At 35.9% G+C, this 144,179-nt stretch overlaps 1 long non-coding RNA gene across 1 annotated transcript; it reads left to right on the top strand.

The window, feature by feature from the left end:
- The first annotated feature begins 62,203 nt into the window (after nt 1–62,203).
- On the top strand, nt 62,204–95,752 carry LOC110196694 (uncharacterized). Its single transcript, XR_002321284.1, has 4 exons — nt 62,204–62,427; nt 70,115–70,281; nt 70,965–71,110; nt 95,570–95,752. It is a non-coding gene; the product is annotated as an uncharacterized LOC110196694 (long non-coding RNA).
- The last annotated feature ends 48,427 nt before the right edge of the window (nt 95,753–144,179 follow it).

The following is a 144,179-nucleotide window of genomic DNA, read 5'->3' as shown; positions in this document are numbered from 1 at the left end:
GTCAGGGAATGGAAATATTTTTTTCTCAAGAGAGAATAGTTGCTGTACTGGGGTATTGGTGTGACTGTGCAGTCCATAATGCGTAACTGCAAAGCCTCTATTTCTTATTTTTGCTTGCCTAGTGGTTAGTGAGTTGCTTGGGCACAAAACCTGTCTCTGAAACATCCTGTCTGTGGTGCCACAGATAAATTATTTAACCTTTCAGTTCTTAGGGAGCTCTATAAGACTACAAGTTCCAGAAAAGAATGAAGACTGATAAAGGAGTAATAATCATCTTCTGCTGATTTAATGTTTCCTTAGGTTTGGAAATTTTTCATTTCTCTCATTTATTATCAATTGACTCTTTCCTCCTTTCTGTTCACAGAAAAGAAGGTAATGCTAATTAACCCTTAATAAAGTTAACCCAACCACCAGCACACTCAAACCCATTCTTTCTTCTCCTGTCTAGGACCTTGCTACAATAGTTGTTCCACTTTTCAAGCACATTTTCGACCCTGCCTTCTTCACTGGCTCCTTCTGGTTTTCCCATAAACATGTTCACATCTCCCCAATCCTTAAAAAAAAAAAAGGCTTTCATTGATCCTTGTAGACCTTCCATCTCCTATTCCATCTTTCTCTTCCCTTTTATGACTAAACTCCTTGAAAATATTATCTTTATCCAAAATGTTCATTTTCTCATTACCAATCTGGTTTCTACTCCCATCATGCTATTGAAACTACTTTCTCAAAGGTTACTAATGATTTCCTAGATGACAAATTAATGATCTTTTTTTTTTACTATTCTCATTCCCTTTGATTTTTCTGCTGCTTTTGCTATAAATGATTATTCCCTCTCACTAGATACTTTTTCTTCCCTTGATTTCAGAAATATCATCCTCACCTGTTTTTTTACTCCTACTTTACTGATTAGTTACCTCTGTTATACCATCTCTGGATTCTTGATCTCTTCACTCTTAATTTTGAAGTTCTTCAAAGCTTTATCCTTGGCCATCTCTTCTTTCCCTCCACCCCCAAAATTGGTAATCTCATTAACTCCCATTACATTTCCCCAACTTACATTCAGATGACTCCTAGTACTATATATCTAACCCTGTCCACATTTTTGAGTTGTGAATTCTCATCTCCAGCTTTTTTAAGGACAACTCAATTTCAATGCCCCACCTTAAACTCAAGGATTTCTTTATTTCCCTCTAAACCTGTTATTTCTTTTGACTGTATTCAAACCACACTGTTTGGTCTCATCCTCCCACAGTCTCATGTTTACAACATTGGTGATTGCCTCTGAGAATAAGATAAGACTCAAAGAATTGACTCTACTCTCTCTCTCTTTCCTCTTATATTCAGTTACCAAGTCCTGTCAACTTTGTTTTTCTTCCACTGAGTTCTTCATCACTCCATTAGGAGGCAGAGAGCATGTTTCATCATTATATAGTCCTCTAGAATCATGGTTGGTCATTATACTGATCAGAATTCCTAGTTTTTTTGTTGAATAAATTGTTCTTCTGGTTCACTTTATCAATTCACACAAACTTTTCCAAGTTGCTCTGGAACCATCCCTTTCATCATTTCTTATAGTCATGTAATATAATATCTTACTTATATTTATATTCTATAACTTGTTCAGCCATTCCTCATTTGATAGAAACCTCTTCAGATTCTCATTTTTGCCACCTCAAAAAGCTATAAATATTTTGTACACCCTTAAAGTTTGATTTCAGATTAATCCCTCCCTTTCTATATTCAACTCTAACTTGTGTGTGGGGCACATTTAGGGTTTTTCACACCTTTGACTGGTGCAGGTGAGTAAGGCTTATTTAATCTGCTCTCTCCCACCCCCATCATGGCCTCTTCCTTGTCTGTACAGAGCCTAGGCAATTTTCTTTTAAGATTTGTTGAAATATGATGTTTAGGTTCAGTTTTATTTTTTTTTTTAGGGTCATAGAGTACAGGTAGTTCAATTCTTATTTTTTTTCAACTCGATCTGTTTTCCAGGTCAGTTTTTTTTCTATGAGATACCTTATACTTTCTTGATTCTTTGTCTTTTAACTTTGTTTTAATGTTTCTTCTTTTCTAATGCAATCATTTCTATTAGTTGCTTTCTTATTTTCAGGGAATTTGTTGTTTGGACAAGAATTTGAATCTCTTGTGCCATGCTTTTAATTCCTTTTTTAATTCCTTTTTCCATAATTCTGATTTGTTTTGCAATATTTTCCTCTAATATTCTCATTTCTCTGACAAAAAAAATTACCTTAAAGAAAACCTTTTCTATCATCTCTTTTAGAAATTCTAGTTTAATTTGTGTCCAAGCTATGTTTTTCTTTGAGACTTTGCTATTACATATATGGGAGTAATTCTCTTTCATTGGGTTTGTGTCTTGAGTGTCCCTGTCACCATAAAGGTTCTTTGTGGTGGAATTCTTTCTTGTTTCTCATTCTTCCAGCCTACTTTATGACTTTGATCTGTTTATTAGGGCTGGGCTCTGTGATCTTCCTGAGGAAAAGTCTAAGTTTGTCCTGTTGTTGCTTTTTTTTTAGGGGGGGTCTATTGTTTGTTGTATTATTTCACAATCTTCAGGACAGCTCAGGTTTATGACCTGAAAGCTTTCAGTGCTCCCAATGTGGCCTGATCCAGGGCAAAGTCTGATCATTGTCTCCCCTAGTCTGAACTCTACAAGTTCTTGGCCTGGGTGTAGGTTTATCTAATCCAGTCCAATAAACATTAACCACCTGTTCATCAGGCACTCTGCTAAACGCTGAGGATACAACAAATAAAAAGATCATCCTTGCCCTTAAGAAGCTTACAATCTACAGGAGAGACAATGCACAAAAGGAGGAAAGAAAGCAGAGGGAGGACGTACCAGGGGGCACCTGGCACAAGAACATCTTGTCCTGTGGAATCGAAACCAGGTAGAGTAGCAGATGCAAAGTAGATTGAGTAAGAGTAGATTGCTGTTGGACACAGCCACTATTAGCCAGCTAGGAAGCTTTGCTCCTTCAGTGACAGAACTGCAGCTTTCTCTTTGATCTGGTATTCCTGTCCTGGTTATTGTTCTGAATGTTTCAGGGCTGGGCTATGAGGGAATTGAGGAGATTAGAAAAGCAAGTTGTAGTGGGAATTTGAAGAACCACACCGACTCCATGTTGTGACTGCTAGCTCAGTTCCTTTTCTATTCAATTATGGCTGTAGTCCAATTTTTGTCTTGTGAGAAAAATTTATTTAATTATGGGAATTGTGAGGAAACTTTATTGCATTGTTTATACCTAACCCTGCATAGCTAGAAAACTGGACCACCTCAACCTGCTGCTTAGAGACCCTTAACTAAAGGCCTAAGTTATGCTGACCAGAAACTCAGTCATATCTGAAAATTGATGCAAGGAGTTTTCTCACAGTTACACATCTCAAACAACCCATATGTCTTATCTGAAAACTGGTCCTGTACTGGTCAATAAGTTATTATCTACATGTTCCTTTAATTGAGTATGCAGATGCTTATGGGGAGTGGGACACCACAGGGAATTGCACCTGTTCGTTCTCTCCCTCCCAACTTGAAAAGTCCCTAATCTTTCCTCCAATTAGAAATTAGGTTGCCCAATTTTGTGTCTTGGTTAATTGTTTTCTTTAAATTAGTTGGCCTTATTTGATTATTTTTAATGTATAAAAATCTCTCTCCCCCTGTATTCAAGGCCTAGTACCAAAGCTGAGGGAATTAGTTAAGCAATTAATGCATTGCTTAATAAATTCATATTCCCAGAAGCTCAGACATTTGTTTCCTTAGTCATTTCATCTTTCATCCACCACAGCTAGAAGCTAGAACTGAGATCCTAGTCTGTTCCTGGTAGCTGAGCCACATTTCTGCTGCTGGATTTTTGCTTTGCTTCTTTCTTGGTATGCTACCTAGCACCTGCAACTACTCTCATCCTGGGCCTGAATATTACCGCTGGGCACAACTTCTACTCTGGACCTATGACCTATGTAGTGGGTAACAATGCTGCAAGATGGCAATTGTTTGAACTGAAGTGCCCCAGAATGCCCAGGGGTACAGCCTCCTTCTTTCCCTGTTGCACAGCCTCTCCCTGTGCTTTGATACCCTGCATGCAGTATGTTCCTGGTCAAACCCTGTCCCCAGTATCCGTAGAACTCTCTGTCTCCCTTTGCCAATCTGAGATGGAAAAATGGCTGTGAATTTCTAGCTCGTTATTCATAGCAGTTTCTAGGTTAAAAAAGCTTTTCTTTCTTCAATATAACCATTTTTTTCCCCCCGTAAAGATTGGTTTTAGTCAAGTTTGGTCATAATGAGTTACAGTCAGAGTAAGGAAATAGGCTTATTGGTTTTGCACCTTAAATATGCACAACAATGAAGGAAAAAAAACTATTTCTAATACTTACATTCACCAAAAGGAAGACATTTTCCATTGTAGAAAAGTTATTTCATTTGGAGGGAGTTGGGAGAGGGAGTAAGAGAGATCCAGACAAATGATTTCGTTGGGATAAGGAGCTTCCTATGAGGAAACTCCCTCTACTATGTTTGGTTTGTCAGACCAAACACCACAGCAGAAATTAGTTCCAGAACAGTTCTTTCTTCTAAGTCAGCCAGTATGCTACAAATGAAGTTCTAATCTGTTAAATGGATATTAATCTAGGATCAAATAGGGTCATAGGCAATTAATAAACAACCATTGTACCAATGGGTTTTACACTACACAGTAAATCCCATTATTTGCAATCATTGTAAGACTTTTTTTTTTGTAAGAGAGCAATTGGAGTTAAGTGACTTGCCCAGAGTCACATAGCTAGTGAGTGTTATGTGTCTGAGACTGGATTTGAACTCAGGTCCTCCTGACTCCATGGCCAGTGCTCTATCCACTGCACCACCTAGCTGCCCTCACTGTAAGACATTTCACATGGTATTTGTATCAACATTATACAGCTGCTAATCTACTTCCAGATTGAAATCAACTTTTGTTGTTGTTCAGTGGTTTCTGTTGTGTCTGTCTTTTTATAACTTCATTTGGGGTTTTCTTGGCACTAGAATGATTTGCCATTTCCTTCTCCGGCTCAGTTTACAGATGAGAAAACTGAGGCAAACAGGGTTAAGTGATTTGTCCCGCCACACAGCTAGTAAGTGTCTGAAGCAAGATTTGAAATCTGGTCTTCCTGATTGCATGCCTGGCACTCTCTCTACTGCACCACCTAGCTGCCCGACAACATCAACTTTAGCAAGTCCCTAATTAGTCTGTAGCTGTAGTATATTGTATAACAATCAACAGGCTATCCATTCATTATAGTCATTAAATTTTTGCTAAGTCTTTCCAAAGCTTTTAGATCTCCCTCTCATTCACACAAAACATACCACATAGTCATCATAACAAATCAAAACCAGGCATTCATGGCACAAATCAAAATCAACAAAAATACAGGTTTCAAAAGTGTCTATATATTATTTTGTCTGCATTCCTGAGTCCTGGAGAGATTTCTAAAATACAAAGGTTTCTGATCCAAAAGAGGCATTTCAGATGTCATCTTCAAATCCATATCAGGATGTCAATATATGCGAAAATAAGCTTAAAATCATTAGAGAGGGATCTCAATTATCTGCTATTAATCTTATGAGGAGGGGAGTAGCAACGTTATTAAGACTTAGGGCTATTGTTACACTGAATCAATCAGCAGGAGTTAGATTCAGGCTTAAAGACTGAAAGTGGTCCAATAACAATTTAGAAATAATTATTTTGATTATATTATTTTATTTGTCCTTATAACAACATTGTAGGATTAGGTACTAGGAAAATGAGGATCAGGGGACCAGTGACTTTTGCCTGGTGTCACGTGAATAATAATAAGCTTAGGAGGCAGAACCTACCTCTTCACTGTTGAGTTCAAATCTTGAGCTCCCTTCCCCATCATAACACCTCATTCATTTTTTCTCAAGCTGGAATGTGTTTCTCTGAAAACTCAATACAGGCTTCTAAGACTACTTTATTAGCTAATTAGGAGGACTCTTCCCTGGTTAAATTTTCAAGATCAAGACCTTTGTTGTAGTCTGAAAATTCTTATAGTTTCTGTTCTGATGTTTTAGAGACTCGACAAAAATAAACAAAATATTGTCACAAAATCAAATTTCACAATGTTGGTTTACTTTTTAATTTCAAAATTACAACTTAAATATTACAAGTTTGCACTTACTCTGATTGGAGAAAGTAATAAATTGGAAAAACAAAACACTTGAAGTCATGATAGAAAGAAAGACCTTATTTGGAACAAAGATCTTCAAATCATTTGGATGGATATATCCAGAAAAAAAATACTACAAAGAAAAACATGATTAAAAACCCAATTTTTCTTAGTCTGTCATATTTAAAATCAAAATAATCATGCCTGATTCATCGATCTGTGTGTATAAGGGAACCTCTATTATAAATTTGTCTTCAGTACAACGAAATTTGAGAATATTAGATCTTTTTTTACCATCTTCCCTAGTTAGCCAAAATGGAGAAAAAGAAAAAAATTTTTTTTGTCTAAATTGGATTTCAATCTAAATCAATAATTGAGAGTTTCTTACTGGAAAAAAAAAAGCTTTTCTTGTTTTCCAGAAATTTTAGTGGGGGCTATTAACTGTTTGCTCATTGACGTGTAAAAACAATAAACCAACAAAATCATGATAATTACTTTAGAAACAAAGGGAGAAAAGATGTTCAAATTCTCAAAAGCCAACTTTATTAGGTTAATTCTAGATCTTATACTTTCCTTTACTATTTTTCCCATCTGTGCAAGATGGGAAATAAAACAGTGAAAGTGACTCATCTCACAATTTCTCTTTTGAATTCTTCGTATATGATCTCATGACCTTTTACCTTCCTGGTTGCCCTCTTCTCAACTCTATGCAGTTTGCCAATGACTTTTTAAGCTATTGTGCCCAGAAGTGAATGCAGTACTCAAGACAAGGTCTTACAATGGTTGAGCACAGCTTTTTATCCTTTCCTGGAAACTATGTCCCTCTCAATACAGCCTAAGATTGCATTAACATTTTTGTCTGCTCTCTCACGGTGCTGACATGATTACAGTGCACTAAAACTCTCAGAAACCTTTCAAAACAACTGCTCTCCATGCCTTCTCATATCCTAATTTTGAATTTGACTTTTTGTGCTGAAGAACAATACTTTATATTTATCTCTATTGAATATCCCGTTATTAGATTCAGCCAAATACTCTAGCTGGTAAAGATCCTTTTGGATCCTGACTCAGTTATCCAATGCCTTAGCAATCTCTCATAGTTTTGTTTCATCTGCAGACTTGATAAGTATAACCACCTATGTCTTTATCAAAGTGACTGATGAAAATGCTAAATAGTACAAAGCACTGAGGTACTCCACTGGAGACTTTCTGCCATGTTGACATTAAACCATTAAAAACTCTTCTTTAAGCGGCTATCCAACCAGGTCTAGATATATCTGATAGTATTATTGCCCAAGCCATATCTCTCCATCTTTTCCACAAGAATACTATGAGATACTTCATCAAAAGCTTTGGTAAAATTTGGGTAAACTATACTCACAACATCCTCATTATCACTAATTTAGTAATTCTATAAACAAAAAAGAAACAGGGTTATCCTGGTATGATTTAGTCTTAATATTTATTTAATTGAACCCACTACTTAACAGTTGGCTTGATCTCATAGCTAAAGGTTACATACAGATTGAAGTGAACTGTCTCTAGATGATCATAATCAGGCATTGCTGGTTTGACCTAGTCCCCCCTGCCTAAGACCTGAGAATATAACAACTGGCCATGGGAGTTTGATTCATCTAAATGGGAATTTCTGTTGAAAAAGAAAGACCTTTTCCCTTAGTAGGATGGAAAGTATGGGGTTGTGGCTTAAATAAGATTGCTGTGAAAATTATCATATATGAGCAAGATTTGGCTCATGTTCAGCTTAATCCAGATGGTATTTACCCTGCAGAGTGTTTAGCTATCTTTTAGTCAAGTACTGGTCTTTTTTCCTAGGGCTCTGGTGATATATGCCCCAAAAGCTGCAAGTTTCCAGCCTCTACATAATGCCACTTCATTCAAAAAGAATAGAGTAAAAGGATACATAAAAAGGGAGGTCCAAAGACCATATAGTATATAGAGAAGATACAGTTAGGAAGAAATCTTATAACAAAAAGGGTAGAAGTGGGGAAGTATGGTGAAGAATATTTGGCTGAAAATCAATATAGAGAGACACAGAAGTGGTTTTGTTGTGGGACAAAACCCACATCTGGAGAATCAACTAGAGAAAAAGATGATGAAAGATAAAGAATTTATGAAAAATCACAAACTTAGAAGCATAACATAGGAAAAATTGGAAGTATAATTTATCCAGAATTTTGCTGAGGTCACTGTGCTGAAATCAGTTTCTAATAAATTAGTAGCTTCTCTTTGTGGCAATTTTATTGTTCAAATAGAGATCTAAGTCAATAAGGGAGCTGCAGTAGAAAAGATGTGATTCTTTGGATGAAATAACCATTCCCTCCTGGTGTCCATGCAAGAGAGGTCATAGTCTGACATGGACCTTAATTTCTCTCTCTGTCTCTGTCTCTCTCTCTCTCTCTCTCTCTCTCTCTCTCTCTCTCTCTCCTTCTCTCTCTCTCTCTCCTTCTCTCTCTCTCTCTGTATCTGTCTCTCTGTCTCTGACTCTCTCTGTCTCTCTCTTATATCTGTCTCTTTGTCTCTATCTCTCTCTGTCTCTCTGTCTCTCTCTCTCTTATTTAAAGGCTCAAAGGAAGGAGAAGTAGAATCTTATTTTTCTCAACTATAAAATGGTGATAATAAAAGCACCTGTGTCCTAGGATTGTTGTGAGGATCATATGAGATAATATTTGTAAAGTGCTTAGCACAGTGCCTGAAACATAGTAGGCAGTACTATTATACAGAGGCAACTAGGGTTCAGAAATAAATTACTTGACTTGGAAATCAGAAAACCCGAATTCAAATTCAGTCTCAGATACAATTTGTGTGACTTTGGGCAAGTCACTTAACCTGTGTGTGCTTCAGCTTCCTGAACTATAGAATGAGGATAATAGCAGCACCTACCGTACAGACTGCTGTGAAGATCAAATGAGATCACATTCGTAAAGAATTTGGTACAGTATCTGGCACACAGTGGATATAATATACATGTGTATTCCCTTCCCTCCCTCCTGATGATGATTCAAAAAATATTAGTGGAAATTAGTCCAACAGAAATGTGAAGCTCTCAAACATGAAATTTTGAATATGAAATAGAAACAAACACAATTATTTAAGGAAGAGGGAGCCGTCTAAAGAAGGAACTCATAAAACAATTTGTATTCTTAAAATATTTCTTAGGGGATGGAAGCTAAAGCATGTAACAGAGGAGCGTTTTTTAAAGTGTCACAGTATTATAAAAAACGATTAGGGTTGAAATTCAGGAAGAAGTTACGCTTTTGATGAATCCTAAAGACAGCCAACATGTGTTTTTAAACTATGTCAAAGGCAAAAAGAGACTAAAACAAGAGATAAGTTCATTTGTCAGAATGTATGATCTGATTACCATAAAAAAAATAGAGAAAAGACAGAAGTATTCAACTCTCATTTACCTTCAAATTTCTTTTCCAAGGAAAATAATCTTTGGGTAAGGAAGGATAACTCAAAAATTGCCTACAGGCAGTAAAAACCCCAAATAAGTTGGATGACTGTAAGAGGGCACCTAGCTACCCTCAATGAGTAGACTTGAAGAAACTATATCCTAGGATACTGAGATAAGTGGTAGTTATAATTATTGTACCTTTGTCAGTGACCTTTGAAAGATTATAAAGGGTACAAAAGATATTACTGGCCTAAGAATGGCACATGTTTTCCATATTTTCAAAAAAGAGAAGAGAAAAATTCTGTAGATGATATTTCTGTGAGCCTGACCTCCTGGCAAAATTCCAAAATGTGTTATTGAAGGGTTTGTTACTGTGTATTAAGAAAGAATAACAGTGATCAATAGCAGCCTGCATGGCTTTAAGAAAAGGTCTTACTAGACTAACCTCAATTCCATTTTTGACAGTTACTAGATAGCTATAGTTTATAGGGATTTCAGCAAAGCATTTTACAAAGTCTTTCATGCTATCTTTGTGAACAGGATAGATGGATGTGGGCTTGATGATAATACAGTTGGATGGATTTGGAACTGACTTAATGGCTAAATTCTAAGAGTGTATACTGTCGATGTCAACTCGTGGAGATTACAAGTAGAGTGTCCTAGGAATCTCTTCTTGGTTCTGTGCTATTCAATATTTTGATCAATTATTTACATGGAAGCAGAGACTATAGAATCATTGATCTAGAATTGGATGGTAGATTCAAGGTCATCCAGTCCAACCCCTTTGGTTTATGGATGAGAAATCTGAGACCAAAGGAATCAAAGGAGGTTAAATGACTTGTTAAAAGTCATATAGGTAGTAAGTAGAAGAGATGGGATTTAAACTCATATCATGACTCAGAGATCTGCTTCCTCTAAGAAACTTAATCAAATTTGCAAATTATAGATTTATGAGAAAGTTAAATGTAGGGTGAAGGAATAATTATCCAAAGTAATAGGCTAAAATTATTAACCAGTTTTAATAAGATAGAAGTTTAACAGAGAGAAATCTAAAATCTTACAGCAAGGTTCAAAATATCTACTTCAGAAGCACAGGATTGAAAAAGTATGGTTTGAGAACAGTTCACAGAATTAAGTGATTTAACATGAGATAATACTGAAGAATGGCAACAAAAAGGCTAATCAGATCATAACCAAAAATAAAGAAAGTATAGTGTACAGCCCACTGCTCTCTACCCTGATCATACCACATCTGGAGTATTGAAGAGCACAGGACTGGGAACAGATTCCCGGGGTACGTTATTAGTGACCTCTTCAAGACAGCATTCAACTATTGGTGAGTACTCTTTCGTTTTATGAATCACATCAAAAACCTAGGGTAAGATGAAAGGGGATCGAGATGGTGAAGTGACTCAGAATTGTTTCAAAAGAAGATCATTTGAAGGAACTGGGAAGAGTAATCCTGGAGAAGAAAAGATTTAGGGGCAACATTATAGCTGTTTTCACATATGCAAAGGGCTATCATGGAGAAGAATGAATTAGGCTTTTAAAGGAAGAGCTAGGAACAATATCTGGAAATTTTAAAGAGTTAGATTTAAATTCAATATGAGGAAAAACTTCCTATTACCTAAAGCTGTCCAAAATGGAAAAGATTTTCTTGGTAAGTAGTGGGTTCCTCATACCGGAAGTCTTCTAGCAAAGGTTAAATAATTGCTTATCAGGACTATTATAGGGGCAGCTAGGTGGTGCAGTGGATAGAGCACTGGTTCTGGACTCAGGAGGACCTGAGTTCAAACCCAGCCTCAGACACATAAGACTTACTAGCTGTGTCACCCTGGGCAAGTCACTTAACCCCATTGCCTAGCCAAAAAAAAAAAAAAAGGAATATCATAGAGATAATTTTGTTTAGGTAATGTATGATCTAGATAGCCTTCATAGTAGTTTCCAAATCTAAGATTCAATGTGATTATTATAGCATCATCATCATTATTTCTTCCTGACAATCCTGTATTTTAAATTATACTAGGTAACAACTGCTATCTAAAATAAACTTGTTATTTGTAAGCAAAGTGATTCACTTTTGACATTTTTATAGAGCTTATCTCAAGGAGAGAATGCTGAAGGGAAATATTTCCAGAAGTCATCTATAGAATAAATAAGTTTTCAAGATGGTTAAAAGGGTAGTGTTGTGAACAGGAGGGGAAGTCTGATTCAGGATCCAAGAAGTACACAGTATACACATAAGAAAATGAAAAGGACCAAAGTAATCTAACAAATGTCAATAGTGTATAATCTAAAAGGACATGCCATTGCAAACCAATGATTAGAGAATTAATGATTTTTAAAAGATCCATGTGATCACAATTTCAGTCAGTTTGACCTTGGGGAAACAAAGACAAAACATTCCAAACAATTCTGGGATGGACCTAAGCTTTGAGTTTCTTATTTTTAACTTTGCCATTCATGAGACAGTGGGTAAAAACTACTTATGATTATTAGGCTTGTGTGAAGAACAGTATTCCCCAATCTCAGCTTTCTTTTAACATTCAGCATTTCCAGGCACCATCTGTTCAATTCTCTACTGGGCCTGCCTTGCTCTTGCACTGATGTTCTCCTGACAGGTAAGGCATTGAGAAATAGCAATCAGATGGATGGACAAAGAGAGGTCTAGCATACGATATAATATAGTGCCTCATAAAAAGATTAGAGAGAAATATTTTAAAGCCTTGTTGGTGATTTTTTTCTTATTTTGAAGGGTGTGTAAATTCAGACTTGGAGAGCCAAATTGCAATGTATTTAAATATGGCAGAAATTTCTTTTTATTGACATCTTTATATCATCTATAAATCTGTTTGTTATTCTTATCAGGAGGCAGAACTGGGAGGCATGAGACCTGAGTTCAAATCTTATCTCAATCCCTTATTGTTTGTGCGACTTTGATTTTTTCATTTTAGATTCTGGGAAATCCTTATGTTCCATTGAGCTTACTCACCTTTCAATATACAGGTGATAGTGTAGTTTTCTTGCTTAATAACTTTAGATGGATTCCCATTAGCTACAATATAAAGTCCCAGGTTGTTAGCTTTGTATTCAAGACCCTCAAAAATCTATATCCACCATAGCTGTTAGCCTTATGTCATTCTTCAAAGTCTCAGCTCATTATCACTTGAATCATTGATGTGCTTTTTTGAAACTCCACCCTTTTCTCCATACCCATCTGAACAATCTTAAATACCTGGTCTACTAATTCTAGGGACACAAAGCTATTAATTAATTGAAAGAACCAACCCTGTTATATATATATCTTTATGCCCTTTACAATGCCTTAAACTTAGGAAGTATTCAATAAGTAAGCCATGTACTGATTAACAATCCAATCCTTACTGATTAATAAGGGGAAATCCGGGGCTTTATTGTTAATAACAATTGTGATCACTTGATTTTCTTTTATATAACTTTCAGTGGCAGAGACTTTTTGTTTCAATTAAAATTTAATTTCACTTTCATTTAAGTGACAGTCATTTAATAACAGTACCAGACCAAGCAACAGTTAAAGTTTAGAAATGTTACATTATCTTTTCTTTCAAAAATTTGTGTTACAAAGACTTAGCAGATATTTAGATTACTGGATATGTTTTATCTGCAGTGGCTGATCACTGCTTTTTATCTGTTTGTTGAAGTTACTTGCAATGTTTGTTATCTACAAAAAAAAAAAAAGACCCAGAACAATAAAATGAGATAATTTCAGTGAAAGCACTTTGGAAACTGTAATTTTCTATAGAAATGAATAGAACTGTTATTACTAATGTTTTCACTTTTATAGTAGGTGCCTTCAAATTCAGTGTGACCCTGACCTTTTACTGTTTCCCTGCCTGTAAGTTATTTTCATTTTCTTCCTCCTCTTGCTGGCTGAGTGAATTCTGTAAAAGACTGAAGGTAGATCCAAGTATTGGTTTTTTTTTGTTTGTTTTTTTATCATTTTCAAGGTTAGAAACATCAGTACACAGACTGTTAAAGCTGCAAAGGACCTTAGAGATGTTTTAGTCCAATCCCCTCGATTGACATATGAGGAAGCTTGTTATATAGCCTTTGGTATTTTAACCTCTCAGCTTGGAGTAGGAAGGTAGCAGTGTCCAGATCATGTCAAAACAATATATGGAAAAAGTTTGCAGTTTGTTGGCTCATTTACACACTGAAAATAACTGCTAATGGATTTTTTAACTGCATTGATCAGATGTTTTGGAATTATGTAAACAGAATCAAAATAATCATACTGCATATATTTGAGCACAAAGCTGCCCTTATTATTCTAACAATTTATGCTACATGTCTTTTAGCTCTTCATATGCTGGGTAAAAAAAAAATACGCCCCTGATGAAATATAACACATTTACTCAATAGAATATTCAGACTATGAAGTTATGTTGCCCTTGGCCAGTCATTTATCTTCTCAGTGACTTCAAGTTTTTTCTTTAAGTGAGTTAACTAAAATCTGTAGGGCATTTGAAGGTCTAAATGTATCAGGAAAAAAAAAACAACAATATTTCTTTCTAGAAAAGAGGAGTATTTAGGTTAGATGACCAACATATTATTATTCTTAATAATATTTATTTAGTATTGCCAGATGATAACACCATCACAAAACATTCAATTTGCAAATCAAAGTCCTTTAAACTTATTTTTTGCCATTGCCTAACATTTAATTAGATACCATAAAAATGACTTCTTAAAAAATATTCTATCACTTCCTACTCTAATTTTACATACACATACATACATATATATATATATATATATATATATATATATATATGTGTGTGTGTGTGTGTGTGTGTGTATACTAGACTTTCACTAAATATGTTATGAATCATTTACTTTTATACATATTTGGAAACAGCATCAATTCTATGAGGTCATTAGGGTAGCTTCTATATTGAATCATATCCATTGTCCAGTTAGGCCAATATTCTGCTGTTAACAGAGAACCTAAAGAAACTGCCATGTTTGAATACAGTTTTTCTTTTAAGTGTAAATTATAAAGGTTGAGGATATTCAAATCTTTCTTATTGGTGATTAATGTTTCTTAAATGTATGACCTCTGTTCTGATGACAATATAAGACTCAGTCATGGAGCGCTGCAGTCTGTGAAGAACCAAAATTGAAGGTCAACCAAAGAATAATAGGGAAGAGTGGATAGGTCACAACCCATTACAAATGGAGAATTTCACAAGATGATAAGATCATAGATTTAAAGGTGTAAAAGGACTCTGGAGACTATTTCTTCCAACTCACTCATTTAACAGATGAGAAAACTGAGGACAAGGAAGGCAACATGACTTCATCAAGAATGCAGAGATAGCAAGGAAGAAGTGTTATAAAGAATGTCAGGAAAATATAAATGGATTTTAAAAATGACCTAGTTTGAGAGCAAGGGACATTTGATCTAATGGTAGGAGGTCATATGCACTAATTGTATCAGCACAATGTTATAAAATTCAAGCGAGGCCCCCAACATGTTGTGAGAACTCAAAGCTTCAGGTCGATTTATGGAAGGACATAGCCATGAGTCATGTAAAATGAGCAGACATGGTTAGAGGGAGTAATTACACTGATGATGAGAGGTATATTTAAATATCAGAGTATATAAATACTTTATACACATATTTTGACCATTTTGACTCTAGGTATTTGTGATGCCACTGCCTTCTGGTCCTTCTCCCTACCCGATCATACCTTTTTAGTACCCTATGTTAGATTTTTGTCCAGGTCACTCCCACTAACTGCTGATGTTCCACAGGGCTTTGTAATGGACCTTCTTCTCTTCTCGCTCTGTACAACTTCATTTGGTGATGTCATCAGCTCCCATAGATTTAATTATTATGTCTATATTGATGATTCTCAGATGTACTTATCCAGCCCTAATATTTCTGCTGACCTCCAGTCTCCTACCTCCAAATACCTGTTGAACATTTTGAACTGGATTTCCCTTAGACACCTTAAACTCAATACATCCAGAATGGAACTTATTATTTTCCCCTCCACTTCCCCCACTTTTTAACTTCCCTATCACTCTTGAGGGCATCTCAAGAAGTTGTCCACATCTTCTCTGTCACCTAGGCTTGTAATCTAGGTGTCATCCTCAACTGTTTATCTCTCACTCATCTAAGGAAAGTTGCCATCCTACTATTATTCATTGTCAGCCAGTCAATAAACTTTTATTAAGCCACTGACTTGGTGCCAGGCACTATGTTAAGCTCTGGGAATACAAAGAAATTTAAAAGACAATCCCTGCTTTTTGAGGAGCTCACAGTCTTATGGGAAAGATGACTTAAAAACAGCTGTGTACAAACAAGCTAAAAACTTGTTAAATTGGAAGTGATCAACAGAAGAAATTAAAGGAGATCAGAAAAACCTTCCCGTAGAAGATGGAATTTTAGCTGAGACTTGAAGGAATCCAGAAATCCCAGAAGACAGAGTTGAGGAAGGAGAGAATTCCATGTATTGGGGACTGCCACTACTAATGCCCAAAGTTGAGAGATGGAAATTATTGTTCAAAGAACAGTAAGGAAATCAATGTCACTGGATCAAAAAGTATGTAGTGGGTGGGGAGAGGAGAAGTACAAGATCTAAGAAGGTTGGAACAGTAGGAAGGGCTATGTTATGAAGTGCTTTCAATACCAAACAGATGATTTTAGATTTGATCCTGGAGGATAGGGGAATAACAATAGCACAGTGATACTTGTCCTTCAGTGAGATCACTTTAACAGCTGAGTACAGATGATGAGAAACTTGTGGCAGGGAACCCGATTAGCAGGCTATTGCAGTAATCCAAATGTGAAGTGATGAATGTCTATACCAGCATGTGACATGGTCATAGGAGAAAAGGGGACATATACCAAAGATATTCATTGTACTATGAGCTATTATATGGTGCATACAATAACTGGGTTTTTTCTTCTGTAATTGAATTTAAAATACGTGGACATAAACTCATTCTTTCTTGGCTTACCAAAAGCATCCTCCATACAATGCCAGTAGCACACAGGACAACAATAATGGTATATATCCTGAGTTGCTCTCACAAGATTTTGATCTCTTTGGTCATAGCTCTATATTTTGAAGGCCTTTAGTTTGCATGAAAGTTAGTGATTATGAGTATTTGAGATACTATTAAGAATAACATCTGTTTCAATGCTATTCTTAAATTTGTATGAATTAGTATTATATCTTGGATATTGTGGGCAATAGTTTGGTCTAAGATAATATTCTAGTTCCAGTTTATCTTATTTTGGGGATGCTCCAGCATACTGTGAATTCTGTATTTTAGTAAAAATGCATCAAGGAGAGGAGTTCCTGGATCCAAGATGGCAAAATAAGCAGTAAATTTCTTTAACTTTCTGGTATTTATCTCCAAACACCCATAAAATTGTGCCCCAAAACAATTCCTGGAACAGCAGAACCAACAAAAAGACAGGGTAAAACAATCTTTTAGCCCAACAAACTTTAGAAGATCAGCAAGAAAGGTCTGTCTCAGGTAGAAATGAGCATAGTCCAGGACAGGAAGCATTCTAACAAGACAGCAGCAAGCCTCTCCTCAGAGCTCCAGTGCAGTAGAGCAGGCAAAAGCCAACACTAGGGCCCCCCACATGCCTTAGCCTAACCAGGGGAATGGGCAGACTCCAGCTCTGAAAACTGCCATATGCTTCAGTGTAGCTACAGGGAAACACAGAAGTACCCCACCAGTCCCAGCACAAGCCAGACACCACCACTAGGACCCCAACTCAGCACCAGGTAAGCTGCCAGATCCCTACAGTCTCCAGCAGTGCCAGACACCCCTACCACACACCCTCAGAATAGCACCAGTTACAAAGGGCCCCTGTGAAACATCAGTACAGCACCAAATAAATAGCTAGGTCCCATAGCCTCTGGCATAAGAAGCCTGAGACAGTACCCCTTTCATTCCAGGAGCAGAGCTCAAATTTAAAAGAAAGGAAACAACAACAACAACAACAACAACAACAATCTGATTATTGAAAGTTATTATGGTGACAGGGAACATCAAGACACAAACTCAGAAGAAAACAACAATGTCAAAACACCAATGGGTAAAACTCCAAGAAAAATGGGAAGTGGTCTCAAACCCAGAAAGAACTCATGGAAGAGCTCAAAAAGGAGCTTAAAAATCATATAAGAGATGTAAAATAAATGAAAGTGATCCGGGAGAATTATGAAAAAAAAAGAATCAATACCTCAAAAAGAAAACAACTCCTTTAAAAGTAAAATTGGCCAAGTAGAAAAGGAAGTACAAAAGCTGACTGAGGAAAATAACTCCTTAAAAGTAAGAATTGGGCAAATGAAAGCTAATGACTCTATGAGACATCAAGAATCAATGAAACTAATTCAAAAGGATGAAAAAAATAGAAGAAAATATAAAATACCTCATGGGGAAAACACCTGATCTGGAAAATAGATCTGAGAGAGAAAATGTCAAAATAATTGGACTATCAGAAAGACATAATCAAAAGGAGGACCTGGACAGCATTTTGCAAGAAATTATAAAGGAAAACTGCCCAAATATCTAGGAACCAGAGAGCAAAATGGCCATTGAAAGAATCCACTGATCATCTCAGGAAAGAGAGCCCAAAAAACTTCAAAAACATTATAATCGAATTTTTATAACCATCAGGTCAAGGAAAAAATACTTCAAATGGCCAGAAAGAAACAATTCAAATATTGGGGAGCCATAATCAGGATTACACAGGAATTAGCAGCTGTAACATTAAAAAATCAGAGGTCATGAATATTCTGGAAGGCAAAGGAGCTAAAACTACAACCAAAAATAACCTACTCAGTGAAATTAAATATAATACTTGAAGGGAAAAATGATCATTCAATAAAATAGAAGGATTTCCAGCTTTCATAAAGAGAAGACCAAAGCTGAACAAATAATTGGATATACAAAATCAAGACCCAAAAGATGTCTAAAAAGGTAAAAAGGGAAAAGAAAACATAAGGGATTCAATGAAGCTGAACTGGTTGCATCCCTACATGAGAAGATGATAAATTCTTAAAAATTTTATCATTAATAGTACAGCTAGAAGGAATATACATAGACAGAGAGTACAGGTATAAGGTGAATTTGAGGGAATAACAAAAAAAAAAACAAGTGATGAGAAAGAGGAGTAGAAGGAAGGAAAAGGTAGAATGGGGTAAATTATTTCACATGAAGAGGCACAAAAGACCTATTATAGTGGAGGGGAAGATGGGAATGTAAGCAATGGACATTACTTGAATGTTACTCTCATCAGTATTGGCTCAAAAAGAGAATAATATACTCAATCAGTTAAATATAGAAATCTATCTTAACTGACAGGAAAGTAGGAGAGAAAGAGATTAAGTAAAGAAAAGGTGGGATGACAGAAGGAAGGGCAGATCAGGGGAGGTGGTAGACAGAAGCAAAATACTGGTGAGGAGGGAAAGGGTGAAAGGAAAGAGAGGACAAACAAGAAGAAAAATAGGATGGAGGGAAACACATAGTTAGTAATGATAACTGTGAATGTGAATGGGATGAATTCTTCCATAAAATGGAAACAGATAGAGTGGATAAAAACCAATAACTTTTAATATGTTGTTTACAAGAAACACAGTTGAAGCAGAGAGACATACACAGAGGGTAAGGGACCGGAGCCTATTATGCTTCAGCAGAGGTAAAAAAAAAAAAAAGCAGAAGTAGCAATCCTGATCTCAAAGTAAAAGAAAAAATACATATAAAGACCTAATTAAAGAAGGAAACTACCTCTTACTAAAAGATACCATAGACAATAAAGTAACATCAATACTAAACCTAAATGCACCAAATAGTATAGCATCCAAATTCTTAAAGGAGAAGTTAAGTGAGTTATAGGTTCATGAACAACCAAGAGATAGAGAACATTACAAAATGTAAAATACATAATTTTTATTGTATTAAATTAAAAAGATTTTACACAAACAATCAATGCGACAAGATTAGAAGAGAAGCAGAAAGCTGGGAAACAATCTTTACAAGTGTCTCTAATAAAGGCCTCATTTCTCAAATATATAGAGAACTGAGTCAAATTTATAAGAATACAAGGCATTTCTCAAGTGATAAATGGTCAAAGGATATGAACAGGCTGTTTTCAGATGAAGAAATCAAAACTGTCTATAGACATATGAAGAAGTGCTCTAAATCACTTTTTATTAAAAAAGCACAAATTAAAACAACTCTGAAGTACATCTCACACCTGTGAGATTTGATAATATGACAAACAAGGAAAATGATAGATGTGGGAGTGAATGTCAGAAAATGGGACACTAATACACTGTTGGTGGATTCATGAACTGATCCAACAATTTGGAACTATGCCCAAAGGGCAACGAAACTGTTCATACCCTTTGATCCAGCAATATTACTACTAGGTCTATATCCCAAAGTGATCATAAAAAAGAGGAAATTGCTACATGTATAAAAATATTTATAGCACCCCTTTTTTGTGGTGACAAAATATTGGAAATTGAGGGGATGCCCATCAATGAGGGAATGGCTGAACAAGCTGGGTATATGATTATCATAGAATACTATTATGCAGTAAGAAATGATAAACAGGCAGATTTCAGAAAAACCTGGAAAGACTTGTACAAAGTAATACAAGGTGAAATGAACAGAACCAGGAAAACACTGTACACAATATTAGCAACATTATTGGATGATCAGCTATGAATGGCTCAGCTCTTCTTAGCAACACAATGATCCAAGACAAGTACAAAGGACTTATGAAGGAAACTGCCATCCACATCCAGATAAAGAACTGATGGAATCTGAGTGCAGATAGAAGCATACTTTTTTCACTTATTTGTGTGTGTGTGTGTGTGTGTGTGTGTGTGTGTTTTCCCTTTTGATGTTTCTTCTGTCACAACTGTGACTAATATGTTTTACCATGATAGCATGTGTATAACCTATATCAAGCTCCCTGCCATTTTAGGAAAAGGGCAGGGGGGAGGGAGGGAGAAAAATTTAGAACTCAAAAAAGTAATGCTGGAAATTGTCTTGACAATATAACGGAAAAAATAAAATACTATTTTTTAAAAATGAAGGATGAAAATAACAACAACAAAAATTCTGTATATGGTTTTCCCTGGGAATTTCTTTATCAGTGACTGTTTATTAGTTTTCCCATTATCTTCAGTAAACTTTGTAACTTCACCTAAGAGCTTGATTAAAAAAAATCATGCATTTGATGACAAATAAAAGAAAAATTAGCCAAATTTTCTAAAGGATTAATAATACATAGGATACTTAGGAAATTTTCATTTTTTTCACAGAAATAGATTTGTAGGAAATTTGTACTTAATTGTTAATTTTAGCACTGTTAAGTTTGAGAACAATAACCAAAATAGGCAGAAAAAATTATAAAAGATGTAAAAAAGTAAAAAAAGTAACAGCAGGGAGAGAGGTAGGATAAAGTTTTAGGGAATTTCTGGGTAAAGGCTAAAACCAGTTCAAAGAAAGCTTGTCAAGGTATCCAACCAAGCAAAGTCATCCCAGGGACATTCAAGGTTGAAAATGGAAGGAGGATTACAAGCTGAAATTAAATGGAAAATAAAATTTTCATTATCAAGAAATCCTATAATTGGAAGAAAAAAATGGGATTGTCACATAGCAAGAGTGAGGTATGACAAATAGAAAGCCAGAGTCCTCTATTGGTATCTTGTCAATTTTAGGTTTCTAGAATGTTGGATAGACTCCTAGTGGTGGATTTTGGGGAGGAAATAGATAGATAGGATGAGCAAGCAAGGATGGGCTATTATCTGCCTCATTGGAGTGAACTCCTGAATTTGTCATCAAAGTCTCACCAGCCAATAAACATTTATTAAGTGCCTTCTGGGCGCTAAATATTGAGGATACAATAAGAGGCAAAACACTGTCCCAGACCTCCAGGATCTCACAGTTAAATGGGAGAGATCATTAAGTAGCTATACTTTTGATTTTTAATCCCTAAATATTTTGTTTGGCCAGGTCATCATCTCCATCTCTTCCCAACCAGAACTTTGTTCTCTTCCTCTGGAATTGTTGAGGTTTAGAGGTACTGGGACCCCAAATTCACAACATGTGGGTCCTCTCCAAATGAATTTGACCCAAACCTTCTTTCAGCCAAAGGCAAGGTTTATTAGAACATCTGTCGTATTGGCCAGACTCTCAAGGAATCTAAGCATTTATATCATTAATGTAAGTGGGCTAGATCTTAAGAATCTGAGCTCCTTAATGGAGACAAGATGAATCTTATATACAGAAAGACTGTGGGAGGGATCCAGAAGTGGCCAAGTAGTCTGGGGTGACTGGAGGAGGGGGTTTAAGGAGGATCTGGATAGGAATGGACAATAAGCTGGGGTGAACAGAAAGCCTGGGTCCTGGGCCACATGACCCAGGGAGAATGGAGTCTAGATTGTATTAAGGGTGGGAAATGGCCAAGGGCAATCAGGAGGTAACAGAACAAAATCAGGAGATTGGCCAAAGCCACTATGAAAGGCCAGTTGAGTGGATTACAGCCTCAGGCAAACTCCAGAGATTTGGGAAAAGTCCAGGGATTTTCTTTTTTGGGGGTCCAGATCCCAAAGATATGGTCTTTTCCTTTTAGGGTTTCAGATCTCATCCCCATCAGAACCACCTTTCACTCTGATCAATTGTCATACATTTTATGTTGGTCAGAATAAGATTTCTACCTCACTTCATGACCACCAGCTCCAAATCATGTTGCCCCATGAAAAAACAATCCCTGCTCCCCCTTCCCTTTATGTATGGTCTTCTCCCATTGGAATGTTAAATTATCAAAGGTAAAGATGATTTTGTTTATTTGTATTTGTATCTCTAGCACTAATCACAGTGTCTAGTATATAGCAAGCTCTTATTAAATAAGGAATCTGTCTATATCTATAAAATCAAAGAATCTGGGTTCAAGTTTAAAGTAAGCCATTTACTAAATAATCTTCGATAATTCACCTTTTTCCAGCCGAAAACAAGTTTTATTAAAGATTTGTCATATTGCCCAGACCTCAAGGATTCTGAACATTTGTTATGCTCATATTGACAAGCAGTGAAATCTCAGCCATTGGCTAGATTTTAAGAATCTGAGCGCCTTAATGGAGACAAGATGGACCTTATATACAGAAATACAGTGCAAGGAATCTAAGAGTGGCCAAGTAGTTTGGGGTGACTGTGAGGAGGAGTCTAGGGAGGATCTTGATGGGGGTAGCCAGTAGGCTGGGATAAATGGAGAAGGAACACAAGCTAGGAATGGGGTCTAGATAGGATCAAGGGTGGGAAGTAGCTGGGGGTCATCCTAAATTAACAGACAATGGGGGGCTGGGCTAGGTTAAAGGGTAACAGAGAATTTCAAGATTGTAGGAAAGGCAACAATGAAAGCAACCACAATGAAAAGCTAGTTGAAAGGATTACTGGGATGATGCCTCAGGCTAAGGAAAAAGACTTCACCACATAGGTAAAGGAGAAAACTCAAGAATTAGTTTTCTTATTTATAAAATAAGGGGATTAGACCAGATGACCCTTGAGGCCTCTTTCAGCTCTATATCATTTCAATTTTTTGTTTTTGCTTGATCATTCAGATTCATACAATTTTCCTGTAATCTGCTTCCATCAGTGTGGGTTTTTATTATATAAATGTCAAGTCATCTACATACCTTCATATTTCACTTAGCACTTCCTCCTCCAATTATTTTTACTTATTCAATGAGACAAGGTTAAGTACCAGTCCCTCAGGAACCTCACTCTTGCATTTCTCTCACCAAAGAAGTGTCAATCAATTTATCCTTATCCTTTGTTTCTCATAACTATGCCAGTTCCAGATCTATAACAAAACAATCTCTCTACACTCTTGGTAATTTATTTTTGTTTGGTAACCTTTGTTTTAGTCCCTCATCAAAATTCAAAGTCTCTTTCTACCTCTCAAAGATTTTATCACCCTCAAAGAAGAAAAAAATGGCAAACCTCTTCAGTATTTTTGTGAAGAAAACCATATGGATAGTACTAAATGGATAAAAGATGTGACATCAGAAGATGAACCCTTCAGGTCAGAAGATGTCCAACACATTATTGGGGAAAATTGGAGGGCAACTACAAGTAGCTCCAGTACTAATGAAGCAGCCAAGCCAAAGCTGAGCAGCAGATGTGTTTGATAATGAAAGGAAAAGTCTGATAGGGTGAATACCAATATTGTATAGGAACCTGGAATATAAGATCTGTGAACCAAGGTAAGCTGAATGTGGTCAAAGAGGAGACGGAAATATTAAACAATTACATCTTTAGTAAATGGATGGAAATGGGTGAATTTAATTCAGGTGATCGTAACATATACTACTGTGGGCAAGAAGCCCTTAGAAGAAGTGAAATTGCCTTTATAGTCACTAAAAGGGTGAGAAAAGCAGTACTGGGGTATAATCTGGAAAACAACAGAATGATATCTGTTCAAATCCAAGCCAAACCATTCAGCATTACAGTAATATAAGTCCATGCTCCAACCACTGATTCCAAAGAGAGCAAAGTTGATCAGTTCTATAAAGACCTACAACATCTAGAAATAACACCAAAAAAGATTTCACATACATCATACAGGGATTGGAATAAAGTAAGAAAAGTAGGAAGTCAAAAGATAATTGGAATAACAAAAAGGTTTAACTTTGGAGAACAAAATGAAAGAGGGCAGAGATCAATAGAGTTTTGTCAAGATAACTCACTGGTCATAGCAAGTACTCTTTTTCAGCAACCCAAAAGGTGACTCTACACATGGATATCACCAGATGGTCAATATAGAAATTAGATTGATTATATACTTAGGGCTCTCATTACTTCTTGTCTGTACAATTGAAACAGACTTCTAATTGATCTCCCAGCCTCAAATGTCTCCCATTTCTAATGAATTCTCCCCTTAGATGATGAGGTATTTTTCTAAAGCATAGTTCTGATCAATCCCCCACACACACTCCCCAATCAGTGAGTTCTAGTGACTCACCATTACCTCTAGGATCAACTACATTGCTTTGTATTTAAAGCTCTCCATAATCTGGATTCTCTCTAGCTTTCTAGTGTTGGACATTAAACTCTGCCCCACCCTCTGTATTCCAGCAATTCTGGCCCATGTATAAATCCTTGAACATGATTCCATCTTTCTGTGCTTTTGTGCTGGTTGTGCCCCATGCTTGAAATGTTCTGCCCCCTTGCCCATGCTTCTTAGTTTCTCTTGCTTCCTTCAAGACTTAGCTCAAATTCCACCTACTCTAGGAATCCTCTCCCAGTCTTACCAGCTGCTAATGCTTCCCCCACTCAGAGGGTCTTCTATCTTCTCTGTGTATATCTTGTATTGCTGTGAGCACCTGCGTCCATGGCTGTGGTCTGATGCCAGTAGAGTGTGAAGAGAAAACAAATCACAGGCCAGGTGGAAGATGTGAAGAACAAACTTTGTTTATTGATCTGAGGGCTCAGGCTTATATAGTACTGGATCAAGCAATAGTAACATTATTTTCCATGAAAAGCACAAACCTAATTAAGTGATTTCCTTACTTCCTTTTTACCTTGTATGTTACTTTCTTTCCTGTATCCTGTCCTGTACCCTATCCATTTCCTCCCTTCCTGCATCCTGTTCTCAAGAGACGGAACAAGGGGGTGGTGAACCAACATCCTTCCTGAGTTTCACAGCTGTTGGGCTTAGTACAATCTACAGGTAAGACCCGGGCTGGCTTAACCCCTTAAGCTCCCCAGAGCCAGCCCTCTACATCTCCCTGTTTCTTCTGTTCTAGGTTGAGAACGTGGGATGCACATCAGGAGAAACTCAAGAGTAGCAAGAATACTATCAGGGTACGAAATGCAACAGCAAACTTGAAATATTCTGAAAAGTGTTAAGTTTCTTGATACAGTATAACAGCTTATAAGCAATATCTTGAGGATCAATAACATTCATGTTATATTTTTGGAATGCCAAGCACCCTGAAGCTTATTCAATATTTAATCAAGAGTTACAGTGGTAGTATTAGAAAGCAAATAGGGAGTTGTACAAATAAAAGTATAGTGGTAATCACATTTCAAGTTACAGGTTTAACCCAAGCAGGATAAGGCATATGAGTCCAATGTAATCATAACTCCATCCCAGAGACACCTGCAACAGTCATCATTGCAAAAAGGACAGTCAACATCTTATTACTGGCTCTTTGTCTTGGTCTCACCTTCCTCCTCTGCTTGTCTCTCTGACCAGTTTTTCCTTTGATGCTCAGGGTCTCTATCCCTCTGGTCAGTATGCTGACAGGAGTGAATGTTCCTCTCGGGGACCCAGACTGATTCTCCTGCATGTTCTGGAAAAACACAAGCATAACCTCAACCCCAGGTTAGTAATTTTACTGGACCATCCCAAATACCCGTCTTTGGATCCTTCCACATTACCGTGAGATCTGGTTGCTCATCTATCAATCTGTTCTTTTGTCCTGCAAAATTTTTTTGTGCAGGAGTACATCCCTGATCATCTAGTGTCAAAAAATTTATGGTATATATTACCTGATCCAATCTCCTTCTTACCCTATTTTCTATTTCCTCTTTTTTTCTGTTTATCAAGGAGTATTTTAATATCCTTGTTGCACCGCCAACAATGGCTTGTCCAGTAAGATTGTACGGGATGCCAGTAGAGTGAGTGATATTATAGGTGAGACAAAATTGTGCAAAATTCCTGCTAGTATAGGCGGGACCATTGTCAGTCTTGAGGTGTCTTGGATTGCCAAGAATACTAAAGCAAAACAAGAAATAATATTGCTTATGTCCTTCTTAAAATATATAACTAATCCAAAGTATCTGCTTGTCTTCATATGATATTCATCTTTACCCCACTTTTTTTTTGTGTATACTCTGACACATACATTGTAATTACACTTAAAAAAACATGAATCACACGTTGATATGAAATAAAGGAATTTTAGAATAAGACTCTCCCTAACATTGTGTAATTGTTCAGTAGAAAAATAGCCAACTAGATATTGAGTAATGTTTAGAACAGCATAAGTTTAAGTAGCTAAGAAATCAGGTACGTATAGAAATGTGTTTAAGGCTATGCTTCTTGGCAGAAAACACAGAAATAACTAAGTTTCCTATCTGTAGTTAAAAAAAAGATTCCCTAGTGGTTTAATTAATAAAAATTATTTTCAACTCTGAAATGTTATTTTAACTACTGACCAGGCTATAACAAATTTATGCTGGATTTTCTAATACAAGAGGGGAGTTAGGCAGTAGAACTCTGCAGCAAAGCAAAAGAATTTCTTTAGTTATCTACTGAATTTTAAGAGGGTTTTTTTGGGCAAGGTTAAAAATCTATTTCTAAATATTCAAAGACAAATAAATGTCCCCTTTCCCACTTCACTTGTTTAATTTGCTTGCAAACCCTCCCAAAGAACCACCAGGACAAATGAAAGCCTAAAAATTTTGCTATTAATATTCTAACAAAGTCGAAATGAATAATTTTTTAAATCAAAAAGTTCTATCAAAGATATGTTAAAAAGGACTTTTGAAGTTATAGCCTTTTATATACTGTAAAATATATTAAGATTTTAGCTATATTATAACTAATACTAAGGAGTTGATTCAGAAAATTTACAAGCTACATTTTACTGGAAATTTTAGTATACATACAGTGCATTAGACTGTGTTTAACATACAAACTGCTCATGCCAAATTTCTAAAGCAGAGAGTTTATTTACTCCTACCCTTGAAGTTTCCTCCCTACCTGATTAAGAAAACAAGTTGATTTGTTTTCTAATTGTTGATATAACTTAGCTTCTTAAGTAATTTTCCTCTTTTTTGAATACCAATGTAATTTTTAAGTTACCTAAATGGTGGTTGTAGATAAAATGATACCAGCTTTATTTTTTTGTGGAATTACTGTAAGATAGAACTCTTGATTTACAAACTGATCTGAAATGAATGGAAGGTTGCAAAGGACATGTATCTACAAAAGCTATAAAATTAAGTATGCTATTTTAGCTCTAACTTCAATAAAACTTTTTTTATATATATAAGGCAAATGTCCCATTTTCTTTGATTATTAAAAAGGATCTAAAATGAAATCTCCTTAACCACTGGTTTTGGTTAGTCTGTTCATCTGCCATATCACATTTACCTTTGTTTTTTAAAAATACTGTTTGGAAATGTGATGGCTGACAAAAAATGTTAATATACAATTTTCTTTGAGACTCTTGAAAACCACAAAAATTTCTAATGTCATAATGATTACAAATTCTAACATTTAATGTAAAGTCATCATAACTCTTTGCATGCCACAACAACACATGCCTAAGGCCAACTTTTTCAGAATGTACTATAACTTGAATAAAATCAAATAGGGAGATATATATAAAATGGGAAATACAATGTAGCTTCACATTGCAGCTCCTGCTTGTCCATAAAGCATTATGGAGGGAGTAATAACTTTACTTACATACTGACTTTATAAATGTGATCAGCTGCCAATGTCCTGAATATTTATGAATCTCACTTTAGTTATTATGTATGTTACATAAAATTGTACCCAGGAAACCAAAAAAGGCTTTCCAGAACTAGTGGTAGATTCTATTTAAACAACTAAAAATTACCAGAATTATGCTGTGTTTTAATGTTATTGGAAGAATAATTAATATTCACCTGAAAAAAGGACTCTTGTACCTGAAGAAACTCTGCTTGTACACATGGGACTTTTTAACAAAAACAGGATAGCAACATGTTAACCACTTTTCTAAGTATATTTTCTATGGAAAATAATTCCAAGATATAATCATTAAGTTCTCATACAGTACTATTATTTTAAACAATAATCAATAAAATAGCAAATATGTGAAAATTGCAACACCACAAAGACTGAGCACTGCCATTTCCTAGTGTAATCAACATTGGTATTAGTACAGTCTTGGAATAGGTGAGCAAAATAGTCAGCAGATTGAATCTTGGTGATACACTGGACTGATTTCAGCTATGACTTGCAATGCAATGGTTGGACAGTACGGTATCTTATGCAGAGATTTCAGTAGCAGAATGGCACTTGGTTTGTTCTCAATAGAAATGACAAAGATGTAGTTGACAATTTAAAGAAAGACAATGTTCTTATTTGCATGCTGAAATTCTAGTTGTGTCCCCTATATTTGAACACTTTCAAATAATATTCTCTGTCTCTCTGTTCTGCCCAGGAGCTCTGCCCTATATTAGCTAACTATTTCATAGGACACTACTTAGCTGGTGAGGTTTACTTTCCCAAGAGACGGAACAGGGAGATGGTGAGCCGACATCCTGAGTTTCACAGCTGTCAGGCTTAGTACAAACTACAGGTAAGACCCAGGCTGGCCTAAGCTCTCCAACTCCTCAGAGCCGGCCCTCTACATTGTATCTAGTTATATACATGTTGTCTCCAACATTAGAATGTCAAGATCTTGAGGAGAGGGTCTGTCATTTTGCTTTCTTTGTGTTCTCAGTTTTTAGTAGAGTGCCTGACACATAGTAAGTACTTAATAAATGTCTTTTCAAATGATTTGACTCATCACTCTCAGCCCCCACTGGCACTGCTGAATCCCAATATCATTTTTAGGATATTAATGTGGAAGAAATATAAGCACTGATATAAACAGGGCATAATTATGTAAGGGCTCTAGTAGATGGATGTTTGCACAAAGGGAAAGTTAGGATTCACATTCAGGGAATTTGTGACATTAAGTCTGATGCTTTGCAAGAAAAAAAAAGATAATGCCAACTTACCAACACTCTTGCTGTCCTCTACTTACACTTAGTAGAATAAGGCTACCAGAAGCATTCAGCAATTTGGCTTTCCTTTTTAGTTACTGTGAATGGCTAATTAGAGCATTGAGGAAAGGACATTTAAACTGATCTCTCAGTCTGTGAAAGTTGAACCTGTATGAGAAGCTCTCCATTTTGAATAGTTCATTGTCACTTTTGTGTACAGTCAGGTATATGTCATCAAATAGCAAGCCAACAAGGCACCATGGGCAAAGCCTGTCATAATATCTTCATGGGCAAGATGAAAAGATATAGGCTGTATAGTAGTATATTTAGGTGGATTCAGAATGAGCTCTATGATTGATGCTGATTGAATTAATGTCAATCTTGTATACAGTAAACATTTACTATATGTTTATTTAATACATGAATTAACCTGGACAGAGGTCTTTATAGGAGAGTATAAAGATTCTGTCATTGATCCTGTTAGGTTCCATGTTTTAGTCAGCAATTTGCATGATGACATAGATGGCATGTTATTAACCTTTTTGATAATGTAAAGTTGAGAATAATAGCTAATACGTTAAGTGACAAGAGCAATGTGAAAATATCTTGACAGGCTAGAATAATGTGATAATTCTAGTAAGATGAAAATTATTGGGGATGAATGTAAAGCTCTGAAATTTGATTAAAAATTAACTATGTGTAAGTACACAATGTGGAGATATACCTATATAATAATGCACATGGAAAGATTGGGAAGGAGTCAAAAACAGGGAAGGTATCCTGCCAAATACAGTGTTTCAGCTAAGTCATGAAAGAAATGAGCAATTCTAAGAAGTGGAGGTCAGCAGGAAGAGCACTGTGGTAAAGTGTGAGAGCTCATGCAAAGTGAGGGAGATCAGAAAGGAAGTGTCATGTTTGAGGAGCAGCATGGTTGAATTATGGAGTATTTGGGGGTGAGTCAAATGTATAACTGGAAGGAAATGAAACAAACTAGGCTGTAAAATCCTTTAAATGCCAAACACAGGACTTTATATTTGATCCTGAAGATAAGAGGCCAATAACTCTTTCTGAGTAGAGGGGTGAAATAGTTAGATCTATGTTTTAGGAAAATCACTTTGGCAGTAGTGTGTAGGATGGATTGGAGCATGGAGATATTTGGAGTTTGGAGAATGACTAGAAGTCTATTGTAATTGTCCAGATAAGAAGTGATGAGGACTGAACTAAGGTGGTCACTGTGTGAGTAGAGAGAAGTATAAAAGAGATGCTTTGAAAGAAGAAATGACAAGACTTGTTGACTACTCTGATTTGTGAGGCGACTGAGAATGAAGATTAAGTGTAATACTGAGATTGTGAACCTGGGTGATCAGTAAGCTTTTGGTGACCTTGATAGTAACAAGCATGTTTGGAAAAGGGGAGAGTTTAAGGAGGAAAATAATGGGCTCTGATTTGGACATATTGAGTTTAAAATGCTTATGGGACATTCAGCTTGAAATGTCTAAGAGGTAATTGTCAAACAAAGACTAGAGTACAAGAGAGAGATTGAGGTTGGATATTTAGATTTGGGCATTATCTGCCTAGAGATAAGAATAGATAAAATTCATAGTAGACAATCAAATAAGGTAATATAAAGTGAAAAGAAATTAAGATTCAGGATAGAGTTTTGAGTATAACTTGAGTAAAATGTAAGTTCAATATAAATAATTTGGCAACCCAAAAAGGTAGTATGGTTATCTCAGCCTCTATTAAGAGAATTTTATTAAGATTAAAGGCCTCCACAAACCCACAGTTTCCTGCTTTTATTATATTGTGTATATCTATGTATATATATATATTTATATGTGTATATATATTTATTTATTTATATGTGTATGTATGTATATGTATGTGTGTGTGTGTGTGTGTGTGTGTGTGTGTGTGTGTGTGTGTATATGAGAGAAGGAAATGGCAAACCACTTTAATATCTGTGCTAAAGGAAAAAAAAGCCCAAATGGGATCATGAAGAGTTGGACATGACTGAAATAAATGAACAACACAAACATGATAATGAAGGTCTGACCGTATCTTTAGTATTATATTCATTTCTGGGCTCCACATTTTTTAGGAAAGATATTGACACACTGGATCCCATTAAGAGGAGAATAACCAGGAAGATGAGGGAACTCAAGTCATATTGTATTGAAGAAGTTGAAGGAACCAAGAAGGTTTGGTTTAGAGAAAAGATGTTGAGGGATTAGTCTTGCGGTATTTGAAAGATTGTTGTGTGAAAGAAGGTTGAAGTTTTTTTTCCTTGGTCAAGGAAGACAGAACTAGAAGCAATGGGTGAAATTTGCAGAGATTATTTTGTTCTCACATCCATAAAGTGGTAATTAGAGCTGATTAAATCACAATGGGATATATCAGATGGCTTTGACTTCCCAGCTCTAGAATTCTTTATTTTAATTTTTAAATAAATTGTTATATATTGACATATTTTCTTTTTTGACATCACCAAAAATTTCCTTAGTATCCTTCCCCTTCTTCTGTCCTTCCCAGAGTGCTATTCCATGTCACAAATAATATTATAGAAAAAAAAAAAGAAAAAGTAGAAAAAAATCAGCAACACTGATCAATCCCTTGAAAATCTGAAAATGTGTGCAATGTGCCACATCTCTGGACCTCCCACTTCAACAAAATGATGGGCTGAATGTTTTTTTTTCATATTTCTTCTTTGAAGTCATGATTTTCTTTGTAATTTTAGAACATTAATTTTTGGTTTGTTTTGTGATTATTTTTTTCCATTTACATTGTTGTAGTCATTCTGTATACTGTTTTCTTATCTGCTTATTTTACTCTGTATCAGTTGATGTAAATCTTTCCATGCTTCTCTTTGTTACATTTATCATTTATTATAGCACAGTAATATTTTATATCATTCACATACCACAATTTGTTTAGCTATTCCCCAATCAACAAGTTTATCTTCTTAGTTTCTAATTCTTTGCTGTCATACACACACACACACACACACACACACACACACACACACACACACACACCCCACACAAATGCTGCTGTAAATATTTTGGTGTACATGGAAACTTTCTACTTTATCAACTATTTTCTGGAGTTTTTTCAAGTGCAGCTGAGTGACCACTTGTTAGAGATTCTCAATTAGCTACAGGTTTGACTAGATGACTTCTGGGGTCCCCTCCTTGTGTGATTCTTTTGGTTTCTTTCCATTCTTGAGGTTGGTAAGGAGCAGATCAAAAATCTCACACATCCTTGGTACCAAATTACAGCCAAGGGCTCCCTCTTCTTAAATAAGGCTATATTCTTAGAATCTTTATTTTTCTTTTTACTAATGTTCTCAATTCCTGCAAACAAAAGCTACCAGAAATAGTCATTTCATCATTTGGTTTTGTTTCCCACTGAAATATGCCAAATGCTTTGAGCTGTAGCAGCCTTTGGGGAAATGCTTTGCTGGAAGATTGTGCTTTCAGAGTAAGTAATACAGTGTGGTCAGAAATATGGGTGCACCAAAGGTAGGCTTCTTACTAATTTCTCAGGGAGCAGGTTGTTGATTTTTAATACAGGCTTCCCAATTTGACAAACAAGCTGAATTAAACAACATAAGATGCAAAGTCTGCTGGGAAATCAGATGATGAAACATTAATGTTCTCTCAAATCTTTGCTCTCTAGAGTCACTTTGGGGAGGAGATGGAAATGTGTCCTTATATTATCTGTAATGATTATATTAGTCAGGGCAAAATGCCAGCTCTGCATTGTGTATTGTCCTTTTCCGGCCTTTCATTGTTTATAGACCTCTGCATTCTAGCTACTTTTGGAGTGATTGAGTAAAGGCCAAGAAATTGCTATGCTTGCTGATTAAATTACCTTAAATATAACTTCAAAGCTTCAGTCTCCTGCAGAGAAGACTATGGGAAAGCCTCAGGCTATAGAGTTCAGACAGATGCAGGAGTCAAATAATTTTTAAGCCATCCTGACCTCCTTCCATGAAAAGGATATAAAGAAGAAGTCTAATCCTTAGGACACTGTGTGGGTCACTCTAAGAACATTTAATCTCTTCTATTGTTTCACAGTGCAATAGAACCAGCAGGCTCCTGTAATTAATCATTTTTTTTCAGAGCAGAAACAATTTTGGGAAAATTTAAATGTTTCCAATATTGCTGCAGGTGTACATGACATACTGTTCTAAATTTTAAATGCCACAAAACATTTTACATGAATTTAATGTTAGTGAAAAGTGCTGATTAAACAGATACCTGATCTTCTCCCCAGTCACAGGTTAGTACAGACAACTATTAAAATCTTTCTCAATATCTTTTTAAAATTCTATTTATTTTTAATTTTTTTTTAAAGAATTCCAAATCTCCCCATCCCCCAAGCCTCTCCTCCAGGCATTCAGAATGCAAGCAATGTGATACTCATTATACACGTGAAGTCATGCAAAACATTTTCATATTAGCTATGTTGATAATAGCTTTCAAACATTGAAAGAAAATATTTCATTTCTTAGAGTTGAGATAATAATTCTACTTCTGTGCCAATAACATTTGATATAATAAAAGACAATATGACTTAATGGATAGAGAGCTAACCTCAGGAACAGGAAGACCTAGATTTAGGTGCTATCTCTGAAATATCCTTGGCTTTGTGATCCCGGGCAAGTCACCAAACCTTTCAGAGCACTAGGCAGCTCTCTAAGATTATAATTATGGAGATGTCAATTTGAATTGGTAGAGAAAAATTCGTTACCTGGAATTCCCTGTGGCAATATTATCATTCATTTTATTTTTCGGTTATAAACAATTCAAAATAACATGAACTCCTCCATACTCATTTAAGTTGGTTATGTTTTAGAAATAAAGCCCCTGCACCTAAAAAAAGAAGATATGAGCAAGTAATTTCCTCTGGGTTATAATGTGAGTCAGCATCTTGGTCCACTTTCCATTAGGTCATATGGCTTTTGCACAAGGACATATAGTCCTTAACTTCTGTCTTAAACTTTTCTATCAATTGGATATTGATTGGTTTCTACCAACGTTCTTCGTCAGAACTTTTTAATGGATATACTTGTCCATTAAATGAACATCCATTAAAATTGAGACCTTGAGCCATGCCTAAAACTATGGAATACAAATCATTGCAGTTTGACTGAATATAAGGGTCCCACATAGATTCATAAACCATGAGATAATCCTTATATACATCACAAATACTGCAGATGGACAATGAGTTGATTAAACCAATGAAAGACTGAACACTTTTTTAGAAACTGCTAACTTCTGCTAATGACCTTGAAAAAAAGGTTGAATTTGAAAAGAATATTTTTCTTCTCATAATGTTGTATGTTTGTAAATCAGGAAAGGCTTAAGTCTCCAAAGAAGTAAAGTTGAAAATCACCTAGTGGAGTAAGAGTATATGATAGAAATGAGTAGGCTGCAACAAATGATAAACAAGGAATTATTCAGAAGAGCTGGAGTGAAGGAGGTCATTTAAGGAATACATAATTAAAAGTAAAATAAAAAATAGGGTGACCATTTGGCAAGAGCAAGAGAATATAAATGGACAACATGCCATCACCAAAACTGGAAGATCGATCCCTAGCATAATGGGTGGACCCCCAGGGTCACTTTAAGGCAGGGCATGGATTTATTTATTTTTATTCTGAACTTAACACACACCAAATAAAACGGCCATTTTCACATATATAGTAGAACAGAAATGTCCCTTGTGTACCTGTACCTAGCAAAGCTATCCTGCTTATCTGCGATTATTTCTGATATTCTTTTTTCCTCCTCTATGCATTTTTTAAAGACTTCTCATTGACGTTCTGTTTCTTTTCTTTTTTGCTATTTTGCCACCTTATGTCTATCCTCCTTTATCATTCTTACTTCACCTTCAAAAGAAACATTTTTTTTAAAAAGAAATACAAAGCCTTTATAATAAATGTGCATAGACAAGCACAATAAATTCCCTTGTGAGCTTCACCTCAAAATCTATGACTTGTTCTGTATGCTAAGTCCATCATCTCTCTGTTAAAAAGGATGTTATTTTCTACAATCAATTCTCTAGAATCATTGTTGGTTATTACATTGTTCAGCACTCAAAAATCTTTCAAAAATTGTTTTTTTCTTTATAATATTGTTGTTATTGTGAAAACTGTTCTCCTGGTTCTTCTCTTTTCATTCTTCTTCAGTTCACACTAAATTTCTCTGAAACCATCCATTTTGTCATTTCTTATGGTACAGTAATATTCTCTTAGATGATTACACCATAATTTGTTTTACTATTAGATGGAGACCAAGTCCTCTCACAGTTTCGAGTTGTTTCCTGCTACAAATAAAGAACTGACATTTATATATAGATTAATAGATGCATGTATCTATCCATGTGTATCCATATATATGCAAATATATCTATATTTGCATGAGGAAATGAACAATAGTAGCACAAAATAGGTAGGCATGGATCTATTGTGATTTTTCATCTTTAGAGGGAACACTCAGATTTTTAAGATCATGGATTCACTGAAATGTCAGACTTCCTGGAATAAGGCAGATTTTAATCTTTAATTCTTTTCCATACATGGACCACAGATGGAGCATTTGGAGTTTAGTTTTATTTCTCATATTTTAGAAGGCTTATTGACAGATTTAAAGGAGGGGTTGATCAAGATGATGAAAGACATAGAAACCAGACTATACAAAAATTGTTGGAAAAAGTGAAAATATTTAGTAGGTGAAGAGATATGCTAGTGAGGAAGGAGAGCAGCTGACACATTTCTCTGAAGGGACAACAGATGGATGAAATACCGAACAAGGAACAAGGACAGGTAGGCAGTTAGGTAGCTAGATGCTGTAGTGGATGAAGTTCAGGACTTGGAGTCAGGACAACTTCAGTTTGAATTCTTCTTCAGATACTTACTGGCTATGTAACAGTGGGAAAATCATTTGACATCTCTGTGTTTCAGTTTCTTCATCTGTAAAATGAGAATAATAACAGCAATGGCCTCACAGAATTGTAGTGAGGATCAAACAAGTTAACAGGTAATAAAATGCTTTGCAAACCTTAAGACTCTCTCTCTCTTTCCATATATATATATATACATATATATATACATATATATATACACATATACATATATATGTATATGTATATATATATATACATATACATATATATGTATACTATTTGCAAACAGAAGTGAGCAGAATCAGAAGAACATTGTACATGGTAACAGCAACATTGTAAGTTGATCAACTATGAATAACTTGGCTGTCCTCAGTAGTGCAATGATCCAAGACAATTCCAAAAGACTCATGATGGAAAAAGCTAAAGAACTGATGTAAGCTGAATGCAAATTGAAGCATACTATTTTCATTTTATTTTTTGTGCTTTTTTTTCCCCTTTTGGTCTGTTTCTTCTCATATCATTAATATGGACATATGTTTTACATGATTGCACTTATATGACTTATCTCAAATTGTTTACTATTTTAGGGAGAAGGAAAGGAGAAAATTTGGAACTGATCTTTTAAATAAATCTTTTAAAATGTCTTTACATTAAAAAAAAAAGAAATAGAAACTAGGGCAGAGCCAAGATGTCAGAGTTAAGACAGGGATTTGCCTGAACTCTCTCCAAAACCCCTCCAAATGCTTTTAACAATGAATCTAAACAAATTCTAGAGCAGCAGAACCCACAAAAAGATGGAGTGAAACAAATTTCCAGCCCGACAACTTGGAAAGTTGACAGGAAAGGTCTGTTGTGCCAGGGAGAGAAAGTAGTGCAGTCCAACACAGCCTGTACCATATAGACCCAGCCCCAACAAACCAGGACTAGGCCTTAGGAGTGACTGAATCAGCAGTGGAAGCAGCAGAAGCAGTGGCTGCTTCTGGAGCTCTCAGCCCACAGACAGTAAGGAGGTCAAGCAACTGCTCAGAAGGAGATCACAGGGATCTTTTTTGCTAGCACTGAGGCAGGACTCTATTGCTTTGACCATACTTAGATCCATGTTGCAGTCCTGAGTGGCAGTCCTAGGGTGAGGAGGAGCACTAGCATAGCAGAGCTTGTATCCACAGTGTAGGTGAAACCCTCTTCACAGTTCCATGGCAGAAAAGAGTGCTTGTGGTCACTACAGACAAGAGCACAGGCTAGGGGAGTACTAATCACCTATCCTTAGATCATACCACCTTGGAAGAACTAAAAATGTACAGGTCCCTGGAAATATCACTGAAAACAGCTGCGCAAAACCCAGTGTGTCCTCCATCCTGGAAGCCATCCTTTAACAAAGAGTTAAAAGTCAAGTAATAAGCTAGGAAAATAAGCAAACAATGGAAAAAAAAACTCTGACTATAGAAAGTTACTATGGTGATAAGGAAGATCAAAACATACACTCAGAAGATGATAACAAAGTCAAAACTCCAACATCCAAAGTCTCCAAGAAAAATAAGAATTGGTCTCAGGCCATTGAATAGCTCTAAAAGGATTTTGAGGAAGAGAGCAAGAGGAAGAGAGGTAGAGGAAACAATGGGAAGAGAAATGAGATGGAAAAATGAATCAACAACTTGGTAAAGGAGACACAAAAAATGCTGAAGAAAATGGCACTTTAAAAAACAGACTAGGCCAAATGGTAAAAGAGGTCAAAAAGCCAATGAGGAGAAATATGTCTTAAAAAGCAGGATTGGTCAATAGAAAAAAATTGTTCAAAAGCTCACTGAATAAAATATTTCCTTAAAAATTGGAACAGAGCAAATGGAAGCTAATGACTTTATGAGAAATCAAGAAGGAATAAAACAAAACAAAAACAAAAACAAATTTATGAAAAAATAGAAAACAATGTCAAATATCTCATTGGAAAAAACAACTGACTTGGAAAATAGATCCAGGTGAGATAATTTTAAAATTATTGAACTACCTGAAAGCAATGATCAAAAGAAGAACCTAGACATTATCTTTCAAGAAATTATCAAGGAAAACTGCCCTGATATTCTAGAACCAGAGGGTAAAATAGAAATTGAAAGAATCTACCAATCACCTCCTGAAAGAGATCCCAAAATGAAAACTCCCAGGAATATTGTAGCCAAATTCCAGAGTTCCCAGCACAAGGAGAAAATATTGCAAGCAGTGGGGAAGAACCAATCCAAGTATTGTGGAAACACAATCAGGAAAACACAGAATTTAGTAGCTTCTATATTAAGGGACCACAGGGCTTAGAATATGATATTCTGGAGGGCAAAAGAGATAGGATTACAGCCAAGACTCACCTACCCAGCAAAACTGAGTATAATCCTTTAGGGAGGAAAATGGATATTCAGTGAAATAGTGGACTTTCAAACACATTCTTTTTTATGATTTTAAAAAAAATTTATTTATTTATTTTGAATTATCAACAATAATTTCCATAAACATTTGAGTTTTAAATTTTTTCTCCCCCTTCCTCCCCACCTCCCTCCCTAAGATGGCACAAAATCTGATATAGCCTATACACATGTATTCCTATTAAACATATTTTCACATTAGTAATGTTGTGAGGAAGAATTAGAACCAATAGGAGGAACCACCAGAAAGAGGAAACAAAACATAACAGAAGAAAAAAAATAGTAAATAGTATGCTTCAATCTGCATTCAAACTCCATAGTTCTTCCTCTCTTCATGAGTCCTTTGGACATATCTTAGATCCTTTTCAAGCATTCTTGATAAAAAGACCAGATCTGAATAGAAAATTTGACTTTTAATACAAGACTCAAAAGAAGCATAAAAAGGTAAACAGGAAAGGGAAATTATAAGGGACTTAAGTTTTAACAGTTTATATTCATACATGGGAAGATGATATTTCTAACTCATAAAACCTTTCTCTTTATTGAGGAAGTTAGTAATATGTATAGATGGAGGGTGTAGGTGTGAATTGAATATGAAGGGATGATATCTAAAAAAATAAAATTAAGGAGGAAGAGGAATATACTGAGAGAAAGAGAAAGGGAAAAGTACAATGGGGTAAATTATCTCACATAAAAGAGGCAAGAAAAAGCTTTTACAGTCGAGGGGAAGGGGGAGAAGATGAGGGTGAGTGGGTGAACCTTACTCTCAGAATCAGCTCAAATTGGCTTGAAAGGGGAATAACATACACACCCTATTGGGTATAGAAATCTATCTTACCCTACAGGAAGGTAGAAGGGGAAGGGCATAAGAGAAAAGGGGAGCTGATAGAAGCGAGGACACATTTGGGAGGGGGTAGTCAGAAGCAAAACACTTTTGAGGAGGGACAGGGTGAAAGGAGATGAAGAATAGAATAAATGAGGGGAGGGAATAGGACAGATGGAAATACGGTTAACAAAAGTAAGTGTACAAAAAACATTTGAAGTAAGTTTCTCTGATAAAGGCCTCATTTCTCAAACATATAGAGGACTACATCAAATTTGTAAAAATACAAGCCATTCTTCAATTGATAAATGATCAAAAAGTATGATCAATTTTTAGGTGAAGTAATCAAAACTATCTATAGCCATATGAAAAAGCACTCTAACTCACTATTGATTGGAGAAATTCAAATTAAAACAATCCTGAGGTACTACCTCATACCTATTTGATTGAGTAATAGGACAGAAAAGGTAAATGACAAATATTGGAGAGGAGGTGGAAAAATGAGACATTAATGCACTGCTAGGGGAGCTGTGAACTAATTCAACCATTCTGTAGAATGATTTGGGACTATGCCCAAAGGGCTATAAAACCATGCATAGCTTTTGACCTACCAATACCACTACTAGGTCTGTATCCCAAAAGAGATAAAAAAAAAAAACAAAAAAGGAAAAGGACCTATATGTACCAAAAATATTTATAGAAGCTCTTTTTTTTTGGGGGGGGGAAGGATTATAAGTTGAGAGGATGCCCATCAATTGGCGAATGGCTAAACAAGTTGTGATATGTGATTATGATGAATATTATTTTATTATGAGAAATAATAACCAGTATGATCTCAGAAAAACCTGGAAAGACTTGCATGGACTTATGAAAAGTGAAATGTATTGTGTACAAAGTGAGAGGAATATTATAAGATGATCAGCTATGATGATTCAAGACAACTCTGAAGGACTTATGATGAAAAATGCTATCCATCCTCAGAGAAAGAACTGATGGTGTCTGAATATGGAATGAAACATACTTTTTTTAAAACTATATTTTTCTTGAGTTTTTTTGTTTACATTTTCTTTCACAACATGACTATTATGAATATGTTTTGCATGACTGTCCTGTATAACCTATATTGAATAACTTGCCTTCTCAATGAAGAGGGGTGGGGAGGAAGAAAGGGAGAGAATTTGGAATTCAAAGTTTTAAAAATGAATGGTAAAAATTGTTTTTACACATAATTGGGGAAAATAAAATAATGATAAACAAAAAAAAATAAAATAAAGAAAATAAAAACTATGGTTCTGTAGTCTGAAGGACAATTTTGTTTCAATTTTAGGAAAAAACTTACAACAATCAGAAATATTCAAAAAGTAAAATGAGCTTCCTTGTGACACAAAGATTTTGTTCTCTTTAATAACACATTCAGTGCCTCCACTCTGTCTTAGGCAAATTATCACCTATGGACTCATGTGACTCTGAATGTGACTTAACCTTTGCTCAAGTCTTCTCTTCCTTTTTCTCAATACCTGAATCTTACAAGGGAGGCAATGTGACATATTGAATAGACAATTGGCCTCAGAGTGTCAGGAACACCTGGCTTCAAATCCTGTTTCAGACATCTACTGTCTGTATGACCCTTTAAGAGAGTAAGATAAATCTTAATATTGTCTCTCCAGCGCAGCAGTAAAATTGACTTGATCATAGCTGTTAGGAGCAGCAAGATGCTGTCTGTAGAATCCTGTGGCACAGTCAAAATTTCAGAATAAATAGGAGAAAAATCTCCTTCAAACCTGATATTCACATGGCCACATTCCAGACAGAAACCATAGGTTCCTAATCTTTTTCAGTTAGAAGTTTTCAGTCAATCTTTCCATATCCCCTACATATGAAAGAATAAATAACAGAGTTCCATGCATATGCAAATAAAATATGAAATAAAGAGACTGTTTAGATTCCTTTTTAACCACTCACAGCAATATTCAGTTGAATAAATTAGTTTAAGCAGAAATATATAAATTTGTTGATTGGAAATCAATTTAAATATCAAATTAAAATAGTTTCCATACCACATTAAGAAGCCTTTTTGTATGCTCTGGTATACATGTACCCCAGGCTAGTATTCTCTTCTACAAACCAACCATTCAGAATTCTATCCATGGATGTTTCTCCCTTGATAGAATCCAAATCAACAGGGATTGGGGATTGTTTTATTTCATTTTTGTTTTTGTTTTTGTATCTCTGGCCCATAGCAGGAAAACTGGCACATAGTATGCCTTAATAAATGTTTGTCAATTGATTCATTTCTACAGAACAATAGAAGAGCATACATAATGGCAGAAGAGAACAATGAGGAACATGGTCAGTTACCAAAGCTGCTGTTGCCCTGCCAAGTAGCTCAATGGGAGCTGCAGCTGATGTTCCTATTTGTTTGATAGGTAAGTGTAGGTGAAGCAACTCTGACCTCACTCTGAACATGGGTTTGCAAGAAGTTTCTTTTCTGTTATTGGAACCCATTGACCTGGACTTTATAGGCACCCTGCCTTGAATCATTGAAATAACATTACAGAATTTTCTTACCACAAAATGTTCAGGAACAAGATTTAGAAGGCTGAACTTCTTCTCTAAGGTTACTTCTCATATACCTTGTAGGTACTTATTTATTTACATGTTGTCTGCTCCATCAGAATATAAGGTCTGTGAGCACAGGGACTATCTTTGCCTTTTTTTTAATCCCCAGAACTTAGCATAGCTTACAAATAGTAAGCACTTATTAAATTCTTATTGAATGATTCATTGAAACTCCTACCATGTTTGAATTAACTGCCTGGCTTGCTCTACTTAACCATATGAGATAAGCCCCAGGACATCAGCCCTCTGAAAAACATTCTGTGCTTAGACGTCAGGATCCTTTCCATCTAACCTCACTCAGGACCAGTACCTTACCACCATGACTTCTTTCAAGAGCAGACTTCAGAAATCAGGAGCCATGTATCTACTCTTTGTTCAGGACAACTTAGGATTTATAAGTATAAATGTGGAGCTAAAAGGGGTGTTAGAGGCCATCTAGTCCTACCTTTTCATTCTGAAGATGAGGAAACTAATGTACAGAAATGTTAAGTAACTTGCCTCAAGTATCACAACTAAGTTGAAGCAGGTTTTGAATTCAAATCTTCCTAAAGTCTTTCATTTCTCCACTTTTCTCTTCTAATCCTATTCCTTATACATACCATGAGCTCCAGATTCTCCATATATTCTTTCTTTCCTTGTCTGTCACCAGGCTATGGACTCACTTTATTTCCTTTATATCTTTCACCCTATAACTGACCAGTTTAATGATGTACCTTAACTCTTTGTCAAGCCTAGCTTTTTTTTTTATCTACTAGGCAATTTCTAGGCAACTAGCAGTGAATGTGAGTTCTATCAGACCCCTAGGAACAAAAATCACCAGGAATTGGACAAATAGATGTTTACATTTGTCTCCTTCTGTCCTGGTGTTTCAGAGAAGGAATTGATGCTGAAGAAGTAGAAGCTACTTCTGGAAATGGAACCTCCTTTTAACCCCCTATTCATTATTAAATTACTTTTGAGAGTGGGAACCCAAGTCAACTTGCACTTCCTCACCTACTGGCTAAAAAATGTTCACTATCCTCTCCTTTAATCCAAGTGATTCAGAGTTTCTGGCTGCCTTAATTAAAATGCTTTCCCAGTTTCCACTTCTGGTTCTCTCTTTTCTAGTCACCTCCTCCTATCCCTGCCAAGTTCTCACTTTGATCTATACTTCCCTTCCATTATGTCCTACAGAATCATTTGTCCACACCGCCCAATCACCACACACTTGTACTGCTGACAAATTTCTTTTCATCCTAGACTTTTTCTCTCATTCTTTGTATATTCTTGGCCAAGGAAACCTGGATCTCCCCAGAAGACATTATATCTCTGGCAATCATCTCCAGAACTCTAGATGCAGTGTCTCTCATACTCCCCATTCATCACAATTAGGGGACCATAGAACCATGGATTAATAGTTAAAGAGATCACCTTCAAACTCATCCCTTCATTTTAAAGATAAGGGAACTTAAGCACAGACAGGCAAGGGACTTACCCAAGGCAATACAGACAATACGTAGCAGAATAGCTAGCTGAGCCCAGATTGTCTGACTCCAACTTCAACATTCTTTCTACTGCGCCATTCTGACCCAGCAAAGGAGACTGAGGAACAGACAGAAAATCAGAAAAAAAAATCAGAAGTGGTCAGTGTCATTTAAGTTAAGGAATTATGCCCTGGGGCAGAAGAAATAAGCATTCTCTTTGTCCTCAATGATTCTCCCAAGCCTTCATTCTGCTAATATTCAGTAATCTATTGTATTTTAATATTTTCTCCAACTGTATGTTTCATTCTATCTAGATCCCTATTTTTACTATTTACTGGTACCCAAGTTATTCTCCTCTCAGTTTGAACTCTCTCAAAGAGTTCAAAATCTGATTTACATTTTTCCTTTCAAGAACAACTTCTGTCCTCATGCTTGGAGATGGATAAACGAATGTCCCTTCAAACATTCTGGTCTCTAAGTTAATCAGTTCTTCAAATTTGATGTCCTGTACCTTCATTCTATATCAGCCTCACACAAGGATGGTTATACTGTTTATCTTACAATCACCCATAATTAGTCTACCTTCATGATTTACAACTCTCAAATTCTTTTCTTTGATGAAAAACTTCTGCCCTTCCATGACTCCTTCTCACCTATTTCTTCTAAACCTATTTTTTGCACTTGTCATTACCTCTAGGCACTCCAACTCTTTTTTGCTTTCCTACCCCATCATTGTCCACTGACATGGCTTTATTTCTTTCATATCTTATAATTAATCAGTTCAAATATGCACTCTTTTCAGTCATTTGTCCTCTTGCTATTCATACCTTTCCCAGCTATGGGTCCCTGCAAACACCACTTCCACTTACTATTGGCCTTCTTTGCTCCTATTCAAGTGATGTTGAATGCCTTTGCCTCTACCTCTTTCTCAACCCTTGTGACAGCCTCCTATTTGGTTTCCCTGTTTTTGGTTTACCTCTTTTCAAATTTATTTTCCACAATGGACAAAATAGACTTTTAAAAAGTTAATTCTTACCCTACTATTCCCCAGGTCAAAAATCTTTGTTAGTTCCCTATTGCCTCTAGGTAAAACAAACAAACAAAAACCAAACAGACAGCTCCTTAGCTCTTGGCCCCTAAAGTCCTATTTTATCTGAGCCCAATCTCCCCTTCCAGACATTTCATACTCTAAACCTTCAAACGCTTAATGTTCCAGTCAAACTGGCCTTCTTGTGGTTCCCTGAAGCATTCAAACTCATTCCCCCAGGCCTTTGTATAGGTTGTATTCTATGCCTATACTACACTGCCTTCCTTATCTCCACCTTCTATTCAATTCAAGCACTCCTTCCTATGGGAAATCTTTGCTGATTGCCTAGTTATTTGTTATTACTTTTTCCTCAAGTAGGATGTAAACTCTTGGATGACAGGAACAGTGTATTAGTTTTGTCCTTGTATCCCTAAAACTTAGCACCATTCTATAGTAATTAAAAATGCTTATTAAATTGAATTTAATTCGTTGCTTGATGTTACTATCTGATTGAGAAACATCTCTGAAAATACTATCCTTTGATACATAATGTGCTTTCCTCATCATTAAAGAGAAGCGCATTATTAAAATGACAGATTCCATTCTAAATCCAGTCTTCGGGGTTGTATATTACCTTACACAAGTCTTCTTATTTCCATTTACATCATTCCCTTTGAAGATGGGTGACATCAAACTACCTATGTCCAGCAGGATAAGCAAGTTTCCATGACACAGTACCACTAGGCAAAACTTCCAGGAATGGAAATTCTGAGTAAAGCTGATAATCCCTTGTGATATCATCAAGGGGCAAATAAGTGCATGATGAAAAGAGAACACAACAAACAGCTGCTGCTTCTCACCTTTCTCCTCTTCAGGAATGTAACAAAACCATCTGGAAAATTCTGAATGCCCTTTGAAGCAATGGGAACCCCCCCTTAAAGAGCATGTGAAAACTGGCTTTTTATAAATAAGTAGTTGATACAGAAGAAAGCTGAGAAGAGACTGTCAAAAACAATTGTCAGAGAATGATATAAATAGATTTTTGAGAGACATTGGACATTATCAAGTTCAATACTCTCATTTTATAAATAAATAACTGAGTTACAAGCAGTTACATGATTTCCCTAAATTCAAACAAATGGCTGAGGGAAAGCCAGACCTAGAACACAGGTCTCTTGCCTCATGCCACAGAGTCTCCTCGGCTCTTCCTATTGATGACCTATACCTCTGTTAATAGATATCCACACAAAGTTGGTCCCCCATGGGCCTCAGGGCAACATCAGCTTAACATCAGGCAAACATCCAGGGCCTGTAGACATGGCACAAAAGGACTGAGACAGAGCCCCTTATACCCTGGGGGCAGAGATCAAATTTAAAGACACAAACTCAAAATATCTATGGGCAAATCCCCAAAGGAAAATGGGAAGTGGTCCCAATCCCAAAAATCTCTTCTTATGAAAGAGCTCAAAAAGGAGCTTGAAAATCATATAAGAGAGGTAGATTGAAAAGTTAGGAAAAGAAATGAATGGTGCAAGAGAATTATGGGAAAAAAGAGTCAACAGCTTAGAAAATGCTTAAAAAAATAGAATTGGTCAAATGGAAAAGGAAATACAAGAATCCACAGAAGAAAACAACTCCTTAAAGAGTACGGTGGGCCAAATGGAAGAGAAAGTACAAAAGCTAATTGAGGAAAACAACCCCTTAAAAGTTAGAATTGGGCAAGTGGAAGCTAATGACTCTATAAGACAATAAGAATCAATCAAACAAAATCAAAAGAATGAAAAAAGGGAAGAAAGTGTAAAATACCTCATGGGAAAAACAAATAACACAGAAAATAGATCCAGGAAAGACAATATCAGAATTATTGGACCACCTGAAAGCCATAATCAAAAGAAGGACCTGGACAGCATCTTTCAAGAAATTATCAAGTGAAACTGCCCTGACTTCCTGGAACCAGAGGGCAAAATAGGCATTGAAAGAATCCATCAATCTCCTCAGGAAAGAGATCCCAAAATAAAAACTCCAAGGTACATTATAGCCAAATTTTAGAACTATCAGGTCAAGGGGAAAAAAAATACTATAAGTGGCCAGAAAGAAACAATTAAATATCAGAGAGTCACAATCAGGATTACACAGGACTTCACAGGTGCAACATTAAAGGATTGGAAGTCATGGAACATGATAGTCTGGAAGGCAAAGGAGGTAGGACTACAATCAAGAATCACTTACACAGCAAAATTAAACATAATATATAAAGGGGGAAAATGTCTTTCAATGAAATAGAGGGATTTCAAGCTTTCATAAAGGGAAGGCCAGAAGTAAGCCAAAATTTTCACTTCCAATATCAAGAAGCAAGAGAAGCACAAACAGGTAAAAAGGGAAAAGAAAACATAATGGATTTAGCAGAGTTAAACTGTTTACATCCCTTCATGGGAAGATGATACTTGTAATTCTTAAAAATTGCATCACTAATAGTACAGTTAGAAGGAATATACATAGAGGGTATAAGATGAATTGGAGGGAATGACATAAAAAAGTTAAGGGATAAGAAAGAGGAGTACAGTGGTTGAAGAAGGAGGGGGAAGAAGAATGGGGTAAATTATTTCCCATGAAGAGATACTAAAGACATGTTTTGATGGAGAGGAAAATAGGACAATGGGTGATGAACATTGCTTGAACCTTACTCTCATCAGTGTTGGCTCAAAGAGGGAATAATGCAACACAATCAGTTGAACATAGAAATCTATCTTTCCTGACATGGAAGTAGGAGTGGAAGAGATTAAGTAAAGGGGAAGATGACAGAAGGGAGGGCAGATCAGGGGAGGTGGTAGACAGAAGCAAAACACTGATGAAGAAGGAAAGGGTGAAAGGAGAGGAGACAAATAGGATGAAGAATAGGATGGGGAGAAATACACAATTAATAATCATAAATGTTAATAGGATGAACTGTCCCATAAAATGGAAGCAGATAGCAGAGTGGATCAAAACCCAGAATCCTACAATATGTTATTTACAAGAAATACACTTGAAGCAGAGAGACACACACAGAGTAAAGTAAGGGGCTTGAGCAAAATCTATTAGGCTTCAGCTGAAGTAAAACAAAAAAAGCAGGAGTAGCAATCCTGATGGCAGACAAAGCAAAAGCAAAAATAGAGCTAATTAAAAGAGATAAAAAAGTAAACTACATCTTTCTAAAAGGTACCATAGATGAGGCAATGTCAATGCTAAAATATATATACACAAGTAGTATAGCATTCAAATTCTTAAAGGAGAAGTTAACTGAGTTACAGGAAGAAATAGACAGCAAAACTATTTTAGTAGGTGATCTCAACAATCCCATCTCAGAACTTGATAAATCCAAGCAAAAATTGAACAGGAAAGAAATTAAGGAGGCAAGGGGAATATTAGAAAAGTGATATGACAGATCTTTGGAAAAAACTGAATAGGAACAAAAAGGTATATACCTTTTTCTCAGCAGCATATGGAATCTACACAAAAAATGACCATGTACCGGGACATGAAAACCTCAAAATCAAATGTAGAAAGGCAGAAATGTTAGATGCATTCTTTTTTTTTATCTTAATGCAATAAAAATACATTCAACAAAGGGCAGTAGAAAGACAGATGAAAAATTAATTGGAAACTAATCAAATCCTGAAGAATAAGTGGGTCAAAAAACAAATCATAGAAACAATCAATTTCATTAAAGAGAATGACAATAATGAGAAATCCCAAAATCTATGGAATGCAGCCAAAGCAGTACTTAAGGGAAAATTTATTTTTCTAAATTATTACATCAAGAAAATGGAGTATGTGGGGGGGCAGGTCAATGAATTGGGAATGCAATTAAAAATAAACCCCAAAAAAGAATAAATTAAAAACCCTCAATTGAGCACCAAATTGGAAATTCTGAAAATCAAAGGTGAGATTAATAAGATTGAAAGTAAAAACCAAACAAGCAAAGGAACAAAACAGCCTATTGAGCTAATAAATAAATCTAAGAGATGGTTTTATTAAAAAGAAACAGTAAGACAAATAGGACATTGGTCAATTTGATTTAAAAAAAGAATAAAAACAAATATCTAGTATTAAAAATGAAAAGGGTGAAATCACCACTAATGAAGAAGAAATTAAAGCAATCATTAGGAAATATATTGCCCAATTTTATACCAATAAATCTGACAATCTGAGTGAACTCAATGAATATTCACAAAATGTAAATTATATACATTAACTGATCAAGAAATAAAATGCCTAAATAACACCATCTTAGAGGAAGAAATTGAACAAGCTGTTAATAAACTCCCTAGGGAAAAATCTCCAGGGCCAGATGGGTTCACTAGTGAATTCTACCAAACATTTAAAGAACAATTAATTCTAATACTATATAAACTCTTGGAAAAATAGGCAAAGAAAGAATCCTACCAAACTCCTTTTTTGACATAAATATTGTGCTGATACCTAAACCAGGAAGATCTAAAACAGAAAGAAAATTATAGACCAATTGCCCTAGTGAATATTGATACAAAATGTTTTAACAAAATACTAGCAAGGAGCAGCTAGGTGGTACAGTGGATAGACCATTGGCCCTGGATTCAGGAGGACCTGAGTTCAAATCTGGCCTCAGACACTTGCCACTGTGTGACCCTGGGCAAGTCACTTAACCTCATTACCTAACCAAAAACAAACAAACAAACAAACACAAACAAAAATACTAGCAAGGCAAATACAGCATTATGTTGTAAGAATTATACACTATGACCACTTGGAATTTATACCAGGAATGCAGGATTGATTCAATGTTAAGAAAACTATCAACATAATTGACCATATCAATAACAAAGCCAAAGTAAATCATATATTATCTCAATAGATGCTGAAAAAGCTTTTGACAAAATATCACACTCATTCCTAATAAAAATACTAGAGAACAAAGGAATAAAGGGAGTCTTCCTTAAAAATGATGAGTAGTATCTATCTAAAACCATCAGCAAAGATTATCTGTAATGATGAGAAGCTAAAAGTCTTCCTAATAACATCAAAGGTGAAACAAGGATGCCCATTATTACCACTATTATTCAATATAGTACTAGAAATGTTAACTATAGTAACAAGAGGGGAAAAAATGAAGGAACTAGAATAGGCAATGAGGAAACAAAACTATCACTCTTTGTATATGGTGGTATAGAGGACCATAGCATATCAACTAAAAAAAATACTTGAAATAATTAACAACTTTAGCAAAGTTTCAGGATGTAAAATGAACCTACATAAATCATCATCATTTCTTCCAATTAAGCCCAGCAGCAAGAGACAGAAAGAGAAATTCTATTCAAAATAACTGTAAACAATATACAAATATTTAGGAATCTCCTAACCAAGACAAACCCAGGAACTATATGAACATAATTACAAAACACTTTTCACAAAAATAAAATCAGATCTAAGCAACTGGAAAAATATCAATTGTTCATGAGTAGACCAAGCTAATATAATAAAAATGAAATTCTGTCTAAATTAATTTATCTATTCAGTGCCATACCAATCAAACTATCAAAAAATAATTTACAGGGCTAGAAAAATAATAACAAAATTCATCCAAAAGAAAAAAAGTTACAGAATATCAAGGAAATTAATGGAAAAAAAACCTATGGCCTGGCAATACCGGTTCTCAAACTACATTGTCAAGCAGTAATTATCAAAACTATCTGGTGCTATTTAAGAAATAGTGCATATTTCAGACATAAAGGGTGACATCATAAGCAAATTAGAAGAAGAAGGAATAGTTTACTTTTCAGATATATGGGGAGGGGAAGAATTCATGACCAAATGAGATATGGAGAGCATTAGAAAATATAAAATAGATAATTTTGATTATATTAAATTAAAAGGCTTTTTCACAAACAAAACCAACGCAACCAAAATTAGGAGGAAAGCAGAAATCTGGGAAACAATCTTTACAGCAAGTGTCTGTGATAAATGCCTTATTTCTCAAATATATAGAGAACTAAGTCAAATTTAGACAAATATAAGTCGTTCCCCAATTGGTAAATGGTCAAAAGATATGAATAGGCAGTTTTCAGATGAAGAAATTAAAACTATCTATTGTCATATGAAGAAGTGCTCTAAAATTGCTTTTGATTAGAGAAATGCAAATTAAAACAACTCTGAGATACCACCTCACACCAATCAGATTGGCTAATATGACAAAAAAGGAAAATGACAAATGTTGGAGAGGATGTGGGAAAATTTGGTCACTGATGTGCTTTTGGTGGAGTTGTGAACTGATTTGACCATTCTGGAAAGCAATTTGAACTATTCCCAAAAGGCAACAAAACTGTGTATACCTTTTGATCCAGAAATACCACTGCTAAGTCTGTATCCCAAAGAGATCATAAAAAAAGGGAAATGGACATACATATGCAAAAAATATATATTTATAGCCCTTTTCGTGCTGGTAAACTATTAGAAATTGTAGGGATGCCCATCAATTGGGGAATGACTGAACAAGGTGTGTTATATTAATATAATGGAATGCTATTGTGCAATAAGAAATGATGAACAGGAAGATTTTGGAAAATCCTGGAAAGATTTGTACAAACTGATGCGAAGTGAAATGAGCAGAACCAGGAAAACACTGTACACAGTATCAGCAACTTTGTGTGATGATCAACTATGAATGACTCAGCTCTTCTCAGCTACACAATGATCTAAGACAAGTACAAAGGACTCATGAAGGAAAGCACTATCCATGCCCAGATAAAGAACTTTAGAGTCTGAATACAGATTGAAGCTTTTTTTTCACTTCATTCTTTCTCATTTTTTTAAAAAATCTGTTTCTTCTGTCACAACTGTGACTAATAAATATTTTTTACATGATAGCAAACTATATCAAATTACCTGCCATTTTCAGAAGAGGGGAGGGGAGGGAGAAAAAATTGGAACTCAAATCCTTGTAAAAATAAACGCTAAATTTTTTGCCATGTAAATGTTGAAAAATAATATGCTATCAAAACAGAAAGTAAGAAAGAGAGAGAGAGAGAGAGAGATGGATTCCTAGCATGTACTGGGGGACTGTTCAAATGATTGGGCCCCATAATAGTGATTAATGGCTTGAAGCCAACCTGGAGGCCTCTGTGGTACATAGTATGTTACATAAGGCTTTTCCCTAGATGTTATTCTAGTCAATGTACATGAGATATACAAATTTAGAGAATCCACCCCAAATGTTCATATGGACTATTTATTTGTGCCTGACCTGTGGAAGGGCTTTCTGAGTTCATATTGGTCTGATCAGCTGAAGTTGGATACTTGATTCTAAAATTTGACGCTAAAATAGTGATGATGACATCACTTTTGTCCTCTTTGAGAATGAAGGACAACAACCAACCAATTCTAGTCAATAATATAAATGAAGATTTAGCTGACATGCTCAGCAATTTCAAAATGACACAGTGCTAGGAAGAAGAGCTAATATATTCGATGACATAATCAGAGTCCAAGAGAAATACTGCAGGCTGGGATATGGAACTTATCTAAGAAAAGGTATTCCTCCTCTTCATCATCATCATCACATTATCATTATACAGGCTATTATTGTGTTGGTTTAAGGGACTTCTAGTAATGATATTCCCCGTATCAATGAAGACTAGCAACTGTTCTGTGAAATACAGTCTTAAGAAGTTGATGGAGGCACTGTAAGGTTAAATGACTTGCTTGGGTTCACATGGCCAATCCAGTATTTATTGAAGGCAGGACTCAAATGCAGGTCTTCTTGACTCTGAGATTGGTTTTCTATCCATATTAAAACACTGCCTTTCAAATCTCTCTAAAATAAAATTTAAGAGTAGTAACTTTGAAGTCTTGCACTTGGTTGCATTGGTACAGGATAGAGGCTATGAAATACTTCATGTAAAAAAAAAGCTGAGGGGTTTTTACTGGATTAAAAAAACCAACCTCATTATGATGAGTAGAAAATGATAGCCAAAACAATCAATCCCTAAACTCTTGTTATGATCTTAGTTATCAGCAAAAAAAAAAAGGCATGATATCCATGATGAGAGATATTCTAATATTGTTGTGCCCTACCATGGTCAGACCATCTCTGAAGTATTTTGTTCACTCTAGGGCAACACACTTTAGAAAGAATACTACGGAGAATTTTTTTCAAAAGTATCTCTGATAAAGGCCTTATTTCTCAAGTATATAGAGAATTGAGTCAAAGTTATAAAAATACAAGTCATTCCCAATTGATAAATGGTCAGAGGATATGAACGTGCAGTTTTCAGACAAAGAAATCAAAGCTGTCTGTAATCATATGAAAAAATACTCTAAATTACTATTGATTAGAAAAATTAAAATTAAAACAACTCTAAGGTACCACCCTATGCCTATCAGATTGACTAATATGACAAAGAAGGAAAATGATAAATATTGGTGGGGATGTGGGAAAACTGGGACACTAAAGCACTTTTGTTGTTGTAAACTGATCTAACCATTTTGCAGAGAAATCTGGAACTATGTCCAAAGGGCACACAACAACACCACTGCTTGGTCTATATCCCAAAGACTTTTTTTTTAAAAGGGAAAAGGACCTATTTGTCCAAGAATATATATGTAGTAACTCTTTTTGTGGTGGCTAAGAATCAGACATTAAGGGGATGCCCATCAATTGGGGAATGACTAATATGTGTGATTGTGACGGAATATTGTTGTGCTATAAGAAATGGAAAGCAAGATGATTTCAGAAAAACCTGGAAAAATCTACATGAATTGATGAAAAATAAAGTGAGCAAAACCAGTAGAACATAGTACACAGTAATAGCAATGTAGTATGATGAACAACTGTGAATGACTTAGCTATTCTCAACAATGTAATGATATGAAACAATCCCAAAGGATTCATGATGAAGCATGCTATCTACCTCCAGAGAAAGAAGAGATATTGTCTAAATACAAACTGAATCATTCCATTTTTCACTTCCTTCCTTCCTTTCTCTTTTTTCTTTTTTTTTTTCATTCGAGTCTTTTTATACAAAATGACTATTATGGAAATGTTTTATATGATTCCACATGTCTAACCTTTATTGGATTGCTTACCTTCTCAGGGAGGAAGGAGGGAAGGGAAGGAGTGAGGGATAGAATTTGGAACTCAAAACTCAAAAAAAAGTTTTAAAATTGTTTTACTATGTAATTGAGCGAAATGAAAATATTATATATAATTAATAATAATAATTTAAAAAAGAAAGAATGTTGACAAAGTGGAACTGGTCGTGTGGAGAGTGACCAGGATTGTGAGGGGTCTTGAAGCTATTTGATAAGAAGATAAGATGAAGGAACTAGAGATATTTAACCTAGAAAAGGGAAGACTTAGAAAGGGACAAGGCTTCTCATGTTTGAAGGGTATCTTTGAATGAGAGGGATTGTACTTGTTTTGCATAGCAAGAGGAAGCAGAAGGAATAGAAATGAGTAGAAATTGCAGAGGGAGATTTTGGCTCAATAATCTTCCCACTAATGACAACTTTTCAAAGGTATCAGAGGTTCCCTTAGAGATATTATGACATCCCTTCTGAGGAAGGGAAGCCCATCTGCTGCCTTGTGGAGGCCTGATAGGTCCTTTTGGTAAAGGTTATTTGGTGTGGTACTGTAGACAAAACATTGTCTCTAAAGTAAGAAAACCTGACTTCAAACCTACCTCTGCTCCTTCCAGACCTTGGACAAATCACTTAATCTCTCTGGGCCTCTCAATTTCCTCATATGTAAAATGAAGGAACTGAACTAGGTAAGTGATGAGGTTTCTTCCACCCAAGGTGGTGCTGAAGCCAGCTTGAACCTTGAGAGCCAATTATTAAATTTTCAGCGTGAGCATTTACACCTCAGAAAGCAGCAAATCCAAGCTTTATTTTATCATTGTTTTCCAGGTATTTGTTATCTGATTGTCTAGATTTAAGAAAGTGTTACTAGTGCAGATTAAAATGTAAAAGTGAGTCATTAGTTCTTATTTCTTCCAAGTGACATGGTCATTAAATATTTACCAGCATACCCCTGCTTCCAGCCCTAGAGCTATGATTATATCACCACTTCTCTGGCAGGATATAAAGAACCTTCTCTGGCTTAGGTGTGGGTTAAACTAGATGGCTTTTGATGTCCTTTCATTTCTAAGATTCTATAATTTTACATGCACAGAACTTTGCAGTAGGCTGCTGATGAATAAAAAGAGAAGTATATAAAACAGCAATGGGGCAGGTGGGTGGGTGGTATAGTGCTGGGTCTGAAGTGGAACACTTGTCTTCAGGAGTTCAGACATGGCACTGGACAAGTCAATTAACCTTTTTTACCTCAGTTTCATTATCTGTAAAATAAGCTGGAGAAAAAAAATGCAAACCGCTTCAGTATCTCTGCCAGGAAAACCTTAAATGAGGTCATGTAGAGTTGGAGAGGACTGAAAAATTACTTCAACAGTAACAACAACAATACCAACTACGTATAAAACAAAAACAAAAATAAAAACAACACTGGCTTGCCTTCAAGGAACTTAAAATTTCTTGAGCTTACTGATAGGAAATCATCAAAGAACAATGTTGGAGATAATATAATCAAATGCCAAACTGCAAGGCAGTTTATAATTATAGGAAGGGACTCTTATCCTTCCTCTAGAATCTCTAGAGAAGGATTAATGGGGATTAAGTTATCTGGCTGAGGTTAAAAACAAAAAAACAAAAAGCAAAACAAAACAGATCAAGGTCTAAGGGTGGTCTATTCATAAAGGAAAATAAATCAGAAAACAGATGAAAATTATTGTGCTAAGCCAAAATCATGAATGCAGAGAGTCAAAATCAAGGAGACTAAGTTTATAAAGCAGTTTATCTTGACAAATCTCAAAAAGGGGTGGGGACTGGAAAAGCCAATCTCCAGCAGAAAGCTGCATGCTTGGGTGGCTTAAGTACCTGGCTAAAGTTGGTAGTGCCTCCTCCTCCTCCTCCTCCACCTGACCCTGGCTTGAAGGTTAACCTCTGTGTTCTTAGCCCATCTGCGTCCCTGCAGGGTCCTGACAGATTCATCTATTTAGGGCAGGGGTTGAATAACATCCACTTCTGGCCCTAATCATCATTATTTTTTCTCACCAGCTTTGATGTCTGCTAATTCTTTTTTAGCAGTTTTGACTCAGACATATTACTTTTTTTTTGTCATCTGTTGGGCAACTGGGTAACAAACATCAACATTTTTTTCCAACCTGAATATCAGTGTTCATATGGAGAGTGTATAGTGATTCTATGACAAAAAGGTAGAGATTTGAGACTGAATTGATATGGCTGATCAGTTTCCAATTTTTTTTTCCTTTGATGTTCTATGGCTGTATGACATGGACCTTGGAACTCTACAGCCTCCAAAGAATTAAAAGGAAGTACCACCCAGTGGGCAATTAAAAACAAAGGTGTAGGATGAGTACACATTACAAACAGGATCATGAAGGAGAAGCTGGGTAAAGGATGCTGTTAAAAAATTCTCAGTGAAAAAGATAGGTTGTTTATATGGCAAGAACAAGAGATAACCAATGGACAGCCCATAGGCTCCATTGCTATCCTTAAGATATCAAGAAAAAAATGATACAGGATTCCAGAATATTGGGTGGGGACCCTTGTGATAAAGACAAAAGGCCTATAGTATGGGCAGTTACTGATAAGTTTATGGTCTATATTTTTAGAGGGAATGACAAATGGATAGGATCACAGACACATTTGGATATTAGCTTGACATGAACACCAAGGTACTGGCTGTTGTTTTATATTTGTATGGACCTTCCAGCCACAAGCTTAGGAAGTCATTCATTAATGTTCATCTAACTAATTTACTTTTATTAGTTTAATTAATTCACAATAGGTGGTTAGTATTATTGTTTAGGCTGACCTCCTAAGCACATAGGCAAATATATAGGTGGGTGGCCTTTACTCTCTTTAGTTTCTAAATGCCTTGTACAGGACAACATGCAAGAGAAGAGGAAGGGCCATATGGAGACCTTGATATTATGCAGGGGCCTAGGTATTCAGATTAAATGGGGGAAGTGAATTTGAATCAGAGTCAGCTTTTGCTGTTTTCAGGCTAATGGACAATGAGTATATTTTTAACATAATGGAGTTACACAAGCATAATGAGGGGCAGAAAACAATAACCAAGCTGCTTGCATCACCAACAAATTTGAAGGTAAGAGAAGGGGAAGAACTGCTAAAAGATGACTTTTATTATAATCTAAACGTGAGAGTGTGGACTTATGTTTCAACTCCAGAACGGCTAAGCATTTTTTCATTTTAGAAATGTTAAATGACTGATGATGACATGACCTTGTTAGAGAACCAATATAGCATGGGAGGAAACAGGTCCATGGCAAAAATAACCTTGCAGAAGGACTAGGCATAATGGAACTGAATTAACTCAGGTCAGATGAAAGGAGCGAGGCTGATGAGCCACCCGGTGGGGTTATGCTCAAGTTGGTTTCACAAAGAGCTTTAAACTAATCATCTGCCTGTCATTTTCTGTTTTGCCTTAATTTTATCTAGTCAGTCTTTGCTCTGTACAGTTTCAAAAATAAACTGGAGAAGATTCGTAGCTCTTACAGAGAGGCAGCTTGGTGTAGGGGACTAAGTGTCAGGCTTGATGAGGAAGTCCTCGGTTCAAGTCCTGATGTGGACTAGACTTATGTGTCAGCACATACTAGTTGTGTAACCATTGGTGAGTAATGGTAAGTAACCTCTCAGTGCCTTAGGTGATTCTCTAAGACCATAACAAATGGACAGCCTTTATGTGATAGTGAGAGTCGCCACATGCTAATTTCCCTTTGTTGATGAAATTACTTGTATGAATTGTTACAACAACAAAACCCTTTTATATTTTGTTTAAAATAGTTTTATCTGAAGACAAGGGCTTAGATTAAGAATCTTTCATTATTATGTGAGGAATCATCCATATCCTTCCTCTCCATCACAGTTAAACTCCTTAAAGAAGCTGTCTACAATGAATGTCTATTTCTCTTCACTCTTTTCTAAAACCTCTATAATCTGGCTTCCAATCTCATCCAACTGGAACTGCCTTTTCCTAAATTACAAATGATTATTTCTTAACTGCCAAATCTAATGTCCTTTTCTCTTTCCTCATCTTTCTTGACCAATGAATCAGAGTGATTTTCCTTAAGTGCAGGCATGACCATGTCACATTCCTAATTATAAATTCCCTATTATCTCTCCTCCTTATTACTTCAAGGGTCAATCAATCAATACATCTATCTATTAACAACCATTTATAAATAGCTATGTGCCCCCTACTATTGAATATAAATTTCTGTTTGGCCTTTAAAGTTCCACACATACTGGCCTCTTCTTATCTTTCTGGAATTCTTAGAGATTACTTCTTTCCACCTACTTTATGTTTCTAGCCTTCTTGCTGTTCCTCACACTGGATTTTCCATTTCCTACCTCTGAATCTTTGAAGTGCTCAACTTCTTCACCTTGACCTCTTAGGATCCCTATCTTTATTTAAGACTCAAGTTAAGGCTCCTTTTACAAGAGGCCTTTTCCTGGTCCCTGACACTTTCCCTGTAAGGTTTCTAAACTACTTTGTATTTATCATGTAAATACCAGTTAATATACAAGGTGTCTCCCCAGTTAGAAAGTAAACTCCTTGAAGGCAGGGATTTTTCTTTCCTCTTTAATCCCCAGTGTTTATCACAGTGCCATGCATAAGGATTAATGCTTGTTGATTTATTGAGGCAAGTAGTGTGGGAGCTGATATTACTTTTGCTTTATATAATTCAGTTTTTCCTGTCTTCTTTGCCCCCTAACATAAAGCTCTGAGGTACAGCTTCTAATGATAAGGCAGCATGACTTCAGGTGGAATTTTAACTTTTTCAATGAATAGAAATGCCAATATACTGATTTATGTAGAAACTCACAAGTTAGAGGGGGCATTCAGAGAGAAGGAGTTAAAGCCAGTCAGTGAATAAACATCAATTAAGCACCTGCTATGTGCCAGGCACTGTGCTAAGCACTGATAATACAAAAGACAGTCTCTACTCTCCAGGAACCCTATAATGGAGAGACAACATGTAAATAAATGTCTCATTGAGCTATACAGGATAAATTGGAAATAATTAACAGGGGGAGGAACTAGAATTAAGAGAGATGAAGAAACTTCCTATAAAAAGTGAGATTTTAGCTGAGATTTGAAGGAAGCCAGGGAAGCTAGGGGACTACATTGAAGAAGGAGAGCATTCTGGAATGGATGGAAACTATTCAAAATTTTCTGAATCTGGAAATGGAGTGTTTTAGAGGAACCTCCAATGTTACTGGATTGAAGAGTATGCCAGGGATGGGGGTAGTACAGGGCAGGAGGCAAGAGAAGAGCAGGTAATGGAAAGTGTAAGGTGTAAGAAGACTGGAAAGATGAACATTCAGGGCATATAAAAAGCTTTGAATGTCACAAGGAGGATTTTATATTTGGTCCTGGAAGTGACAGAGAGCCACTGGAGTTTTTGAGTTGGAGAGTATGAGAGAGAGAGAGAAGAGAGAGAGAGAGAGAGAGAGAGAGAGAGAGAGATTGAGAGAGACAGACACAGACAAACAGACAGACATACAGATGGAGACAGAAAAACAGAGAGATATGGTTAGACCTGCACTTTAGAAAGATCACTGAAAGGTGGACTAGAGTAGGAGGAGGCTTGGGGCAGGCAGGCCAGGCAGCAGGCTACTGTAACAGCCTAGGCATGAGGTAATATGGGTTAGAAATGGAAAGAGCAGAGTGTTGAATTCAGAAGATTCAGACTCAAATACCTGCTCTTTTTTGCTCTTATGTCCATGATATGTCTTTTAACTTCTCTGATATTCATTTTCTGTAAAATGATCACAATACTAGTCCCACTATTTACCTTAGGGATCATTGTGAGAAAAGTGCTTATAAACTTCAAAATTTTATTTAAATAGGAGCTTTTAGATCAGGAGCCTCAGTGACTTGTCAAAAGTTAATGAATAGCTGGCAAACCCAAATCTTCTGGCTCTAAATCCATGGTGATTTTTTCATACATAGGATAAGGTCTAGAACTGAGATTTCATGGGTACTCTCCAATGAGTCCACTCCCTCTTTCGATGGAGGTCAGGTATAGTTTTAGAGAGGTACACAGAGCACCAAGAGAAGAAGTCATTCACCTGTTGTCACATAACTAGCTATGTGCTGAAAAGCAAGGTACAATCTTGTTTTATGAAATGTAGACATTTTCCTCAGAACTGCTCAGAAATTAGAAAATTATAATGTCCCTTTCTCAGATGTACAAGTGAAACCAGCTACAAAGAAATCAGAAAAGGGTCAGTAGTAATACTGATGGCTCACACTTCCATATTGCTTTAAGATTTGCTACTAGCCAAAGATAGTTATCAAAAAGTAACGAAGTTAAGTCCTTAGTATAGGCCAGGTTTGGGTGAGACGAGAGGTTAAAAAACTAGGAATTATTTTTGACCTCAAGCTTCCCATGGAAATCAATCAATCAATATATATTAAATGCCTATTATGTTTCAGGCATCATGCTAAGCACTGGAGTTACAAAAATAAAAGAAATTGCCCCTACCCTCAAAGAGCTTACAATCTAAAAAAAAAGACCTATCTTTTTAATGACAATATTTTACCAGTGTTGCTATATGGTAGTCAAGCATGGAATATAACAATCTCCAAAGGGGAGGGAGGGGACACACACACACACACACACACACACACACACACACACGGTAATGGAGAGGCACACTGAGGGTGTGAGCATACTGTAACATGGTCAAAATGAAAGTAAGTAGAAGAACTGGTATTTGAAGGCAAGTTTCATGACTCCATATCCAGTGCCCTGTCACTAAAGGTTTGTCTCCTGAATGATTCCATAGTTGTTGTTGTTCAGTCATTTTTAGATGTGTCCAACTCTTTGTGACTCCATTTAAGATTTTCTTGGCAAAGACACTAGAGTGGCTTGCCATTTACTTCTCCCACTCATTTTACAGATGAGGAACTGAGGCAAACAGGATTAAGTGACTTACCCAGATTCACATAGCTAGTAAGTGTCTGAGGAAGGATTTGACTCATGAATAGGAGTCTTGCTGAATCCAAGCCTAGTGCTCTGTCCACTGTGCCACCCAGATGCCCCTATGACTCTATAGAGAGGATTACTATTTCAGGTCAAGGTTAGACTAGATGACTTTTGAATGAGACAAACTTCCACTGTAAAATTCCCTGATTTTCATTAGTTTTATCATGCTATAAAAGTGAAAACTTAAGGAGATAACAGTAATGATCTACAGGCATAGAAAGGGCTCATTCTCATGCTCTGCTGGTGACCAGTGTTTCTTTGGGAAGAGTTAGCATGATACAGTGTCTTTTGTATCAGAGGACATGTGAACAAATCCTGCCTCTGCCAAGTGCTACCTGTGTGACTTTGGGGTAATCCCATAATGTCCTCGGGACTCCATTTTCTCATCTATAAAACGGTGTGGAGAAGTTGGTCTCAGAGGTCCCTTCAAGCTTCAGATCTATGATTGTCACTAAGGATGGAACAAGAGGGATATGGCCTAAAATCACATCACGAGGGTTTTAGGCTGGGTAAGAATTCCTGCCAGGAAGGACTGTTAAACACTGAAATGGATTACCAGGAAAGCTTGTGGAAAATCCTTCTACAGAAGTCTAAAAAAAATACGTGAGATCTTCATTCCTTTGGTATTTTTGTATTCTGGGTATTTTGGGTGGAATAAGAAGACCAATGGTTCCCAGTCTCACTTTTTCTTTTGACCAAGAACACATTCAGTTGTCTTGACTAAATTTAGTGACCTACTTTCAGATTTTGTGATGATGTCTTCCTGTCCCTCATGCCCAACAGCTTTTATTTCTTTGTATTTAGAATACTCTACTTCTCTCTGCTTCACATATAATTGTCAGCACTTGTTTCATTTCCTGTACCATTTCCTCAGAATGTCCTTTTCAGTTTCTACTCTTTATCATAGGTTTGTCTACTTCAGTCTTTAATCTCTTTCTTCTGTCTTTGAGTTTTCTCATTTTCTACTTTGGAGCATATCAGAGGAGTATATTGCTGTCAGGCTTATTACTGTCCCAGAAATCTCTTTTCTTTTTCCTTGAACTTTCATCTCAATGATACAAAAACTGAGGCCCAATGAAATTAAACAATTTAAACGAGGTCACACAGGTCGAAAATGCCAAAGGTGGGAATTTGAACTCAAATGATCTTACTCCAGAGACATTGGCCTTTCCACTGTACTACCGCTTCCTTGTCCAGTGCCCTGGCCACTGCACCACAGTAGATAAACACCTTTCCACCTATTCCAAAAGCCTAAATTTGGCTCTTTGAAATTTTCACACATTACTCTTGTTTCTGTTCTCTTGGGTCACAGAGAACAAGTTTAATCTTTCCTTCATATGATAGCCCTTCACATATTTGAAGACAGTTATCATGTCCTCTTGAGTTTTATAACTGTAGAATTTCAGTTGCCTCTTAGTTCTAAACTCTTATAATACTCTTTATTTGAAGGAGGCCAGAAAGTCCAGTATGGCAGGCTGGTACCTGAAATTCCATCTTTAGAGAAAGTCATGATACTAAATGAAATTCCATCATCAGAGATTTGTTTCTATGAATCTGAAAGTCTTTGAAGTTTTCTGGAATTCCCAAGCAAAATTGGTTGTGGGGAGCTGCCGGGAGCGCCTGCGTCCCCGGCTGTGGTCTGATGCCGGCAGAGTGTGAAGAGAGAAAGAATCACGGGCCAGGTGAGAGCAGTGAAGAACATACTCTGTTTATTGATCTGAGGGCTCAGGCTTATATAGTACTGGATCAAGCAATGGTAACATTATTATTCATGAAAAGTACAAATCTAATTAGGTGATTTCCTTACTTCCTTGTTCCTTGTCTGTTACATTCTTTCCGGAGTCCTGTCCTGTACCCCATCCGTTTCCTCCCTTCCTGCATCCTGTTCTCAAGAGACAGAACAGGGGGGTGGTGAGCTGACATCCTGAGTTTCACAGCTGTCAGGCTTAGTACAACCTACAGGTAAGACCTGGGCTGGCCTAAGCCCTCCAACTCCCCAAAGCCGGCCCTCTACAGGGAGCAACTTATGACTTGTCAAACTAATGTCCTACTGGAATTTATGATGGCTAATTAAGATCATGGGCTAAGGAACTAGGACACAGGTCAGACATTTGAATGAAAAGAGGGGAAGACAGGGAGAAGGAGGTTGCTTAAGACAAATTCCAAATGAGATATTAAAGGCATAGTGAATCAGAGTTTTTGACCTGTAGTGAGAAAGAACTTTATTCAAATCCTATCTCTAATAGTTACAAGTTAGAGGTGTGACCCATGAAATTCCATTAAGTACTTGGAGCCTTAATTTCCCAATTTATAATTTGAGCTAATACATGCAATGCCTAATTCCCAAGTTTGGTGTGAGTATTAGATGAAATAACATACATAAATACACACACATACATATATATGTATATATATTAGCTCATTTGATTCTCACACCTATAAAAATCTCTCTCTGTCTCTGTCTCTCTCTTTTTCTCTCTCATCCTCACAGGGTAATGAATATGTTGCATGAATGGCATGAATACGTTGAACCTATGGTAAATAGGGTGTTAGGCTCCTGTGACCACCAAAAATTCTAAACTTCCATTAGACATTGCTGAAAATATATTTTTCTACATCTATAACAAAACATTTTACGCAGTTTTCTTAACCCAGTAACCACGAAATAACACCCAAAATGCAGCCCACAAAATAAAATTGGTGACATGCAAAACATTCTCTTGCTAGTACTTCCCTAGAATTCTGTGGCCTTTTGTACTAACATCTCAATTTAAAAAATGGTTTCTGACAACATTCACTTTTCATTCTAAAATACCATAAATGCTGTACAGCAAATAAAATTCTTATACCATTTTTTAACCTAAATTTTACCTACCACTGTCAGATGGCAGTGTGTGGGCATTGCATTGTAGACTTTGGTGCTGTAAACCTCTCTACCTTGGCTACCCTTTGACAACCAAGGGAGAGGTTGCTGGGACTTCAGTTGCTGCTTTCAGAAGATGCAGAAACTGGTAAGGTCTTGGCATCATCTTACAAGCCAAAGAACTTGCACTGCACTTTATGGGCATAATTGCAACAAAAGACTTGAGTTTTAAAGGCAAACAGCAAAAATATGCAATGAATATATAGAGAGTTCTTTATAAGCATAGGGTAAGCAAGACCAATGAAGTGCCTAGTAGGATACCAGCCTTGCATGCACATCATACCTCTCATTTTTTTCTCTCCTGCACATAGTCACAAATGTGTTCAGTTGCCAATGCAAAAGTGAAAATGAGGTTACTAATAAAATCACATAAATACTTGAAGTTTCCAGTGTTGAGGATTGAGTGTATCTATATTGCAGACCTTAAAGTGTTATATAAATAGTTGTTGTTTGTTTAGTCAAGACCTGTGATTTCATTTGTACAAGGAACTCTGGGATTCTACTAATGCAGATTTGTAACATGATTTTTTTAAGCATAATTGCCTAGAGACAGTGAGAGGTTAAGTGATTTATCCATGATCACACATCCATTATTATTACTTAATTGATTATTACTCTTTCGTTAAATTGTGGGCTCCTCTAGGTCAGGGACTGTCTTTTATCTCTCTTACTATCCCCAGACCTTAACATAATTCTCTATAAGTACAGGATAAAATAAATGCTTTTGTTGACTTACTTCCCAATTTTACCAAATTCTATGTGAGAAGCCTAAGTTACAGCTAAAGCTTAGTTTCTCTTTGCAAATCAATTTTAATCTAATTATTTATATTAGCCTATCACAATTGTTGATTATTTTTGACTGAATTAAACCCATGGCCTGGAGCAAATCAATTGTTTCTTTCTAGAGACTTAATAGCTAAAGAAAAGATTCTTGCTCATGTATCTGATTTCTCTAATTGTTTCCAAAGAAAAACTGGTGTCTTGTGATTTTCAGGACCTGACTATTTCACCATCCTACCCTCACACATAAATGGACTCAAAGCTCTTTGGAAATCAATTTTAAAGTCTTGGCTGCCAATGCAGGGAAGGTGGAACTCCATATATAGTCTCATAAAATCTTAGAAACTTAAAACTGAAGCTCTTGTAGCTTAACCTTGCTCTAAGATTTGGGGACCAAGAGTAGTTAGATGGTGCAGTGAATAGAGTGCTGCCCCTGGAACCAAGAAGACTCATTTTCCTTAGTTCTCATCGGGTCTCAGACATTTAGTAGCTGTGTGACCCTGGGCAATTCACTTACCCCTATTTATCTCAGTTTTCTCATCTGTTAAATGAGCTGGACAAGGAAATGGCAAACCACTCCAGTATCTTTATCACAAACAACAACAACAACAAAAACAAATGAGGTCATAAAGAATCAGCCACTACTGAACAACAAACAATAACAATAAGATTTGGGGGCCTATATTAAAGTGAAATCTCTTCCCTTACAGCATAATGGTCCTTCTTCTTCCCCTTAAAGCTACTCCTAGAGCATTTAACATAAGTTATCCCATTTGATTGGTATGACAAGTATTGCATAGCTAGTATCAGAGTTGGGACTAGAAGTAGAGTTTTCTGACTCAAAGCTTAGTATTCCTTTCACTTCTCTCTCAACAACACAAGATAGATTAGGTGTCTACTCTAAGTTCAGTACCAATATTGAACCCCAAGGCATGTGGGGACCATCAGGTTGCCTAAGAAGGGGTAAAGCTTCACAGATTGAAAACAGAGCATGTCAAAGCTTCCATGCTGCTCAGTAGTAGGATCAGGCTAGTAATTGGCCTGATTCACTTTTTTTTCCATGCAAAACATATTTCCATATTAGCCATAATTCAAAAATGCAAGAAAAATAAAATGAGAATGTTATACTTCAATTTGCAATCAGTGTTCATCAGTTTTCTCTCTGGATGTATTTATTCCAACTTGTTATTGTACCCCTTAAAATATGGTGCCCCAAATTGAATACAAAATACTTCAGCTATGGTCTGACCAATTGAGAGTAGCATAGTACTCTTTCTCCCATTGTTCATCCCTTTCACAGATGGTAGAGTGCTTAATGACAACCCCACAAAAGAAGATGGGATACAATACAGTCTGAAAATAATTTTCCATAACAAGGATGAAGGAAGCAAAATAAGAGTTTTTAATAATGGACTTATATTACAAACATTATTATTGCTAAATAGAAGTATACTATCCCTCTGTTAGTGCAGACTAAATTTGTATAAGCTTTTCAAAGTTGTTGTACTCAACATACACTAAATGTGCAAGCAATCACTTATTGTTTTAAAGAGCTGGCATAATGATATGGAAGAATGCCTGAAGAAGACTGAGGTTGCCTATCAAGCTGTGTCAAATAATAAAATAAAATAAAAAAATAATAGGAAAAGATCTACTTAAAGCTTGCAAAGTATTTTATGTATGTTGCTATATTTGAGCCTTTAAGCAACTCTCATTTTACAGATGAGGAAACAGAGTTTCAGAGAAGTTAAGTGACTTATCTGTGGCCACAGAGCTAGCAAGTATCAGAGGCAAGATTCCAAACCCAATCTTACTGACTTAAAGTGCAATAATCTACTCTAGTATGTTTCTTGCCTCTGGAGAGTCTAAGACCAACACATAAAGAAAGATTTCAATTCTCAGAACCAATGTGAAAGATCGTTTATTTTATTTTATTATTTGCTCAATTAGTACAGTATCTAATTTCATATGGTGATTTGCAAGGTTTTAGATTTTGGCATTAAGGAGGCCAGGACATTTATAAGGAAGCTGATATAATGTGGCCTCACATGGATAGTATTAAGCACTGGCCCAAACTAAGTAATTAAAATTATCTCCAACTTTCCATGTGACTTTAGTGTCTGAACCCACTATACATAGCAATAATTAGTTGGGTATAAGTCCTGAGTTCATTATTAAAAGGTAAAATGGGATAATACTACAATGTTGTTGTTGTTTTTACTGTTTAGTTGTTCAGTCAAGTCCGATTCTCCATGACCACATAGATCAGAGCACTATTTTCCATGGGGTTTTCTTGGCGAAGATAATTAAATGGCTTGCCATTTCCTTCTCCAGTGAAATAAGGCAAACAGATGTTAAGTGACTTGCCTAAGGTCACACAGTTAATAAGTATCTGAGGCCATATTTGAACTCAGGTCTTCCTGATTCCATGCCCAGCCCTCTATCCACTGAACCACCTAGCTGTTTCCAACACTACAATAGCACAAGGTTATCATATCAAAAGGATTGGACTTTATAAACTTTAAAGCATTATGTCAACATTTTTAAAAAGTGGTAAGACACTGCCTATCAGTAGGTATGGCCTTGGAAAATCATGATTATAGCTTTAAGCCTAGAATGGACCTTCAATTCCATGTAGTTTTACTGTTTCATTATATTTATGAGCTACTTGAGCCTCGAAAGTGACTTGTGTGAGATCATAAAAATGGCAGGACTGGGATTTGAACTCAAGTACTCTATTTGCAGGACAGCTAGGCGGCACAGTGTATAGAGTACTGGGCTCAGAATCAGCAAGATTCATCTTCACGAGTACAAATCTCCCCTCAGACACTTATTAGCTGCGTGAACCTGGGCAAGTCACTTCACTGTTTGTCTCAGTATCTCATCTGGTAAAAGATCTGGAAAAGGAAATGACGAACCACTCCAGTATCTTTGCCAAGAAAATCCCAAATGGGGAAATGGAAAGTTGGACATGACTGAAAAGTGACTTGACAACAACAGCTTCTATTGCCAAGTTCATTCCTCTTTCCCCTGGATCATATATCCTCCCAAATGAGTTTCCTAGCATTGTAGTGAGGGTCATCACAACATTAATCTACTGGGCTGCACAAGTGTTTAGGAGGATGCCTAAGCAGCTGTTCTGTGTTAAACAGAGAAAGCAATGAGAAAGAAAAGAAATGTTTCAAGGATGCTCCAAAGCATGATGAAATAGAGTGGTGAAGTTGTAGTTTCCTCAGAAAAAATACCAGGAACTTTAAGACAGTAAATATTCTTTCTGAGCAAAATGTTATCTCTGATTACAAGATGCATTATTAGTCAGTCAACATGCATTTATTAAGCACTTACAATGTGTCAGGCATGGTGCTAAGTATAAGGGTTACAAAGTCAAAAGCATGTTTCCTATCCATAAAGAGCCCACATTCTGATAGGGGAGACAATATTCAAATAACAATGTACCTATAAAATATATGCAATATAATAGCAACTAATCTCAAAAGGACGAAGGCAAACATTAGAGGGAGAGGGGAGAATAAAGAAAAGTCTCTTGCAGATGGTGGGATTTGTGATGAATCTTGCACAAAGCCAGGGAAGGGGGTAATCTGAAACAAAGAAGAAGAGCATTCTAGGACAAACAGCTGGTGAAAAAACATGAAGACAGGGTATTGAGTGTCATTTGGGAGGAACAGCAGTATTCTGGCCAGTGTAACTTGACTATAGAATGTGTGGAGAAGAGCAAAGTATAAAAAGACTAGAAAGGTTGGAAGGATTCAGGCTGTGAACAGTTTTACATGCCCAACAAAGGATTTTCCATTTGATCCTGGACGTAATAGGGAACCAATGGAAGTTATTGAATAGAAGAGTGATACGGTTAGATTTACACTTTAGGAAAATCACTTTAGGCACCGAGTGAAGGGTTGACTGGAGTAAGGAAAGATTTGAGATACAGAGAGCAATTAGAAAGCTATTATAATAGTCGAGGCAAGAGATGATGGGGGTTGGTATTTGGATGGAGAGTGGAGAGAAGTGGACATATATAAAATATGTCTTTAGGGTAGAAACAGCAATGTTTGACAACAGATTGAATATTAAATATGTTTGAGAAATGGAGGATGAAACTAAGATTTTGGGTTCAGGTAACTGGGAGTTTGGTGGTGCCCTCAACAGTAATAGAGGAATTTGGAAGACAGAAAGGTTTTGGGGAAAAGATAATGAGTTCCATTTTGGACAAGTTGAGATTGAGATGCCTATGGGACATCCAATTTAAATTGTCCAAAAGTCAGTTATTAATACTAGACAGGAACTCAAGGAGGAAAAAATAGTACTACTTTAGTGCTGCTTCCATTTATAGATATAGGAATCATTTGATTAGAGATGATAATTAAACCCCTGGGAGTTGATGAGGTCACCAAGATAGTATAGAGGGAAAAGAGAAGGAGGCCACAAACAGAACCTTCAGGTATAAAAACGGTTAGTCCAAATGACCTAAATGAAGATCTGGCAAAAGAAATTGAGAAGGAATTATCAGGCAGGTAGGAGGGGAACCAGCAGAGAGAATCCAAAAGGAGATGGTGATCGACAGTGCTAAACACTGCAGAGAAGTCAAGAAGTATAGAATTGAGAAAAGGCCATTCAACTTGCCAGTTAAGAAATCACTGGTAACTGGAGAGAGCAGTTTCAACTGAATGATGAGGTCAGAAGCCAGATTTCATGGGGTTTTGAAGTGAGTCAGAGGCATGGTTAGAAATAATAGGCAGGTTCTTCAATGAACAAACACAGCTACAATCCAAGAACATGCAGTGTGCTCTGTATGGTTAACTGCTGAATACTATTCTTTTCAGCTACATAGGAACATACAGAGAGCAATCCCATCAGTACTAGAATCTAAAACTTGAGGGCTACTGACAATTGTGTGTGTAATGGTAGAATAATCACTGGGCTACTAGTTAGGAACCTTGATTCTGCATCTGCGTGAATGTGTATAATTAATTTTTGACTCAAATCTCTCATTTTTAAAAATGAAGATGATTACTGTACTTTACCTACCATGGTAGTTGTGGGAACCACCGGCACACCTGAGCAGTAGAAAAATTGTTGTAAAGCACATAAACTTTGACTCCCCGGGCAGAGGTCTGAAGCTATATTTAGTGCTCCTTAAAACCCAGTCCAATGACTTCAAATTGTGTGTAAAATTAAGATGATTTATTTTAATAACTCTAATCATCTAGTTGCTCTTAGGAGCCTTCAATTCATCCATGTGTTAATGAGATACCAAATTAGGAGTAGCAAGAGTCAGAGGGAAGAGTCTGAAATCAGTTGAGAGAAAAGGAAAAGACAAAAGAATTATTGGTTACTTTAGTAGAGCTTTGAGGACCATACTGGCAGCTGATGCTTCCTATACCCCCTTCGTAGCTAGCTATGACAACTTTCCTCACAACTACATGCATAGCCCCTGAGAGGGCAAAAAATGAACAACCCCCAGGCTCCAGATCACTTAGGCATATTCTAATTTTTAGTGCCCTATATGACCCATTAAATGTCCAAACCTCACCTAACTTCCCAAATCTAATAAGCTCTGCCCTCCTTCTTGCACTTCTAGCTTCTAGATGTTTGACTTGCTCTGAACAATGGTAAACCGTGGACTCCCACTCTCATTTCTTGTCTCCTAGACCATCTGTTTGTACCAGATACTGACATCTCTCTGGCAGTCTTCCAGTCTCCAGGATCCATTTTCTTCTGTCTACTTCCAGGCAACTGGCTTTACAGATCACAGTAACTCCTGAGGGTTATCACTTTATGACACCAACAACACAAATATGACGCTTTATCTACATCAGTAAGAAAATGTTAATTGTGCCTAACTTATTGTGTTTAATAAGTCATGGGACTGTGTAATATATTTTTAGAAAGATTTATATTTAAAAAAAGCTTATTGTTGAAAAAATCATTGATTTATTAAGCAATGAAGATAAGCTTTAGTTATCTCTCTGCAAAGTTCAAAGAATGACAGAATCATAAAATCTCAGAGATGGGCAAGATTTTAAAGCCCATATTTTCCAAGTTGGATATTAACTGGAATCTTCTCTACATTATCCCTTAAATCAAGGAATTCTATTATGGAGAACTAACTACCACATATTGCAGTCTATTTTTGGACAGCTATAATTATTAGGAAGTTTTTTTTCCCTTACATTTACTGATACCTGCTTCTCTATAACAAGCCACTCATTGCTCCTGGTTTTGCTTTCTTCTGCATGATATCCTTTCATATATTCACATAATTTAGAATTGGAAAGAACCTTAAAGATAATTTTTAAGTCTATCATTTTACAGAGGAACCAAATAAGGCCCAGAGAGGTGAAATTTTAAGTATTGGGTACAAAGTGAACAGAGTTAGGATTCTAACCTAGGTCGTCTGAATTCTAATCTTGTGTTCTTACCCCTGCAAGAGAACTGCTTCATGATCATGCCTCCCATTTTCTCTTCCCCAAATTTTTGGACTTTCTATCATGATCTTAGTCCTAACAGTGTGCCCAGAAGAGTGATCACAAGGTCTTCATTGAGAATCAAGAACAAGCTAGACACAGTAAAGAAAGACAGCTGTATAAGAAACCCAGCATAGAAGATACATGAGACCTAAGGGGAATTTCAGGAGTTCAACAAGGGTGAGCAAAGAACTTGTAGCAACCAGAAGCCGAGTTTCCTTTTTGCCACATATTCACTCTAAGTTTGAGCCCATTTTTCCAATGGGCAGGATATACTGATAGGAGAGTATATCACAGCGTTGTGTATGTGTGTGTGTGTGTGGGGGGGTATTTTGTATAAATAGTACCAACTGTACTACTACAGAAGACAACTGTTTCTAAAAGTTGCCTTGAATATCAGACTAAATAATATAACCTGATAATCATGGGAAGTACACACCAATGGGAGTTCATGAAGGGCTAGAAAGATAACCCTACCAACACCTAAGGCTTAACCATAGTACCCTGAGGGCAGTTGTAACATCAGTTCTCTAGGGACCCAGCCTATAAGTGCAAGTGAAGGTTGAGATAGTAGCTTCAGAGTTGTATAACTTAATCTTTCAAGGAATATTTAATTCTTCATAACCAAGAAAGACACAGATTCTTCATTTTTTCCATGCTGCTAGCTCTTCTTGACAATTCTTGACTAACAAGTGAATCAAATTACCTTTTGTCCCATCTGTCCACTTGTTAATTGTCTTGGGGCTACAGTATATTTAATCTATAGTGGCTGCCTTTTTCTTCCCCAGTATCTCTTTGAAAAATGAAAGTTCCAGAATTTGGAACCGAAAGTTTTAAAAACAAATGTTAAAAATTGTTTTTGCATGCAATTGGGAAATAAGATATGTAGGCAATGGGGTATAGAAATCTATCCTGCCCTACAGGAAAATAGAAGGGGAAGGGGATAAGAGAAGGGGGCGGTGTGTGATAGAAGGGAGGGCAGATTATGGGAAGGGACATTCAGAATGCACACTGTCTTGGGGTGGGGCAAAGGGAGAGATGGGGAAAAAATTCAGAACTAGAAATCTTGTGGAGGTGAATGTTGAAAATTAAAAATAAATCACTTAAATCTGAAAAAAAAAAGAAAGTTGCTTGGGCAACTTAATTTGCCAAGGTGACACAACCAGGAAGGAGGTTGGGGCATAGCTGAAACCCAGGACATCCTCACACATCTTCTATCTCTATGGTACCTCCCCATTTAAGTCTGTATAGAAACCCAAAGGGGTGCCTCATTATTTATTTCCTTCAACTTGGGCAATTACCTTTAAGTCACATATCTGTGGTTACTGTCCCATTTAACTAGCCAGATTCTTTCCTCTGAAAACTTGATCCAAATCCCATTCCAGTTAAGGAGTTGGACTTCAATGAGAGCCTTGTGTTAGTAACACAGGGCAGAATTTGGCCTGGTGAAAGAAAGAGATATGATTCATGGGGGTAGACAAGGGAAGACAAAAAACAGTTTCATCACAAGGTTAAACAAATGCCTAAGGAGAACTCAAGTTCCCAACGAGCCATTTGGGAAGTAGAACAGAGGAGTTTTATTATAGTCGTGGAAAGACAACAAAACTCCCAAACAAAAGAAGGATCAAATTATTAAGGCCATACATAAGACAAGGGTCTCATTAGAATAATAAAATTTGAGAGTGAGAAAGAACCTTAAGGAATCACATAAGCCAGTATTCCCATTTCACAGATGAGAACCTTGAAGTCCAAAGAGCTTCACTAACTTATTGAAGATCATACAGTTTGGCAAGATCATTTCAATGACCTGGAAGGAACTCAGATCTAGGTCTTCTATCACCAAATCCATTGTTCTTTCTGGAAAGAGCCAAAGTGGCCTAGAGGAAACAGTGGTGCCCTTGGCATAGGGGAGATTTGCATTCGAATTCCACCTCGATACTAACTATGTGACCATGAGCAATTTACCTCTCTGAGCCTCAGTTTCTTCTTTTAACTAAAAATACCTGTAGCACCTTCCTCACAGTGTTGTTGTAAATAATAAACAAGATGATATTTAAAATTTGAAAGACATAAAAAATGAAAGTTTCTTGCTGACTTGTTTAGTGAGTCCTCAGTTAACAAATTCTTGTCAAAACCCAAATGTAACTATTGTGAGTTGGAAGGTCTCATGTAGCAAACTGAAAACTTGCAGCCCCTGCTTACTTCCTTTCTTTTGTTTCCTCTCACCACTGATAAGGCTTCAGATATCATTTGACCTTCCTTATTTCTCTGCTGTTTCATCAGGTCAGTCTTCTAAGGTAGATTTATTTTCTACTTTTGTAGAACAATAACTTTTCTAGCAATGCTACATGGAGGAGCCATTATTGAATTTATAATTATTCTCATTATTATTACTATAGTATTCTAAAATAAGCAGCCATGAATCATTCATCACAGGTTGGAAGTGATCCTGCGTTGGTAAAGACTGATAGGACACAAAGGTTTCGAATATGAGTCTGGTGACAATTGTCGTGTTTTTCAAACTGAGGACCTGGATAGCTAAGTTTGGAGATTTCATCAACAAGAACATGGGATATCACATGATTTTCTTTACTATCTCAACTCATGAAATACTAAGGGGGCAGCTAGGTGGCATAGTGAATAAAGCACCAGCCCTCAAGTCAGGAGAGCCTGAGTTTAAATTCAGCCTCAGACACTTACTAACTGTGTGATGTGACCATAGGCAAGTCACTTAACCCCAATTGTATTAAAAAAAATACCATCTAATGAATAGAGTATGCATTAATCTTAGTTAATGGCAGGAATACTCACAATGATGAAATATTGAGTTTTGTTAAAAGTATTACTACTTTAACTAATGTCTAGCAAAAATAATCATGTTGGTGGTTTCTAATGTAAATACTAATTATCTTCATGTAATAATTTATTAACTGGAAGTGATATATTTGTTGAGGACTGTTAGTATTTCAAAATTCTGTATGTCCTGGCTTTGCTGACTTTCTTACAGTTCCATCACCCCCAAACTATCCCCACAACTGCTTTCCCATGATATCCAGTACTTTTAAGCCCCATGTCCTTACCAAATTTTTCCTCCTCTGCCCTCCATCCTCTCTGAGGCATCACATCCTGGTTATTATTCATACTGTATTATTCTTTGCTTTGTTCATCTACCCTTAGGCTAGTAGTAGTCACTAAAGCAAATGTCACCCAGGTGTTGAACCCTTGCCTCTGATAGCCAGACTAGATAGCTTTCATGGAGTTTCTTAATAATTAAAATTTCCTTTTTTGCCTCCACTTAGATTTAAAAGCTCTGGGAAATGTTTCTAGTTAGCACACTTTGCATGTATTTAGCTGATTCATCTGCTTGCAAACAAAGAATCTCAGTGGCATTGAAACGTTAAAGAAATTCATAACAGAATTGAAAAATAAGACAAAGAAAATAGCCCCAGCCCACATTCCTAGTGAATATACTCTCATTTCCTTTGGACTCAGATTAGTTTGGGTCTAAATTCCCTCAAAAAACTCACTATTCCAATAGGGGAAGTTTGGGCAATGCCTCTGCCACTGGAAAGGAAGGCTGGAAATGTCAACGATGACAATGTCAGCATGTCTGTTTGGATCACCAAATATTCTTCCCTGGACAGTTCTCTCGTCTCTTGCCAAGGAGTAAGTTTTATGTCTTTATTCCCCTTCTAGTCCTGTTCTTGACTTTCTAGACTTCAAAACTATGTTTGCTCTACTGCTGGCTCATTATGGAACTTCTCTCAGTACCTGGGGCCTCCTTGCCCCAGAACAGATTTTCACTCATGCTACTTTCTTACCCTGTAATATCCTGCTGCAAGACCTGACCCCCTTCTCCCATTGATGAACTCATCTTAGAACCTCTTTTTGTGTGTGTGTGTGTGTGGTGTGTGTGTGTGTGTGTGTGTGTGTGTGTGTAAGGGCCCAGGCCAACCTTTCATTCTCCTTCCACCCCTGTTCCTGACTTTCTGCTCTTCAAAGAATCATGCCTCTGCACCAAATACCTTTATGGACACCCTCACCTGGCTTTTCAACTCCCTTTTGTGTGTTATCTTTCTCCATTAACTATAGTGAGTAGATCCTGAGAGGGGGAGAGGGAATGGAATTAATTGATCCTTCACCTATGAGTGTAGCTATTCATTCTTAGAAGTCTAGTTTCAATCCATCTAAAAATCATATCCTTTCGTGAGGTGGAAGGGGCCTAAATGATAACATATGCCCACCTCCTTAGATGAAGAAAGTTGAATGAGGATATGTGAGATGATATGCCTAAGATTGAATAGATAGTATGTGATTTAGTCAGGTCTTTTGACTTCTAGGTAAGTGAAGGTTGGACATCATATGATGGGCTCTTTCATTGAAAAATGTGACTGTTTGGAATTTAACTTTAAAAACGATAGTTAACAAGTAAGAACATGAATTTATACAATAAAGTTCTAAAGATAAATTTTAAGCTAGTCTAGAAAATTATCTAAGTTCATGTAAAAAGGATAGCAAGATGCCATCTCTTGGAATGAGGGTGGGGATTCCAGGATGCTGATTCAGTCTAGCTAGGCCCTAGAGGAAGAAAAAAAGGGCAGATTGATGGGATTGCACATTAAGAAGGAAGGAAGCAATTCAATGTGATCAGTGACTCATTGTTTGGTGGCTGAGCCATTGATCATTTCAAACCAAGCTTCACACACAAAGTGCAACTGTTCACTTAAAAAGTGCTTATGTCTCCAATCTACCCTACCCCAATGCCACACTGAGCTTTGCCTCTTGTTACAACTCCCCACCTCCCATACCTTTTTTAATCAAAGCAAATCTATTCATTATTCCCCAGGCATTTAACCTGCTTCCGGCTCTGAGCTGTCTCACAGGCCATCCCTTCCATATGACTTTTTTCTGTTTCCTTCCCTTTCCCAATTTATATAGCTTATTCCATCCAAAATGTTGCCTTCCCTGACTAATCCCGCCTGGCTCTGCTCCTATCAATCCATCTAGGACACCCTTAGCACTCCTACATATAGATGCATACAGCCATAATGAATGCTGTATGTTTTCATGTATGTGTATTTGTGTTCTCATTTCTATTCATTTAGGTGAGCATCCATAGTTTATGAATAATGTTTCAGTCATTTGTACTTGATTAGCACTTGTTGTCCTAGTCTTCTCATTAAAATAGGCACTGTAACTGTCCAGGTCTTTTTCACCCCATGAAACTTTGTTTCCAAAAATAACTGTGTAGTATTATTTCTACCCATAGCTACCTTTTGACTGTTTACTTCCTCAGTTTTTCTCTTCATCTTGCTTTTCCTTAGATTCAGGTAAATATTTTTAGATTCTTTTTCCATGCCAATTTAAAACTTGATTTTGGAGATTGTCTATGTAAATTCATGTTAATATGATTTTTAGTTGCTGGCTATATCTCTGCTCCAAATTCTCCCTGGGATTCTTCCAGAAATAAAGAAAATGAAAATGGAGGAACTTGCTTTGCTAATCTCCATAATTCATCACTAGCCCCATACCCTAATTCTTTTTTCTCTATTTAAAATATAAATCTGTCCACTTTTGTCCTTATAAATTTCATTTGTCTCTAAACCCACTCCAGCTGTTCTCTGATGCTCCCTAGTCACTATGGTAAAACTACACACACACACACACACACACACACACACACACAACACACACGTATATATACACGCACATATATGTGTATAACATAATTTTCTTGCTGAGAAGGACTTGAGTACCCAGGTAGTCCTACTCCTCATTTTTTTTCTTTTTTACAAATAAGGAAACTGAATACATACATACATACATACATACATACATTCATACATACATACATACACACATATACCTCTATCCCTGTGCATTTCATGATATATGGTAATGCAAAGAGCAGCAAATTGGGCATTTATGTTTTAAAGAGCTTTATCAGAAAGTCGGAGAAATGGCAAATGGTATTATGCATGTCTACAGGTCACACTTCATGAACAACAATACAAAAGAAAAATTATCTTTGGTCATAATCAGTTATTTGTTCATCGACAAATGGCATACCCAAATGCTATTTCATTATGTTTTTTTCTTATCTTTTCAATTAGACTACATTTGGCCAATAGAACTGGTTTTTGTTTTGTTTTGTTTTTGTTTTTACTTAAATATTCTCTGTGCCTTGTGTGGTATGTATTCTAATTATAGTGACTGACTGAGCAAAGAGAATTGGCTCTGAAGTCAGAGGATCTGAGTTCAAATTTTACCCCTCATATATGCTACATGTGTCATTTTGAGCAAGTCATTTAACATCCGTGAGCCTCAGTTTCCTCATCTGTAAAAAAAAATGAGGTGTAGGCCTAGCTCGGTACTCAGATCCTTTCCAGTAGGAAAACAACCATGCTATTCTTATCTCCTTCTAACTTTAAGAAATGAAAGTAATCTAGGACACTGTACTCAGTTTATCAGTGGTATTCAGAAACACTATATCTGATGACTCACAAGGTTTTTGTTTTGTTTTGTTTTTTAAAGCTGTTTCAATAGTATTAAAATGAAGCCTTTAAATTTCCCTAAGTCTTTTGTACCATTGCAGAACAAGTCCTATTTTCCACAGGTAATTAAGCTAGAATAGATATAGCTTTATTGATTCAAGAATTTTTTTTTCAAGATTTCTTCTCAACATTTGCTAAATATTAAAGGCATCCCAATTAGTGGAAGAAAACTAGTGGAACACCCATCTCCTGTCATTTAATGGGACCCCAAAAGGTTGCCCTGTAATATTAGCCACAACCCCTGAAATTCCCATCATTATCATAATTCCTTTGGGTTAAGGCATTTTACCTTCAGATGAACCCTTTAAAATGTAAGAAAATTACCTGGAAGGAGTAGAGGCATTACAGTACATCAAAAACACTGGCTTTGGAATCAGAGGACCTGATGCCTCTGATACCTACTACCTCCATAGCCTTGGTTAAGTCACTGAAATTCTCTCTGCCTCAGTTCCTCTTTGGTAAAATTTGGATAGTATGGGGTAGTGACTCACAATTTAAGAAGCACTGAAGGGGTCACAAGCGGAAAAAAAAAGGTTTAAGAAGCTCTGGACTAGATGGCTAGTTCTTCATCTATGATCTTGGAATCCTATTAGTAACAGGCCTGTGTCAATGGAATACTGAGAGAGGGGAGGGGACAGGGAAATGTACTGGGGATGCTAAAGACAAATTTGGCCTAGTTGGCATTTTGTTTGGGGCCAATCCGACTTGATGCACTGTCTTTCTTGGCTTAGTCAAAACAAAACTTTTCCCATAAATACTGCTTCATTTAAGAAAATATGATTTAGAGTTTTGTTTGATTTTCACAAGTAAAATGTAAAGCTTAATGAAGGCAAGAGAAATTAAGCCATTTTTATCTCTGCGCTTTGTGGCATGTAGTAGGAGTGGATATTTAATGAGTATATGGGAATTTGTTTTCTGTGGGCATGGACTGAAACTGAAGCTCCTAATTCTCATTGATAAAATATTTGCCAAATTTTGGGGAGAGAGAGAGAGAGACAGAGAGAGAGAGACAGAGAGAGAGGAAGAGACAGAGATAGAGACAGAAACAGAGACAGAGTGACAGACACAGAGACAGAGAGAAAGAAACAGAGAAAGAGAGATAAGAGACAGAGAAAGACAGAGGTAGAGAAAAAGAATTGGAAAGCATGTGGGGGTGGCAATATGAGTGTCACAATTATGTGTCTGTGTCATTTTTTGGAAGGCTATGCAAGGAGTAAGATACAAGCTTGCTAAGCTCAGTGATCATCCTGTGCTCCTAGGAAGTAATTTAGAAGGTAGAGCTCCAGTATATGCCTTCAAATGTGGGCGAAGGCACTGTGGTTGACGGCTACATAGCTGCTTCTTTCACTCTTATCTGATCACTGTGCTGCTTGGGCTCAGCATAATGGAGCAGAGGATTAATATCCTAGAGGAATTTTATTTGGAACTAATTCAAATCCTCTGGGTCCTGTTTTTGCATAGTTACATAAGTGAAACAGGTCCCCAGATAATTCTCACAGGATACAAACTGGGTAAATTGCTATATTAAACCCCCACATTAATTTTCCCACAGGGTAGGATGTACATTACCGATAGGAATAGTATAGAGAATATTCTTTATACTGGGCTTTAATGAGGCCTTTAAATTTGTGAGTGTATTGATGTATATATTACAAAAAAAAATCATCCATGGTTAGATGGTAAACCAGTTTCATAGTTTGGGTAATGCCAATTACTACATATGAGAGTGATACTCAAAAACTAGATCAAAGATTAGAATTTCCTGGGAAAACAATGGCTTCTAGGTTGATCATTTCCTGAATATCAATCATATCATTGGGGCAGGGGGAGGAGAATGGGGTTGAGACTGAGAGTCAGAAAGACTTGAGTTCAAATACAACCTCAAATATTTATGTATATAAATTTCCTTACTTGGAAAATAAGGGAATTGGATGAAATGAACTCTAAATTCTTTTCTGGCTCTAAATTTATGATCCTATGAATAGTGGGAGCACTGAGTAGTTATTTGGGAGGCAGGTAGAAAGGTCAGAAAGTCTAACAACTGGAAGAAGACAGCAAATTATAAAGATTGGTAATACCTAGGTAAGGGTTCTAAGAGCCTTGATGCCTGTCAGCAATAAAAAGGCAATTGAAACGACGAGAGTCATTAGGGCCATATGCATGGTTTTCCTGATTTATCTCTTTATAGACCACAGCATATGACCATAAATATACTTTACAATAATGTTGTTTTCACCATGCCAGGATTTGTAGTAAGGAGTGCCTTTGTGATATGTCCAAATTGAACCCATCATCTTTCTCCAAAAAATAATCACTCCCTTCTCCAAAATTCTCTATTTCTATAGAGGGAAACACCATTTTCCTAGTCACCAAAGAAATGTGTAGTGAGTGCTCATGTATAGTATGATCCCACATGTTGCAAGAGCTCTCTCGCATATGTAGCATGGGAGTAATGTTATATGCATTGAAGGGAGTCAGAATAGACATCTCTAGATTCTTCTCCTACTCTTCTCCAAGGGAGGCTTTTATTCCCTCCAGGAGAGGAAGCAGGAGGTTGAGGCCAGACACTTGGCCAATCTTCCCTTCTCAGAAAAAGGGGTTACCAGGCTAGAATTATACTCAGATGCTCCCTTAAATACAGTAAAAATGATGTAACGGGTCAAGGTGTGGGCAGTCTTCTTCCCATCCAAGAGTCCCAACTCTAGGGTTATATGGACAGGATTCAGCTGTAAGTGGGGCTTAGTCTCAAAGTAGGGGGAATAGAGTCTTTTTGCATTCTCTGGCTCGTTATGCTCCCACCCAGTAGAACTCTGGAGACGGTCTCCCAAACAAAACTGAGAAATGGCTGTGCCTAGGTTCTCCCTGTAAGGAATTAACAGGTTTCTTTCTAGAAAGTTACTCAAGGTACTGAGTAGCAGCTATAGTAGTATAGGACAGGTATGTATCCCCATAAGAGAAGAAATTATTAAAATAAACAAAAGACTCATAAGTACCCATTGACTAAAACTTAAAACATGACATAGCAATCTTTCACAGCTAACATATTCCTAAAATCTGATACATGTATATGAAATATGAATGTGAATATGAAATAGGTAGGACTGCTGAATAGGCATTTCGCTTGTACCTTGGCTATGTACTTTCTGAATAACTTACTCAAGGTCCATACCATCAGGCAAGCCAGGGCATACTTTTAGTTCATGCTCCTGATAGTGGTCATTTTCTCCTCTGAAAAGTGGTTTCATAGGTTACCTCCTGATAGGTAGAAGTACACAGATCTAAGAGTTCCAAACTCTTCAGTTCATGGGAGTTGGTACCAAGGGTAGAATTCATTTTAGAACAGCTATTCAGTCATCTATGGTCAAGGAAAAAAAGACAGAAAAGAGAAAAAGCTTCTAGGGTCTTGATATCCAATCTTAGGTTCACCTAGACCAGCAAGTGTTCCAAATGCTATGTATAAGTATAGTCACTATACTTTCTGGCTCCCCCATCCCACCAGAGAAATTTAAGGGAGATCTCAGAGTTCCAACATGCTCAAAAGAGGGGAAGAAAAAAGTCATTGCAGAAGTTGGCTCTCCTTTTAAAGTCTACTCTTTCCGTTCAGTTGTTATTTCTCTTTGATGCAGCCCCTACCACCATCATGGAGACCAAGGGACCAATAAGGAGACTACTTTATTATATCAAGCATAAGTTTATAGGTCCAATGAAGAATTGCTGCGCCATTTCAAAATGGAAAGCCTTCAAGGCTAAGAAAAAGCATGTCTCATTAGAAGAGGCTCAGAGTATAGGAGATGAGGGCAGCTCTTCTAATTTTCCATTAAAACAAGTTGAAATGAATTAAGTCACGTATCTGCCAATAAAGTGCTAAGCAAACTTAAGTCAGGAACTGTCCCACTGGGTTTTATTTTTTTGATCTGTAAAATGGAGAGATTTTGATTAGCTACAAGGATAAAAGCATCCTAGAAATAGAAAGATGACTCAGAATATATACAGCCTAAGCCAGAAGTGGGGAACCTGTGGCCTCAAGGCCACATGTGTCCTTCTAGGTCCTTGGGTGTGACCGTTTCACCGTCCAAGTTTTACAGAAGGGTTTTGTTTTGTGAAGTTTGGATTCAGTCAAAGGGCTACACTTGAGGGCTTGAAGGGCCACATGTGGCCTTGAGGCCACAGATTCCCCACCCCTTGCCTAAGCCATATCAGAATAAGAACTTCTAAAAAACACATTGACTAATGTTAATCTAGCTTCTACTTGAACAGATCCTGACCCCATTCTAGTTTTGGACAGTTCTAATTGAGTGGAAGTTTTTCCTTATGTCAATCCAAAATCTGCTCTCTTATAACTTTCCTGATTATTCTTTGATTTTCCATTGGGACCAAGAAAATAAAATGTAATCCTTCTTTCACATGACAGTCCATTAAAAATATTTTTTAAAAAAGCAATAGTATTTAATTTTTTTTTCTTTTCTAGGTTAAACACTCCATTTATTCATCTGATCCTCATCTGACATAGTTTCTAATTCTTTCATTATCCTTGTCACAGCCCCCCCACTTTGGACACAATCCAGTTTGTCAGTTTTGCTTCTAAAAGATTTTACCCAGAAGTGAACTATATTCAACTTGTGCTCTAGAGCAGAGTTCAATGGAATTACAATCTCATTTATCCTAGATAATGTACTTCTCTTAATTCAAGCTAAGCTTGAAGATATATATATGTATGTGTCTATATATATATATATATACATATATATATACATATATATATATGTATGTATATATATATATAAACACAAATACATACTACATATACATATACACACAAATATACATACATATATGTGCCTGCCATATTAGAACATTGACATATGTTGAGATTACAGTCCACTAAATACTCTAGGGCAATTTCACAGAGGCTGCTGCCTAGATATGCCTTCTTCATTTCATTCCATACATTTTGAGCAGTGCTACTATACTTTCCTTGGTTTACCTCTTGCTCCCAACTTAGGTTAACTATCTCTTTTTATTGTTAACCTGAGGTCATTCTAAATTTGAAGATTTTTCCCATTACTCTTACTGCTATGCCAGTCTTGTATTTGTCCTGCTACCCATCCTAGCTTTCATTGTTTTGTAATGTCTTAAAATTTTTGGCTTGTTGATAAGTTCCCTGTGTAAATCCTTCAGTCTCTTTAGATAGCTCCCCTTTTATTTCTTTGAGTCAACAAAAATTTATTAATCACTTATTATGTGCCAGGCATTGTGCTAAGTGCTGAGAAGACAAATACATGCTCAAAGACAGACAATTACTGCCCTCAAACAGCTTACTCGTTAATGGGGAAGCTGAACGTGGAGAAGAGGGAGAAGAAATGAAGACACCTGGCTCAGGGGCATTTAAAAGAAAACTTGAAAGTTTCAGGAGGGCAACCTGGAGAGGACTGAAGAAAGGGATAGTTTGGGCCTGTCTTCTTAAAATGGGGAAACCAGCTAATCAAAGGCAGTGGTCCACAGGGCCAGGGGATATTTCCAATGTGTGAAGTCCAGGGGTAGAATGAGCTTCTACAGTGAATAGTTTTCTTGGGGCATTGTGGAAAAAGACTAAAGACTACTGTCAGTAATGTGACAGAAAATTATTGATATAATTGTTCATATAATAACATAAATTGTTAATATCAAATGTAATATGGACTGTCACTCCCTTAAATGATTCTTATAATTTCAGAATTTCAGTTATGTTGTTACAGTCCTCTTAAGATATTTACCCCAGCGGCAGCTAGGTGGTGTAGTGGATAGAGCACTGGCCCTGGAGTCAGAAGGACCTGAGTTCAAATCTGGCCTCAGACACTTGACACTTAACTATCTGTATGACCCTGGGCAAGTCACTTAACCTATTGACTAGCCCCCCAAAAAAAAAAGAAGAAGAAAAAGAGAGAGAGATTTACTCTTGATTAGGTTGAGCTGAATTATACCCTATGTCCCCCCACCTAAGGATTTTGCCTTGTGGAGGAGCCCAGCTCTAGCTGGATCTCACCTTCTAGTGTCCTTGACCCTTTCCATTGGGATTCACAGCATGAAGGGCAAAACAACCAGATTGAAGTGACTCTCCTTGCCCAGATTGCCAACAGCCTCTGGGATCTTATGACCAGGTGTTGCTACCCGTTACTGCCTCCTCCCCCTCTCCTACTAAAGGTATAAGAAGCTTTTGCCTGGGTCTTAGAGTTGGGAAATCCACGGGAAATCCACTGGACATCACCTATGGTGGCAGGTTTGCTATCTTGTTATCTCAAATAGGGACACTTTATTCCTCAACTCATGGCTTTGCTTTATTTCAGGACTTGACAAGTGCAACCTAGAGATGAATTATTTTTCAGCATAATCATTTATTTATTATATATCCTCAAGATTTAGCTGTTCCCTTTTAGTATTCTGCTTTTCTGATTATATAGAGAAGAGGTGGTCTGAAGTGATCTTCCTCACCTAACTAATGTGATGTATGTTTTAGCAATGGACTTCTGGGATCAGTGCTTTGGTCTCTCAAGAGTGAATGATTAGAAATTCTGGCCAGCTAGGATCTAGGTTGGGACTATGTTTGTCTTTGAGGGAGGCACTAGGGGACAGGTTAAAGTTTGAATCACCCCTGTAGCCACATTGTTTTAGGTGCCCACTCTGTCTCTTTTGTAATTAAGCAAAAAGAAAGCTTTGCAATTCTTTGGAAGTAGTTTAGGGAACATGGACAGGTTGTGATGGTGTTCCCAGCTGTTACTTCACATCTTTGTGTTTATCATCCTTAAACTCCATTTAATTCTATGGTGTGGGGGAGACCTAAAGTTTTAAATTAAATTAAATTCAATAACAACAACAAAATTGTGTACCTACAAAACCAAATTAAAAACTCTCTTCAATGAGTTTATACTCTATTGGGGTGGCAGTAGTATAACATTTGCACATTTCTATAGCTAAGTAAAGATGAGAGGATACTAGTAACTAAGAATGTTGAATTAGGATCAGAAGAGGGCTGTCACATTTTCCATTTGAGTAACAAAAGGCTTATTTAATTGGCAAATTTATTAAACAGATTTTTAAGAGCTATAACGTCATTGAAAGGGAACTATAGTTTTTTTTTTCTGGTGTAGTCCTAAATGTTTATCAAGCCTGATTTGGAAGTCCAAGTGCATAAAATACCCTTTGCATAAGGAAATACCCAGTTCAACGTGAAATATTTCCCAGATTCTATATGGTACTTGGCTAAGTTTAGGAAACTACATGATTTAGATGAATAAATTGAAGGAATACTAAATCCTGTACCTTCTGAAATCTTAGTATGTTATTTCAAATACATCTAAGCATATTTTTCTGAACATAGTTTCTTTTTTTTCCCCTCAGGGTGTGAGTGAGAGACGCTTTAAAATAGGACTTTTTTTTCCCCCAACAGGAGTGAACTGCTGTTTCTTAACTCATTCAATCTACTTTTAGAACAAAGATCAACAGATGTAGCATTGAAATTTCAGGAGAGAGAATTGCTGTGCCTTTACAAACAAGAAAAAGAATTAAAACATTCATGTTTTGTTGTTGTCAACATCACATTATTCCAGAATGAATGAATAGTAAATATGCCTTCATTTGCATTTGGAACATATTTTCTCTATCTTTATATAGTTTTGTTCCAAATGCAATTTCTTATTGGGCTTTAACTAATGTAATTCACATGGGTGTTATTTCCAAGCCCTTCATTACCATTTTGAAATTTTTTAAAGGATAGAAATCTTTAGATGGATGTTAAAGTATTCATTTAGCTTAGAAGTATCTTTTTTAAAAAACTATATATCAGGAGACAAACTCTTTGAATTTGCACAAATATTAGAGAAAGAAAGTGCAAAGGACATTTATTCAAACAAACTGGCATTTGGATAGCATTTTAAATTTTGTGAAGTCCTTTACAACCATCTCATTCAAGCCATAAAACAACTGTGGGAGGTAGGTGCTAGGTATCTTTATTCCTATTTTATAGATGAGAAAACTAAGGCTCAGAGGAGTTAAAACAACTCATCTGATATAAAACAGATAATAAAAGTCAGCATTCAAACCTATGTCTTCTTGACCACGTGTCCATCTCTCTAGCCAACACCACTGTGACTATCCAGCAGACCTGAAGGAGGCAGACAATTCATGAATGTTTTGGCAAAAGTTTCACCTCCTTCATTACTGTTCATTAGACTAAAAGAGTGTGGCTTTCTTAAAACAAGTCATGTTCATGGCTATGAGATTTCAATAGAGTGCACAGGAGTGATACTACTTATCCAGCATGCCCTGTCTAACATAAAAAAAAAAGTGATATGTAGTTAGTCTCTCAATCCAATAAATGCTGGAGGGCTTTGTTGCTTTGTAAAACTGTGTGATTGCTGGCACAAATGGTATGTTGGGGAAGAGCTGAGGGAAACTCTATTTCCAAGACATTTGGACAAACAGGGAATAACCTTCCCTTTCACTGTATCATTTCTTTTACCTCCCTCTTGCTCTAAAGCATTGTAGCAAATATAATCACTGAAAGCAAGCTGTAAAACTGGAGAGGCTCAGAACATCACTACCTTGGGCTTAGGTAACTACACAAATCGTATTAGTGCAGGTTTTAGAGCACTGGAGCAGTCCCAGCTGACAGCTCATCTGCATGAAACCAATGACTAAGTTTCAGATGTTGTTAGTCAAATTCCAATTTTACACCAAGGACATAAGAAGTTAGAAAGGAGAAAATTATCTTTATTGCACAATTACAAACTTCCATGTTTTCCTACTCTTTCTCCAATAGTGCATTTCACTAAAAAAAAAAATGCTGAATTGTAATATTCATCCTGGACAAACCACATGTTCTAATGATTGCCATACTACAACACAGTTGGCAATCAGAAGTTCCAGATTCAAGGCTCAGATCAACCATTTACTAGCTTTGTGACCTTAGGCAAGTCACTTAAATTATCTGAAGCTCAGTTTCCTTATCTGTAAAATGGAAATAGTAAAACTCATAATACCTATTTCAAAAGGTTGAGTAAAGAAATTGTGTTTTGTAAACTTTAAAACTGTAAGACTGTATAATGTGAGTTATTATCTGTTCCAGCCAAGCATATTTTATTTTCAATAATACAGCAATTTTTGTTTTTGTTGTTGCTGACTGCATACCAAAGACCATGTTCTGGGTTGCATTATTCTGATTGGTGAATTCTTCTTCAGGATCTATGTTTCAGGAAGACTCCCTATATTCTCTAATCATCTTATTCAGAGCCACACCAACTGCCTTACCCATTGTCCTTTGTCAGCACACCTCTAGTTTGAAATCACACAATATGATTAAATCAACTCAGCCATTGTTCCCGGATGCAGTGTTTCAATCTACTTCTTTGTAGATCTCAGGATCCCTGATACTTTGTGACCAATGTGACCTTCTCTGGACATTACTCTACTATGTGTAGTGTCTCCTATAATAGAAGGCGAGCTCTTATAATGTCAGTAATATCTTCACATTTGCATTTGTATCTGCAGCTCTAGTATAGTACTTGGCACCTAAAGAGTACTTACTAAATGTCTTTTCATTAATTCATTCACCCATTCATCTTTTTCTGTTTTTTTTTAATTTTCAATTTTTGTTTAAAATTTCTAACAAAACATTGAGAGAACAGTAAATTATGTAATTTATAAATAAGTAAGCAACATATGTTGGGTCTATGTGCTATATATATATATTTTTTAAATTGACAACATTCATTCAAAGATGTTGGAAGACCATTGGCCTAGACCATGCTATGTGTCCTGTTGGAAACAGTGGTAGGAGACTTTTGCCCTGACTGCAGGCTTCCTTCCAAAAAAAATCACACTGTTATACTCCTTACTTCATTGTTCTGGAGCAGAGATTCAGCACACTCTAAGAATTATAGCAAGGTTTCCAAACTTTAGTGTATGACTGAACTATTTCTCTTCTGGCTGAGTTAGAGAGACAAAGGGATAATTTCAGAATGAATGCAAATGCAAATGTTTAAGGAAACATTACTTTGGTTTCAGCACCTCTCTCTGTCTCTAAGCCTTGTGGGGAATGTAGTCCAGAAAAAAAACAACAACATGGAGTTTGTATCTACTGGGACATGATCTTTGTACCAATAAATGCTCTTAACTTACTCATAACAGTAACTGGACAGAATTAAGTTTTCATTAGAGAAACTGATAATCAAATATAGACTTCATATCATTGAATCCCAGATTCATTATCACTAATTGAATCCTGTGAGTAAGGTTCCATGACTTCCAAGTTGACTATGGGACATTTTTCATGTGTCAGCAACCGCATGGTCCAGAGTAATCTTGGCTCTCAATTCAATTCAGAATAATATATAATAATGTCAAACTGAAATTACCCCTACATACAGCATTCAACTTTTCTGTCATTGAAATGCCCTCTTTGGCCTAATTTACCATGCCTCTAAGAAAACTGCTGGCAAGAGGAATCATCTTCCTCAGTGACAGCAAACAAGTTCCTCATCACTGACCCTACCATCTGTCTTCCCAGTTTGCACCTTCCATGCTGTATCTGGACTCCCTGAAACAGGCTTTGTTCTGGCCAAGGTCACTGTGCACCAACCTTTACAGATGGGCTCAGGGTGAACATTGAAATTGCAGCTGTGGCTAAACAAAGCTGGAAACGTGGGCTATGAATGAATCAATGCCCTTTATCTAGTCATTATACTGAAATACTGACAACGAAGTCTGATGACAACATATAGAAAATCCAAGGAAGCTGCCTGATGTATGATCTTCATGGAATCACATTTCTTCTTTGAGAAATCAATACTTTTGAATATAGTAGACTCCTTTCTATTCAGAGTTGAATCAAACAAAGCTCAATCAGATTTTTTTTGCATAACGACAATGAAGATAATGACCTAGAAGCCATAACCAGCAAAATGCTGCAATACTTTTTCAATAATCAAAGAAAGACTAACTTATATTTAGTAACTATCATTTCATATTTCATATAATTCTAATTCTTTAGAAATATGTAATCCACATGAAGTCCACAAGGTAGGCCTATAAAGTAATATGATTTTTTTTTAAAACAAACCTTTAACCATTCAAATGAGTTTTGTTCTCCTTCAAAGTTGTCACTTCGAGAGGCTATATGATAATTTCAACAAGGCTACTCTTACTAAAATATTTTTGCAATGTCACTAGAAAAAAAATTATCCTTCAAGGGGCAGATTTGATATTTGGAAATAGCCTATATTTAATGAAAAGCTTTGAGCATTGGAAAGGACACCAATAGCCATCTAGTTCAATTCATAACCACTAGTATGAGATCCCTAAGAAATAATCATCTGACTTCTGTTTGAAGAATAGCGTCAAAGACTAACCCACCAGCTTTGCTGAATGAATTTTGGTATTATTTCATCAAGTTCCATAAAGTACCCCTTTGAAATCTTGTTGCTATAGCATTAAAAGTAAAAGTTAATTTTGCTAGTATTGTCTTTTTGTTGTATTGGTATAGCCTAGCTGTGCACAATGAATATTCCTCCAGCTATTTAAGTTGCTCCTTATTTATTGCTTTTCTTTTTTCCTGCGTTTTTCTTTTCTTTTTAATTTATGGAATAAAACAAGCATTTCCATAACATGGTACGATAAAAAATGTACTTGAAACTGCAAATCTACTATGCACAACTTGCTATTCTTTTCAAATATATGATCATATTTGTCTCACAAAAGTATTTTGGTAGAGTTATTTCTTTTTCAAGTTTTGGTAAGTCAAGTCCAGGAATTTTTTGTCCCCCCATTGGAAGTCCCTTTGTACTTATATCTATTTCTTTTTTTTTTTTTAAAGATTAGGCTTTTTTGAGTTCTCTAACCAGTCTTCTGATAGTTTCAGTATTTTATATTTTTAATGGTATTTCTCTATTTCTTTTGTGTTGTCAGTTTTGTTAGCATAGAACTATGCATAATATATTGTAATTAATCTTTTTAATTTGTTTTGGGTTTGTTGTGATTTTTACCTTGTTCACTTATATTTTATTGACTTGATTTCCTGCTCTCTTCTTTTTTTAATACTATTAGCATGAAGGGCAGCTAGATGGTGCAGTGGATAGAGCACGGGCCTTGAAGTGAGGAGGACCTGCATTCAAATCCTGCCTCAGACCAAACACTTGGCACTTATTAGCTGTGTGACCCTGGGCAAGTCACTTAACCCCAATTGCCTAAAAATTTAAAAAAAAATTTAAAAATAAAATTTTAAAAAAGGGGCAGCTAGGTGGTGCAGTGGATAGAGCTCCCATCTTTGAGCCAGGAGGACCTGAGTTCAAATCCAGCCTCAGATACTTGACACTTACTAGCTGTGTGATCCTGAGCAAGTCATTTAAGCCCAATTACCTCACCAAAAAAAAAAATTCTTCCTTGGGGCAGATAAGTGGCACAGTGGATAGAGCATGGGCCTTGAAGTGAGGAGGACCTGAGTTCAAATCCTGCCTCAGACCAAGCACTTGACACTTACTAGCTGTGTTACCCTGGGCAAGTCACTTAACCCCAATTGCCTAAAAAAAAAATACTATTAGCATGGAGTTTGTGAATTTTATTAGTTTTTTCAAAGATCCTGCTCTTATTTACATTTATCATTTCAATTTTTTTGTTTCCAATATATCTACTTCCCCTCTGCCTTTTAATATATCCATTTTCTGCTTATTTTAAAGCATATTTGTTGGGTTTTTTAATTTTTAAAAATTGATATTCAGTTCACCAATCTTTTCTTTTTCTATATGATTCTAAGCATATGATTTCCCCTCTGAGGACTGATTTAGCTTCATTTCAGAAAATGCGCTATGTTGTTTCATCATTATCATTTTCCTTTACATTGTTATTAGTTGCTTCTATGATTTGTTCCTTTACTCCCTTATTTTTTAAGATTTCATTGTCAAGTCTCCACTTGAATCTGTATCTTTTGTTTCTGATCCCTGAGTCAATTTCTATTCTTATTGCAACATGGTCTATAAAGAATGTATTAACTATGTCTGCCTTTAAAAAAATTGTTTACAATATCTCTGTGTCCTAGTACACAGTTAATTTTTATGAAAGTTCCATGTGATGCAGAGAAATGTATACCTTATTTTGTTTTCCCATTTAGAAGATATCATAAGTCTTTTAACTCTACTTTTTTTTCCATAAATTTGTTCAGTTTTCCCTTTTGTTTATATTTCTGTTAGGCATATGAAACTGATAGAGGGATATTGAAGTCTCCTGTCAATATTTTGTTACTGTCTCCTTGATAATCTCCTTGAAACTGTCCTTTTGACAATTTATTTGGAGCCTATTTTGCTGAAGTGTCTCAATCAGCATCTTTGTTGATTTCTTGTGGTTTTCTAATCAAAGTATCATATCATCAGCAAATAGGTAATTTTATCGCTACTTTACTTATCTTTGTTCCTTTTATTCCTTTCTCTTGTCTGGATTTCCTCTACTGCATCATATGATAATGGGGAGATTGGATATCCAATCTCCTTGTCTCCTTGAAACTCAGATAATATCTTCTTTATGAATTTGGATGCTAAGACATGTGGACTCTCTGTGTTCAATACTTATATTTGTGGTCTGCGGTTCCTTTCAGCATGATGTAGTTTCCTTATTTGCCCCTTTTTATTTTTTGAATGTTTGTTTTTGTTTTGTTTGATAGCATTACGGCAACTCCTGTTGTTTTAGATTCATTTATTGAATTTCACATTTTACCCCACCCCATCACTTTTATTGTGCATATGTATTTGTTTTTAAACATGTTTCTTGAAGCAACAGAGCATAGAATTTTGTCTTCTTAGTTAATGTCACTTTTTCATTTTATTTGTTCATTCCCTTTGCACTTAAAGTTATGAGTTAGGTTTATATTTTCTTCCATCTGTCTCTAAACTCGTTTTATTTTTCAAGTTAAAAATTTTCCCTCTTCTCCTAGAAATGCAGTATTATGTTCCTTCAGTTATTTTACTTTAATCTTTTTTCAAGGTGGCCCTGTGTTCACTTGTTCTCTTTCACTCACCCATGATTTCCTATTGTACATTACACTTTTCACTTTTGGATTTTGCTTATTAGTTCCTTTTTTCTCTTTTACTTCTACCTGGTAATATATCTCTTTCCTCCTATTTTTTCTTTTTAGTGTTTTTTTAACCTTTTTTTGGATTTTTAGTCTCCTAGGGCTTGTAGATAGCTTTGTCTTTGGCACATAGTATCTGTTTTGGAGAGGTCTGAGGAGTCACAGACGTCTGAAAAAAATGTCTAGTCTACCATTTTGTTGCCTACTTTACCTGGGAATCAAGCCCGTCACATTTTGAGGCAGCTTGTTTCAATTTGATTCAGCTTTAATTGTTAAGAATTTTTTTCTTGAAATCAAGTCTGAATTATCCTTTCTTTAATTTTGAATAATAGAATCATATAATTAGAAAAAACCTTAAGGATAATTTTGTACAGCATTTTCATTTTAGAGATGAAATACAAGAGGAGCTTAGAAGGGACCTCAAAGGCCACTTAGTTCCACTTTCTTATTTTATATGTGAATAAACAGAGGTCTAGGGAAACTTAAGTGACTCGTTGATGGTAGTAATTTCAAAGGCAGGATGTCCTCTTACCACAAAGTTAGTGTTTTGCACAAAGTTAACATGTACTGATAGAATTAAAATTTAATCAGTAGTACTCTCACTCTCAATTCAATACTCCTGCAATACACCTCAAACTTACATTGGTAGAATAGAGCATTAAGAGAGGGTAAGAAGTCCAATGGAACATAGGCTATGAATAGGTAGAACTGTAGCCAGAACCCAGGCCTTATGGCTAAGGCAAAGTTGCTATGATAACATAGTGTTCAAAAGTAGGTAATAAAGTTTTTTTCTGCTTTAGAAAGAACGTTACTTAATTGTAAGACTGAATTCTGAATAAGCATCACATTAACCAAGTAGAAACATACCGCCCTTTTGGTTCATATTTAATTATTAAGAATATCCCCAGTTATCTTTCCCCTTTCTTTTCCCTTCATGGGAGAGAGAGAGAGAGAGACAGACAGAGAGAGAGAGAGAGAGAGAGAGAGAGAGAGAGAGAGAGAGTGTTCATAGAAAATGAACAAAACCAATAGGTATTATTTCTTCCCTTAGATTATTATAACTTTTTCTTATTGTTGTTTTCCCTGCCTCTAAATTCTCATTGCTCCAAAAATTTTTACACATAAATGCCAAAACAAATTTTCATTTCTGTGTCACTGTCAGTCCATATTTACATTCATTCAATGGTTCTCCATTGTACTCTAAATAAAGTATACACTTCCAAATCATTCTTTTCCTCTGCTGTACCTTCCCATTTGTAAAGCTTTACAGAGGCTGAGTGTTTAGAATAACTCCCTTACTCACAGCACAAACCTTTCCATTTAAATTATAGAGCAACATTCACCTCATCTAGGAAACTTTCCTGATGAATTCTGCCTCATTTTGAACTCATTAATAAATTCCTCAATCCAAATCTGCCATTCAGTCTTATGCTTATAATTATTGGATTATGCATGTGTGTATTTATTTATTTACTTGGACCATGTGTATTTATTTATTTACTTGGACCATATTTGTTATTTCATCTCCCCAGGTTGCTCATTTTTTTTTCTTTTTTGGTGAGGCAATCGGGGTTAAGTGACTTGTCCAGGGTCACACAGCTAGTACATGTCAAGTGTCTGAGGTCGGATTTGAACTCAGGTCTTCCTGACTCCAGGACTGGAGCTCTATCGCTCTATCCACTGCACCACCTAGCTGCCCCTCCAGGTAGCTCTTAACTATATAGTTGGGCACCCTTGTAGTGAAAACAACTTTTATTACCTTAATAAATATAGTAAAAATAAGTTTGTTGATTTAACATAACCAACTCTATTTCAAGTCTCCATTGTGTCATTGAGTTGTTTAAGTTGTTTTTCTATAAGTTGATTTTCAATAAGATAAGCAATGTTTTGATATGATATAATAAATGTTTATGTTCATAAACATGTATTCATAAACAATGTGTTTTAAATATAATATGTTTACATATAAATATACAACTATATGTTTATATATAATAAATGTTTATGTTCATAAATGCGTGTATTCATAAACAATATGTGTTATAAACATGTGTGTTTGTAAACATGTGTGCTCATAAATGAATGATAAACATGTGAACCCTCTGATAAGAGAGACCACCAATGAAAAAATATTATAAACATATAAAATTTTATATATATATATATATATATATATATATATATATATATATATATAAATTTATCAGTAATTTATATCTCAGGGTAAATTAAATAGTTCAATCAGGCAACACAAAAGATAAAATGGATGGGCTCCAGGAGATCAGTAAGAGTACGGTGTGGGCACTACAAAGGTACTCGACTACATATTTCCTTACTAAGAGCTCCCTGGAGAGATGAAATAACAAATATCACCTAAGTAAATAAATAAACATACACACATGCTAAAATAATTATAAGCATAAGACTGTAGGGCAGGTTTGGGTTAAGGAATTTATTAGTGACTTCAAAATGAGATAAAATTCACCAGGAAACCTTCCTAGATGAGGTCAACATTGCCTATGATTTAAATGAAATGTTTGTGCCATAATTTATCAGTAATTTATGTAGTAAACTACCAATCAAATTATGTGGTTAATAATTTAGAAACATTCATAGCTAAAAGTATAAAAAAACTTTCCAGATGTCCCAGCCATGAGCCTATTCCTTGGGCATAGACAGAACTGGCTTCTGCACCACCATATTAGAGACCAGCAGCCTGTATTGTCATGACAGAGACTTACTTGCCAGATGACAACCTGGAGGGAGGCATACAGCTGGAGCTTAGAAGAGAGGGAATTTTGTATGAAAGAAGCTTATTGAAACATCTAAGACTTAGATTGTTGGTTTGTTCTTAGAGGAGAATGCTGTTGTCACTCTTTGATTAATAAGGTGTGATGGTATATATTAAGAAATGTAAGTCTAATTAGCATTTTTGTGGTGCTGGTTACAAATGTAAAGGCTATATATGCATGTACCCTGCATTACAACTTTCTCAGCAATTGATAATCCTAGAGAAATTCCTGGTGCCTCTGAGAAATCGAATGATTTGCTCAACCATACCAACAGTATATATTGTTTGTATATGCTTTTGGATTCAGTCACATCTGCACACAAAGGTATCAAAAACTGTCAGTAGCACTTCCTCTGTCATTTTAAGCAAGTCACTTAAATTACTAGGACCTGATTTTCCCTATCTATGGACTGTGAATAACAACGATGCCTTATTTGTCTTATCTTACCTGAATTTTTTGAGGTTTAGAAGAAGTGTCCTTGTAAATTGGGCATATAATAGGTAGAAGCTAGCTTGGTTCTTGGTATTGAGGAGAGTAAGCTACCTCAGGGTAATTAAAATAGTTCAAGCAGGTAGGCCAAAAGATGAAGTGGATGGGCGGCAGGAAATCAGTGAGAGCATAGTGTGGGCACAAACCATTAAGAACCTAGGGGAGAAAGAACAATGACAAAAGCAACAGCAGGAAACATAGAATTGTGCAAGGCTAAGTTCAAATATGTTTTCCTCTGGCCTTAGCCAAGCATATGGTGTCATCCCTCAGCACGAAAATGAAACTTTAAAGAAGAAGGACAGAGAGAATATAAGAATTAAAGCAGATTGGAGTATATTTCAAGGATCTATATAATTTATACTCCAATTCTACAGATCACAAATTATAAGTTAGTTGGCTAAACTGTGACCAAAAAAAATATCCTTTGGGAAAACCTATGAACCTCTTCAAGCTCAGGGCTCCTCAAATGGCATACATAGTCTATTTATGAGTTGGGGCTTATACTTAAAGTCTTTACAGCTTGGCAGAACCTGATAGAACTCATGCTCTGATTGTATGACCCTAAGGAACCCAAAGCTACCTCAATGTCATGAGAGGCATTGAAATTTTTAGGAGTCTTTAGTGGCAAAAGGGGATGGAAGTAAAAAAAAATGTTAAAGTGGCGGAGAAGGAAGAAATCAAATGCTGCTAATTTATTCATTTTATCTCATTTCAGGGTTACAGAAAGAGAATGCTGAAGGAAAGGAGTAGAAAAGTTGTATAGCTTAATGAGGGGTAAAGGACAATGAGAAGGCTCCATAAAACAGATACTTCTTGTGAGGAATGTCTTCATAAATGTATGAAAATAAAACCTGTCTCCCTTCTTTCTCCCCCCTCCCACCCCAAATACAGAACTAAAGCCAGGTTTCTTTTTGTTTCATTTGTTATTGTTATTGCTATTTTTGTTGAAGATGATGATGATGATGATGATGATGATGATGATGATGACATACAGGAAAGCAGAGTCAAGAATAGTGGAAAATAGTAGCCTTGCTTCCTTTGTTTAACTTTCATTCTGACTTAAGTTTATTTTCATAATAAGCTGGATTTGATCATAGGCTTTGTATATAGTATTCCACACAGGTCTTAAGTGATTTCTTTGACAAAATTTCACCAAAAAGTGTTTTGGAGGACCAGGATTCCCATAAGATACAAAGAATTTCTATCCCTAAGTCAGATAGGTATTTGGGACAATGGAATACCAATCAGCTCAAGACAAAGACCGTCAAAAGAAATAACTCAATTTTAGCTGTAGAACACTGCTGAGATTTTGTTGAACTCTCTTCACTGGATATAGTGACTCGCGGCCTCAGCTATAATTACAAAGAGCTTTCAGAATATCCTTACTGGAGAAAAAGCTTTGCACCCTAGGAACCAATAGGGCTAGTAGGTAGTACCGAGAAGGTGAAAACCAAAACCTGTAGGCAAAGAGAAGGTAGGCATCATAACCCAGGAGACACACCTCTGTAGTAACTAGAAGAGCATTTCCTGGTCATGACAATACAACCAGGGTAGAGTAGAGGGAGAACCATGATGGTACCACCAGGGTATATCAGCCACCTACAGCATCAGAGGTACAAGTTGTGCTCTCCTGGCTATGCATGAAATTTAATCACATAAATTCCCTACACTTATGCTTTCCATACATGTGACTTAGCCACACGGGGGCAAGATTGGTGCTTTGTTAGACAAGTTCCTTGATTATATGTGTTCATTTATGTGTATACTCTCCTTATGTGTTTTCCCCTCTCCCCATCTTTTCTAAATATGTGCCCAACCCATTGATGCTGAGGTGACCTTTGAAAGTGTATTCATAATCTCTTGTTTCTTTCTTTGCCATGCTATTTGATTAAATTACTTTTGTTTAAAATAATGAATACTCTGACTAGTTGGTAAAGTAATATACATTGGTGGTGGTGGGGTGCTTATAAGCTGTTTTTTGTTGTTGTTATTGTTGTTTTATTTTAGTAATCAATGACCCAGAAGGCAGTTCAAACTTTTCTGGGTGAGAGTGGGCACTCTGGTATTCAACACAAAAATCAAGTGTACCTGCCCTACAAAATATTATGTAGTAGATACTTCCTTTTTTCAGTTCCATTGGTTTGAAGCCAAGGCAGTAATTCAATTCCAGAGAAGTAAGACGTTTTCATGTGAGGTGCACTTCAGTGGAACAATTTGATTTATTTTGGACATTGTATCAGGAGAAAAGGTTACAGGATTGTTAGAAAAATTTTGTGTTATTGTACTTAGCAGGTCAAGGACAAAGTCTATTCACTCCTTTCAGAAATAAAATAGGGGATTGAGCAGATACCATCACCCAGTTAAAAAGATATTGCAATTTATTAACAATTCTAGTAAAAGAAGATGGCATATCTAGGATTTAAAGTGAGGAATAAAAATGTTAAACACAGCTATTGCAAGCGGAGCATGGGGCAAGCCACCTGTTTTTCACTTACTGAGAAAGAAGGGTTACAGCTGGTACAGAAGACAGCCAAAGGCATTCTCTGGAAATGACTCAGGAAATCATTTGATTATTATGTGCAGGGGAAAGGAACAATAGAGCTTGTGACATCTGACCACATACATGGAGAAAAGTCTCCTGGTACCATAAGGAAAGGAGAAGACACAATTTCAGGAAAGGAGAATTTTGTGTTGGGGAAGAAAATAAAATTAAAAAAATACTAATTATATATATATATATGTGCAGGTGTATGTATATATACATATACATATGTGTATATATGTATACATGTATGTGTGTATATATATGAGTGTGTGTGTGTATATACAAGTGTGTGTGTGTGTGTGTGTGTGTGTGTGTGTGTGTGTGTGTGTATGACAAGAAGGGCAACCAGGAAAGAATTGGAAGAAGGAGATGGAAATGACATAGGGAAGGAAGACTGAGAATAATTTTTTTTCTAGAAAATATTGTTGGAAATTTAGAGAAGAAAAGAGAATGTAATAAGATCTGCAGAAAAATTAATAGAGGAAAAGATCAATGCAAATATGACTAAAACACCTATTATAGATGGAGCCAAAGTAAGTTTAATAATGACCTCAAGATAAGAAAATAGACTAGAAAATAAAGAATTCAAAAGGGAAGGAAACAGGAGGATAAAAAAAAATCTCAAACTAGTGAAGTTATTATACATCTGGAGAATGCAAGGCTTCAAATGAAAACCTGTGATAACAAATAGCACAAGAATGGAGAAGGACCAAAATGAAAGCCAATGATTTCTAAGAGGAGAGAAACTGGATGCAATTTTTATAGGATTATGGATTTAGAGCTAGCAGGGACATTAGGGTCTATCAAGTCCAACACCCTAATTTTTCAGATGGGGCGACTAAATCACAGAGGGGTTAAGTGACTTGCCCAAAGTCACACATCTATTAAGTAAAGTAGGAATATAATTCAGATTTTCTTGACTCAGGGTCCAGGACATTATCTACTATGTCACCTAGTTCCTCATACAAAAGACAAATCTGAGTACAAAGAGATGAAGGTTGAGCCTCTTGACAATGGCCAATTGGGACAGGGATATTTTTTAACACAGGTAATATGGATATTTGAAACATATTGGATAAGGGCTGGAAACCCCCAGATATGGATTGGAAATGGGAAAATGTTAGATTTATAAATGAAAATGTAACCAATTTTTTTCATTTTTGGAAAGGAAAACCTTTTTTTTTAATGGAAGTAGTATAAGATAAGTGCTTAGAAAGACTTCTGTTTTGTGATGTTTAAAATGTTCAAGAGACATAATTTCTGAATAAGTAATCATTTTATTAATAATGCAAACATTTTAGTAAAAGAGGTCAGTGGAACTCTCAAATGCTAAAGACCATCATGGTGCCAGGCTCATGGCTTCTATGTCCTTGAAAAGCAGGCATAGTAGCAATGGGCAAAGCAGCTATGCCCTTGGAAAGTGTTCCAGAGTGTGACAATCAACTCTGATTGGTTAACAAATAATGAGAGAGGGGCAGCTAGGTGGCACAATGGATAGAGCACTGGCCCTGGAATCAGGAGGACCTGAGTTCAAATCCAACTTCAGACACATAACACTTACTAGCTGTGTGACCCTGGGCAAGTCACTTAACTCCATTGCCTAAAAAACAACAACAACAAAAAAAAACAGGTAATGAGAGAGCATGACTATTACAATGAGGAGCTGGACCTATTCTAATGAACATTGATTATGTCATTTACTTCCAAATTACCCCCAACCTTGGACAATCTAGTCAAAGGATTTATCCTCACCAAAAACTGAGTAGAACACAATAGGCTTCCTTACTTTAGATTAAATTCTTGTAAGTATGAATGTGGTTTGACCAAGCTTGAGAGTTAATTCAATCTCATTATCAGTAATGTCCTGAAATTTGAAATGTGTTCTATAGAAAAAGGGAGAACTCTAGATCTCTCCAAATCATAGGTTATTAACAACTGTTTCTCTCAATTTTGGGAGGGAAAGATGATATTACAGAATTGAAAGCTTTCAAGAAATTATCTAAGAAGCCAAATATTCAGGGCCAGTCTCAAAGAATACACAAGACAACCAGTGTCATATAGTGGATAGAGAGGCTGACTCAGAGGCAAAAAAAAAAAAATGGATACACATTTTGTCTTTGACAAGACTAGCTGGGAGACCCTGGGTAATTTGTTTAACATCTCAATCTCTAGGCAATCTCTAAGATTCTAAGTTGTAGAGATAGCACAGAACTGTATTAGTAGAAAGAGTCTACTCACTCAGAAGCTTCCTCTACCAAGGAAATCATAGATCTAGTCTGTATTCCTATTCTGTAATAATATACAGAGTTGGAATACTCTTACTTAGATCCTATTGCAAATAGTGTGGAATGTGTTTACAAAAAAAAGTGGCTTAATAAAAATGGCAGGTGTCATGTACAAGAAAGAATGAAGATTGTGTCATGTAATACTAAAGATCCTGACTTTTCCAACAAAGCTTTGATGATAGCAGAAAGCAATTTCCCCAAAGCCAGGACATTTGGCAGAGGCATTTGGAGGATGAACAAATTCTTATTAGATAGGAAGGAATTAAAAAAAAATGTGATCAAGAGGAATGATCAAATGAAGATATCATTTTCTCTTCTAAGACATCTGTCATAAAATAAGTTAAAATATAATATAAATGATTTTCTTAAGGGAAGAAAGGAAAGCAAATCTGCACAAAGCAGATAGTCCAAGTTATAGAAGAGTTAAAAGGAGAGTATAGATGGAAAAAGGGGAAGAATTTTAATAGAAATTTTAATCAATAAATGCACATTTATTAAGTGCCTACTGCATACTAGGGACTGTGATAAGCACTGAGGATATAAGAAAAGGAAAAAGACAATCTCTGCCTTCAAGGAGCTCACATTAAAGAGTAAGTTAAAAAAGTTTACAAAAAGAGAATGAATGTTGTAAAAGAATAAAAAAATATTACAAAAGAATGGAAGTCATCTATATTTTAGAGCCAAAATATTTTATTTTAAAGTCTAAAATACATTTGTAAATAATAAGAAAAGAGGGCATGGTAGATAGAAGAGGGTTTAATAGATTACAATGGGTATATTAAGTTAAGGGAGAAAACTGTATGAATTAGAAAGTGTTTATGGAATTATTTCAGCTATAAGAAGAAAATCAAAAAGAAGTAAAGGGACATGATTAATTATTGAATAACTATCATAGAGTGAATGAATATGTATTTTTATAGTATTCTTCAACTTAAGAAGTATGCTCAAATTACTACTTAAAATAATACTGGTTCACATTTGTAATTCACTTTGCTCTTTTCAGAGTATTTCCCACATCTTATGCCCCTTTTCACTTTAATGATGGTTGGTTCATTGGCAACAAAGAGTTTAGAAGGTGTTGGTATGGAAGGTAGTGTGGTATTGTGGAAAAAGTCTTAGTTATGAAATTAGAGAACTTGAGTTTAGTTCTTGCCCCTGACATTTTCTACATCTGAGAGCTTGGGCAAGTCACTCACCCTCCTTAAGCCTCAATTTCCTCATTTAGAAAATGAGCAGGTTGGACAGAAGGCTTGAGAGATGCCTTCTAACTTTAAGATCTTTGACTCTATTCTCTTCTAAGAATTCCATAAATAAATTCCATAAATATTACATTTATTCTTGTTTTTATGACATATTGTGAATGCTCTATCCAAGAAGAAAGTCTGATGACTATGGAAATGGTGAACACTGAACACTACAGAAAAAGCAAAACTCACTCTATCATAAACAAGAAAAATGGTTATGGATAAATGAACCATTATTAAACCAGCTGTCTAGATCATCAACTAAGTTGATTGATTCCAAAATAAATATCAAATCAGAAGAAAGCACGAGAAAAAAACTTCAATCAAAACTGTTGTTAAAAAGCTATTGATGTTGAAAAGTGGGAAATCGATAAAGGTAAAGACATTAACTATGATTACCACAGAGATGTTTAAATAATATAAAAGTCACTAAAAGAGCCCAGAAGCTGCATCTGGCAGCAGTTGTCTCCCTGGAAAGCAGAAAGTCATGGTAGTCATGGGCAACAATGGAGGACAAGCTCTTGAAAAAAATATTATAAAGTAGTTGATAACAAGGTTATGGGCAATATAGTCTCATATAACATCAAAAAGCAGTGGGGGGATAAATAAGCCTGCAGAAATCTTGGTATAAAAACCAATACATATTTGGAAAAAGTGCAATGAATTGAGGCAAAATGCAACACATTTGCTAGCATTTTTAAAATATTATATTCATATAAATCAACATCAGTGAAATTACTACATTTAAACTCTTAGCACCTCATTATTTCCCGTATTATATGAGTCAGTGGAAATGATATTTAGGAAGATAAAGTCAGGTATTGAATATGGACCTTTTCAAGTAAGGGACAGGAATAGAGATAGGACTTGGACCCCCAAAGCAGGTTGCCACCTTCTCTGCAACTCTTTGAAAGTTGCCCAGGACACAGAGAAAGTAAGTGATTTTTCCATAGTCAGACATCCTGCATTTATTAGAGTTTAGACTTGGTCAAGAATTCCCAGTTACTTGGCCAGCTCTATCTATTATGAAACAACACCACAAATAAACACAGGAAACAAACAAAAAAACAACTTAAGAAAACAATTTCAAAATCAATGAAAAGTTTATGTTTGAAATATTTCAAAAAGAAAATCCTAAAAGAATAGAAAAGTTCTGGACAGTTGACATAAAAGACATAATCAAGGATGTATATGACTGAAACAAGATATATAATGGCAGGTAGGTGATATAGTGAATAGGGTTTTGGATCTGCCACTTAAGAGAGGAGGAGTAAGCATGATTAATGTGGATTGTTATTGTGATTTAATATTTTTACATATTTTAAGATGGCAAAAGAAAAAAAAAAATTAGAGAGCAAACTTGACAATCCACATATCCATGTGAAAGACTTGGGGGTGAAGAATATTCCATGGAAGCTCACATTTAAAAAAAATAGCCAAGGACAATCTAATAAAATGGCATAATGGAGATTATGACAGGAAATAAAATAAAGAAGGGATTTTTAAAAAGTGAGTATTATGCAAAGGATTATGAAACGAGATCTTTATTTTTAAAGTAGAAATTGATGAACTTGAGGATAAAATGGTGAAAAGATCTTTTAGAAAGCTCCAGAAAATGGAACTGCAGAGGTATCATGTAAAATGTTTTACATAAACTGCTGCCAAAACCCATCCCCCATCCCCAGGATAAGATGATGAAACTGAAGAAATAATATAGAGAAGCTATACAGAAACATAGCAAAATACTTTCGTAGGCAGTTAGCTAAATTTGTTGAGGGAATGGATTGTGACAGAGATGTGCCAATGACAGTGAAAGAGGCTACCCAAAGGAGTTTTATTTTGCGTTTTTTAAATGTCAAACTATGTTGATATTCTAGAGCAACAAACAGACCTGGGAGAATCTGGTTCCAATATAAGTACAGAATGAATTGAAAAGATAGTATGTGAATTAAGTCTGAAGATAAGAGCAATCTAAGATTGTTATATTCAAATTACTTAGGCATTGATGAGAAAGGTATTGAACTGTACCTGGTGGTGACTGTTCTTTAAAAATTTGCTTTTTGTTTACTTCATATTAATGTTGCTTAAGTTTAGATGCTTTAATAGTTTTATTTGGGAGGAAAACAAAATGAAGAATAGGTTGTGACTAGAAGAAAAGCCCTACAGTTTGAACTATGGTTCATTACCAAAGCCATCTGATGACAATATAACCTATCTAATCTATAGGCAAAGACATAAGGAGGGAAAACAATCCTTCAAGGGTTGAACTTATAAGTCTAAAGATAATTTCACAGACTTCATGTTTGATCATAATTGTCAACTTTCAGTCTTAAAATTGAATGTACCATCATTATGATATCCTATTCTTTCCTGTATTTATGGTTCAAATTTATGCTCTATTAATTTTGAACTGGAAGTTTTTTGGAACTAATTTTTATGCTTTCATAGAAGTTGTTGTAAAAAAACCAAATGCAATGAAAGGTTATATAAGATTTGTTAAAGTCAGGTTTTTAGAATCCAGCAATAATTAGAGTTGGAAATATTATAAAGAACAAGTTATTATTTTGGAATAATAACTGTCTTATTAATGTCAGCTAAGTGATCTTTCAGCTCTCATTTCTTTACGTGACAGAAAAAAATGATAAATAGCTTAATCTGACTAGTGAATAAATGGATTCAATGTGGACTCAGAAGATAAAGCATATTTAGCAGTGTATATCAATGTATTAGAGATTCCAACCCTATTTGGTTATAATCTGACACCCAGTAGAATAATTTAGAACATGAAAAGACAGAAAGTTTCTGGGAGTTAGTAGCCGGAATGGGTGGCAGGTCCCCAATTTACAGAGAATTCTAAACAATTTACTGACAAGCTTTTTAAATACTGTGGAAGGATTATTGCTCCACTAGCTGGAGAAGATTAGATGATAGACAGATAGATAGATAGATAGATAGATAGATAGATAGATAGATAGATAGATGGATAGATAGATAGATAGTATAGATAGTGTTCCAACAGTTAGCAGAGTTTTCAGCTATGAAAGCTTAGACTATATATGTATATATGTACACAGATATACTCACACATATCTATGTATTTACACACACATTTACATGCATATATGCACATGTACTTATGAGTCAGTCTAGTGTAGTATGGTGTAGTGTAAAGTTAGCCTTGAAGACAGGAAGACCTAAATTCTAGTCCTGCTTTTGATACCTTCTGGGGGTCAGTAACTATAGAATGAATGCTAAAGATTGTACATGGCATAATTATCATTGGCAAAAGGGCTGGTTGCCACCATCATCCTTTGCTCCCCACTGCTAAATGATGCTAAAACAAGATTTCATCCTTATAGCAGATGGTTTCTATGGGAAGTCAGTTTAAGTTTTCAGCCCATGTGAATATAAAGATGTGAGAGTTCATCTGTCACTATTCATGAGAACATTCAAATAACAGTCCCTTTGAAACTGACCTCCCTTCCTCTTGTACCTCTCACCCAAATAAGAGTTAGTAGGCTTAGTAAAGCTCGACACATCTCTTTTAACTTCTCTAAAGGTCAGTTCCCTCATATGTAAAGTAATGGGGTTGGGCGACAATAGAGTTGTCAAATGAGGCCACGTAGCTGGAATAAAGCCTGAATGAGATTACAATGTAATTAGGACATACTTAACAAAATAAATAAAACTCCAGTAGAACCAAGATAATCTTAATATGTGGTTTTTAAGTCAATATGCAGCCTACAGTGATCCTTATGTAAATTTAGTGGCCCCCAGTTTCCGTTTGAGTTTGACAGTACTGGCTTAGATGACCTTTTATGTACCTTCCACCTTTAGATCTATGATTCTATGAGGGATCTAAGAAAGACAAACTATTCACTTGGATATTCAAAATCAAATGCAGGATGAGATTAATCTCATGGAATAAGAGGGAATAACTTATAATTAGTTACAATTAAAGCTCTACAGGAAAATGGTTTGAGACACTGAGATCACTAGAGGGAAATGGTAAATTTTATGAAACTTTTTCTTAAGTAGGCTGGGAGAAGGAAGGTTAATATTAAAACAAAAAAGTAAAGGTATTTGGAATATGAGTCCTTTTCCTCTTTGATTTGTCTGGCACACCGACCTAGTATTGGTACCTCTTTATAAGAGCTTGCAAAGTTTAGTTAGTTTGGGGGTATAATTTCAAATTGCTTTTCAGAATGACTGGACCAATTCATATCTCCACCAACAATGCATTTAAGAACATCCTTTCTTCCTCATTAGTCATTTTCCTTTCTTTTGGTCATTTTTGTCCATCTGATATATGTGAGGTGGCATCTCAGAGTTGCTTTAATGTGCATTTCTCTAATTATAAGTAATTTGCAAGAATTCTATTTTCACATGCCTATTGATAGCTTGGATTTTTTTCCTTTGAAAACTGCCTTATAGACCACTGATTCCACTTCTAGCTCTAACTTTTCAGTCAGTGTACAGGGAAGCAACCTTTATAGCTATGCTTGCAACTACTTCTGCAAGTGCTACGGCCTACCCCTTTTTAGCAGTTCTTGTTATCAACGTCCCTGATACTTTCAAATATTTCAACATCAGAAAAATATATGGCTTTAAATGATATTAAAGAAGATGCTTACCATCTGCTTTGCCATTCCAAGGAGCACTTCCTTCTGACTTGCAAATAAGATTCCTATGGGTGTTGTTTCTTGCTTTTTTTAAAAAAAAAGGAGCTCCTAGAGAACAAGGACCATGTTGCTTTTTATTTTATCCACACTAAGAATAGTGCTTTGCATATATTAATTACATTCATTCATTTATTTCAGGTGGCTTTGCAATGTTCCAGGGCTTTGTGCAACCAGCACAAGTTAGAGCATACCCCTTGATGGTTAATGGAGCATTAGGTCCATATACAAAAGATGGTCATTATTGTTGTTTTGTATATAAGACAGTACTCAAAGATGACTTTACAGATAATTTACCCTATATACTTCACTTTTAAGGTTATGTTAGCAGTGACCAATCATGACCTCTGAGGACTAACAGTGAAGCATGCCTACCACATCTCAGGAGAAGCGTTGTATACCATAGATAAGGAATGAAGCATACATTTTTAGATGTGGCTAGTATGTTTATGGTTCAGTGATTTCCCTTGTCTTTCTTTTCTTCTTTTCTTTTTCTTTTTAAGTCTTTGTATATTGTGAGGTTGTATATAAGGGAAATTAAAGCAATTTGAGAGAGAGACAGAGAAACAAAGACGGAGGCAGAGACAAAGAGACAGAGACCGAGAGATTAATATTGTGTGATCAGATTTTCTCCTTGGCGCAATATTCTTGGCATGGACTCTGCAACTATTGAGCATGACACTCTTTGTAATTTTACTCTTTAGGCAAGAAGTTGATTATCAAAGTGTAGTCCTGGGACTCCTGAGATCCCTGAAACCTTTTCGGGGAAGTCTATAAAGTTGAAACTATTTTCATAATAGTCCTGACATATTCTAATAAGGAAAGTATCAACAGATATATTCCACATAAACATAAGCTTTTTGAGAAGTCCTTAATCATTTTAAGAGTGTAAAGTGGTTGTGAAACCAATATTTGAGAACTACTCCCTTACATGAATATTCTATTTGGAATCTGCACAACAAATACTCACCCTGCCCTTGATATTTGTGAGCTAGCTTAGCGTGTTTGTCATTCGAATCAACATATATTTGTTAAACATCATCGATGTGCAAGACACTGTGCTAGTAGCATAATAAGAATCTCATTTTACTTTCAAAGATTCGAAGGCATCGGTTCCTCTTTTCACCAGAAAGACATAAAAATTTGGATCCTGAATCATTCCAGTCTTTGGATGGCAAGGAAGTTGCCATCCTTTTCAAGAGTGCAATAACAGGTTTTTGTTGGGTTTTTTTTTAAATATACTTGGCCTCATTATTGTATTAGTCACTGTTTGCAATTTGGGGTGACAAAAGAAGAGTAGCCTTCTCAGTTCTTGGCAGAACCTTCTCACCACATCTTGAGTTTGGCCTTTGGAGAAGCTCATACTTAGAAATTGCTGGATGTAATTAATTGTGCACAGGTTTTGCTTCCCTGTGTCTCAGGAGCACACTGATTTCTTTGGCTCTGGAACAGGATTGAAAGAAGCTGGAGATGAACACAATCCTGATCATTACTTTAGAAATTACATCATGTGTCTAGGGTAGAGATGGCTTTCTCTGATCTGACACAGTGGATTTGGGTATAAAAATGTCATTTCTTTATTATAACTTACATTTATAGAGCACTTTTTATCTCAAATTTCTATATCTCCCCTCCCTTCCCCTGAATCAAGCCTTTTTGATTAATAGTTTAATTTCAGCCTACAATATTATTATTACTGCTTTTTTTTCCAATCTTGTTTGAGGCCAAGAAGTTCTAAGTATCCATCACATAATTCATTAGCTAGATCTGAACATCTCCAAGAAAATAATGCTGCAAACATTTTCTAATCTTTAAAAAATATATACACAATCTTTGAATTGTATTTGAATGTCCAAATATTACCTTTTCTCCCTGAAGAGTTTTCTAAGTTTATTAATCAGGCTTTGGATAAAGTATTTGCATAGTTTTGGGGTGTCTAAAAACTTAGATTTATGAAATGACTTCATCTAATGGAATCCATATCAAGTGAGAGACCTAACAACTGTCAGCTTATAAAGATTAAAAGTATCAGCCTCTAAAGGTTCCATTAAATTCATGGTATTGAAATGATTCCTCATTTATGAATGCAATTATATTATTATTTAGGATTTTTTTATTGGAAATTTCTTTAAAATCCTTTTGATTTTGAGGGAAGCCTGCTCATTATGACTCTTAACTATCATGCTACACATTTAATGAGATATGGGAACCTTTGGCCCCGAGGACACAGGTGGCCCTGTAGGCTCTCAAGTGCAGCACTTTGAATAGAGCAGCAGTTCTCAATGTGTGGTCCAGGAACCCCTGGAAATCCTTTAGACTCTTTTTCTTTGGGGAGGGGGAAGTCCATCAGGTCAAAACCATTTTCATAGTATTACTAAGACATTTTAAGTACAATGTGATAAATATTGATTGATATAACTCACACCAACATGAGTAGTTTGAAGGGTCCTCAAAAATATTTAAGCATATAAAGAAGTATTGAGACCAAATGGTTTAAGAACCAATGACCTTGAGCAATGAACAGTTAAGTGACTTTCCCAGGCTCATACTGTCAGTACGTATCAGAAGCAAGATTAGAAAACAGGTTTTCTTTAAGCGACAATTTCTTTAACTAATTATTGTAACACATCTCTACAGTGTATTAAGAACAATGTGACACAATCTTTCTACTTTGAGGGTGCAAGCTCCCAAAGGCATCTTTCTTACTCCACAAATTGTGAGTTTGAGGAGAGCCTAATTTGCCTTATTCTTCCTGAAGGTAGAATAAAATAACATGGGGGAGTTGGAAGTGGGGAAGATAGGTTAGAAAGAATTGTTCCAAACACAGGAAATGTCTAAGTAAATAGAAGTGGGAACCCACAAAAGGTATCTTAAGAAAACATACACGATTGAAGCAAAGAAGGTGAAGAGGGAAGTAGAGTGAGTTTTGATACTCTTAGAGTCCTGAAGAAAGCAGCTCATGTTAATCATCACTCACATTGTTTCAAACATGAGGGCCCTTAAAGCATAATCATTTGCATAGGGCTCCTTTCACATTTTCTTGTTAGGTTGTGTCTGACTTTTCATGACCCCATTTGGTGTTTTCTCAGCAAAGGTACTGGAGTGATTTTCCATTTCCTTCTCAAGTTCTTTTTACAGATGAGGAAACTGAGACAAACAGGGGTAAGTAGCTTGCCCAGGGTCACTCAGATAGTAGGTGTCCCAGGCTAGATTTGAACTCTATCTACTGTGTGATCTAGCTGCCTTTCCTTTTGCATACCTTATCTAATTTAACTTTCATGAAGATCCTGTAAGATAGGTGAGGCAGGAATTGTTACCCTCTTCATAAAAATATCATTAACTTCCTTCTTACCTGTTAGTTCAGATAAGTTAAGCACATTTACCCCAAATCTCAAAACTCATTGAAATGGAACTCAAACTGGGGGTGTGCTAGAGGTAGATCACACGCTTCCTGAGAACTGGCTTCTAACAGTCAATTAATTAAATTTAAGTGAGAGCATTTATACCTCAGATGTGGCAATCATTAAAAATATGGGCTCGATTTATTGTTTTGTTGATTGTTAATGTGTTAATAATATAGATTAAACTTAAATGTAGAAAATGTTAATGTAGATTAAACTTAAAAGTGTACATGCCTACCTATCCATATGGATAGACGTACCCATCCTCTCAGTCTGGTTGTTAAACATTTATCAATACACCTCTAAATTACACTGCAATCATTGCTTGAGATCAGCAGGAGTATATCAGAAGGCTCAGGGAATGAAGTTGCCAGATGGAGGTTGGTGACTAGAGGCAAATAATAAATAAATGAACAAACAAATAAATAAACAAGCTAGTAAATGAATGAATGAATTAATGAACTGGTAAACCACTTTAAGATTTGCAAAGTAATTTAAATTCATTATCTCATTTAAGCCTCTCAACACCCCTGTTCCTGCCACTCACTAAGGTTAGTCTTTCAACTTGTACCCTTAATCCTGTTCCTTCCAATTTTCTCCTGAGTCTTGCTTCTGCAGTCATCCATTCTCTATAATTCATCTTCAATGCTACCCTCCCTATTGGCTCCTTCTCTTTGCCTACAAACATGCTCAGGTATTCCCAATTTCTCTTCCCTAAACAAAAAGTTTTCCCTTGACTTTTCTACCTGATTCAACTGTCATTCAATTTCTTCTTTTTCCCTTCACTGCTACTTGAAAAAAGTTGTCTATACCTAATTTTACCCTAACCCCTTGCAATCTGATTTTTACCTAGGCCATTACAATGAAACTACTACCTCAAAAGTCACTGATACTCAGACATATAGAGAATTGAGTCAAATTTATAAAAATAAGACCCATTCCCTAACTGATAAATGCTCAACAGATATGATCAGTTTTCAGATGAAGTGAATAAAGTTATCTCTAGCCATATAACAAAAAATTCTCTAACTCACTACCAATTGGATAAATGCAAATTAAAACAATACTGAACTACTACTGCATACCTATTAGATTGGCTAATAAGACAGAAAAGGTCAATGACAAGTGTTGGAAGAAATGTGGGAAAAAAGAAACATCAATGCATTGTTGGTGGAGTTGTGAACTGATTCAACCATTCTGCAGAGCAATTTGGAACTATGTCCAAAGGGCTATAAAACCATGCATACCCTTTGACCTAGCAGTTACACTTCTAGGAGTGTATTCCAAAAGAGATAAACAAAAAGGAACCTATATGTACAAAAAACATTTATAGCACTCTTTTTGGGGGGCAAAGAATTATAAATTGAGGGGATGCCCACCAACTGGGGAATGGCTGAACAAGTTCTGGTATGTGATTATGATGGAATAATATTGTACTATCAGAAATGATAAGCAGGATGCTCTCAGAAAAACCTGGAAATACTTGCTTGGGCTGATGTAAAGTGAAATGTACTGTGTGCAAAGCAGCAGCAATATTACAAGATTATCAACTGTGAATGTACTCAGCTATCCAAGACAACTCTGAAGGACTTAATGGTGAAAAATGGTATTCATCCCCACAGAAAAAACTGATGGTATCTGAATACAGATTTAAACACACTTTTTTTTACTTTCTTTTTTTAATAAAAAGGTAAATAATGTCATTGATAATGTGAAATTTTTAAAAATCATCATCTTCCTTGACTTTCTGTTGCCTTTGACCTTCTACTTTATCCTCCCTCCTCTTTTAATTGCCACCAATAGCTGACACTTATATAGAGCTTTAATGTCTGCATAGCATTGTACATACAACATGAAATGAAACCCTTACCACAACCCAGAAAGATAAGTTTTATATGTATTGTTTCTCCCATATTACAAATGAATAAATAGGCTCGGAGGTTAAATTGTTTGCATGTGACCACACTGCTGGCAAATGTTTGAAGCAGAATTCCAACGCAGTTCTTTTGCTGTTGTTGTTGTTTTAAAATTTCAAATCCAAGAATATTTCCATGACCCCCAAATCATTCCCTTTGCTTAAGCTCTGCTGTTTTATTGCCATTTCTAACTCTCTACCCCATCTTATATATCCTTAGCTGGATCTCTGTCCTCCTCTTGGTCTCTCAATATGGGTATCTCACAAATATTTTTCCTATCCTTTTTCTCTCTTTGCAATTACTCTTTTGGCAACCTCATTAAATTCTACTGATCAATCTCTTAACTCCATGTAAATGGCATGTAACCTCTATTCTGAGCTGAAGACACAATGAAAATTACTTTAATAAACATCCATTTTGTCTACTATGCCCAAAGCATTAAGCTAGAACTGGAGACATAAAGAGGACAAAGGAAATAGTTCCTGCCCTCAAACACTTGAAATCATTGTTGCGATAGGGGTCAGGAGGAAGTAGGGGGGCAAAATATGTACATAAATGATCATAAAATAAGATAAAATGGAGGAGGGAGAATGGAGTAGCAACTAGGGATGTGGGGGGTGGGGAGGAGAATCAGTAGCTTTCGAAAAGGAAAGAGGCACCTGAATTGAGTCTTGTAGGAAAAATAGAATTCTTTGAGTTTGAATTGAAGACTAATTTCATTCTAAGCATGTGGGGCAGCTTATGTGAATGCAGGGAGGTAAGAGACACAGAAAAGAGGTCAGAAAATAGCTAATAATGCAGTTTAACTGGGACCATGGAATTCATGAAAGGGAATAAGATGAATAAAGATACAAAAATTGGTAGGAGTCAAACTATGGAGGACCTTAAATGCAATTCTAAGCAGTTTGTGTAATATCTTATATGTCAATGGTCTTCAAACTTTCTTTTTTAACTCAAGCTCAAGAAAAAAAAAAGATTAATGACTTACAATAACAAACACTTTAAGATTTGCAAAATACCATATAATATTTTCTCATTTGATCATCAAAAACCCTGTGAAGTAGATACTATTATCATCATCCCTGTTTTCACAGATGAAGGCATTGAAACTGAAAAATGTTAATGACTTGCCCAAGATGACACATCAATTAAATGACTGACTTAGGATTTGAACTCATCTTCCTGACTCCAAGTCCACTGTGTTGTCTAATATCCTACTTTCATATGTATATACAGATAGATACACATACAAATATATACACCTATATGTGTTTATACACATGTATACATATACATATATCTATTTGTATATATACATGTGTCTATATGCATCTATTTATCTATGTATCTATATTTGGGTATATCTATGTGTGTTGATATGATCTATATCTGTATCTGACTATCCAACTACTTCAGGGATTCGGGGATGGGGAAGTTAATGATGTAAACAAGATAGGGATTACTCTTTGTTAAAGGTTTGGTTACAGTGCTTAATCCATTTTTAAAAGGAGGGCCTTTTTTGTTCTCAACTTGTCACCCACCTAGGCAATTAGGTGGTTTAATGGCTGGCCTTTGAATCAGGAAAATCTGAGTTCAAATTGTGCCTCAGGGACTTGATAGCTAGATCAGCCTGGGCTAGTTACTTATCCCCTCTCAGCTACAGTTTCCTCCTCTGTAAGGTGTGGATTATAATGGCACCTGCTTCCCAGGTTTGTCATAAGGATCAAACGAGATAACATAGCAAGTGCTTTTGAAACCTTAAAGTTCTACATAAATGCTAGTTATTGTTGTTGTTCATTTTAATATCCAAAAGGCTTTCCCCAAGTGTCTGGAAAGGGCTTTAGAGAAAACCATGATTTCTTAATATTTCTAGAGAAACTGAAAAGCCTGTTTTAATTATGCTTTCAGATATTTGCTACAAACTTTTAGCAGTAAATGGAAGGGAAGAGATAAGACTGAAGACTGAAGTGGGTTGAAATGTCAAGGGAAGGATTTTTCTTTTCTTTTCTTTTCTTTTCTTTTCTTTTCTTTTCTTTTCTTTTCTTTTCTTTTCTTTTCTTTTCTTTTCTTTTCTTTTCTTTTCTTTTTTTCTTTTCTTTCTTTTTTGTTATTTGGGAAATGAAGACTTAAGTGAATCTGTAGCCAAAGGGAATTAATTAACCAGTGGGGTGGAAGAGTTTGCAGAGATAGGGAAAGTGATTGATTAAATTGGATTTCCAAGGAAAAGGAGGGGCATAGGATCAAGGAGTGTTAGTTTTGGTAAGAAAGAAAGTCAAGTCATCTAAGATTCAAAGGGAGGAAAAGTTGGGTAAGGGGTTCTGAGAGATAAAGTAGGATACAGAATGGAATTCATTGTAAATGGCGTAAATCTCAGCTACAAATTGTTAGCTGAGAGAGAAGAAGTTAGATTTAAGTTGGAGGCTTGAGAGAGGAAAATATTTGGAACAATCACTGCAGGGAACAAGATACAAATCCCACAAGAGATGAGTGATTCGCTTCCTTTTTTGGAAGGGTTATTTGATTATTCAGTCAGAGAAAAGTTATAGTTACATTACCATGTATTTCAGCAAGGCATTTGACAAAGTTTCTTATAATATCCTCATGGACAAGATGAAGAGGAGTGGGCTGGCTAATATAGTTAGCTAGATGTACAGCAAGCTCAGTTGATTAATCAGTCAATGCTGACCTGGAGACAGGCATCTATTGAAATGGATTGCTCTGTCCTTGGTACTTTCTGTTCTATATTTTTTCAATGATATGAATGAAGAGAAATATGCTTAAATTTTCATTTAATAAGAAATAAGGAGGAGGCAGCTAGGTGGCACAGTGGAAAGAGTCCCAGAGTCAGGAGGACTTGAGTTCAAATCCAGCCTTAGACACATAACACCCACTAGCTGTGTGACTCTGGGCAAGTCACTTAACCCCAATTGCCTAAGAAAGAAAGGAAGAAAGAAAGAAAGAAAGAAAGAAAGAAAGAAGAAGAAAAGAAGAAAGAAAGGAAGAAAGGAAGAAAGGAAGAAAGAAAGAAAGAAAGAAGAAAGAAAAGAAAAGAAAGAAAAAAAAAAGAGAGAAATAACTCCCATGGGATGACAAAATAGGGATTAAAATGATGTTTATATTTACTTTGGATCTCTTTAATATCTACCTATGTATAAACACATTGTGCCCTTTCCTATTGTCCCCTCAAACATTTATGTGCCACAGAATGTAGACTCCTAAAGGTAAGAGGTTTTTATTTTTCCATTTTGTTGTTGTATCACAGCAAACTAGCACAGTTCCTTGCATATAGCAAATAGATACCTAATAAATACTTGTTAGATTGAATTGAATTTTGGTAGATTGGAAATCTTCATCCAAGATAATAATATTAAAATCAATAGGAATAAATATAAAATCCTGAACTCAAGTTCAAAACTCAACTGTACAAACACAAAATGGAACAGTAATATTTAGACAGTAGTTCATGTAGAGGTGGAAGAACCCTAGTGGTTTAAGTTGAAAACAAATTCAATATTAGTTAGTAGTATAATTTAAATTCCCTCCCCTTCCTCTCTCTAAAAATAATGCAGGCTTAGACTGTTTTAATAAAGCCATTATGTCCAGATGAAGAGAAGGAATACTCCTATGCTCTGTTATAATGAGACCATGTTTGGAATATTTTGAACAGTTTGGAGAGTCACAAGGACATTGGCAAACTGCAGTGTAATACAGAAAAGGTAAATCAAGATGCTGAGGCACTGGAAATCATATCCTAGGGAACGGTTGAAGGAATTAAAGATGTTTAGCTTGGAGAAATGAAAACACATGGGACATGAGATATATCAACTATCTTCAAGTATTGGAGGGTCATATCATGAATAAGGAATTCTATTTTTTTTTCTGCTTAACTTTATCATTATTATTATGGTGAGGCAATTGTGATTAGGTGACTTGCCCAGGATCATACAGCTAGTAAATGTCAAGTGTCAAAGGCTGGATTTGAACTCAGGTCTGGGTGTTCTATCAACTGCACCACCTAGCTGCCCCTCTGTTAACTTTAGAGGCAGACTAAGACTAGAAATTAAGTAGAATTTAGAATTTTACTAAAATAAATGGCCCATCACTGAGGATATATAGGCAGTGACTAGATGACCATTGGCAAAGGACATTATAGAAGAGCTCATTCAGGGATCTGGATAAGATGAGCTCTAAGGTCTCAAACATCTGTGAGAATATATGATTTAACTTTATGGAGGAATAAGAATACCAAAATAGCTTCAGTGAATCTGTGATCTCATATACATGGGTATTCCCTTCAACAATGTAGATCCCAACTGACCCTTGTCTACTTATCGTGAACAATTCTTCTTCCTTTTCATCTTACAAGCTTACCACAGTGGCTCCAATCAAAATGCTGGACAACTTCCTCATTTCTTCTTACGTTGTTTGGATATTAGTGGTCCGTGCATGTTGCCTATTGGTTGTCCCCTGTCTCTCACTATGTTGTCAATCCATGGCTGATGTTGTTGTTTCCAGTCATACATTTCTCTGATAGTCTTTGCACCATTAAAAAAAAATAATAATTCCTCACTTGTAAAGTATTGTTGCCTGCTCACATCCACCATATGCTTCTCTATCACCCTTTTGGGAAATCCTCAACTTCGATTTTTAAGAGCAAATTATTTTGTAACTTGGAGTCTTCAACACCAGTATTCTATTCTTTGTTTCAGGGAAAAATTGGTTTCATTATAATGTTTTTGCAATTTCCTTGGGGCAATGTAATCCTCTCTACTCCTCCTGTTCAATCTAGGTCAAACTCACTGGTCTTAAGCCAAGAGAAATATTTAAAAATATGAAAAACCAAAAGATGTAAACAGTTTTTTCCCCAGCCATATGATGTACAAATATATGAACTCTACAGTATAGGTTGTCAATCCCACTACAAAGATATGGTATCTACTCTATTATACTGGGTCTAGTTCAACTCTCTTCATCTTTGTTTTCTTCATCATCTTTTCTGCTTCTTTTGGAAGTGTGTGTTAGACTTTATGTCTAAATGTGGTACTTCCATAATAACATGATTGTTATGAAAATTTTGAAGATATATTTCACCCCTTTGGATTCATCCTTAGGATCATGGATTTCAAACTGCAAAGGACTTTAATGATTATCTGATAGTCCAATCTCTTCATTACACTTGAGAAGAAATTAAGGTTCAGCAAAACATGCTTATAATCAGACAGGTAATAAATGGGAGAGCTGGGTTTTAAATTCATGATTATTTCAATGACAACATGCTTCATTCTTCAACATCCTTGTGATAGTTGCATCTTTCTTCAATCTTTCTTTAAATTTATATTTCTCTACATTACTTCTTTTGGTTTTATGCATTGACCCTGATCATAATATTCAATGATCCTTCTATGTAATATTTTAGAAATAAATTTATATTATAAAGCAGTGTTTTAAATATGGCTGCCATATCTATCTGTCAAGTAGATCAAAAGTTTGCAACCTGAGGTTTCTAGGCTCTTTTTTTGTCTCCTCATTATGAAGATAGATTTATATTACTTATACTCTTTAGGAAATTGTTGTAGCTGGTACCTCTGTCTGCTTCTACGTCTACTTACATTTTTTGATGGCAAGAACTTGACTAATTAGGTCAGGTTAGAGTTAATTTAATTGAACATCAGAGTATAATATTTTCTTCCTTTTTATTCTACTAGCTTTGTATTAAATTTTATTTCAGTTTGTAGTCTGAACACAGAAAGCTGATTCAGTGATGGCTAGTACATTGTTAACATTTTTCTTGTCTATTAGAATATCACTACTTTTATTTTTTTTGTTAATGCTTGTCATGTCTAGGGCCTCCCAATTTTTTAATTGAAGAAAATGTTCATTATGAATAGGTATGAAGGCTTTGGGCAGTCTACAAGATTTTTTTTTTATCATCATTCTCCATAAAATGATTTGTTTTATAGCCTGTGGTCACAAAATAGAACCACCTCATCAGTTCCTTTATTTACCTTTCCAAGGAGAGCCTGTGAATCACCCTCCAACTTAGTAAAAACTTCCTTTTTTTCCTATTTCATTTCTAGTGATAATGGCAAGATTTATATGATTTAGTTCCTCTCATAGAATGCTCACTTACTGGTCATTGGACAAGGATCTCACATTTTCAGTATCAATAGCTGTTACTGCTTTTTGACAGTCGCATAACTGTGAGATTCTTAGCACTTCTATCTCCCTTTCCCCACCACTCTGCCACTGTCACTGGAGACTCACAAAGGTACTACATAGTAATGATGAGAATTTTATATTTTTTCATTGTTTCTCCATGGCTAAAGAATTACCTCCAAGTGGCCAACTTTCTGATCAGCTGCCTGTTTGTCCTTATGTAGGCTAATCTTTGGAAAGCAGACATAGCCCCATGACAGAGATCTAAGCCCTTCAAGCATGATAGAACCTATATAAGTAGCATCCTACATAAGTATCTTGGATAACCTCCAAGATTCAAGCCTTATTTCCATCCTACAATGACTTTATAATGAGAAAGACTTTGTGTAGGAAAATTATCACAATGTTAATATTGGGAAGCTGATATTTTATAGTTTTTATTTCAAAGTTCTATGCTTTTGTTAAGAGTAAAGTTATATTCTCATCTTTAAAGAGCAGAAACATGAGTCATAGGAAGATTGGGATAAATATTAGGTATTCAGAAGCTAGAGAAGAAAGCATAGGCACAGGAATCTGTGTTCAGATATTAAGTGAACTGAGAGCTCTCATTAATTAGACACAAAAGAGAAAGAGAAACAGGCTCAGGGGAAAACACTAGAGAATAGCAACGTGTGTGTGTGTGTGTGTGTGTGTGTGTGTGTGTGTGTGTGTGTGTGTGAGACAGAGAGAGAGAGATACACTGGTATACTCATTTGTGAAGTGGTTCCAAAGGAGAAGATGGCACTATCTTTGTAATCTAGATTAAAAAAGGATCTAAGGAAGAAGAAACAATCAAGAATATCAAAGATTAATATGGAAATATGTTTTACAGGACTACACATGTATAATCTGTATCAAAATGCTTTCCTTCTCAAGGAGGGGGGAGAGAAAGGAAAGGATTTGGAACTCAAAAATTATAGAAAACAAATGTTAAAAATTGTTTTTACATGTAATTGAGAAAAAATGAAATAAAACATTTTTTTAAAAAGAGTATTGACTGAAATGGACAAAATATGAAAAATACCATAATCCTCTTGTAGTGATGTGGTGATTAGTGATTTTTCTTGGCATGGAAAATAGTTGGGTGAGGAACAACAAAGGTCAGGAAACCAACTGCATGTAACTGCTTGAATTGACTTGCTGGGGTTGTTAAAAGGAGACGTTTCCTTTCTATCTTCATGAATGATTAGAACTTTTGTTTTCAGAATGTTTTCTCTTTTTATTGATGAGCTACTTTCAAGTCATCAGTCAAAAGAGATGGTGCTCAGAAAGAATACATTGCATTTATATAGCTTTTACTTTGAAAGCACTTCTGCATAGATTATTTGTCTTGAATTTTTATATATCATTTCTTCAGTGGAACTCAGTTAGTTTCCTTTACCATCAATATATGAATAGTATAACATTCTTGTAAGGTGTATATAAAATTTTGTTTTAGCATCAAATAAAAATCAAGGGACTTTCATTAAATTTTTATTACTAATTTCAGTGAGGCTTCTAAAGCACTTAGAGAGAGTACTATATATGTAATACCGCCTCCCTGAAATCCGTCTGATCACTATGGCTATGAAACCCCTTGGTACTATTTGAGGGTTCAGTGAGTGCTGTTTTGTGCAATCGGTTTTGAAAATCATGGTCCACCACTCTTTATATTCAGACTATATGTTATAAATCCAATAACAAAAGTATTTTAGTAAAACATGAAGACAGTGTAACTAAAAAGTAGATCAAGTAGTCTAATCATTCTCTGCTCCCATACACTAGTGGGTACTACTCTTTCAGAGGTTCCAGGAGGTTCCCAGGAATTCCTCCACCATAGTCAAGTCGGGGGGACTCAATTGCTTCAAAAATCATTGTTGTTGTTGTTTGTCCTTTGCCCTTGAAGAAGACCAATGTCATCAGGAGGGTGTTGTCTTGACTTGCAAGTGAATTGGATTTCAGTGAGGCAGGGCTGTTCAAAGTCACTAGCCTCACTCCTCCAAAGTCATCAGAGTCCAGTGGTAAGACCTAGCTCAGGACAACTGGTGATGGCCCTAGATGCAGTGGGAGACCCTGGCCTTTTTAAACTAAGGTCTTTTCCAGCTTTCAGTTTGTCTGAGGCAACACCTATTCAATGATTAAAGGTAGGCAAGAATTGAGGCAAAAGATGTTCTACTTTGACTTCCCAAAAGAATCAATTAGGGCCAGGAAGACCCTCAGAGTTTCTAGCCAAAACAGAAACAATTGCTATTTATACTCACTCTGACCATCAAATCCCAAGCAATGAACAAGTAGGATTGGGGTAGGACCTATTATTCACCAGTCAATGAGAGCCAGAGTGATTTGGGTTTAAAATCATGGACAAAAGGTTAAAAAAAAAAAGAAAAAAGCTTTTAGTGTACTCTGCTTTATGGTGATCTATAGAAGCCCCTTGGGGGGCAGCAGGAATAAACTGAATTTCATCAATTTGGTTCTGGTGCCATCAACATTCTTTTGGGTTAAGAAATGCCACTGCTGTATCTCATTATATGATCTGCTTCAACTGCCACTCATAGCTGCATTTTCACTCCCTACTACCTCCGGGAACCTCCTTTTGAAAATTTCTGCTCACTTAAGACTCCCCACCAATTAAAGTGTTCCCTTGGTTATGCTACCACTCTCCTGACAAATATACAGCTTCTGGGAGATATAGTTTATAGAATTTATCCTTTTAAGCAACATGAGAAAGGATGTTCAGAGATCCGTATTACTTAACCACGTACACCGTATATAAGCAGTTTTTTTTCCTAATGGACCATATTGATATAATGCATCAAGTAGACCAACCTATAACTTTGAGCAAGAAAAATGTGTTTCACAAATATCTAAAAATGTCACAAAGAAAGATATTTCCTATATTTGTTATGGTTATTCATTCCTTCATTCAACTTCCATCCAAAAATGTTTTTTAAACACTCTCGTTAAAATGCATAGAACACTGTGCTCATGCCTGGGAGATGCGAGGCTTAATGATAAAACATGGTCGCTGCCTTTATGTAGCAAGAATTCAATTACAGTTATTACTGTTATTAATGGCAACAATGGCAATCATAATTTGACCCTTCCATTTATTAGCTATGTGACCATGGGCAAGTCATTTTACTTCCATAAATTTCTATTTCCCATATGTAACAAGACTATCAATATTTGCAGTAGCTACCTCTTGAGGGTTGTTGTGAGGTAAGAACTTTCTGAATTACAGGATCATAACATTGAGAACTAAGAATAATTTTTTTTTCTACAATCATGTAACAAAGTAACTGAGACCTAAACCATTCAAAGTAATTTGCTAAGTCATTCATAGTAAATAGTAGCATTGGGATTTGAATCATAGCCCACAGACAATGCCCTTTTTCCTATCATATGTTGTCTTAAAAGACCTATTATTATAGCACACAAAGAATATGGGAATACAGGTAAATTATAGGTTACCAAAATTTATTGTGACAGAAAAAAATAATTAGTTTAGTCTAGTAAAAAAAAAGTCTGGGACCAAGAATACATAGCCTCTGCTCTTGTTTCTGTTTTGCTATCAGGTATCTGTCTGACTTGGATAAGCCACTTAATCTATCATTCTCCTCATCTGCAAAATGAGAATATTGAATGAGATAGTTTCAAAAATACAAATTCCTTAGCCTGGTGATTAGGCTCTGCACAATACCTTTGGTTCAACTTATATTTTCTGTCTTGTCTCACATTATTAGCCTTGCTAGATTCTAGTTTTAGCTAAAGTATAGCCATTTACTGAACTTTACATTGTAACGGCTATAGCGGACTGAATTACAGACTCAGAATCAGGAAGATGGGTTCAAATCCTGTCTCCAGTTTTGAATATCTGTGTGACCCTAGGTGAGTTGCTTAACCTTTGTGAGCCTCTGTTTCCTCATATGCCAAATTAGTAGGTTGGACTTGATGACTTCTGAGATCACTTCCAGTCTCAAATCTTTGATATTATGATCTTCCATTTCTGCATTTGCACAAGTGGTATGCTCCCATGCCTGAAATATACTAACCCTAACTTTCAGAACGGTTTTTCTTTTCAAGGCTCAGTACAGGTGCCACTTCATCTATGAAGCCTTTTTCCTCCTCAAATTCCATTTTATTTACTTATCTACCTAAAAGCTGTATTCCTCTACTGCAATTCCAGTTTCCTGAGGGAAGACACTAATTGATTTTTGTTATTGAATACCCAGACCTTTTTCCTGGTATAACTTTAATAAATGTTTGTTATACTGAACTGTTTAGAATTTTACAAGCAAAGTCACTAAACTATTCATATCCTTTGACTCAGGAATCTCATTATCAAATATATACCTGAAAGAGATCAAAGTTAAAGAGAAAGTTCTCATATATACCAAAATATTCACAGTAGCGTATTTTGTGGTAGAAAAATGGAAAGAAAGTAGGCATATATTAATTATGGACTGACTGAACAATTGTAGTATGTGAACAGAATGGAATATTACTGCACTATGAAAAATGGTGAAAATGAATTCAGAGAAAGATAGGAAAACAAATGAAAACCCTCAAAAGCATTCAGGAGAATTGTATGCACAATGATTACAATAATGTAAATGACAACAATGTTATAAAATAATTGAACTTGGATTAATTTCAATGACTAATCTTTTTATAGAACAGATAATGAAATATATTATTTTGGTTAAAAAGAGGAGATTGATGGTCCGGAATGTAACATATGCTGTTGGATAGGGTTGTTCTGTAAGTCAGTTTTGCTTAAATTTATTTTTGTTACAAGTGTTTAAGTGTATATGGGGATATCAACAGTTTTTTTTAAAGGAAGGCACCAATAAAGCTTTAAAAAAATCTTATTCGCATCCCCCTAGCCTTCAAATACCATGACCATATTCCATTCCTACTGGATTATAGGAGGAGGAGATGCTAACTGAACATACATATTCAGCTGTACTGATATATAGACAACTGGAAAGAAGAAAGTCTTCTTTGTCAGTGTCTTGCAGATACTGGGTATCTTCCCCAGGGTAAATCACTTAAATGTTTCTAAGCCTCAGTTAACTCATTTGTAATATGGGGATAATAATATGTATACTATCTACCTCGCAGAAGGTTGTTCTTTATAAATCATAAATATTGTATAAGTGTGACTTTTTATTATTGCCTTCAAAATTGTTCATCAATATCTAGTGACATGCAGGAGATTTGATATCTTCCCTCACTAAAACTCTTTCTCTGATGGCCCCCTGCTGTGGATGGAACCCCAGGAACTCAAGGGCAATGCCAGGGGGTTGTAAATTCTAGCAGGTCCAATAATACTGAAGGACTTTAAGTATAGTTCTGGTGACAGATTGTCATCTGAGCACCTGTCTAACTCATTTCAGAAAGGTTTGTTATTAGAAAAGTTGATTGGCAAGGTGCTGGTTTTCATGGCTATTGAAAACTATCAAAGAATCTACAGAATCTCAGAGGGATTCTAATCCATCTTGGTGGATATGTAACCAAACAGATGAAATCACCTATCTTTAGAAGCATTAAAGTATTTAAAAAAAAAAACCAAGCATTTGTCAGCCAATAGTTTGTAAGATTGAGTTGACAGCTATAGAAGAGCAAAACCATTTGGTAACCAGATGGAAGCAGTGGGTGGGGGTGTAGGGCACAAGCACCAGGAATGTGGAAAAGGGTACTATGGACAAAAGGGGAAGACAAACCTCCTACTTTACAATTTTTTCTTGGTCCGGGCTTCACAGTTTTGTCATTTAAGTCACATCCCACTTTGGAAGGGTTAGTGTAAAGTACACAAGTAATGGTTTTGTGAGTTCTTTTCAATTTAATTCAGATACAGTTTCAAAATGGAATTTCTTAAAAGTGCAAAAGTTGTTGATTTGGAAATTTATTTGGATATGGATATTTTCTTGAAAAAATCTTTCATTTTCATACTTTTAGATTTTAAAAACAAACATATTTTTGCACAATAATCACTATAACTTTAATATATTACAAAAATCATCCAAACTTAGATTGTTTCTGCAAAAACAGGTAGCCAGACAGGGATGAATATTGAACTAGCAGATGACTCTACCAAATAAGGATAGAATTGTTACCTGAAGAAACAGGAAGGAACCAAGTTGCCTTTTTTCCTACGAGAAGTAAGTGCTACAGCTATTGGCTAAGTCAGAGGTGGGGAACCTGTGGCCTCAAGGCCATATGAAGACCTAGAGGTCCTCAAGTGTGGCCCTTTGACTGAATCCAAACTTCACAGAACAAATCCCTTTACTAAAAGGATTTGTTCTGTAAAACTTCGACTCAGTCAAAAGTCCTCACCCATGGACCTAGAAGGCCACACAGCCTCAAGACTGTAGGTTCCCCACCCCTGAGGTAAATGAAAGAAAACAAATGAATGGAAAATGTGTCGTTTTCAAATACCTTCTTTAATATAAGCAAAATATATTAAGAACCAAAATTATTCTTCAAAAATTTGGGGTTATGGTATATTACTGAAATCTTATTCATTTGTTAAAAATGTAATAATGGTATGAAATTTAAAATCCATTTAAGGAATTCTTAAGAAACAAACTTTACTAATGTAGACTGAACTCTACAGCATCTTCTAGCCACCCCTCCCTTTGGTATGATAAATTTGTAATCGGTGCTCTCCAATTTCCTGCAGATGTCTAGCTAGCCATTCAACATTCACTTGGCTGCCTGCTTTTGCTGGATTTTGCTAGTAGGGGGTAGACATTTTCCTCAGCAGGAGCTCCAAGCATACCAAATGCCTCCTTATCTATATATTTCTTTATCCACAATTATGTAAACCCACTCTCAATCAGACAGCACTCTGGGCATTTCCTAGTCTTTGAAGAGATGATCTTCACCTAGGCAGGCAGAGATAATTTCCAAAGTGTACATTCTCCTCTAGTTAGCCAGAAACTCATTGTCATCATCTGAAACCCTGCAGCTACTTACAATGCTGCTTTTCTGGCTTTGTTTGCTATGTAGGTTCTCTGTCTCCATAGTTATCTTTAAACATCCTTGAAAGTCATAGGTAGGAGCCCTGACTCCTCAGAAAACCAAGCTCAGTGAATTCAGATGCTCTATTTTCCACAGGGATGGTTCAAAATTAAATTGGAAAGTTATATTTGAATAAGTCAGATTTAAATCTGAAACTCTTCATTGCAATAGTCCTACCAGAATGAGGCAAAAGAATTTGTCCTTCACATGGGAGGGGAAAGATCAGGAAGAAGGAGGGTGGTGGAAGGAGAGAGGAAGGGGGTGGACTCTGGGGAGATACAGCTACTTTCATACCTCCACCCTCACTCCCCCACACCTCAGAAAAAGACAACTACGTGTTTTGATGTGGCACTGAGTTTGTTTTCGGGTGTCACTGTCCTGAAATGAAAATACAGAATGTTTTACTTGTCTGAAATATTCTAACTCCTTGCTGAGATAATATTTAATACAGGTGACAGGCTTCCCTCTAGTGAGAGTACACTATGTTGTGGGAGTTGGAATTTGAGTTCTGTTTTCAGTGCACACTCTGCTGTCAACACTAAGCAGGGGGAAGCAGGAAAAGGAGCTCATAGGGCCTCTGGGAGTCTGGAGGGCTGTTAGAAAAGCTTCTGGGCAGTGAAGGGGAGAAAATTGCAGGCTTCACCCTGGGATCCAGCAAAATATTCAAAATACTGTGTGTTGGGTCTGAGAGAGAAACAGTCTGGGGCTAATTTTTAAATGTCTAAATGTAAATTGCTGTATAAAGGATGCATTCCTTTGTAAAATGGTCAATGGGAATTTTAGGGGAACTTGAAAAATACACATAGCTTCCAAAATACAAAAAAAATGTATTTTCTATTGGCATTTTTGATGTTGACAAGGCAAAACGTATTAATGTATTATCACGCACTGAAAAGAAATGGAATAACTAGTTAAAGGACGTTTGCTTATATTTACATTGAAATTTTTGAAATCTGTTGCAATTAATGGCAATGCCCTCAAGGACCTCACAGCCTAGTTAAGGAGACTACAGAAATTAACAATGCTTTACCTAGACCAGAAGTTCTTTAACCTATGGATCCCTTTTCAGAATCATAGCATTACAAAAGAAACTAATTATATCGAAATATAATTATCTATGTATCTCTCTATCTCTCTATGTCACTATCCACTGTTATAGTCAGCCAGCTGGGTAGAGTGCTTGGCCTAGAGTCAGAAATATCTGAGTTCTAATCTAGCCTCAGGCACTTACTAGCTGTGTGACCCTGGGCTAGTCACTCAACTTTTTTTTTTGCCTCTTTCCTCATCTGTAAGATGGGGACAATGATAACACCTACCTCCCAGGATTATTGTGAAGAACAAAGGAGATAATAAATTAAAGTCCTTAGCATAGTCATTGCACATAGAAGGTTCTATGTAAATGTTACTTATTACTACTATTATATATAACATATATAGATACATTATGTATGTTTATATATGTATACGTGTGTATACATATATAGGTATACAGACCTATATACACACACATTTGTGTGTGAATGTGTGTGTGTGTGTGTGTGTGTGTGTATGTGTATGTGTGTATTCACAGCCCCCAGGTTAAAGATTCCTGTTCTAAACATTCAGTGAAATTGATAAGTTGTAGTCATAGAAGTCTCCCTGGTGGAGGTGGGCTCTGATTTGTGTCTTAATGGATAAGACTGGAAGTTGGAGCTCCAGAGGAAAGAATGACTTGGAGAAGAGTGAATGGTCTGTAGGAAAGCCCAGGCAGCAGAGCAGTCTGGGAGTTAGGCTGAGTTCTCTCCAGTATCAGATGATAAAGGCCTTCCTCTTAGAACTCTACTCTTCTTTCACTTTCAGACTCCATGATCCAATATCAAAGGCCTATGAGTCTGTAGAGGAGGGTCAGATCTGGACTGGCCTGTTCTGACTTTTCTCAGGCAGCTGTGGAATAGTTGAAAAAGCTCTAAATTTGGAGACAGCAAATTGGGGTTCAAATCCAAATTCATTCAATATGCACTTATTAAGCATCTACTATTTGCCAGCACCGGGGAGACAAGGACGAAAAGTGAGAATCCTGTTCTCAAGGACTTCACATTTTATTGAAGGGGGGAAGGAATGAAGAGACTGGCACGTGTAAAGATAAGTATATATGTATATATATATATATATATATATAATATATATATATATATATATATCTTTGTAAAATGAGCAATGGAAATTTGGGGAGAACTTAAAAAATGCACATAAATAGTTTCCAAAATAGAAAAGATATTTTCCATTGGCATTTTGATTTCAACAATACAAAGTCTGTTATTCCCTGAAAAATGGAATAACTGGTTAAAGGACGTTTGCTTATAGTTACATTGAAATTTTTAAAATCTGCTTCAATTAATGACATTAACATCAGAAAACATATCTGTATGACACTATTTTTGACCAATTTGGAACTAATGAAATGAACTGGTTCTAACATATGCCTTGGTCTGGTCAGCCTTGGCCCTGTTCCTCCATTTTTGCCATAAAACTTCCACATATAAGACATTCTTAAAAATAGGTGTTTCATTCATTTTCCCCTTACTTTTTCAATTCAGTTCAATAAACATCCATTAAGAACCCACTGTACTTGAGGAAAATGCTAAGCATTGGTATCAAAGATAAAAACTAGAAGTCTCTCTTTTCAAGAAACAGAAATGAAATATCTGTGAAAGATCACAGAGGCAAAGGTAGGGTTAGACTGTGAGCTTCTTTGGAGACTGACTTTTGCACACAGAAAGGCTTGGCACAGTAGCACAGTAGCCTGGCTCATAGTAGAGTCGATGCTTAGTGAATGTTTGTTTTTTTAACTGACTTAGAAGGAGTATCCTCAGATGCGATCTGGTCCAATCCTCTCATTTCACAGCTGAGGAAATTGAAGCCTCAGGAAATGAAATGACTTGTCTAAGGTTTTAAGGTTAGTAAGCATCAGAAGAAAGACTTGATTCAATACTCTTCCTTCTCTACCACACTGCTTCCATCATACTTTATGGCTGTGACATCCAATTGATTAAAGTAAGGTTGAATTATATAAGTATAGCTTCTTAATTTGTTGTTCTTTTAAGGTTCAGGGTATCAAAATTTTAAAAGCTACCACCTTGTGGATTGGTGTTGTTAAGTTTCTTAGGCAGTTAGCCTTCCTTTCCAGGTAAATGGAATAGAATCATAGACCTGCTGAAAGGGCTGTACCTTCACTTCCCACCTCAAGCACATGTCTGCACATCATCCTTGCTAGTCTTTAAGAATCCTCCCTCTGAAACCACTTTCCATTTTGCCAGTGTTCATCCCCAAGGGCTTCATACCTCAACAATCATGTGCACATAGGAATCTGTACTGCCTTAAAACATTTCTACAGAAGAAAATTCTGTAATCACTCCCCCCCCCAATTTTTTTTCCAAAAACTAATAATACTTATTGACAGAATTTCTTTCCCTAAAATTTATGATAAAAACACTTGTTATTTCCTTCCTTCCAATCTCTAGCTAAACAATTACTCTTCAAATATTTGAGTACCATCAGATCACCCTTCAATTATCCTTCATCTAAGAATAAGATTCTATCATATGAATCCTATTTTTCCAGCTTTTCGCTTTAGAAATATTAGACACTTAATGAATACAAATGAGATTGAATTCTAATAACTCTAGTAGTTATCCTTTTCATTTTCTCTAAGTTTTCCACTTCTTATTATGGAGCCCAAATCTGAATATGATAAATTTAGAGCATTGTGTAAAATCGTTCTCAGAATTCAAATCTCAGGACTCCTTCAGAGTCACAGTTTCCTTTTTGCCCTCCAATAAATAACTCCTGTATGGGTTCTAAGATGGGTTGGTCTCAAATTATTGAATGATCTATAACCAAGTGAGTTATAGTTGAATTCTAATGACCTTAAGTAAAAATGCATATAGTGCTCTGTATGTGACCTTATTCTTCATGAAGAATCTCCAAAAGTATCCAAGCATTCCTTATTCCTTATCTTTCTATCTAATCATCCTTAAGAATCCATCTATCTCAAAAAAAAAATACCTTCCTCTTTATATAATCTGTAACATTTCATAGATGTAACTTGTGGCCTGAAATTCCAAGGTCTGTGCTCACAGAGACATGATTCAGACTTGGAGGCTTCTCAAATTTTCTCTTTGGCTCATACCCCTATCTAGGTTCTCCTTGGAAATCAAATAATTTGGCTCACATTTATCCCTATCAAAGTTCCTCTTGGGAATATTAGAATATATAACTTCTTTGTGGGTCTCCAGAATTGTGGATGAGAGTACTCAGCTCTCATGTAAACACTCTTTCATCTAGATCTGAAATCAGGTACTATTTTGCTTTTCATTATAAATGCTATTAAGCACCAACTAAGCTCTGTTCTAGGTACAAAAGGAGATGAAAAATTTAAGACACAAAAGAGGATATTTATACAGAGGAATGATTTTTGATCTGACTTTACTTGAGATGATTGCTTTCTTTGTGAGAGGGCTGAAAAGCCCTTTCTATACTGCAAGAGTTTTTTGATAGGTGACTATAGTCATTATTTATATTACATTAATTAAAAATATACCTTGGACTTGTAGTAGACCAAAAATATTTTTCCCATTTTTGTATTGCTGCATAGGGGCTATTGGTGCTACTGGGTCTAAAGTCTAAACTATCCACAGATCTGTCAATTTAGCACATCTCAAAATGTTTCTTCTTTCTTGGTTACCCATCCCTTTACCTCATCTCATTATACAAAAACTCTCATCACATTAACTCTAACCTGTCAATTATATCCCAATGAAAATCATTTCAGTGCTTTTAGGTTACGTGGAATGTGCTGGGCATACATTTTTGAAGATCTTGTCTTGCTTCTGTTTAGTAGACTTGTGACTTTCCTATATAACTGTACAGGTGAAGAATACTCCTTAAAATGATCAGTTTTTACAAAAGTACAGGTAGTGAATTGAGTAAAAGTTTCTGATAATGTATTTATCATATGCGTAATTTAAATGTACATATACATTGTACAAATCATCTGGAACGTTTGGCCAGAGCAATCTCAAGATCAAGTACTTCTAACCAAGAACGATAAATAAAAAAAATAGAATTCTCAGAACTCTGGGAATTTAAATGTAAGTTTGGTACAGAAATTAGAAAGTAAATGACTATGTCAACCAAGTAGAAATCATGTCATATTTGTTAAGAACAATAAATCTCCTATTTAGCAAGTTCTGGTACAAAATCTGCTTTCACTCAGGGTGGCAAATTAGGCCTAAATCACTTTAGTGTATTTCAAAGAAGTGAAATGTCAAGTTCTTAGAATAGGGATAAGCACAAACATTTGAATAAGATAAAACTGTAACTTCAACATTAATCTTCACTCAATCCTCTTCAAAAAGACTATTGAGACCAGAAAAAGTTCATCTCCTACCCCTCACACACATACACAGTGTATGATGCTAATTATAACTAGCATTTATATACTCCTTTAAAGTTTGCAAAGAACTTGCAAATATCATCTCATTTGATCCTCACAACATTGCTGTGAGATGGAGATTATTATCTCCATTTCATAGATGATGAAAGTGAGGCACAGAAGTTAAGTGACATGCCCAGGTTTATATACATAGAATTGAAACCAAGCCTTCCTGACTCTCAAGGCCATTGCTCTATCTAGGCTTCTTCCTGCAAATAAAATGCATGTGTCAAAAATATCAATCATTCAATTCACCAACACCAATACCAATCAGAAGTTCATTTCTCTTGTGTTCCTGTATAATTTCTTGTTTAAGGAGTCCTAAGCCCCTCCTTGAGCCACACTGGTCTAGTGTTGGCAGAATAGGCAAAGAATCAATCTCATTTACCAGGAAATTCATTATATTATAATTACCAATAGCGTACAACAAATGAGAAGAACCTAAGCTCATTGTGTTCTCAGTTTGATACTCATTAAACAATCCTGTTGGGCATTCCACATTCATTCTGTTCTCTGCTGGTCAGAGAAAATCTAGGATATTTGTGTGAAATTTTGCGCACCTCATTTTAGGAAGAAAATTGGCAGAGATAGCAAGGTTTAGTGGTTAGAGAGCAGGCCTAAAAACCAAGGAGATAAGAGTTCAAGTTCTCTCTGACATGTTGGTTATATGATTGATAGTCATTTAACCTCTTAGTTCTTCAGGTAACTTTTTTAGACTGTATGTTGTTGATAAGGTACTGATCTGCATTGGTAGGTTGAATCTGATTTCTTGTGATTTACCCAATCACGTATTCAGGCCTTATTCTTGTCCCTACCAACAAAATGGAACATATACAAAGAAGGGAAACTAGAATGAGGAAGGGGAAGAAACCAGTGATCTTTAACCAAAGAAAACTTGTACTACAATGATGTTGGGAATGTTGGTATAAGTTAATTTAAGTATGTAGAAGGAGGGGACTGGAGGCAAGTGATAATTTATTTTTTTTGGTTTTGTTTTGTTTTGTTTTGTTTTTAGGTCTGAAAGATTCTAATGTAGCTAAGAGATTAGATTTATTTTTTGTAGTTTTAGAGGAAAACAATGGGCAGAGGTTGCAAGGAAATAAATTTAACCTGAACAGAAAGCAAAGTTTCTTGCAATCGGAACATTGCTCTAATTGGTGATGGCAGGAATTTGGGTTATATCTATCTTTGTAGCCCTGGTGCCCAGCACAATGCCTCTTAGGCCCTTGATAAATATTATTGCTATTGTTATGCCAATGCACCAGGCACCTCTAATTTCACTCCCTCCCTTAATGAGCTATTATTTAGTAAAAACCTACATAGTTGTCTGAGATTCAGAGGGGTTTAATGACTTACTCCTTGTCACACAGCTAGGAAGTGTCAGAGGCAGGATTTTAGCCCAGGTTTTCTGACTCTAGACAGGGAAGCTGGTGGTTAAAGAGCTGGGCTTGGGGTTAGTAAGATCTGAGCTTTAGGTGTTTAACCCTGGACAAAACACATAACCTCTCTCAGTCTCAGTTTCCTCATCTGTAAAATGGGGAGGAGGGATTTATAACATCTACCTCATAAAGTTATATGTGAAGACCTTGGCTAACTTTATAGTACTATATATAAATGCTAGCTATCACCATCATCATTATCATTATCATCATCATCAATATTGTCATTGATATTATTTATACAGTGCCTCCTTTTAATTGGCATTCATACTGTCCTTACCTATTTGACTACTTCATTATAGAATTAGTTCCCTGAAACTGAAGGTATTCAAGCTGAAGAAAAATGGCCACTCTTTAGGATGGATAGCATAGAAAGAATTCATGCATCAAATAGAGATAATAAGATCCTTTAAATTTTGAGAGTTTTCCAGACTTGATGGGCAATTTACATAACTTTAAAATGTGTGAATTATAATATATTAGTCACTCTGTTAGTATATTTTTAAATATTTGGTCCCAGATAGGGAGTTTGACTATTTCAGGTAGCAAAGGTGCCTGAGGTATTTTCCACCTAAATGTTTAATGAGAAACTTTTCCTTTTCTTTTACACTTGATAAGGTACTCTCCATATGAAACCTCTATATGGAAATTGTCACGTTTCATTTAATTCTATTTTTTGTTGAAGAACACTTTATAAATTTGGATTACATTGTACATTCACTTTACTCCAAAAAGATGTTTAATGATCAAATTGATGTTCTGATGCATATATTTTGCTTATTTGTGTGGACTAGAAATATAAATTCAAAACTAAAATGTTGAACAGTATAAATATATCTTATTGTTCTTAAACTGATAGGTGCTGTCAGTAATAATAGCTTAAATTTATATAGAGTTTAAACTTTTCAAAAAGATGTCACAAATATTTGTGTAAGTATTTTTTAAAATTTTTTTAGTTTTTAATTTATGGAATAAAACAAGCATTTCCATAGTATAATTTAAAAATTTATTGCATACAACTTGCCATTCCTTTTAAATATATAATAAAGTTATCATGTAAAATTCTTTTTTCCCCTTTTTTCTTCCCTCTCTCCACCTCACTCTAGAGATGGCTACCATTTGACACAAATGTGTGTATGTATGTTTATGTGCATACAGATACACACACACACATATGTATAAAATTATTGTATACATCTATTTATCAGTTCTTTCTCTGAATGCAGGTAGTGTTTTCCTTCATGTGTCCTTTGCAGTAATTTATAATAGTCAAAATGACTTATCCACTCAAAGTTGCTCTTAAAACAATATTGCTATTGCTGTATACAAAATTTTTTTTGTGCTTCTCACTTCACTCTTCACCATTTTGTGTAGTCTTTCCCTGCCTTTCTAAGATCATTGAGCTCATCATTTCTTATAGCACAGTAGTATCCCAACACAATCATACACCACAACTTGTTCAGCCATTCCTCAGTTGGTTGGAATCCCTGCAGTTTTCAGTTCTTTGCCACCACAAAGAGAGCTGCTGCAAACATCCCACTCACATTCAAAGTTATAATTACTATTTGTGAATTTCCCTTCTCCCTCTTATTTTTACTCACTATTTTCTTTCTCAGCCTCTCTTTTTACCCTATCCCTGTTAACTTATCTTTTCCTCCCACTATCCCACTCCCCATTTTACAGTTGAGAAAACTGAGACAAACAGAAATTAAGTGACTTGCCCAGGGTCATACAAGTAGGCAGTGTCTGAGGCACTATAGGAGAGTTTGGGGGAGTTTGAAAGCAGTTTCTTCACCAGTTTCATTAATCTCCCTTTTTATTTGAGAAAATAGACCCTTATGGCAAGATGTTTTATAATAACTAAGAATGAAAAATGGGTTTCTGACCACAACTTAGATGAAAGTTTTACTACTGGAGTCAGATGAGAAAGGACTTAAAAATGCAGATATCATTTTAGCCTATAATCTTCTGCCCCCTATTATATTGTGATTTATGGGAAGTAGTTTATAAGCCATTGATGAAAAAAAGAACCAAAACTGATAGAAAGAGTTATGTCCTTATCCTGGATGAATTAAGAGTATTACTAAAAGTATAGCTGAAGTCTAATGGGAGGCTAAAAGAGTTTTGTTGTTGTTTTTTGTCATTCCTTTTTGAAATGGACCTATGACATGGGATACCTCGACTTGTGAGTGAGTTAGAGTTAAATGAGGCAGAGTTGCACAGAGTTGTTAGCCTCACACTCAAAAGTCCGTTCCATTCCATTGCATTCCATCCTTTCTTCATCAAAGTCCAGTTGCAAGACAAAAGTCAGGACAACTGATAATAGCCTAGGATGCAGTGGATGACATTGGCATCTTCAATGTCTGACTAAGCTTAAGACTCTACAATGCCTGCTTCATGGCCATTGGAACAAATTGCTGTCATGTGCCTATTCTTCCCAGGGGGAGGTCTTCACATGCTTGGAGTTAGATATCCCCCTAACTCACTGAAAGGTTTGAGGCCTGTTCAGCCTCAAACCTGGTTTAGCCCACAAATGATGGGAGGTGACAAAAAGAGCAGCTAAAGTTGAAGGAAGAGACTTCATAAAAACAGATCCACAGTGGAGAGGGCATTAGATGTCCCTGAAAATAGTTGAATTACTGAACGGTGGCAAGGAACAACAGAGATAAGACACCTTATAGAAAACAGGCCCCATAGAGAGAGGCATGAATATATTCCCAGAGGATATTACAAGCTCTTCAGTATCAGAAGTATGAGCTTCCCTTTAACACATATAGCCTGCTCTGTCATGTTTTCTATGTGAATATATGTCCACAACAGTTCCCTAGCCATACATATTTCTCACATGTGATTCCTATATGCTAATGAATTTTGTATTCTACTTATTCTTCCAAATGAGATCATGCTTCTTTGTGAGGCAATGAGCTCCAGATATGTGTGTGTGCGTAACTGGTGGTTGTGGCTGAAGCATTCTACTATCATTTTGCTATTATACTATTTTAATAAGTGCCTTTATTTTGAACTGTGTCTTCCAACTGACTAGTAAAAGCACATGCATTGCTGGGGACTAATGAGCTATGGTTTAGAGAGGAATCTGACCCATAAAATACTTGGAATAGCTTTTTGAGTACCAGAGGATTGAGGGTCAAGCAGTGGTAGGGAGGATAAGAGGGTTCTATATCCCCATTTTAAAGAAGAGAAAATTCAGACAGAACGATTATGTTACTTAACCCAAATCTATGACAATTAGTGACAAAGCTAACATTAGAACCAATGTGTCTTCACTTCTAGCTTGATGTTCTTTCTACTATTTTTATTCATTTTATTCATTTATTCTACTACTTTTATTCATTTTAAAAGTAAACAAAAATATTGTTGTAGGAAATAAATTATTTATAAAATTATTTTTAAAAAATACCTCTGTAACTGGCATCTATGTATATAATCAATTTCCCAATCACCTAAAAGCAAAACAATTTGAATATCTTCAGTTATGTCTATACAATGTACCAAAATTCTCTGGAAATTAAAAAAATGAATATCATGATAATTCTTAAAGTAGTTCCATACTCATTGAAGGATTAGATTATGTTAGGATGTCTAACCAATGAGATTATTTTTCTTTCTAGTCTAATTTGGTATGCATGCTTACTATCTGGTATATTCTAGCTGCCTCTAAGGTGAAGTTAGTTGCTCAGTGGATAGAGAAATGGGCCTAGAGTCAGGAAGACCTAGGTTCAAATGTGATCTCAGATACTTGCTAGCTGTATGACCCAGGCAAGTCACTTAATCTTTGCTTGCCTTAATCCTTTGGAGAAGGAAATGGCAAACCACTCCAATGTCCTTGCCAAGAAAACCACATGTAAAGTTCATGGGATCACAAAGAGTCACACACAATTGAACAACTGAACAACACCACCTGCCTCCATGGGCAAACGTAGGGAATGACTGGGAAATACAGAAAATTTCACTAAAACTGTTCTGAATATAGAAAAATGGTCGCTAAATAATTATAACCCTTATACTGACTTGTTAGTGCTTAAACTTAAATACTTTCAGATTGGTGTCAAAGTTCCTTTAAATTGCTTAGACTACAGGAATGTACTGTCTAAGGGAGGAGAGAGAGAAGGGAGAAAGGAATAGAATTTGGAACTCAAAATTTTAAAAATAAATGAATTTTAAAAATTATTTTATATGTAATTGGAGGAGGGGATAAAATACTATTTTTTTAGAGACTACAGGAAGCTGAAAATCTTAATTAATATTCTCCCAATGTAACAACATTGAAAATTTTACTTTTTCCTAAGGAGGGTGGTGGTGATGGGGTTGCAGAATGCTATTGTTGTCCTATAATTTGGTAAGGAAATAAGACAAGCCCTCCTGTCAAATATATGTCAGAATCACAGAATTTGAAAGTTTGGTACCCTCAGTAATCATCCTGTCTAACCCAAATATGAAAGGAATATTTTTAATAACACAAACAATAAGCAGTAAGCACTCTAAAAATGGCTACATTTCTAATTTTGATGTGACATTTTCTAGATTTAATAATGACTACCAAATTACTTATTTTAAAAAAAAATTCTGGAATATTTTGAGATTGCCACAAAGATACAGAATAATAGCTTGGGTTTAGTAAATTTTAAGGAAGCATTTTTCTGAACTGTTTCACCTGATTTGTGTTATTGCTACAAAATTCACACAGTTTTTGTTTTGTTTTGTTTTGTTTTTACTGTGACAGTGGTACATAGGAAATGGTTTTGCTACATTTACAGCATGTTTCCAAACTTCATTCTCTAGATAACCATATATGGCTTTTCCCCATTATCAGGAAATAATTACGGAGTATATTCTGTATAGAAGTCATGGTGCTGGATGGCTAGAAGAGAGTATTCTCATGAAAGTGTTGTGTTCAATAAAGTTGAAAACATAGGTTAGGCCAATAATTACTTACCTCTGTTTTCCTTTTATTTCATTCCTCCTACACATGAGCATGAACTTGGAACTGCAAATGACAGAATAAATTCAAATATTTAATTAATTGATTAAAAGGATGTTGAAAGCCAAGAAAAGTATGAAGAAAGTAACATATCTAGTTGCCATCAATGAGTTTAAGTCATTGAGGAACAATATCCCAGACAACTGAAAGAACTCACAGTTTCAAGTTCTATAGGTGATAGCTAGCATTTATATACTGCTTTAAGATTTGCCAATCAGGGGGCAGCTAGGTAGCACCGGCCTTGGAGTCAGGAGGACCTGAGTGCAAATCCGGCCTCAGATACTTAACACTTACTAGCTGTGTGACCCTGGGCAAGTTGCTTAACCACAATTGCCTCATCTCCCCCTTCCCCCACCAAAAAAAAAAAAAGGATTTGCCCATCGAAAGAGAAGAGTCAAGATGGCAGAGTACAGGCTGGGACCCAGCTGAACTTCTCCCACCATTGTACTTCAAATAACCTTAAAATAATGAGTCAAATCAAAATTAGGAGTTGCAGAGCCAATAAAGGGTCAGAGTGAGACATTTTTCCAGCCTAAGACAACTTAGGAGGTCAACAGGTAAGATCTGTGACACCAAAGTGGGAGTCAGCCTGAGGCTTGCCAGGATCACCAACAGTGGGCCTTGGAAATGGTCACAACAGTAGCAGCCATAGTAGCACCTTCAGGAGTTCTCAGCCCAGAGACAATACATGTCACAATTCCAGGGAGAAGAGGAGTGATTGTGGTCAGTTACAAGGGAATGAGGATCCTTGTCACAGTCACAGAGACAAGAGGAGAACTAGCACTTGTGTCTTCAAGGAAGCAGAGGTTCTTCCTGGGCAGAGATCAGAAGAGCAGTGATCACAGCTTTCCCTAGATCATAGCACCTTGGAAACACTGAAAACTTGAAGACCCCCTGAGTTAACTCTGAAAACAGCAGCTCAAAAACACCTGAAGCCTGCCACAGTGTCTTCCCACCCCCAGGTGAGCAAAGTCCAATTTTAACATAAAGTTCAAAGTCAAGAAATATACAGGGGAAAGGGGTAAACAACAAATAAAAAATTTGACCATAAAAACCTACTATGGTGGCAGGGAAGATGAAGATATAAACTTAGAAAAAGACAACAATGTGAAAGCAGTTACAAGTAAACAAAGCCTTAAAGGAAAATGCTAGTTGGACACAAGAATTCCTGGAAGAGTTAAAGAAAGAAATAAAGCTGGTAGAGGAAAACATGGGGAAAGAAATTAGAATGGTACAAGAAAATGAAGAAAATTAATATCTTGGTAAAAGAGGCACAAAAACACAATGAAGAAATAACACTAAAAAACAGAATAGGCCAAATGGTAAAAGAGGTGAAAAAAAAATCCAATCAAGAGAAGAATGCCTTGAAAAGCAGTATTGGCCAAATGGAAAAAAAGTTACAAAGGCTTACTGAAGAAAATAATACCTTAAAAATTAGAATTTGGCAAGTAAAATTTAATGACTCCATGAGAAATCAAGAAAAAATACAATAAAACCAAAAGCATGAAAAGAAGAAAATGTGAAATATGTCATTTGAAAAACAACAGAGGTGAAAAATAGATCCAGAAGAGATATTTTAAGAATTATCAAGGAAAACTAATCCAATGTCTTAGATCCAGAGGGCAGAATAGAAATTGAAAGAATCTACTGATCACCTTCTGAAAGAAATCCCAAGATGAAAACTCCCAGGAATATTATCACAAAGTCCTAAAGCTCCCAAGTCAAGAAGAAAATATTGCAAGCATGCATTAAGATGGAATTCAGGTACCTTGGAGTCACAGTCAGGATCACACAAAATTTAGCAGCTTTCACATTAAAATAGTGGACAGCTTGGCATATAATATTCCAGAAAGCAAAAGAGCTAAGATGACAACCAAGAATAACCTACCCAGCAAAAATGAGTATAATCCTTCAGGGGGAAAAATGGATATTTAATGAAATAGGGGATTTCCAAGCATTTCTGATGAGAAGACCAGAGATAAATAGAAAATTTGACATTCAAATACTTAAGAGAAGCATAAAAAAGTGAATATGAAAGAGTAACCATAAGGGACTTAAAAAAGTTAAATTATTTACATTTCTATATGGAAAGATGATACATGTATCTCCTAAGAACTTTCTCATTATGTGGGAAATTAGAAGAAGTATACACAAACAGGGATGGGTGTGAGTCAATTATGTTGGGCTGATCTCCAAAAAAACAATGTAGAGATTGGAAAGAGGAAAGCACTGGAGAAGGAAGAAGGGAGAGTAGACTAGGGGAAAATTTTTCTCATGTGTAAGAGGAACAAAAAGAAGAGCTTTTATAAAGTAGGGGGAAATGAGAGAGTGGTGGACACCACTCGAATCTCACTTCATCAGAACTGGTTCATGGAAATCTATGTTTTCCAATATGGAAATAGAAGGGGAAGAAGATAAAATATATGGGGATTGGGGTAAGGATGATAAAAGTTAGGGCAGATTGCAGATTAAAGGAGGCAGTGGTCAGAAGCGAAACAGACTTTTGAGGAAGGACAGAATAAAAAGAGAGAGAAGATAAACAGAAGAAAATAGAATGGAGGGAAGTACATAGTAATCATAATTTTGAATGTGAATGGGATGAAGTCATCTATAAAAAAGAATAGATCAGAAACTAGAATCCAACAATATGTTGATTACAAGAGAAAAACTGGAAACAGAAAAACACACACAGAATTTAAATAAAGGGTTGGAGCAGAATCATTAGGCTTCAGCTAAAGTAAAAATGGCAGGTATAATAATCACGATCTCAGACAAAGCAAAAGCAAAAATAGACCTAATTAAAAGAGATAATCAGGGAAACTACATTTTCTAAATGGTACCATAGACAAGTAATATAAAAAAATTTTACAGTAAATAGAGAATTGAGTTAAATCTATAAAAATAAAAGCCATTTCCCAATTGATAAAGGATATGAACAGGAATTTACAGAAGAAATGAAAACTATCTGTATTCATATTAAAAATTCTATAAATTACTATTTATTAGAGGAAGGAAAATTTGAAAAAAAAAAGCCTCTGAAGTAGTATCTCATACCTATCAGAAATGACAAATGCTAGAGGACGTGAAGGAAAATAAGTATACTAATAAACTGTTGGTCAAATTGTGAATTGGTCCAACCATTTTGGAAAACAATTTGGAACTATTCCCAAAGTCTATAAAGCTGTGCATACCCTTTAACCCAAAAATACTGCTACTAGGTCTGCACCCAAAGAGATCGAAGAAAATGGAAAAGGACTCTTTCTGTGGAGGAAAACAATTGGAAATTGAGGAGATGCCAATGAATTAGGGAATGACTGAACAAGTTGTGGCATATGATTATAATGGAATACTATTGTACTATAAGAAATGATTCATGAGTGGTTTCAGAAAAAGACCTAAATGAACCACTGCAAAATGAAGTGAGAATAACCAGGAGGTCATGGTACACAGTAATAACAATATTACAATGATAATCAACAGTGAAAGACTTGGCTACACTAATCAATACAATGAACCAAGAAAACGCCAAAGTAATCATGGTGAAAAAATGCTATTTTTCTATAATATACTATATTTCTCCAGAGAACTAATGAGCTTTGAATGCAAAATGAAGTATACTTTTCTCACATATTTTTTTTTGTGATATGGCTAGTATGGAACTATGTTTTGCATGATTTCACGTGTGTAATTGATGACATATTGTTCACCTTCTCAGTGGGTTTGGGAAGGGTTGTGGGGAGCAAAAGAATATAGAACTCACAATTTAAAAAGAAAAGAATATTTAAAACAAATAAATAATAAAAAGAAAAAAAATATTTGCCAAGCACCTTATAAATATCATCTCATTTAATCCTCACAACAACCTTAGGAGGTAGGGGCTCTCATTATCCCCATTTTGCAGATGAGGATACTGTGCAAGGCAGAAAGTGGTTAAAGGACTCACTGAGGGTCACACAGCTATTAAGTGTATGAGTCTGGATTTGAATTTGTCTTCCTGACTCCTGCTGTAGCACTTTATTCATTGGATTATGTGACATATGGATTACGGGACATGGAATATGGTGGCTGAACATAAACAGAACTTTTTTATATTGATCAGTCCCATTTCATGCCTCATAGAGACTAGATATCCATTTTTGTGGGGAACAAGAGGATAACAGGGGCTGGGATGACTCCTTCACTTTCATATCATCAAGAAGGCTACTGGGATAGAACTATATCTAATATGCATCAGATGTTTATAGTCTGGGGGTATGAATTACCATTTATTATTATCATTATCATTATTATTATCAAGAAGAATTATCATTCTCTTTACATTTTTTGTTGGGTTTAGAAAAAATATATATATATTTCCTTAGTTGCTGGGAAAAAGCAGGGCAGGGAAAAGGAATTTTACTTCAGATGTAAAAAGTAGCAAGTAACTCAATCTCTTTATATCAGCCAACTTGATTTTCCTTCCCTGAGATACTTCTTACAGAAAAGACAATTGTTTATAATGAGAAAAAAATATTTATCAAAGCAAGCCCTAAAACAATAAGGAAATCCTATGGATTAATTTAGGTGGTAGAATACATAAAGTCAGTTTGCTCTGCCATCCTTGAGATGAAATCTCAACTCAGCTGAGGAGATAACAATCTTGCCTATTCTTAGTAGTATCTGGAGTGTTAGGTTCTGGGAATCAAGGGCCATGTTGGGATGATGGCTCATTCCCCCATGTCTATGGCTCCAGGTACCTTTAATTCCCCATTAAAAGTCCACACCTAGAGGCAGCTAGGTGGTGCAGTGGATAAAGCACCGGCCCTGAAGTCAGGAGTACCTGAGTTCAAATCTGGTCTAGGCCAAACACTTGACACTTGCTAGCTGTGTGACCTTGGGCAAGTCACTTAACCCCAATTGCCTAAACAAAAAAAAAAGTCCACACCTTTTCTCTTCCCTATCTGTCTCACTATGGGGCTGTTCTTCATGTGAATATGAACCTCCTGGGGAATAGAACTACATATATCATTGAAAACATGATTTGAAATAAAAGGGAATTGGTGATCACTAAGAACTGGTACTGGATCCTCAAGAACAGACCATGACAATCTAAAATAGTTTTCCTTTTTGACCAGGTTACTAGACTTGTAAATCAGGAGGAATGCTATAGATACAATACTGTTCCTGGAATTCAGTAAGACATTTAATAAATCTGTCACACCACTGTGAAAGTAAATTGTACAGTCCTTAGAGCTTATCAGCTAAAGTGTGGACATTCAAAGAGAGAAGAGAGAGATTAAAATTCTCTTAAACTCCTTGTTTTAATACCAAGAACTAAAGAAGTTAAGGCCCACATAGCCAAGGGTCCTTTAGATGGTGTGCTTTATCTTGTTCCATAAATATCCCCACAGGGGCAGCCAGGTAGCACAGTGGATAAAGTACGGACCCTGAAGTCAGGAGGACTTGAGTTCAAATCCGGCCTCAGACCAAACACTTGACACTAGCTGTGTGACCCTGGGCAAGTCACTTAACCCCAATTGCCTAAAAAATAAAAAAAACCCTACAAAATCATAAATATCCCTACAGTCATTGAGATAGCTTGTTATATTTTCTCCTTCTGTATACTTGTGTTTCATTCAAATCACTGTTTAAAGAGATTTTAAAATATACAATGTGATTGATTCAGCCCATTTCTCAGAGTTATTGAGATGGCATGTCCTGAGAAATTTTCTCTGTAGACTGTTTTTAAATAAATAAAAGTGTGATTCTAGTTTTTAATACTAAATAAAAATTTAGGCTTTGTGTCTTCAGAGATCAATCCAGCAATAAACATTGATTTTCTACCATGTTCCAGTCATTGTGCTATGTTCTGGGGACACAATAAGAGGCAAAATACAGTCTCTACCCTCAAGGACCTTACAATCTTTTTGGTGGAGGCAAGCAAACAAATATGTACAAATAAGCTAAATACAGGACAAATAATAAATAATTAACAGACAAAACACACTTGAGTTAAGAGGGCTTGAGAAAGGCTTCCTATAGATGAGATTTTACCTGGGACTGAAAGAAAACCAGGGAAGCAAGTAAGTGGCAATGAGGAGGAAGCATCCCAGGCATGAGGATCAGCCAGTTCATAATGGCACTGTTTCATTAACTTGGTGCCTTTAATATTACATAGTTACAATGTTTATATGTCATGACAACATCTGTTTATAATATAGCCTAACTTGAAACTACTATTTTCATCTCTGTCTTTCCTTATTGGATTCATTTAATATGTTTATTAAGCACTAATTATTTGGGATACAAAATCATGTAGAGTAAGCCGGCTGTTCTTACATTTGGATAGTTTTGGGTTCAAGTCCTGATGATATGTAATTGATGTGTCACTGTAAGTAGTCCTTTAGCCACTCAGAGCCCCAGAAAACTATCTTAAGACTATATATTACATCACATAAAAGAGGCAAGAAAAAGTTTTTACAGTGGAGGGGAGGAGGGGGGAAGGTGAGAAGGAATGAATCTTATTCTCATTAGATTTGGCTTAAGGAGAGAATAACATACACATTCAATTGAGTATGGAAATCTATCTTACCCTGCAGGAAAACAGTGGAGAAAGGGGAAAGAGGGAGAGGGGATGATAAAGAAGGGAGGGCAGATTGGGGGAGGGAGTAATCAGAAGCAAACACTTTTGAGGAGGGACAGGGTGAAAGGAGAGAACAGAAAAAATAGGGGGCAGGATAGGATGGAGAGAAATATAGTCTTTCACAATATGACTATTAAGTAAGTGTTTTACATGACTACACATGTATAGCTTATATAGAATTGCTTGCCTTCTCAATGGGAGAAGGGTGTGTGGGGAGGGGGGAAGGAAGGGAATTTGGAACTTAAAGTTTTAAAAATGGATGTTAAAAATTGTTTTTACATGCACTTGGGAAACAAGATATACAGGCAATGGGGTATAGAAATCTATCCTGCCCTACAGGAAAATACAAGGGGTAGGGGATAAGAGAAAGGGGGGGTGATAGAAGGGAGAACAGATTGGGGGAAGGGGTATTCATAATGCAGTTGTCTTGGGTTGGGAGGAAGGGAGAGATGAGAAGGAAATTTGGAACTCAAAATCTTGTGGAAGTAAATGTTGAAAATGAAAGATAAATTAATTAATAAAAAATAATCTTCCAAAGGGGAAAAAAAAGGCTATATATTATAGGGAAGTTGCCAGTTTGCTTCAGTGGATGGAGTCTGCAAACTGCGTTCCTAATACTGATGTAAAATATTTATTCACAAAATTAATAAAGCATGATAAATTCTATATTAATCCCTTGTTTAAAGTGTGTAGTAAAATTTTTGTCTTAAGTTGTTTCTTTTTTTAATCTATCAAATTTCTAGGTTTTGTATTCTAAATCATTTTGAATCTCTCTTACTTTTAGGGGGCAAGTTTAACTCATTGACATTAAAGATCATCGTTATTATTGTTTGTTTTTCCCTCCCCTATTGAGTGTGTGTGTGTGTGTGTGTGTGTGTGTGTGTGTGTGTGTGTGAGACAGAGAAAGAGAGAGAGACAGAGACAGAGATAGAGACAGAGACAGAGAGTGAGAGAGAGAAGAAAGCAAAAGAAGGAGGGAGAAGTAGAAAGGAAAGAAAAAAGAAAGCTAGAAACTAACTATCTGCAGGTTATTTTGCTCTCAATAATCTCCTCCTCCTTCTGGCCCCAAATTCTAATTTAGTATTGTCTTTATAGATAGGAATAAACAATTTCCATATAAGGGCAAGACAATCCTGATTGGTACAGTTTTCAATGAGAAGATGCAATTAGTGCCATCTCAGCTCCTCCCCAATTACAGTATCATAGAGAGAAGGGTCTCATAGGGAGATGATGGTATTTCCAGACCACCATCTCCTGCAGGCTGGTTGTGCAGGTACCCAAAGTTTAAGCAGGGTTTTAAATATGGGGTCAATCTGACTGACTCTGTACAAGTGGCTGACTTTGCACAAGGCAAGGCCTATTAAGTTACTAACATATAGTTGCTCCCTCAATCCAGTCATGCGACTCAAGACCCACTTAACTGAGACTTATGATTCTTGAGATGAATGGGGGAGGAGTGAATTATTATGCTGTCTATTTCAAATGGCTAGACAGTAGCAAGGTATGATGAGAGATAAGCATT

Source organism: Phascolarctos cinereus, unplaced genomic scaffold (assembly GCF_003287225.1).
Source record: "Phascolarctos cinereus isolate Bilbo 61053 unplaced genomic scaffold, phaCin_HiC Scaffold_7;HRSCAF=346, whole genome shotgun sequence".
NCBI lineage: Eukaryota > Metazoa > Chordata > Mammalia > Diprotodontia > Phascolarctidae > Phascolarctos > Phascolarctos cinereus.
This window is presented reverse-complemented; position numbering and strand designations above follow the sequence as displayed.